We start from the raw sequence: 121,672 nt of genomic DNA on the forward strand, positions 1-121,672 counted from the left end.
TTCCAGCAGTACTCACAGGCAAGGTCGTTCAACAGTATCAGTCAGTCACCTAGAACGTAGGACCGGGCGCATATTTGCATCGGTCGAAGTTGCCATACCGCATTAGCACAGCAAGATGAACACTGGGTTCATAGGAGTGGTTAAGTTGTATAATTATGGTCCACTATGATATTAATACTGCTCTAATAATAGACGTAATCCTAAAATTGTAGATTCGTCATGAGATAACTACCTAACATATAAGATCTTACGTGGAAGTCACATCATCGTCTACGCCAACTCACTGTATCGTAACGACTACCGATATATGATGGAGAACAAGGTTAGGCTAGAGAAAGAACAATATATTTAATATGGATAGAAGATATAAGGTAACGTTCAGCAGGAACCACACCTGCATGGCCTAGTCATGCCATCCGACCAACTCCAAATCAATCAATCTATTCTTCCCGCCCTCTTTGACGTTGGGTTTTTCTTCGTGTTAAGTGTTGAATGTCTATTTTCCACATTGTCTCGTAGTAGGGCCCAATGCCACTACAGAGTCAGTGGTGGTAATATAAAAGTCGAAGATTACACATAAGAACATAGTACAGGAAGAAGGAATTAGTTCGTGGAAAGTAAGATAAGAAGCGATTTTAATCTCTTAGGTTAAAGGAAGACAGAAAGTGTATACACGTACATGGTTGTGATCGGTTCTGAGCCATATCACCAAGTCTCCAACTATTGGTTACGATAGTCACGCAGACCCCAACCAAGTAGTATGCATCTAACAACACAGCTAAGACCAGAGGTTAGTATCTTCAAGCAATGACTCCACGTTTTGGTTTGGCCGCCTCTAACGCTAGTCATCGTTGTGATCGGTGTTCAGGCATACGTAACACGTGGCCCAACTATCTCAGTCGATGAAGATTCACAACCTCATCAACTGATATACCATCATTCCCTAATACCCTGCGTCTAACCTCACTATTACTTACCCGGTGATCCCAGGAGATACGAGCAATATTTCTAAATCACCTGTGATCAAATACGAGTATCTTCTACTCTTAATGGCCACGTTTCGCCACTGTAAAGTAAAACGGAATGAACTGTCGCACAGTGTACTCGTCCCTTACTTGATAGACGGATATCTTGCTTTCGCCATAAGTGACGTAAATTGGCAAAAGCCAAACGAGCCTTCTGAATCCGCGCAGAGATTTCGTCAGACAACAATCCATTAATGCTGATCAGACTTCCTAGAAAGGTGAAGTTGTCGACACGTTCGACTACTTCACTCCCTATCCTTAGTTCAGGTGTTGACGCAGACCAGTCCTGAAGCAACAACTTGCATTTCGAGGGAGAGAAGCGCATTCCAAACATTCTGGCATTTTCTGCTTAGTGCTACCAGAAGACTGCATTTTATCAACGTCTTCACCAAACAGGTCTATGTCATCTGCGTATTCTAAGTCGATAAGTGGACCTCCTGGAAGTATATCAATATCCGAGAATTCAGTCAACGAGAATGTTATTTCTATCAATAGGTCTATGATGAAGTTAAACAAAAATGGATAAAGTGGACAGCCTAGACGGACATCACTTGAGGTTTCGTCCGACAATTATCGAGGCTAGTATTTTAGGCACTATATTGGTTAAACTAATCCCTCTATGGTTGTCTCATGATGATTTCGACCCTCTGTGATATACTGGGACGATCAGTGATTGTGACCAGTCAGATGGAAATACTTCCAACTCCCAGATTTTGGCTAAAATATTAGTCAACCTAATCGCCAAAATTGGACCACCATCCTTAAAGACCTCTGGCGCCAATCCATTTGGACCAGCCACCCTTCCTCTTTTCAGACTAACTATAGGCTTTTGAACTTCAGCTAGAGTTGGGGGACCTACTTCAATGTTTCATTCACGGTGTCTGGGAATTGTGAGTAGTTGTGGAGTAGCTGAAGGCCAGTTGAACTGTTCTCTGAAATGTTCCGCCCATCGTTCTAAACGTCTAGACTGGGAGTAGATAAGAGTGTCGCCTTTTGTCGAAATAGTCTGACTTACACTTGACTTATTAATTCCAGTTTCTTTTATTAGTCTGTAAAGCTGTCTTGTGTTCCCTGTAGTCGCTGTTTTTTCCATCTCTTTTACTTTCGTTGCCCACAAATGCTCACGGCCGTTCGTTAGATTTTTGCTTAACCTAGATTTCATTCGTTTTCGCTCTTCATCGTGTTCAGAGCCTGATGGGATGAATTTACGAGAATCCGTCAGTGCAATAGACTTAGAAGAAATCCACTGGTTCTTTGTAACCTCTTGGTTTAAATCACTAACAGATGTTACTGCTGTTTGTATATCTTTCCAAAAAGCATCTGGGTCAGCCTCGTCTTCAGAACTACCTAATTGTGAACTCAGTTGTTCTTGGAACCTACTTTTGGTTTTCTCGTTACTCAACTCAGTTCTAATGGGTCTTTTTGATGTGGCTTTCTTGCGTCCAGTGAGGCGCAAGCAGATGCGTGCCCGTATTAGGGCGTGGTCGGAGTCCAAGCAGGTACTACAGAATGAGCGGCAATCTTCTACCGACCCTCTTCAACGATGACTGATGGCAATATGATCTATATGAATCCATCGTCGGTTTGGTGTAGGGGGTCGCCATGTTGGACGATGTCTCTCCTTATGCTTAAAATTTGTGTTTGCTAAAAATAAACGATTGACTGAGAACAGTTGCAGCAGACGGTCACCATTATCTGTTCGTTGTGTCGGAATACTAAAATAACCACCTAAATGTCTCTCTGTTTGGTTTCAGCTACCTACTTGAACACTAAAGTCACCTGCTACGAGTACTATGTCTGAGCGTTTAGCTTTCTGAAGAAGTTCAGATAGCTTCCTGCAAAATTCAACTTTCACTTCATCTGAGCTGCAGTCGTTGGGAGCGTAGGGAGAAACGACGAAAAGGCAACGACGTGTGTCCCTATCCTTCCAAGTTCTTACGGAGCCGTTTAGCCTAATAGCACATAGACGACTGTTGACGGGGATCCGCTCGAACAGTGCTTGTTCCGCCTTCATGCTTAGTGCTATGCCTACTCCTGCCAGTCCACGAGAGCTGGCCATTGGGTCACCAGATACACGTAGGGTGTATCTCGTTGGCTCTCCGTTTTGCCGGGGTGAGGTCAAGTGAATGACCACACTGGGATCCTGTATGTGTGTTTCGGAGACACAGCATACATCAATGGAAAGAGACTCTAGGGGTTTAGCCAAGGAAGCCTGCTGACCGATTTGACATAGGTGCGTACGTTGAAGGCTCTAATGTGTAGTTTGGAGCGAGGTTTCAGTAAACCTGGGACAGAGTTTTGAGCACTAGAATCGTTGGCTATGGTGACACTTGAGGAGGAAGCCGAAAGAGGAAGTTTAGAGTTGAAAGTCGATGTAGGAGGAATAATAGAAATTGAAGAGGAAGCTTGATTATGAATACAGTGATCTTGGGTGCTGTTCGAGGTATGAGGGCGGTTATCACTTCCCGGTTGCCTATATTAAGGAAGGGTTCTTCTAGAGGTTCACAGGAAGGAAATTGGATTAAAGATGGTCTTAGTGACCTGAGAGCGTAACCGCAGTGCCAAAGGGACAACTGCTTGAGGTCGGTCACACACAACCTTTTTATGAGTAATTTTTGTGTTGGCTCCGTACTTATTGAGACCCTATCGCCGGAGACGGATATCCGCGGGATGAGGCTGTATCTTTTCTTTGCTTTAACTTTTGGATGACCTGATAAATGAGAAAAAAGACTTGGGTTATCAGGAGAAACCTTTGAAAATATGTCTTATTTTATACACTTTTCGTCAGCATGGCTTATTAGCAATACTAAGGGGAGTAATTATTCTTACGGAAGGTCGTTATCGACCTAGATTATTCATGGATAACCACTGTAACTATGACAGCAGATGACGCGTGCTCGAGTCCCACGGGAACATCTACTTATTGAAGATCATGGGCATACCTTGCTGGTGAGTTCCAACCAACATTAAACCCATGTCAAACGCCCCCTGGAGATTACTCTTAACCACCAAACATTCGTCGAATATTCTGTATAAAAGTGGTTATCATAGTTTTTAATTTCTTTTGATAAGCGATCTTGGAAATTAAAAGGTAACAAGTTGGGTTTTCTATGTATTTTAAGGTTTTTAGATAGAATGAGACTTATTGCTAATCAATAAGACAAAATACTTATTTAATGTACTAGATTTACCTTTCATATCATTAAGAGAAAAGAATTTTAGTAATCGTCCAAAGTTTAGTATTTGGGACTTATTGATTTCCAATGCGCATATATTTCAATGTCATTGTTTAATCATGAAATAATTATATTTTCTTCTTTATGTAGTATAGGTCTTTAAAATCACTTCAACTAACTACTTGAGAGTCATCTAGAGATTATTATCTGTTCATATTTCAGGAGTTGATAACAAAAACCGATATCAGATTAAATTCATCTCAGGTAAACAAGAAAGTAACAGTGGTTATTTTTGAGACAGATTCCTAAACTTCTGGTGAAAATTTATGACTTGTGGGGGTGGATGTTATCTACCAATCATTAGACTATATCGAAAATAAACTGAAGTTTGAAATGCCAGACATTGTGGAGGTCAGTGATCTAAAATTATTATAGTTTGATCTCTTATGTTGTATGCGTTTTTGATCTTGGAGCAAAACAACCATCCACAATGCCTTAATTATTATTGGGTCTCCAGTTAATGACCGTTCATGACAAAAACTCCAGTAGTGTGTTTTATAGTCTGGTAGTTTATAAGTAGAAAAAGATACATCATTTTCCGAAATCGATTTCAGTGTTTAACATCTACTAAGCAGTTTAACTGAGAACTGTGCATGAGCTATTATGCTTTTAATTTAAAAGATTATTTTAGTTTTCAGTGTAAATGCTTATGTTCAATACACATATTTTGAGTGGATTCATCCGTTTACTTAATAATTCATTTATTTTTATGAGTTGTGATTTAACTGGAATGATATTAGCTCAGTTCTAAGAGTACGTAGTTTATATAGGTGTTCTTTCACTGGATCTCTAACCAAAAGACACTTTTCCATCTAACGAACACAAAAAGGATGAAGATAAGGCAAACAAGTTGTAATCATAATTTGTAAATCAGAAAGAGCTTTAAAGTATGCTAAAATGTGGAACTAGACATATCATTCTGGAAAACAGGTTTGGTTTCATGAACCGCTAATGCCAAACTTTGTGCACAAATTTCTTATTCAAACCCCTTTTAAGTTAGTTCGTTTGATTTTACCTAACGAATAGAACTGTCATACTTTTACTGAATTCGGATATAAGTTCTTCATAACTTATCATTTTTAGTTATCCATTAATTTTTTTATTGTTATTATTATACATGTTAAAACAGTCACCACTATACACCATGATATCTAACATTATTTAATGTCAAATGAACTTTAAACTTACACTTAAATGCTTACAAAAGGAGATCGATGAGCTGATGTGACGAAACAGAAGTCAGTTATGCTATCATTCTTTCATACGAAATTCTTTCTACTTAATACATTTATGAATTATTTCGTATTATCCTAGTAGCAGGAAATCTTTTTTGAGTATGGTAATAACCCAGTTTTATAAAAAGCACCATCTTCTCTTCAATAAATTAAATACTTTTTAAAGTCACATGATGAAATATATTTCTGCTTTGTGTGGGTTTAAACTGACTAATCAGTAAACAGCATCTAACTTCATGTGATTTACTCTATAGTATTGCATTGCGACTTTATATGAAGATGCGGGTTTTTTATTGTGAATTTTAATTTTTGAGGAGGCTAGTAGAGACCCGAATAGTTTATTGATGATGCTTCTTTCCTCAGAACTGCAGACAAATCTTGTTGACTAGTGAAAAACAGAACAGGATATGAGTACAATGCATTTAATTGATTACCTTCAATCATTTGACATCAAGTAGATATTTTTATGATTGAGATCATGAATTGATCAATGTTAAACAACCATTAAAAACGTGAAGGCACTGGTATGGGACTTCTCAGCAGTGTACATACACTATGCTTCTAGCGAATTTCCAACTCTTGCGCACGAACGCAATCAAGTAGATAGTTTGACTCATGATTATAATTTTGCGTTTCAGTAAATTTTGTTGTATATATGTGAGTCAAAATGTTCTTAAATTCAGCAGTTTGATTAAAATAGTACATTCATAAAAACACCATCAAGTTCACCATAAAATGAATGCATTTGCGTGATGTAAATTTTATTTTTGTTTACTGATAATCACTTTCGATATCGAAATTAATCCACATTCTCATGAATGACATAATATTATTTGTGGTTGTCTGAAGAAAACCTCTTTTCCTATTATTATAATACACTTCATTAACAATTAGTTGACTTTACTTGTGGTGTATGCTACTTATATTGACATAAGTGGTATATGGTGTTAGTCGTGAACAGAAGGTCTAGCAGCAGAGAGACAAGAGGATCGAACAGTAAAGAATGGGGACAGGATGCAATTTGTATGAAAATGCAAGAACAATGAAGTCTGAGTCATTTTGAGACAACTGGTGAATATTTTGCAAATTAAGCATTTACTATATGATTGTTAGATTTTATTAACACGTCCTGTAATGTTACGTCAAGTACATTCGGTATCCTTACCTGTGTTCATTTCACTACATATTTAGTCAAATTAATTAGGAGAACCAAATATTGATAGTGTTTTTGACATACTATTTTTCAATGGGTCATTACAAATTAATAAGTGTTGGACAACTACTTTCTTCTTTCGTGGACGAAAGTTTTAAAAAAAATCAAAATACAGTATTGAACCATTTAGTGTTTACAGATGAGTAAAAATGTACCTAAATATCTTAGAGTTGATACTTTCGCCTTTGACCAATATGAGAAACTTATGAAAATGATTTCATTTGAAAACAGTTAACAGAAAGGCCTACGACTGGATCACCGAATACCTAGACTGAATATTTATAAACCTCTTACCCCCTTCCTTTATTTTCATTTATTTCGTTTTTTTCCTTATTATCATTATTTTTTATTATCTCTATCTTAATCTTCACATCAATCATTCCCGATTCGTTTATCGTAATTACCTTGATAACATCCCCTTTATTACATATTGTATTCACACAACAATATTATTATTGTTATCTCAATTGACAATATTAAATTCTCCTATTATGCATTTAATTCACACAATCTTTTGCATTTTCATGTTTGTTATAATACTATTATACTTATGGTGACTACACACTTTACTCCAAATCATCCTGACCTTTCTAATTTGTCAAATAACACAATTTTGAAGTATATATATTTCGTAACAGATGCAAACATTTACCATTTTTAACACATAACATTCTCAAATTCATTAATACATGCCTTATTTTTTGCCTTTGTAAAATATTATAATTATGGACTTATAACTGTAGAGCCTGATTATGAAGTTATTGAAAACAATTGTTCGCTCAAATATTCCTCATTTTTGGATATTCTATGAGGATTATTAAACTGATAAAGGATAAACATTAACGAAACATTGAAGATCACACATACATCATGAAATGATAGAATAATAAATTTACTTCACATGTTGAAATCATGAGTCAATTGAAGCTAGACCATTATAGAAAACCTGGAAGCAGTGGACGGCCGTTTCGTCCTAGTATGAGACTCCTCAGCAGTGCGCATCCATGGTGGTCTAGCTTCAATTGACTCATGATTTTAACATGTGAAATTTCTAAAAATCTTCACAAAACCCATTCTGATAATAAATTTATTGCCTCATAATTGCAAAATAAGCACTCTTATTTCTACTCATCATTATCTTATATATATATATATATATATATCTACTCATCATATATATATATATATATATATATATATCGAAATGAAGTCGTTTGTTTGAATCATTGAATCTTGAAAACCATAGCTAAATTTTGAAAAAAAAAACAAATATATATACATTCTGAACTAGCCAATCATGAGTCCTGTCATAATTATATGAACTCACAATTTGTTGCACGCACAATCGTGATTTTTGAAGGTCGTTGAAATAATCGATTATGTTAATGATTCTGAAAAAAAAGAAAGAAGTAAAAAAGCTAACAAAAAGTAAACAGGAAATAATTGAATTTGTGTATTATAGTGATAAATTTTAATAAAAAACGACTTTCTTAAAAAATGTTTTATATAGATGAACAAATCATTGTTAATGTAACTTTGTGTTACTTCAACCATCTTATTTTCACTGGCTGAAATCATGAGTCAATTGAAGCTAGACCATTATAGAAAACCTGGAAGCAGTGGACGGCCGTTTCGTCCTAGTGTGGGACTCCTCATCAGTGCGCATCCACGACTCCGCCCCCGCGAGATTCGAACCCAGGACCCATCAGTCTTGCACCAGGTGCCTAACCAACTAGACCACTGAGCCGGCATCCAACGGTGTTAATGTATGACTTCTAGTGAGAAGTCGTTACCAGCGGAGTTCAACCAGGTCTGTTATGAGATAGGAACTCACTGAAGACAATGGTGTACGGTGGCGCAACTTCGTGGATTGGTTGAAGTTAGACATTAACACCTCTAGATGCCGACTCAGTGGTTTAGTTGGTTAAGCACCTGGCGCGAGACTGATAGGTCCTTGGTCCGAATCTCACGGGGGGCGGAATCGTGGATGCGCACTGATGAGGAGTCCCACACTAGGACGAAACGGTCTTCTAGTGCTTCCAGGTTTTCCATGGTGATCTGGCTTCAATTGGCTCATGATTTCAACCATTGAAATTTCTAAAATCTCCACAAAACCCATTCTGATCTTATTTTTACTCATTATATTGTATTATATAGGAACAAACATCTTAATAAAGTTTCTTACATAAACACTGAACTTTTAATTAGCTCAACTTCAGCATTGAATTCTATTTATATGTTAATGTAGTTTATTTTCTAAATACAAGTTTATTTACTCGAGTTTAAACCAAACTTTTGGTGAGATTGTATCTGCCAAAACTGAAGTAAATGAAGTGGGACTCAGATTCTTAAGCTATATGTTGAATGTTAAGTGCTTTAATCATTGAACGACTGTTCCATACAAACTATTTACTTGCGTTTCGACTTATTTTATTCATCCAGCAATCGTAGATTCTCACCAGTAGTTATTCTTCGAATTGCAACAAATTTTATGTAACCGACAAGTGTAAATTTATACCGCGCAATCAAAACTGACTTTCAATGTATCCAACAACTATCGGGCATGATAAGGCTGAAAACAGTGTTTAACAACAAACATCCCTCAAAATCATAATTGAATGAATAAATTTAAGTCTAAAAATGTCATTCTATGAGTAACAAAGGTGTGAAGTGATGATAATCAGTTTTTAAGTTTGATTGTGAAAAGCATTATAGGTGTGCTAAATAATTAAATGTAACGCAGTAATCAAGTGACAGTAATTGGGAAATTTTCATCTTTATAGTTTGATAGTTGTAGTATTGGAAACAATCAAAAAGTGTAAAAATTTATAATTATCATAGATTAGTAGCAACGTTACAATCCAATAAATCGTTAACCAGATACAGTAATAAGAAATAATGGTTAGGTTCGAATTTAAAGTCAGTAGTAGTATTGTAACATGATGAAACGAATAACAATTTTAACAGAATGAAATTTTGCCTTCGTAAGTCGTAATGTTTCTTTTGAATATGATCATTGAAAGTCAAGTAATTTTTGATCTATGATGATTTCTATTGTGTAAATCTACCTCGACTAAATACGTTGTTTCGAACTTGCTAATGCCTAAACCTTGACACCAAAAAAAGACAATTGCACAATCCAGTTGTTTCTCCAAACATTTTATTTGGCTAACTCATCAGTCCATGGTATTTAATGAAGACATAATAACTGAGCTTATTTGTATATTTATTTCGGAATACGTTATTTAATTGAGAATGTGACTATCAAATGCATTAGTTCAATTCTACCGGTTAACCTTTGTTCAGTTGTCGGATTAATTCAAATGCCTTATATGCGAATTCTTCCAATATTCTTTTATTTGATTGCCTGTTCATGTATCCATCTGTTCATCATATACCATCACTACATTGACGTACAAATACGTGAGAAACTCTGACCAATGGAAACTCTGGACCGTTTGAATTCATTTCAGTAGAATTCAGACTAGACCAGTCTAATGGAGTCGTGGATTTAGTTCATTACAATACAACTGCTGGTCACTCTATTACCAGTATATTTCTATTCTAATACAATTGTTTGTAAATCTAAGTGACAGTGTTGATATAAATCCAGTTCAATTAAAACGAGGTCTGATTATAGTACTAATCCAAATACTTCTATCATTTCAGTCCATTTGTGTCCCATTCAGTCCTGAGGGATTTAATTACTGACATATATATTCAATAACATTTGTAATCTAGTTCCTACTTAATTCATTTGACCTCGTTCATGAATTATAAACACGATGAGTATAATGATTTTTTTGTCTACAGAAAAGTTTATTATTATTAATTACTTTGTTTTAGTGTATGAATGAATCTGGTGAAAGACGAGATTCATTCAGACACTAAAGCAAAGCAATTAATACGTATATCAAAGTCGGAATTTTGAATACTAATGTCAAGACAGTTCTATTGCACAGAGCTGAAACGTCGAGAACTACCACAATCATCATCATCATCATCATCATCATCATCATCATCATCATCATCAAAAAAGTACTGGTATTCATAAATAATTGTCTACACGAGATACTTCAGATCCCCTAGCCGGCTACCATCAGCAACAACCTACTGTGACAGAGGAAAAACCAACTTTCAGCTGAAGAGGAAATTAAGAAAAGATGTTGGAAGTGGATAGGACATACATTGCGGAAATCACCAAACTGTATCACGAGGCAAGCTCGAACTTGGAATCCTGAAGGGAAAAGGAAAAAGAGGGAGACTCAGGAACACATATTATCGGAAATTGAATGCAAACATTAAAAGAATGAATAACAACTGGAAACAACTGGGAAAGGATTATCCAAAACAGAGTTCTATGGAGAATCTTTATGAACTTCCTACTCACCTCCATGAGTCATAACAGAAGTGAATAAGTTGATAATAGAATTCTCACTAAAAGCTTTTCATTTTCTCTATTATTTCTCAATTTATAATCATATTATACTCAGTTTATTTATTTGGCTGTAGAATGATTACACATAGTAGTCCTTTTCACGATAGATCAGTTTATGACTTTTAATCCTTATAAACGATGTATTACTTTGAAATACATTGATTAGTGTAAACCTTTTTTTACAATATTTCAATAATCAATATTTTTTGACTTTATAATCAGTGACAATATTGTTAACCTATAGAAACAAAAATTTGGCTATCATACTAGATTGAAATATGTGCATTCAGAGTAAATTTTTTATTTTCCTTTTCCTGACCCGCATATAATGTATTCACAGAGTAATTTTGTAGAATTAATATTATACTTTAGATTTGATGTTAAATACATGAAAATGAAACGTGATGAGTCGTATACTTGTTTATTGAGCTCGTTGAATTGATATGTATATTTATTGATATCATTTCATCTATTAACACAACACTTTAAACAAAATTAACAGCTAATTATAAAGAGTTCGTGAAATATGTTTATATTTACGTGTTTAAACTGAATTAATGAAGGTTTTTCTTATTTTATTTATCTACTTAAGGTGTGAAAAATTTACATTATAATAAGTTATCAGTATGTAAACGTGTATGAATATGAATACTTACTAATACATTATTACATAATACAATGATATACTGACTAATATACAATTAAACTAAAAGAGTTTTATCAATGGTATATAAAAATTCGAATCCAACAGATTATCATTATTATTGTAAGGTGAGCATATTTTGTGCATTTCTTTGCATTGTATTCATTAAACTGAAAAAAAGAAAGAAATATTCTCATATCAAACAATTGCTTTGATCGACCAAACCATTTAATTCAGAGAACAAAACTCTATTAAAATCATTCACCTAAGCTACGAATCTTCTTCACCATCTCAAACAATTGTTGTTTACTACTAACCTATCTCCTAATCCTTTCATAATTTAATAACTCTTAGATAAAGTTGAAATTGACTAAAAGACAGACTAGTTACAAGCATTTATTAATGAAATGATTTTTATTTATTTATTCTTCTCTAGATGGAACTCTATTAAAATTGCATTGAATTATCATAAATGAATAATGTATTTTTAAAGCAATTAGTCCCTTTGATAAATGTTGATAATGTAATAATAAGATGAAAATTATTAGAACTATGTGATGATATATTAGGGCAATACATTTTGAATGATCTGACCATACATGTACTTGTTAATAACATGTATATATAAAAATAAAAAGTTTCCTATTACCCTCCATTTCTAGTCCAGTTGGCCTCTTATTTTTATGCATAAATATTCTTAACATGTACATATGTGATCAGATTGTTCGAAATGTATTACGCTAATATATCATCATATAATTCTAATAATCTTTGTCTTCTTATTACATTATCGAAATAAAGTATTACCTATAAAAAATTAATTAATGATCTATATGTTCTATGGATTTAAGTAGTAAACTTAAATTTTCATTTAGAAAAAGAGAACAATTTAGTCAAATTTGTCATTGTAATATTATCTGAACTTGAATTGTTAAAAACTAATATCAGCAAAAGAATTTCAATTAGTTTTATACAATTAAGATCATTAAATCAATAATTGCTATTGGTTTCACTAAATTTATTGATCAATTTCATTTATTAGGTTACATTGGTTACAATTATTTAAATTGAAACATATCACTTGGCAAAAGATCTGTGCAGTTTTTTTCAAACTTGAAAGTGACTGTTTTCTTTATTTTGATCATATCCTTGGAGAGATCAAAGTAAGCAATAATACATTTAAGATTTTTGAATAAATGGTGTAACAAACGGGATACCTGGGTTTGTGATAAGGGTGAATATATACATGAGTAATTTATTGGTCTATACCAGTAATTTACTGAGGTATCAGACCTGATATAAGTTGAAAATAATAACTTAAATGTAATCCAAAGTTAAGGCAGTTTATTTACATATTCCAAAGATTGAGCGATTATTGTCCTACCACCGCAATAAGTTGCCGAACTTAGTATCTTTACTGTTTTGACAGATGATTGTTCCAAAAGCTTGGAAATTAAATATTAATTTGGTAAATTCATGTAAACAGTTTTTAATAGATATCAGTTATCATATTTTGATGAACTCATAGATTAACTAAATTGCATCATTCAACGTTTTCTTTAGTTGGCTAATCTAGTCTCAAGATATAAACACTCTTTCTAGTATTTTCAAACAATGGGGTGTGTTGTGTATTGACTTAGTGTTAATCGAATCTCACTGGTATAGTTTCAACAAGACCACTTGTTCTACAGAAGATTATTTGCCCAGAGGTAACGCTTTTACATATAGTAAGTAAAAGTTTCCTAAAAATTACATATATACTTTAATTATGTCAACGAGCACAAGACATTGGTCAGTGATTCCAACTATTTTCAATCAAACATTAATGAACTATTTTCTAAATTCATTATCCTAGTACTCTGTAAAAAAAGATTCGGTAAGCAATCATAATATAATGACTGATATCAAAGCTACAAATCATTAAATCAAACTAGTAATTTTAAAACAGCTTTTTTTAACTAAAATCTATTTATGACGATTTTAGACTAACAAAATATATGGTTTACCGAAGATATGACTTACTTACTTACGCCTGTTACTCCTCGTGAAGGAGCATAGGCCGCTCACCAGCATTCTCCATCCAACCCTGTCCTGGGCAATCCTTTCTAGCTCCTTCCAGTTGTAATTCATCGTTTTCATATCTACTTCTATTTCCCGACGTAATGTGTTCTTTGGTCTTCCTCTTTTCCGCTTCCCTTCAGGATTCCAAGTTAGGGCTTGCCTCGTGATGCAGTTTGACGATTCGCGTAATGTATGTCTTATCCACTTCCATCGTCTTTTCCTAATTTCTTCAGCTGGAAGTTGGTTTGTTCTCTCTCACAGAAGGCCATTGCTGATGGTATCCGGTCAATGGATGTTGAGTATCTTGCGTAGACAGCTATTTATAAATACTTGTACTTTCTTGATTGTGGTTGTTGTAGTTCTCCAAGTTTCAGCTCCATACAGTAGAACTGCCTTGACGTTCGTATTGAAGATTCTCACTTTGATATTGGTTGAAAGTTGTTTTGAGTTCCATATGTTCTTCAATTGTAGGAATGCGACCCTTGCTTTGCCGATCCTCGCCTTTACGTCTGCATCGGATCCTCCTTGTTCATCGATGATGCTTCCCAGGTATGTGAAGGACTCTACATCTTCCAGAGTTTCGCCATCAAGTGTGATTGGATTGCTGTTCTCCGCTTTGAATTTGAGGACCTTAGTTTTCCCTTTGTGTATGCTGAGGCCTACTGATGCAGAGACTGCTGCTACACTGGCTGTCTTCATCTGCATCTGTTCGTGTGTACGTGATAGGAGGGCTAGGTCATCTGCGAAGTCCAAATCGTCTAATTGATTCTGAGCTGTCCATTGTATTCCGTGTTTTCCTTCAGATGTTGAGGTCTTCATAATCCAGTCGACCACCAGAAGAAAGAGCAAGGGAGAGAGTAAACAGGCTTGTCTGACTCCGGTCCTTACTTGGAATGCATCTATCAGCTGTCCTCCATGCACCACTTTGCACTGTAGTCCGTCGTATGAATTCCGGATAATATTGACAATCTTCTCAGGAACTCCGTAGTGTCGAAGAATTTTCCATAATGTCTTCCTATCTACACTGTCGAATGCCTTTTCATAATCAATGAAGTTGATGTATAGTGATGAGTTCCACTCAACTGATTGTTCGACGATGATCCGTAGTGTTGCAATTTGGTCTGTGCACGACCGATCCTTACGGAATCCAGCTTGTTGATCTCGAAGTTGGGCGTCTGCTGCATCCTTCATCCGGTTCAGCAACACCCTGTTGAAGACTTTCCCTGGTATTGACAGTAGTGTAATGCCTCTGTAGTTTTCACATTTGCTCAGATCTCCTTTCTTTGGAATCTTGACGAGGTGTCTTTCTTTCCAGTCCATCGGCACTTGTTCCTCCTCCCAAATCTTTTTGAATAGAAGATAAAGCATGCTTGTGGTTGCTTCGATGTCTGATTTCAGTGCTTCAGCTGGTATGTTGTCGGGTCCCGCTGATTTCCCGTTCTTGATTTGTCTGACGGCCATTCTAATTTCTTCCGTAGTTGGTGGATTGACATCTATAGGAAGATCTATGTGTGCTGCTTCGATGTCCGGTGGATTCATTGGAGCCGGCCTATTCAGGAGTTCCTCGAAGTATTCTACCCATCTGTTACGCTGTTGTTGAATTTCGGTGATTGGCTTGCCTTCTTTGTCTTTGATCGGCCTCTCTGGTTTACTGTATTTCCCTGATAGTTTCTTCGTTGTATCGTGAAGCTGTTTCATATTTCCTTCTCTAGCAGCTTTTTCTGCCGTCGTTGCTAGTTCTTCCACGTATTTCTTCTTGTCAGCTCTAATGCTCCTCTTCACTTGTTTGTTTGCTTCTATGTATTCAGCTTGTGCTTGGACTTTCTCTGCTCGTGTTCGGCTGTTGTTTATTGCTGCCTTCTTGTTCTTCCTTTCTTTGATCTTGTCCAGTGTTTCTGTAGAGATCCATTCCTTATGATGGTATTTCTTTAGACCGAGAACCTCTTGACACGTTGAAGTTGATGCTTCCTTGATGCCTTTCCAGTTGTCCTCCATAGTAGTTTCTTCTTCGTTCAGTAGTCTTGTAAGGCTTGGAACCTGTTGTTGAGAGCTATCTTGAATTCATTGAGTCTGTTAGTATCTCGAAGGAAGGCTGTATTGAACCTTTGTAGCGCTGTTTGTCCACTTGTCCAGTTCTTTTTTAGCTTCAGTTTTAAATTGGCTACAACTAGGTGGTGATCTGAAGCTACGTCAGCACCTTTCCTGGTTCTCACATCTTCCATTGTCCTTCGGAACTTTTTATTGACGAAAATATGATCTATCTGGTTCTCTGTAGTGTGGTCCGGTGAGATCCATGTAGCTTTGTGTATACGTTTGTGTGGAAATATCGTGCCTCCTATGACCAATTTGTTGAATGCACATAGATTTGCAAATCTTTCTCCATTTTCGTTTCTTTCTCTCAGTCCATGTCGTCCCATAATATCTTCATATCCAATGTTGTCTATTCCGACTTTGGCATTTAAATCTCCCATCAGAATAGTTAGATCCTTTCTTGGGCATTTCTCAATGATTGACTGCAGCCGCTCGTAGAACTGATCTTTAATTTCGTCGTTGCTATCATTGGTGGGTGCATAACATTGGATAATATTCATTAAGATCCCCTCCTTCTTTGTTTTGAATGATGCTTTGATGATTCTGGATCCGTGAGATTCCCATCCTACAAGTTCATTTCGTGCTACTTTGGACAGCATAAGAGCGACTCCCTGAGTGTGTGGAGCATTGTCCTCTTCGTGACCGGAGTATAGCAGCATCTCTCCCGTAGCTAGCCTTTTCTGTCCAGCTTGGGTCCAGTGGGTTTCGCTGATTTCCAGTACTGCTAAGTTGTATCTCCTCATTTCCATTGATATTTGACTGGTCTCCCCGGTTTCCCACATTGTTCGAACGTTCCATGTACCTATAAAAATTTTTCCTCTGGTTGTTAGAAGGGGCATCGGCCTCGTGGCTTCCAAAGGAACTCGGCTTTCACCATGAAGCGTCATAATTCTTCTAAATGAAGACCTTCTAACTCCCAGGGCAGAGTTAAAATAGTTTGGATTATTTTTTCTGGTAAGCGTTTTTTTAGCGAGTTAGTTTTCTACGGGATGGGGACGCTAACCCCATGCCCAACCCTCCTCCTTTACCCGGGCTTGGGACCGGCAGCAACCCTGTAAGAGCTACAGGCGGAGTTACTGAAGATATGAACTTTAGACTAATTTTAAGTCGATTGACATATAAAAATGTCAATCATTTATGAAATATACAAATGTGATTTAAATTAAAGTCAGTTTGTTTTCAGTTCATTACATGTGGATTGGTTGAAGTTAAACATTAACACCGTTGGAGGCCGGCTTGGTGATCTAGTGGTTAAGTGTTCGCGCGCAAGACTGATAGGTTCTAGGTTCGTATCCTGCTGGGCGGAATCGTGGATTCGCACTGATGGGGAGTTCCACACTAGAACGAAACGAACGTCCAGTGCTTCTAGGTTTCGCATGGTGGTCTAACTCCAAACGACTCATAAACTCAACTATTAAACTATTATAATATCCACAAAACCCTTTTCTGATAATAAATACGTGTTTTTGGTTAACCGTTTTTTCCGTTATTAGAATAATAGTATTTGCTAAATCTTGAGTAAATTGTTTTGAATGAGATGGAATGTTTAGACTCCATAATTAAACTTTAATTTGAGTTTAATGGATCTGATCTTAACAGTGTTGCTGTATTTTCTTTAAAAATCTATAATTAATTGTGGCTGTTCTTATTTTTTAATTGGGGAACAAGCATTAGACACAAAAGTTGACTTTAAGAAGATACATAATGAAACGTTTTATAATTTAAATTTTAAATTTATCTTACTTCTTACAATTTATTTTACACAACATTGAACGACAGTTTTTCATCTCTAAGATAAATTCAAATCTTGGATGAATGTATAATTGCTAAGTTGAAAAGAAAGTATTAAAGCCATAAACTTTTAATCTTTGTTAAGAAGATTCAACTTTCACACTAATCAACTTATTTATTTATATTAGATGAGTTTTGTGGATATTATAGTAATTTCAATGGTTAAGATCATGAGTCAGTTGAAGCTAGACCACCAAGGAAAACCTCGTAGCACTGGACGGCCGTTTTGTCCTTTTGTGGGACTCCTCAGTAATGCGCATCCGCGGCCTCGCCCCCTGCGGGGTTCGAACCCAGGACTTACTGGGCGCGAGCACTTAACCACTAGGCTATTGTTCAGTGGTTCTTGGTTTTCCATGGTGGTCTAGTTTCAACCGACTCATGATCTTAACCATTGAAATTATTTATTTATGTTAGATAGTATGTTTTATATTAAATTAAAGATTTATGGTAATTGTGATCCGTCAATTGTAAATCAATAAAAAGACTTCATTTGTGAGTTTTATGCCCTTAAAATGATGTCACAATTTGATATTTTTACCATCTAGACTCAATTTGAATCACATGTATCCTTCTTAGATAAATAGTAAAGTATGCTATTTTATCACATGATTTGAATGTTTTTATATCGAAGTAATTTTATAAGTAATAATACAAAATAAATATGATAAATCTTAATGACTTTTAAAGAGGAAGAATGTATTTGTCAAATCTTAGCAAAAGAATTTGAATTCACTGAGATTTTACAAATACATTCTTCCTGTTTAATGTCTTACATTAACTCAGCGCTTAAATACTGAAATTATTGGATCAAATTTAGACGAAAGTTCTTATGAATGACTTTTATTGTTATTCAGTTTAATAAGGTTTGATAAGGATTATGTCGAGTAATTAAGTTAGAATAGTTAAAGTTTATATTGTTTTTGGTAAGCCACTCCACTGAATAGATAATCTTTTTTAAAATAAAAAAACAAGATTGTTTCTAAAGTTCAACTTAAACTGTTGTATACATAGAATAATATGATAAGCGTTATTCATTTTTGATCCATTATTCAGAAAGATTTGAGTATTCGAAAAGAAATAAGACTCTTCACGAAACTTTAATATAGCTAAAGTTCATTATTAAATACTTGGGTTGTAAGATAAACATATAATAAACATTTAATGGTGTTAATATATTCTTGTATTCTGCCGAATTATGTAAACTAAACTGCTTTCTATTTTAGGCATTTAATTCATAAACTCATTTTCATATCAAAAATGAGATCCTTACTTTTGTTTGTATTCACCTGTGTTTCATTTTATATAAACACTTAATTTTAAATCAAGCCTTTATTCTCCAATCTAAGAAATGTTTTCACACTCAGACTTTCCGAATGTATTAATCGTTAATATCGATTTTGTTTTTCACTATTGATACTATACACCTCTAAGAATGATAATACGAATATATGTTTGAAAATCCTATCTAAAAATGACACGAACCTTATTAGTGCTAATTTAACTTCAATAACATAGAAATCTGATACATTTAGATGGTGGTTGGAGGTAGTCAACAGGAAACCCTGGACCCGGGTTTCGTGCTACTTGGCACTCGTCAGGAAGGTGTACCTGTAATCTTGAGGGAACTGGTGCTCCCTGGCAGATTCGATCTCGTGTCACCCAGCTTCACAGTCAGAGACCTCCAAACACCATCCAAATCTCAATACATAGTGCCCGCAGTGTCGAGTCACCTAGACTGGTGGCCACATTGCAACATGATCAATAGCATTCGATCTGTACTAATAAGGACTAGACAAGCATGACATTGATAACCACCCAGTGATCAATCAGTTGTGAAATCTGATACATTTTCACAATAGTTGAGTGCTCTTACGTCGTTAATACTTCGTTTTTCAGACAGTGAAGAGTAGGAATAATTGCATATTATGATTTGAGAACAAAGCTGAAAGCAAAAATCAAGTAGATAAGCGTGTGATTATCACGCATTTATTTTACAGTGTTACTGTCATAGACAAGTCAGATGAAATATGTGACGCATCCATTTTATTCCGTTTAATTGCCATTATTATACAACAGGAGAGTTATCAGTGTATATCTTTCTTTCCAGACTATCAAACGTTATCTGGTTAGCTCATTCCAAACTGTCTTAAGTCTGAAAAAACCTATGTTTATCTTTAAGTTAGAAGTAACTAAGCAGTTCTAATCGCCTTCATAGGAGTCTTGTTTCTTGACTCCTAATATGATACCACATTTACGGGTCTTTGTTTATCATCTGCAAAGTACACATGCACGATCTAAACAATTTTCCTCTATGATACCGTGCGACTTAAAACACTTTATTTTCACCTAGAACTAGTATCAAATTGTGGTTTAGTTCATCTCATGATTACATTGGACATTAATGCGTTTTCCGGATTTTTGTTTAATACATCATGTTTGATATTTTATAACAGTGAGGTTCACGGTGACTAGAGTACTCTCATGTACTGTTCTTATATCTTTCATTAAAATAATTCTGATAATATTTATTTACTTATACATATAATGTCATGATCCTGACAAATCTTAAGGTACTAAACATGGGTAACATCTTTCTGAACCAGTTTCGACTCATATAGAAGGCAACCTTGGGGTGGATTGTTTTGACATACATAATTGACGATTACTACACTTTGATTAATCTTTTTTACGTAGAGCTTAAGCAGAACAAATGTAAATTCTTCATACTTTTATGAAGTGCAACTAAGTCACTCGTGAAGACCTTCTGCTATTACAAAAGCCCTCTCTATATATGACACTAAAATAAGGTTTTATTGGATCTCAAAAGGACAAAACAAACAAGGTAAAACGTTTTTTGGACCTCAGAGCTCTTCGTTTAAAAGTTTTAAAAGGTTACTAGTTGAGTCACTAACTCATTACAAAGTGACCTTACGGATATGAGGTTTGTTTTTTAAATCCTTTCCAACTCTCCATAGAAACTACATCAAGATCTTTTATAATCTAGCTAAGTCAATAATAATTACTTAGATAGGTCGTACGTATTGAGATATGAAATATACATGTCGCTTCATTGACATGAGGTTTAACAACATCATTATGTACATGAGTGGTAAGAATGTTTCGTCCATAAATTAGATCTAAACTGTGTTGTTGTTATTATTATCAAACATAAGATTTTAACGGTATATTGGGTAAACAGATTAAGAATCCACATCGATCTCATTGAAACCGTGTGTTATCATGCTCCCTTGAGTTTATACATAATAAATGGTAGCTTAACTCAATACACTGAGTTTCAAACCTACTTGAATTTTGTGCGATAATCACAGTCATTTATTAGAGAAGTGCAGTGACATATATCAAAATTAACTACACTAAATCAATTAAATCTATTTCTTATTTTCCTCTAGATCTTTGGTTCAAGTGTTCATTCACACACATATTTCCAGTTTGTTTTATCGAACCATATTCTTGACATTTAGCATTTCTCGTCAACTTTGCTAATACAATTATTTAGACTTCCTTTCTGTTTCTTTTTATGTTTTCATTTAGTAGCTTTGCTGCAGCAAGGTATCCTAGGCTAACGGACATCACGCAAACATTTATATTAATTGTAACTAACTTCCAAACTACGGTTTGTATATTCGTAAAGGCCAAAAGCTCTTACAAGGCCAGCTATTACATTGTCAACTGATGCTGTGAAAAACAGTAGTGATGTTTATTCTGACTAACTTACTATATCACTCTAATTTATGACTTAGTGGTACATAAGGTTTTTGCTTTTAATAAGCTATTTAACTATGCTTAAAATTATTATTCGGATAAATGGTATTACGACTCAAAGAATATCGTACGATGTTTTCTACTCGCTAATTAAATTTGCTTCAACACACTACGAAATATAAACATAGCTCTCAGCTCTCTACAAATAAAGAAATAATCAGTTAAGACTTAACAACTATCTTCATCAAAAAAGTCAAATAAAAGTGAAGTTTGTGGTGACGATATGTACATATGTTAATATAATAAATGATTTACCAAAGAAATGCAATACGGTAAATCTTAAAAACTCTACTCTTATCAAAGTGTCTTGCCAAACCTATCCCAATGACAATGAGCTACAAAAGCCAAGCACAAATTTATACATTAATGTTTTAAAACATACAGGTGGAGATTTAGGTGTAAACCAATAATAATATGCACATGACTGCAAAAATATCAATGAAAAAATGTTTCTACACTGTCGAAAAGCACAAAACCTAGTTATACTGACTGAGAAAGTTTTTATAACATGTTTGAGTTACATCGTAACATATAAAACACATCATATATGTAAGTTCTTCAAGAAATAATAATTATTGGCCGGTGAATGTAAGACCAAGTGCAAAAGATAAAACGACGATGAATGTTTGTGTTGTTTATCATTAGGAATCAACTTCAGTATTATGTAATCGTACATAGGCGTCTTTTTGTCTTGAAATCTGTAGCTATTCTAGCAGCAGTTTCAAATACATCATTAACGCCTTCTTTTTGTTTAGCTGCAAAAGATGAATCAGAGCAAATAAAGTTACCTGAACATTCAATATATGCCTGTGCCCCTATAACTCTCGCTACACTTCTCCCTTCGGATTCTGTAACAGGTTTTTGTTTCATTCTCTGAAGTTCCCTTTTTGTTGAATAATCATTTCTTAAATCTTTTTTGTTTGCAACAAGTATTACAGGGATATTTGGCAAAAAATTCCTGATCTAGGTATAGTAGTTTAGAAAGTCTAAGCTTCAATACTTCAGGCATCCATTTTGTGCTGATATTATCCAAGCTGTCAGGATTGTCTACACTGAAACAAAGCACGACGACATTTGTGTCAGGATAAGAAAGTGGACGTAGTCGATCATAATCTTCTTGCCCAGCTGTATCCCACAAATTTAGTTCAACCTGACTCAATTAGTTTGTTAACAAATTATTTACACGCTTATTATTAATTTGCATCTCCGAAACAAAACTTTCAAAAATCGTCGGAACATATAAACTGGGGAACTCTCCTTTGCAGAAGACGGTTAGAAGACATGTTTTTCCGCACGCGCCATCTCCAACAACAACAAGCTTTTTTCGAGTAACTGATGCCATATACGATGTGATGAGTCGTTTAAATTCGGTATTCACTCTTCTAAATGTTCCGATCAACAAGTAAATTCAACGTCAAAACCCGTGAAAAGATTAAGGGTGTCAATCTTTGGCATTAAGAAAGGGTGGTGAAAGTGAGTGGTTAATAGAAGTTGATCGAAAACAGTTAGAATAATTAGTGAAAAATATAGCCCAGTTGAATACAGCAACGAGGCTTTCGGTTTCAAGGTGAAATATTAGTGAAGTAAAACAATGAAAGCTTTTGGCAAGCATTAATAAGACAAGAGTAAATGTTATTAGATTTATTAGCATTTGTGCTGCTCGATCAAATTATTTGCATTAATATTCATTGAATATGGCTAGCTGTAAGTTTCTTAAAAGTTGACTGGCTGGTATTTTAATTTACATATATTTTATTTTATTGTGTTCGAAAGACTGAATAAACTTATGTAGGGAAAAGACACCAAGGGTGATTCATCATCATTATTAACGACTGTTCACAAGCAAATCGCTCTTTATAAGTTTGTATAATCATCAACGGACAGAAATGTTTGGTACAGTTGTCTCGATCGTGGTAGAACCTACTACATAATAAAACAGATGCAGTGACCATGATCTGCTGTTATTATCATCAACAAGCCTTATGATTTATAAACAGAGAGAATTGAATTACACACTTCTTTGTGTGATATATAAGATGTCAGTTCTAATGATGTGTTTTAAGATTCTACCTCTTTTTTGGTTTATGATGTCTGAAAGCGGCTTCTTAGATCAAATCATTTCTTCAATTGAGACATAATTTGATGAAATGGAGTTGTATGTAACACGTTTCGGTGTTATTTTATAGCTCAACAAGTAATTTTAATGATGGCATTTACCGCTCGTTTTCTAACATGAAAGAGGTAGACCGTAGTGGTTTTTTATTCAGATTCTGGTAGAGAACGGCTGGAGCACGAGGTTATATCTTCAAACAAACGAAGATTTTAACGTTCAATGTGGGATAATAAAAAATATAATGTTTGCACGAAATAAGGAATTGGATGAGTACCTGATCTATATGGTTTTGACATTGCCAAGATGTTTGCAGCCGATCCTCAAGCACCCAACTTATGTTGTGACTGACTCTTGAGAGATGTTGCTAATCTTACCTAATGGAAATGAACTCAATTATCTTTTACATATTTCAACATTTCAAGCAGTTCTAGTATCGGTTGTAGTCATCCCATATTCGATTCAATGTAGTGATCACTTCTTCCTAGCATTCAATATTTTGATTATTCAATAATCAACAACATGAAAAAAATAGTAGGGTTGTTTACATCAGTGTTTGAACCAGTGTTACTCCAGGAGCAGATATTCGAAATGATATAGGTTAGAAAGAAAAAGTATATGTGACTATGAATTGAAGTAGAGGAGCATGATTGTTGTAAGCTATCTTTTCAGAGTTTTGTCAGTGTTGAGGGGCTTGTCATACAGTAATCTGGTTGTGATTGTTTACCAAGTACCATAAAAAACTAGAAATTTTAGCTCTGTTATCAAGTGTTTGTAAAAATATTGATGCATAGAGTTACTTTACACTACAGAGTGATTGATGAAACTCGTTTTAGCTCACTCTTCTCAAGCCTTCCGGAAGGCAAGAATATCCACTCAGTTCACAGCTAATTCATTAGAGTATTCCTTCAGTTTAGATTCTAATAAATATGTAGTAGTGAACCGATGGCATATATAATTAGTTATATGAGTCTTTGATGCTGACGCTGGTCTTATGGTTTTGGCTACCTACTATCAGATGAGGGTGTTTTCGTCACTCTCGGCTCTTGGTCTTAGTCGCTTTGAGACCATGGCGAACGAAGTGATTTTGGACAGAAGTGCTGTCGACTTCTATCTTTGCCTTATTCACACTGCAGGCTACTGTGAACTGTCATGACGCCAAAAACTGATGGTTTTCTCTCTAATCAATCCATGGACTGCTCATCATCTGAAGAATTCGTAGTGGTATTGGTTCTGACCACACGATACTCGAAACTTAACACAAGAAAACTGAGAAAATTCACATTCGACATCTGACACGGAATGAAGGTCTGTGGTGAAGGCAGTATGGTACTACTCGGCCTTGTAGGTACGGCCATTCTGTGCAATTCAATCAATCTTGGTAATAAATAATAGTATGGATGACCGCCGGCCGTACACATGGATGTTGATAGTAGTTTTAAATTGACTGCATTTTAATACATTCACTTATCGCTTCAGCTCTCTTACAATTTTTAATAATACTAGAACCATATTTATTTCTTTTCTGATACGGTTGTTAGGCATTCTACAGCCAGTGCGACGAAGAATTTTGACGCTGCACGAGATCAGGTTATGGAGTTTATCCAATAGTACCAATACTTTAGACCAGTCTTGTTTCTGGAGATTTCACAGATATTCAGGGACTGATGAAGCTTATGTCCGTGACAGTTTCATACTCGCAGATAGAAAGCACAGTCAACCTAAAAGTCGTGAATGAAATTCGAAGATATATTCGTAAGGAATGCTGAAAATTGTTAGATTTGAGTCCCTTACTTGTTGTAGAGGATGAGTAGCATGCTTCACTCAGTCGTGACCCGGTAGTGTTGCGTGACCGAGCGTCTTCAGCTGGCGTGTGCCTTGTTAAGCTGATGAGGTCAGGCCAAATATTGAAGAGTTATGTAGGCATCTAATATGGGGATTTCTTTATCGCCATATATCCATCCCTTATTGTTGAATTCGAATTCTATCCACTTGAGGAGATTCTGAGTATCCAGAATTCGATGATGTTGTCATTCACATTCCTTCTCGAGAAGTATTTTCAGACTTCAAACTCGAAGATGATCAAGCAGGAAGACATATTTATATTATTACAGGACATATCAAAGCTCATGATATGTAAGCCAAATTGTTATTGGATTTGGATTAATGACTAAAAAGCGTGTGTATGTTGCTCTTAAAATTGATACGTATCATAGTGATTAAAAACACAAATGTTTTGATAAACTATTGTGTTCACACGGTAAAACTTGTCGAATTTAGCAGTCAGCTCCTTTGTATTTTTCTCGAGAAGAAGGAAATTCACCAAGCCTACATTCTGCTCTGATTCGTTCTTCAGGCACTGTCGATTGGTGTACTAGTAAGTGACGACACGAGTGAAAGGAAAACAAAATTTTAATGCAGGTATAAGAAAATTATTGTCAAATTGCGAGTAATCAACAAAAGTATATCGTTCTTTTAATAATAGTTAATAAACCCTCACTTTTAAGGTTTTCGGAGCAAAATGTTCGATATTTCTTGCCAAAACAATGTGAGTCAGTGTTCAAGTTACAGGATTAAGTTAAACAAATATAACCGAACACAGTGGAAATGATGATATTCACATCAACACTTATTGGTCACCAAAGGACAATGAGTTTCTACTTTAACATCTCAAATTCAAAACTGCAAATGAGGACCCCCTAGATGTACTAACACTCCGTGAGAATGTCAGTTCTCTTGCCAGGTAATTCCTGTGTAGTTAGCCACATCTAGTTGTGTAGTTAGTAGCTTGCAAATTCTCAAAACCGTTTCTTAGTGAGTAATCAGTTTCGGAGTTTGACTCGAAAACTTATAGCCCGTGTGACTTGATCACGTGCTATCGGTAGGACGCAACGTCAGGCAGATAACTCTTTCTACAACGGGATGTTTATAAATTTTTCCTTTCCCCGACGAAACAGTCATTACGAACCACTCTTGAATAAGAGGTATAACGAAATGGATATATGAAACATCACTCTGGATATTTCTGGATCAGTGTACGTAGCATACTATTGTAGTGAACAAGAACATAAGTGGGGACGGCGGAATATATTTAAGCACAAAATTACAGGGTATCTCAGCAAAATCTGAGAACCATACAAAAAATTTTCATTTTAAAGGTATCAGTCAGTTGTCTCAGACTTCATTGTTCCTTCGTTTCCACAGAAATCATTCTCTGTTTTCGTTCTTTTCTCCTTGATCTTTTTAACCTTCTGCAGACAGGTATTTCACTTTCTATTGATGATACATAGTACATATATGTATCGACATCAGAAGCACACACCACAATATAATTGGACAAAAGTTATCGATAAGGTTAGTTATAATTGCTTTCCCAGTAATATCAAGCCGACGTATATAAAGCTACCACATACAAATTGATTTAGCTGTGTTGTTTGTATGAATTAATGAGTCATTAGTACTTGATGACGGCCTGATTTTGAATTCCAAATACAGCGTGCTTTTTTCTCTCACCTAGTTGTTTGGCCTTAATTGCGTTATTTCGGGAATCCTCAGTCCGTGTAATAATTTAAATACTTCCAATCATCACACTCGGTTCATCATTTTTGAATACCTAAGTTTAAAATTCTCATTTTCCTACGTGGTGAAATGTCATGATGGGGCGCCATAGGATACTACATTGGGAATTTTCTTCTTCATTTATTCAAATGATAGTTGTCAACAAACATCTGAATAATTAACGTTTGCTGATGGTTTTCAGCCACACATAGTAGTTTGGAGTCTAATATGTGGTCTGAAATTTCGCAAGAATGTGGTTCAACTTCAAAATTGTCTAGATTACAATGGTTTTGCCCTCAACGCCGATTAGTCCATTTGAGGCATATTGCTTACTGAACATACAACATTATTGGTTTTTTTCTGGAGTTGTCAATAACCTAAAAATTCTTAGGAGCCTTGATAATCTGTGATGTCGACTCAGATAGAAATGTATTTACCTTCAACCTTGAACTAAAACTTTGAAGAGCATTATTAGTCAGTTGGTAAAATATTTCAGATTACTGTCGACAGTTTTTATCCCCCAAAAATTACGGGAATGGAATGTTTTTTCACTACTAATGAATGAGAATATAAGTGAGTATGTCATACAAATAGCTTCGAAACCTTACGGGGAATGCTTTGAATCAACATATCTTTGCTGTTTAAAGTACTGGCGAATCTGAAGTAATCTTTGGATTATCTGTACTATCCCCCACATCTCCGTGTCTACTTTACAGCACATATCTGCATTTATTACTAGCTCGAGCTTTGTGGAAGTACATGAAAATGAGAGATACAACACAGGAAAACGGAATGTACACAAGTTTTATACTTCTTACTGGCAGTTAAAACTTGATATTTCTGAACGTCCTAAATGATTCAAGCAACCTCATTGTTGTTCTTCTAGAGGAAACGTGGTAAATTCTTAAGGACTGAAAACAGTATATCATACTAATTGACTAATAAAGCTTTACATGTTTTCCTTGTCTCATGCGCATAATCTCTCACTTAACGTCACTGATTATCAATTGCAACTAAAAACGGAAGCTCTTTAAGCAAAGGTTTATTCCATTTAGCCTACGGTTATTTGAGTGATTTGTTTAAACTAGTTAACTACTATATTGCTTACTTGGCAGAAATATAGATATCTGTTGTCAATGGAGCAAGCTAATGAAGATTTCCTCATTATACTTGGAAGGGAATATCCGTTTTTATCCGATAAGCATGTGAATGACTACTTTATCAAATGGTAACTTATCACATTGGTAAACGTTTATTTTAGGTCTATGAAAGGCAGGTTGAGCGTTGTTACATTCACTTTCGACCATATGTTTGTACCATATAAAGCAGATTCATTTTTCACAGTACGTAAATAATAAGTTAGTTTCATGGAAAAATTACTTAGGGGTTTTTCAATTCGCCTTCTGTGCAAAATGCTCTCACCATTCCTCACACTAAAACGTAAGTAGTTTCATATGACTCATCAATTCTTCATGATAAATACACTGATATTTTGACTAGTATTGTCAAAATTAACAGCGTAAGATGTACGCTCACCAACCTGGATGTCTTTCGTAAACTTTCAAGTGTGACACATGAGTGCGGAAGAATTAAAACACGTCTGGACGATGTTTTCGAAACAATCCTTATTTCCGATAGATTAAGAGAGGCAAGTACCATTCTTTTTTATCGACCTACAGTGTTTGTTACTTGAAGATTCAGACAGTTATTCTATTCTTACTGAAAAAGAGAGAGAAGAGTTCCTCGTTCGCCTGTTCAGACACATTTGTATTGGAGGTGAAATATGTCAACAAGAAGATGAGATTAAGCCATACATTGATACTGTACGCAAAATATATCGTGATCTAATATGGTATATTGCTATGCTATTGTAATGCTATGGTTTCAGTGTTCAGAAGAATCCTGATTCAAAAGCAATCGAAATTGTTTCCCATGTTTACGAAGTTCGTGTGTATGTAAGTGAATTACCAGGCTTAATTTTGAAAAATATACCTTTGAGCGCTTAATTCATTGTTATAGCACGTTGGTTAGGTTCCTTTTACATCATTAACAACATGACTTAAAAAAAAGACAGTGTAAAACGGTTTCAATACATTTATGTAAGTGTTGGTCCTCTTCGTGTGTGTATTTCCGTAAATTTATGAGTGAGTAATACTGTATTCTTGGGTACTTTTTATTTGAGCAAATCAGGATGGTGTTGTGTGAAATTAAGTTTACATTTGCCCAGACTCTTGTATCTATGAAATTCGTGAGTGACTGTGTAACCTGTCACTACTCACCATATCATATATTAAGAGGACGAACTGATGGTATTTACAAATGCGAGCTTTTGTCTTCACGATAATTTTGACCTGCAATAAATTCTTCAACCTAACTTTAAACCATTACGATCAAGTGTGCATATATAGTCTGTCAGCCAGTAGGACGTGAGACGAATATTATCTTCGTTCAGACTGTCAAATTGCATATCAACATATAAATTTTATGAAATGAGGAGAAGATGGTTTTACTTTTAACCACAACAAATATTGTAGCGTCGGGGATCTAGTTTAAGAGGATATAACAAGGTCCAAGAATGAACAGTTAAAGTGCTAATTAACCTAAGAGTTTAGAAAAAAATTAGGTCCTCAATACAACTGTACCACACTGGTTGATTTCTTTACACATCACCCAACCTCTATAATAATTGATCACAACGATTGCTTAGTTTTAAACTCGTAAGTCTCGATCGTATAGACTTTGCGCATAACAAATTGATGCAGTAGATATGCAACTTAAAATTACATGGTAAACGCGTCATATATACTTTGTAGATGACTCGCATGCCGTTTTCAACATATCATTTTATCTACCAAACGTTTTTGCGTTAGTTCTTTATAGTTACGTTGGGGCTTAAATGTTGTAGCGGCAAATAAATCCCCAAAAGCAATGGCTTTGTAAGTTTTTGACATTTGATGCTGACTACATTAGTTTTAATGAACTCACCTAGCTAAAGGCGCTCGATCACGCATCCGCACCAGATCACGAGTGTGAATGCCGTACTCAACTTCTCCTACGACCACTAGCCAGTTTAGATCGGTCATATTTTTGAACCTCCTCGCTTCTGACGTTTGACTTCACTGGATGGGCACGATCCAATTATAGAAGGTGTTACTGGACAAAGTGCTGTCGGACTAAAAATACCTGTGACATCTTTAATATCATACAAAATTTCATTACAGGCCTTGTTTTTAGTTTAAGCCCACTGTTTCAAATTTATACAATAAGTGGGGACTGAACATCAACGGTACACTGACGTGATTACAATTAAGTAACAATTAGGTGATTATTCGTAAAGTTTGTAACTAACTATTATTTTTCTGGCTATGCAGATGCCTGAAGTAGTATGACAAAAATTGTACAAATTTCTGAAACTGAAGAAAACTTTTTTATCATTATTTTTAAATTTACGGATTGAGCATGATTATATACTTTTCTATAATTTTATAAAATAATGAGAGAAGTTGTATATGAAAAACCTAGTCACTAGAAGCCTCTAAACGCAGTCAAGAGTGCCTGTAACTCAAAACATACAGGAAGGGGATTTGTACCATTCCTTTTATTTGAAGTTATTTTAAATTTATAACTTTACGTAAGGAGTAAACTGCAATCATTTTCGTTGAATCCATGTTTAAATATTCTGGGTGTTTGGGGCAATTATTTTATGCTGTGCAGTAACTCGAGCATTTGACCCTCCTTTGGTAATTAGGAACGCAAAAGATGGTAGTATAGATCCACAAATACCTGTTGGTGCTTTTTGGATTTATATCTATCAGTCTTGTCTGTTTAGTTTGTATGTTTTGATTTACTTTACAATTTTTTGTGAATATCTTTCTTTGTCACGTTTTGTTTGATATGTTTACTGTCTAGTTATTACCTGAAACAAATACGGTTGCTTAAGGTCTAACGTTTTTAAGAACAAAGTATTATCTTTGGTAAACACAATATATGTGACGAAAAATAATCCGATTAGTTTACTAAATATGTGTGGTGATTGTTAATTGAAATTCTTTGTTCAGTCCCAAATATTTTCGAAGCTTAGAAAAGATGATATACTGTAGACTATATGTCTAGACTTAGTCTGAAATCATGAATAATCGATCAGAAACTTATTAGCTTGATTAATTTTTGTACTTAAGTACATATATTATTCACTGATGTGCATGAAACTAGTAGCCTTTTTAATAGCTTTATTTCCGTTGTTTACTAACATTTTGCTTGTTCCCACATGTTATTTGCATCTCTTTAAAGGATGAACAAAATAACATGGTGTTTCCCTCAAGTAAAGAACATTTGAATACGTTCGCTTATGCAATCGTGGATCCTTTCAAGAGAAACGTAATAATTTTTTATCATCTTTTTGGATGCGGGGAATTTTCATGATGTAATATAGAATACTGTGTCGAAATAAACGTTTTTTTAGATGAGTTTGTTTTGTAAATTCCAAACGATGTTAAAATGTAATGAATTCCATTCAATCTATAAGACATGTCTTGATCGTCCGGATAAAGATTCACATAGTTGTATCGAACACTTTGTTATTGTCATTAGGGTTGGGGAGTTTATTTTTTGCCAGTATAAAATGCTGGCTTTATGGGGATACGTGAGGATAAATATTTTTAGGTTTCTTAGTTAGTAAAACATTCTTAAATCCAGCTAAAACCCACAATAAAAATATCAAATGGGCTCTTAATTATGCTAGCTTATTCACCCAACGTATTGGGTTCGATAAACTCCAAAAAGTTTTATTAGATTTTCATCGTTAATAACTTACGGTCAATTATTTGCATTTAGTTAGCAGTTAATCTATCAGTTTCCATAAGATCGATAATGTGTCTTGCGTGAACAGAAACTTTGTAGAGCTACTAGTTAATTAATTCAGTATCATAAGTCTCACTTTCATTTAACTCACAGGACGAAAAGCAATAAAATTAAAGTCGTTAAGCTTGACCACTTGGAGATTTTTGATATTATAACCTAGCTGATAATTTTTGGACAGCTTTTTTAGGAGTTAATTCTGTCCGAATTCAGGTTATAAATTCAAGCTACTACGTCGTTGGTCATATAAAAGCATTAAAAGATATATAATATTAGGTCTCATAATCAGACTTATCCGAGGTAAATACCGGTGTTCGGCAAGGCTGCTTACTCTAACCCTTTCTCTTTCTCCTGGTGATCGACCGGATCATGAAGACGTCAAAATCTAAGGGGAAGCATGGGATATAGTGGCCAGCTAGAATGCAGCTGGATGATCTAGACTTTGCAGATGATCTGGCTCTTCTATCACACACGCAACAAAAAATGCAAGAGACAACCAGTGTAGCAGTAGCCGCAGCAGCCGTAGGTATCAACATACACAAAGGAAAAAGCAAGCATGCACTAATCAGATTACACTTGACGGAGAAGATTTGGAAGATGTGAAAACCTTTACATATCTGGGCAGCATGATTGATGAATACGGCAGGTCTGATGCAGATATGAAGGCGCGGATGGGCAAAGCAAGAGCAGCATATTTACAAGTGAAGAACATCTGGGACCCAAAATAACTCAACCAAAACCAAGGTCAAAATTTTCAATACAAATGTCAACAAAGTTCTACTGTATGAGGCGGAAACCTGGAGAACTACGTAAGCCGTCATTCATAAGATACAAGTGTTTATTAACAATTGTCTACGCAAAATACTTCCGATCCTTTGGCCGGACACTATCAACAACAACCTACTGTGGGAGAGAACAAACCAGATCTCGGCAGACGAAGAAATCAGAAAGAAGCGCTGAAGTGGATAGGACACACATTGAGGAAAGCACCGAACTGCGTCACAAGACAAGCCCTCACATGGAACCCTCAAGGCCAAAGGAGAAGAGGAAGACCAAAGAACACATTACGTCGAGAAATGGAGACAGACATGAGAAAAATGAACAAAACTGGAAAGAAAGGCCCAGGACAGAGTGGGTTGGAGAATGCTGGTGGGCAGCCTATGCTCCATTAGGAGTAACAGGCATAAGTAGGTGAGTGAGGTCTCGTAATACTGGATCTGTAGGCAAAATATGTTTAGGGAAATCTGCAATATCTTAAACAACATTGTTATCAATATTAGCCATTTGAGATTGCTGAATTTCATAAACTAACTTATACTACTTCATGTCGTAAAATTAGTGATCTCAGTCAAATAATATAGTCAAACAGTTATAAAGATCCATTTGATGTAATGGTACTGATTAAACGTAACTTTTGATGGTTTGATCTTTGGAAGCTTCTTGACTAGATTGTGCTGCTTTCCAAGATGTGTACTTATTATTAACTAATTACGCATTTGACAACCGAATATCAAGTTTAATAAATTCATTACTTAGTGAGTTAACCTCTAGATGTTATTTGATGTTCAAAATATTGGTAAACTATAGAAAAAATTCTTCATCGTCTTTATTTACAAATGTGAGTACTAGATATAATGAATCAAATAATTTAAGATGTGACTTATTTTTATGTCTAAGAAAGACAATTAAGGCAACCTTATTAACTTAAGAAAACTGAGGAGTTTTAATGACTTGTATTGGCACAAGTGGTAATTTCTCCTTTCCAGTCAAGTAGGTTATTTGAATAATGAGAAGAACAAATGTTCTGTTGGTAAAAACTTTCAAAGGTTTTCGTGGTTTACTTTTTGTTTAAATCTCTGATAAATAAGAAGACACATTTTTCTTCTCTAAACATGCCACTAGTTTGTTTCTAAGTTCAAAAGCAGTATTCAGTATTCCTGCTATATATCATTATTAATAAACGTTGTCACTGTTTTAAATTATTGTTTAATATTGTTTTAATTGATATACTTATGTCAGCTTCAGTGTTTCTGGAGTTGGTCCTAACAATAATTGACCGTAAGCGACTATATAAGTGCTTGACAAATCTTAAAAAATAACTAAGAGAAGTATCCATAATATTTCATGAATTCATCCTTAGTTGTTGAATTTGTTTTTAGACTTATGTTGATGATTATGATAATAAAGATGATGACGATGATGAAGAGAATCAAAAATATGCTCCTTAAACATTAGAATATTTACGACTTAATAACACTTTACTTGACCGTAAATGGAACTGAAAAGAAATCTCCATGTCATTTCAATTGTTCCACTATTATTTATTTCCTGTCTTAGGAAGTCTACTAATGGCATTTTAGGTATTCTTTCATCAAATTTATATATAGTTTCAATGAAAATTATCTTGAAACTGATAACTTGAAAGGTATCATCAATAGAACAGTGAACTTTATATCATTACAATAAATATATCGAATGATTTAACACTTTTTATTATCACTTATTAATGTAATAATAAACTTTTTTTAATGCTCTTCTAATTTATACTAGGAAAATAGGATAAATTTCATAAACTGTTGTCTCAAGTTGAATAATTTACCTTTTCAGACAAATTGTTTAAATATCAATTCAATATGTTCAATATTTGAATATATACAGTGTGAATGCATTAAATGTAAAACCATAGCAGATTATCAGTACAGTCAACTGGTAAATTGTAAACCATATAATGAATGTACGAATGGATATAACTAAATAATGTTTATAAAAAATTGCTTAGTTTGTAATATATTTTCAGTAACTAGAAAAATATGAGTAGTGCGTTAACATTTCCTTAATAGAGACTAGGCTCAAAAAAATTCAGGTGTTAGGGGAAAGCACAAAATCTGTGAAGCATTCATTTAAATTACATTCATTTACATTTTTAAATTTAGACATTTTCTAATACTGACCATTAAAATTATCGGCGGAAACTATGATGATTGTATCTCACCAATTATGAATTTTTATCAAGAACTCAACAATTGACCTCAAAGCTTGGTCATTATTCAGATAAGATGATTTATCGAGGTTTTCTAATTTGACGTTTGTTCTTATCACTACTAGATTATCTGAAATTAGGGTGAAATATTTGTCCTGCGCCTTCTTGTTTTGATGTTTATCTAGCTGGTTTCAGTTTCTAGAATTAGTTTCAATGTAAGCCAGTAGGCGAATTAGGTGAAAGCAAGGAACTACGTCAAACTGATAGTATTTAATTAAAGTAAAGGACATAACATACCACCAAATAACTGGGAATGTTTTCTAAATAGGTTTCTACAAATCATCGTTAATTCCATATTCAGATTCAGACATTTCTATATTAAGTGTTTTTCAATATTTTGAATTAAATGAAGAAACAACGATCAATGACTGACTGAAAAGTGTTTTCATAATTAAGAGTTTGTTAACAGGTAGTAGGGATATAACAAGTAAACATTTCCTGGAAATGATGTGAACAGTTTTTCATCTTTTATATTTCATTTATAAAACTGATTAACTTAAAAGAGCCTTAATTAAGTAGTTTCTTTCAACAAGTCACAAGTTAAGCTTTCATTTTATATTGATTAGTACAGTTAGATGAAAATATTTATCCTATAGTTGGTAAGTCATACACGTAAACCTATAATCGATCACTGGAATGAGGAAAAACCCGTCAGGGAGCATTAGTTCCCTCAACATCACAGGTACATCTTGCTGACGAGCGCCAAATAACACGAAACCTGGATCCAGAGTTTCCTGTTGACTACCTCTAGCCACCATCTTAAAAACATCTTAGATTATTTATTTTAAAAAAGAATTTAATATAAACAGTTAATGTAATTAAAATGCATCATATTTTTGGTTTTATTTTTCATGAGTAAGTGGCTTTCTTAATGCACTTGAAAAAAATGCCGTGCTACTAACCTATTTGATTGGTTTATGTAGGGTTAGTAGGTATTTATAATAATAACAACATAATATACTCTGTTAACAAGTCTAATGTCTTGACTTTTCATACTGATCTTTATGAAATTTCAAGTTTTATCATGAGAAAGTATAAACCCTATATCACTTGGATTGATAACAGGAAGTTATGTAAGATCTAAACAACTCCAAATTAAATAAATATTCTTTTATTGTTTCAGCGTTTAAAATAGAAATCTACATGAAGATTTCTTTAACATGTAGTGTCAGTTACTATGTTAAGCCCACATAATGTATTCTAGGTTCTGGACGGGCTGTTTTATTCATTCTTCTCGAGTCACATTTTGAGCTCGGTAATTATTCACTTATCAACCTTAATTGTTTTAACATGAGCATATGTGTGTGTACATCTTATCCTACTCATCACATGTCTGTAGCTTATTTTTGTATGAATGTATATATTGATTAACTCTTGATTAAATCGGGTTGGCTCACACGTCTTCTCCACTGCGCATCATTTTGCTTCGTTCCTCTGATTGTCTGTCCAAATCAATAATTGTACAAAATATACGTCTTCAAACATATGTTCTCTTATTTAACTTATCTCATTCTGTTATACATTAAAGAGGACTAAGTCGATAATTACATACGAGGCTTGATGACATGTACATCTCAATAGCAATCAGAAACGATTAAATTGGAGTTAGATCTCAGATCACCAAAGACACTTTTTACTCTATTAAAAATATAATCGTCGATAAAATACATAAATTAGTAGTCTATGTAAACATGATAAATAGTTTTGTTTATGAAAATCTGATCTGGAACTAAACATTTTGTTAGAATATATGCAAAGAATTGTAGTGAACAACAACATTTGAAAGATATACTTTTTATCGGATAGAGTTATTCAATTGTATAAGAAGAGTTTTGCCGAAAAATTATCATCATGTCAAAAAGTAACACTACAATTCTCAAAGAAAAAAGTGATCCACTGTGAGATCTGGGTCTTTGTTTCTTCAATAAAGTACTTATTAGATATTATCCTTAAAATATTGTAATTTCATGAACATCTATCTGTTTTTCGAGAAGAATTTCTTTTTTCTTTGAACTCAGATGACAGTTGTTTTGTCGTTTTTTTCTACCTCGAAAATTCTAAGGAATATTTAAATCAATAAATTTCTGAAGTTGATACTTATTTTAAATTGAATTTTATTGTCTTCTAATCTTTAACTAGAATTTGAGATTTCTATCTGGATTATATAATGTAAATTCACTTGGTATTGTTTAATTGAATCTTCTCATTGATGATTAGGACTGCAATTGATCAGGGTCTTATTGGTATATGTGCATACTGTAGGTATTACCTCGATATTGCCTTAATTCAAAAGCATTATAAGTAAAGACGGATAGTGACTGGCAATGGAATCCAGGACGCAAACAGTACTGGGTTCGAGTCCCAGAGTGGACGTCAATTCTGAAATTCAGGTACATCCAGCTGACGAGTACCACATAGGACAAAACGTACGTCCTGGATTCCACTGCTAGCCAGTTTCCATCTATGCTTATTGTATAATCTGTCCAAGTAAAAATCAGTCACTATACATGTTTTATTTATTGAAAACACGTTTTTATATCACTATTTCGTCTATACTACAAAATAGAACAAGGCTTATTACAAATTGTGCATATTTCATAATTTAGACTTATGCATAGTGTTTAGGATATATGAGTGAGATAGATAGAATACATGGATGGAATAAGGCTAGCAATGTAATCCAGGACCCCGGTTTCTTTCTATTTGCGACCCATTCGTTGGATGTAGCTGGATCTCAGAGTTGGTGTCCAAGTCGGGACTCGAACGCAGTACTGTTCACTTTAAATGCGTTTGGATGGCCACTCACTTGTGTTACGGGTATGAACCTCAATTTAATTTGTAAACGTTTGAACTATCTAGTTGATAAGTCTAAAATAGGAGGAATACACATCCTGGATTCCACTACTAGTCACGTTCCATCTATTCTATATTAACTTGTGTCATAATGGCTATATTGAGACAATCTACAGAAAATGCACACATACCAACCAAGAGTGATCATATTTCAATCAAAATATCAACAATGAGATAAAAGAATCCATTACAAATCAAATAATTTCTTAATCATAACTCCTTTGTTTGACTCAAACGTTTAACACCAAATAAATAAAAAAGAAGTAGAGAAATATGAAGTTGCGTAACCCATTTTTTTCGATAAAGTAATCAGTTATGTTTTATTAACGTTAAGAAATCGCCTTTTTCTGCGATGAAATTCATCATAGCATTTACAACAGTGAATTAAAAATAACTTTTAAGGTGGATATGATTATCGTTTGGTTTCATACTAGGAAGTATCACTAGCTATAGGCACATTATCTTGAAAACATTTCTGCATTTGATTAAGGAATTCAGTCGCTTACAGCCACCTTGTGAAGTAATAAAATAGAGTTGAGTTAATTATGGAGCAACGTTTGAGAATAAACTATCACTAGAAGCATTCATTGAGCTGGTTATGGAAAAAGCAAGTCCTTGTAGAAGAAAACAGATGCTTAACATTGGAATATGATCGTTCCTTTCAATCGTATGAAATCATTCTATATTTTGGGGATGCACTGATAGTAGACAATATCATTAACTAAAAGATCAAATGATACTATCTAAAGGCTTTTCAGTATATTTTATGGTTTAAATAGTGAGTTTTCAATAAGGAATAGAATATGAAAGATTTCTATAAGTGTTTATTTTGAAATAATATTGTGGTGTGTGCTACTGATGTCGACAAATATAAGTAGTATGTATTATCATTCGAAATTGAAGTGCCTGGAGATAGAAGGTTAAGAAGATCAAAGAAAAGAGAACGAGAACGGTGAATGATTAGTGTGTAAACGAAAGAGCAATCAAGTCTGAAACAATTGGTTGACATTTCGCAAAATGAAGCATTTACTGTACCAAATACATTTTGTAGTTCACGCCTGTGTTCTCGTTCACTACACCGTGATTTTATAAGTATTATTTAAGCTAATACTATCTTATGAGGTTATATTTTCATAAATGAATGGTAATTTTATTTCAAAGCATAGAAATGACTCCAAAAGTACATAGTAGTTAGTTAAGAACTGCTTATCACAATTTTGCTAAAGTAAACGTACCTTCAGCTTAAAACGAAAATGAATCAAGACAGGTATTCGTTTCATACGAAAGAATGGTGCGTCGTGAAGTCAGGGACAGTTTTTAGGCCCAATCATTCAACGGTAACGTTTTATTGATAATACCTGTTAACGCTTACTTTTGTTTTTCTTTCTATGTAACGAAAAAAATGCATTGATAATACATTTATACTACTGAAAACTATTTCATCGACTATGATGATCAAAACTTTATTGTTTACTGCCACTTTATTAATTCAATCAAAATTAGATAAAAACTGAGAGAAATAGGCACACGAGTAAAATTTTTATTCATTTTAAAGAAGATTTAATTTCCTCAATAAAATGGTGTGTAGAGTAATAAGGTGATATTATTTAAGATTTATTTTGCTAAAATGTTTTTGCTTAGATACTAACAGCGTATATATACACAAACAATCTCAACGGATATACATCAATACTTTAGATAAACTAATATACAATAGATACTAGTTATATTGGATTCTAAGCTTATTACAACCAAAGATAAATAGAACCTAGTCAATTGATACCATACTTTTTGCTTTGTAAGCTTAACTTATCATATTGCAGTTTCAAGTTAAGAATGTCTATAGAAAGTGTTTTACATTTCCTGTCTATAGTAGCCAACGGTTTATTACAGTTCAGTAAAAAATTAAGATATGAAAATAATTGTAAATATAGGAGTTTATTAATTGAGATTTATATGAATATTGTTATAAGATCAGAACAATTAAGATATGTGAAATGTCCTAGACATAAATGACTCTATAACATTCCTTTCTATAGTTTTATTATCTTGAAGGTGTACAATCTTTTAAACTACGGTTCGTTAGATTGTCAAGTTATTTTATACACAAAATGTATGCTAAATATATAGTTGTTAATATACAGAAAAATGAGGAGGCTTTGATTAACTCTTTAAATTATAATTATTTATCCTAAATACAATTTGCTATTACATTCAAAGTGAAATAACATCAGAAGTATTTTCATGATCTTACTTAATGAACTAGTTTGAAAATATAAAATTACAAATTTACTAATCATATTACATTAACCAAAGTGTGCTGTGTTGTCCTAGTGACATTGCAAAGGACGAAGCCTTTTGACAAATCCTTAATGTGGTCATTAGTAAATGACATTGGTTCACAGTTGTAGATCGATTACTATCGATTATCATATATCAATTTGATTAGTAAATTTATTCTAGATCTACCAATTATGTTGCAGTCAGTCATTAACAGAGTGGAACTCATCAAATACATACATCCATTCATTTTTACAAACCATATCAATACATCAAGATAAATATCATAGTAGAAGAAGAATTGGTTACAGCATCAACGATAATAGAAAGATGTGAGGTCTACATTATTATTCAATATGGAAGAATGATTTTGCGGAATTAATAGAATGTATTTATTTAAAAATTCACACTCAAAGAGAGAACGAAGTGTGAATGAATCATTGGCTACGATAATCGTGGGGACCCAGAACTGGTAGTTTTCATTCATCAACATGACTTATTTTAACCGTTAATGAATACATGGACTTTTGATATTACTTTGTTTAGGTGGCCCTTGCTTTATTAGAATTTACTCTTACACTAGGAATCACAGTGACTGTTAGGGATACGAAATACAAGCTTCAATCATTTTAGTCAACCAATTGTGTTTCTTTTTTACTTGTACTCTGTGATTATCCTTAGTAACAAACAATCAGATTCAAAATGACAGTTAAGTTCGTTTTTTGAAACATGTATGGGTAGCCGAATGGAAAACTAAGTTAGATGTTATTACATTTATGTTCTATACTTTGTTGACTACAAACAAAGTTGGTTATCTTGAAATTCTTCAGTACAACAAAATAACTTTATTATATACTTTTCAGTTTTATTTAGTATGTACTGTTTTGCCCTATTTTTATCATAAACTTATGATCTTTTCACATAGCATTCAATCCGTTTAATTAAAAAGAATGTTTAGTGAGGAAAAATGGTAATTTACTTTCTCTCTGTGTATTATGTAAAATTGAACTGTATGATCAGTTTATGTTCCAGAACAACTCAAAAATGTAGTAATCATTATGTCATCTTATTGAAAATATTTAAACATTTTGAAAAAAATCAATAATCTAGTTGAAATTCAATATTACTTTCTTGAGCTAATCAAATGATTTAGGATCGATGTATAATTTACTAGATCAAAAGCATCCAGCTGACGAGTCCCGAATAGAATGAAGTGAATGTGCTGGATTCCACTGCTAGCCACCATCGATCTTTGATTATATATCAAAAACGGTTACAAGAATACATTTTAATCAATTAAATTATTATTTAATGTCTATTTTTGATTGGATTCTTACTTATACTTACTTACGCCTGTTACTTCTCGTGGAGGAGCATAAGCCATCCATCAGCACTCTTTATCCAACTCTGTCCTGGACAATCCTTTACAGTTGTTTCCATTTGTTATTCATCGTTTTCATATCTGCTTCTATTTCCCGACGTAATGTGTTCTTTGGCCTTCCTCTTTTCCGCTTCCCTTCAGGATTCCAAGTTAGGGCTTGCCTCGTGATGCAGTTTGACGATTTGCGTAACGTATGTCCTATCCATTTCCATCGTCTTTTCCTAATTTCTTCTTCAGCTGGAAGTTGGTTTGTTCTCTCCCACAGTAGGCTGTTCCTGATGATTTCCGGCAAACGGATATTGAGTATCTTGAGTAGATAACTGTTTATAAATACTTATACCTTCTTTATGATGGTTGTAATAATTCTCCACGTTTCAGTTGCGTACAGTAGAACCATCATGACATTCGTATTGAAGACTTTGACTTTGGTATTGTCTGGTAAACAGTTGTTTTCAGTTCCATATGTTCTTCAGTCTTAAGAATGCTTTTCTTGCTCTTCCAATTCTCACCTTTACATCTGCATCAGATCCTCCACATTTATCGATGATGTTTTCCACAGTTTCTTCATCAAGTGTGATTGGTTTGGTGTTCTCTGTATTATAATTGAGGATCTTGCTTTTTCCTTTGTGCATACTGAAGCTCAATGATTCTTACTTATAAGTTTAGTGATAATTATTTAATGAAATATTATTCATATGCTATAAATTGATGCAGTTTGTTTATTCTAGTAAATTAAAAAAAGATTATTCCACTGTTTATTTATAAAAATAGTAAATCATTTAAGATTTTTGTTAATTAATTGTAATTAGCTTATTTTATGTTTTAATTACTAAATTTTTGTTTAAATAAAGCAACTTACGTAAAGTTTCATTTAAACAAAACTCTTATGTTTAAACTGAAAACATTTTTACGAAATTTAAACAAAATACCAAGAGAAATAAAGTGTTTATTCAAGGTTTTATTTTTATACGGAATTATTTGTTTATATTGAATGACTATGAAGAAAAATTTAATTGATTCACTATATTGGTATGGGTTGTGAAGATTATTATATTTTTTGATTGAGATCATGAAATTAAGAGTAAAGTCTCAACTGATAGGCAACCTATTATTAGTTAGTTGAGAATACAACTTTTCATTACAGTAAACATTTCAATCATCAAGAGTTCGCATATATTTTGATATAAGTAATTTAATATTTTCAATAATGATTAAATTAAAACTATACATTTAGTGACCATTCATTCAATGAATTATACTATTAAACACATATTACCATGTGCTCACTAATGACTAGCTTCGTGAGGAAATTTTCGGTGTTCTAATAAGAAGTCGTGACCAGTGGAACTAATCCATGTCAGCCAGAGGCAAGTATCTACTTCAGTACAATGAAAAATAGTCGCGCAATTTTGTGGATTGGTTGAGGTTAGACATCACACCGTTGGATGCGTCTCAGTGGTCTAGTAGGTTAAGCGTTCGCGTGCGAAACCGAAAGTACTGGGTTCTAAACGCGCGGGACGAGATTGTGGACGCGCACTGTTGCGGAGTCCCACAATAGAAAGAAACGGCCTTCCAATGCTTTCAAGTTCTCAATAATGGTCAAACATCAATCGGTTCATGATCTCAATCAAAAAATCTTATAAATCTGATTATTAGATTTATCATGCTTTTGTTTCTTTTCATGTTGATAAATTATAAAGTGACTGATAATTCTGACACTTATCTATTTCCTATGTTTCAATTAATCAGTGTCAAGGCTAAATCCTATACACTAATAATCAAAACGTTTATATGAACGAATAAATATCTGATGAGTTTTTGCTAAGAAACCTTTTTATGGCTAAAATACTGCATGTATGAGATATACACTTATTATGATTAGTTTTATCCAATATTATATTTTTGATACAATATAGAATTCTCAGCACAAAGTTTCCTTTCCTTATTTCTTGATTTATTCTGATGATGAATATTGAGTGATTGCCAGTTAGTTTAGCAGTTTATGAATCGACATCTGAATAATGTACACTCTTTTTGATGCATAATACCAACAACCACCTTGTCTCTGATTAGTCTTTTTTGTAACTTGTACAGCGAAATGTCGTAAACCTTTCACAAATGTACCTGAATAGGTTATGAGATTAATTAGCATAATGATGTGTTAAAACAAACAAAAAACAGAAAACGTGTTCAAATATCTAGATGGCAGGAACAGGTAGCTCAGATATTCAAACAGGCGTCTAGCATCTGTGTGTGGTTTACAGTATACATCCCAAGCATTGTGGGATCTCTCGAATGTACTTAAAAGAGCTTAGGGGAAACAGTCACACTAATAAACGAGCTGCTAAATTCATAAAATAAAGATGACTGGCAAAATATATCACTGATTTGTAAAATTTGTCTGTAACTTGTGTGTTGAATGTCATAGCTAAACCAACAGTATACTGTCAAAGTATAGCCACTGAAAAACTTACTATTTACTTGTTGTAATGATACATTGTCATCCATTTGATTCATAGTAAAAGTATCTATTTAAACTTATGATGTGAACAGCGAAACACGAAGCCTTGACAAACTACGGGAGCTATTTATGGGGACGTTATTTCATTTAATTCAGAGCTTGTGAAACAGTAACATTTATTTTTGTCCCTACTCAATTCTACAGAACATAAACTTTCGTTTGATGTATGACTCACTGCCATAGCCTTTTTGTTCCAAAGCTACTGTAATTTAAACGTAATCCTTTGTACTCTATTTTTTGCTCTAATCCCCAGCTTTGGACATAATTGTATTTTCCTAATTCTTCATGCATTGTGGTCTATTTATTTATATATCTTTTTACACTAATCTGAAGTCGAGAACCAGATCGAAATTGGGAATAAATCGAGTAGTGTTCCAGCTGACTTGTCTTCTCTCTCTCGCCCGCACTTGTCACCCAACCCGGTGATAAGGAAATTTTCGTCTCTCTACCCCAAGCAGTTGATCTCACATCGAACTCACTCATACTAGCCTCAAGGTTAAGTCAGTCAGCCTATCACGTCAAGGTCTTGATAGAGATTAGACAAGTTAACCTCTGCATAAAAGTGGATGAACAGATCAAGGACATACCAACTTATAATTGTTATTTATTGTTTTCTGAAGTTTGAATAAAGTGCTTCAATTCTCATTTTGGCATTACATCTTTTAAGTTAATGTTTCATTAAAATGACAAATATGTTCATTCATAATTTCTAATCGAAATATGTGGGGGTGACAGTGAGTCACGATCTTAAGACGACGGTTCATTGTTGGGAGGTCGCAGCTAAGGGGTTTAGAAACCTCTGGGATTTATAACGGACATTCACTGAGTTAGATACTACCATGTTCACTACAGTATACACAACCTTGGTGAGAAATAAGCTTGAGAACTGTGTTCAGGCTGCAAGTGCTTGTTTAAAAAGTGACTCGGACATCCTGGAAAACGTATAGAGGGCAGCTACCCGTGCAATTTCAAAACTCCGGAATTCATCATACTAAGAGCGTCTTGAAATGTTAGACCTCTTTACCCTGTATTATTGCAAATCAAGAGGTGATCTGATTTTGATGTATATAAATTTAATAAATGATTTTGGACCCAACATATTCTCTCTTTTTCATCTCACTAGATCGAAACATCTCAGAGGACATAGAGGGCGTGTGGTAAAAGTCAAGAACGAACAAAATACACGTGTCATAAAGATTTTCATCCTGAGGTATCAATACTTGGAACCTGTTACCCGAAGCAGTGGTGTCTGCACCTTCAATTGACTCATTCAATAGAAGACTAAACACTCACAGAAGCATACTGGAAAAGGAATAACATAGACTGTATCCCTTCTTTCCTGACTACACAAATTTGAATCTGAAACAACATTTAGATGTTTCCATATAGCATATTGACCATAACATCATGTCAGAGTAAATATAATTTTCTAAATATAGAATTGAATTTTGAATTTGATAATATAATTACAAATTAACGATATCACATGTGTGATAGGATGGTCAACAGCTGTTATGTTTGCTGAATGTATTCAATACGAAATTGATAGGAGGAAAAGAGTTATCCATGGTTAAGGATAATTTATTGTTTTAATTTAGAAAAAAATATTACTTCATTAATCTTTCTTATTATTAAAATAAAATTTTCTAAATAGGGAAAATCTAAATTGCTATTTAGCGTGATAGCTTTGTTATAGTATATAACAGATATCCTTTCAATAAACCGTAACGGTAACAATTTGTCTTCACAACACAAACGATTAACATTTGTTTAATAGCGTTCATTAATCTCAGGTAAAAAAAACAGCTAATTCCTAAAGAAAACAAATGTGAATAATATAGAATATTAATTTAAATATAATTTTCCACTGTATTTGAAAAATGATAAGAAGTCATTTAAGATATTCTGTTCATTAAGAGACTTGTAAAGGTTCGGTTCAATTCTGTGTTAAAGTTATGGGTGTACAATACTGAAGTATTTAAGACCATAACTGCCCAATAATTAAAGATACCGACTGATGTCCCTTCACTTTTGAATTACAGAAATTTCTACACATAGTATATAAAAAAGAACTTTGAGTTACACACTAGTCCATACATTATAAATACTAATGTTAATGAAGATGATATTTTTGAAGAGCTGCTGCTTTTTTTAAATAGAAGATAAGTTAAATGAGATGTTTCAGACACAAACCATTGTCACTGATTGAAATCATGAGTCATTTGAAGCTAGACTAGCATGGAAAACCTGGAAATCCTGTACCTCACGAGATTCGAACCCAGGACCTGGGTGTGGGATCGTGGATGCGCACTGCTGAGGAGTCCTATACTGGGATGGAACGGCCGTCCAGTGCTTCTAGGTTTTCCATGGTGGTCTAGCTACAAATGACTCATGATTTCAATCAGTGAAATTTCTAAATTCTCGAAATAACCCCTTCTGATACAAATCATTGTATTCATTCAATGGATGCCGTTTAGCATGTGAAGTTATAACTTTGTTTTGATACAAACCAAATTTCTTATGAATAATCTTAAAGTGGAGTTTTTAAATAAAACTAAAGAAATGTAGGTACATTTATTTTTCAATTAGAAATGCAGAAAAAAAACTAAGTAAATGCAAGTTGCTAAGTATAATGTATGGTAAACTGGCTTACAACTGTTTTCAGGTGTTATTTGTAAATAAATAGGGTCGATATAAAAAGTTATAGTACAAATTATGAAAACCCACGAGCAAAGAGAAAACGTGTTAGATGGTATTTTACCAAAAGAAAATCAAAACATTTTTCATTTAATAAAGAATCTAGGTCGACAGTTTCAAAGTGTCAAACATTTGTATATTTTAAATAGATGTGCTATCAAAGTCACTGAAATAGTAATGTTCAAATCACGACTGAAATATCTTTTACTTCACGAAAATACGAGATATAATAATTACTCAAACATCATCCGAATCGGTCCAGTGACCTAGAAGTTAGGCGCTCTTGCGCGAGACCGAAGGTTTTGGGTTCAAATCTCAAGGGTGGGATCGTGTGGACGTATCGCTGAGGAGTCCTGTACAAGGACGAAACGGCCGTCCAGTGCTTTCAAGTCTTCCATGGTGGTTTAGCTTTAATTGACTCACGAATTCAACTATTATATTCAATAAATATTAATTTTCATTGTTTAAACTTTGATCAAGTTCATGAACCAATATTCATATTTCATTTAATCCTATTTTAGCTGTGAGTTTAAGATGTTCAGGTCATTATAAAGGAATCACTGAATGTTATCGCCCAACTTAACTTATATACGCGCATGTATTTTCATAGTTTGTTCCACAAATTGATCATGGCTAAACAACTGTCAATGGTCGTGAAGCACTGAACAGCTATTTTGTCTAGGTATATGAATCCTCAGCATTCATGACCCTAACACAGGGGTCAAACTGAGAACTTCCAGTCTCGTGAGAAAACGCCTAACTTTTAGACCAGTGATTCAGGATTCAACGGTGTACATGTCTAACTTTAGTCAATCCACAATTTCACACTACGATGTCCCATCGTCTGCGGCCGTGTTTGTCTGGTTATGAGTCCTGTACTAGAATAAAATAATTGTTTACTGCTTCTTGATTTTCAGTGGTAGTGTAAAACAAGACAATAGGCAGGAAGAATGTGTTTTTTGTGAGGTTACGAAGTATTTATGTGATACATATAGATAGCTTTGAGTCATTCATTGTTATCTTTCGATGTTTTCTGCCATCTGAACTGTCTTCGCATCTGGTACCAAAGTATTCTGTCAACGCCGTGCATTTGATATACTTTCTGTTTTCACATTTGTTGCAATTTCGATGCCACGTTTAGCTACACACTACAAACATCTTCGTAAGTAGCGTCCACTAGATTATTCTAATATCAGTTTATGATTGGAACTATCAAAATCTTACATTTTCCATAAATCTACCATAATAATTGCACATATCTGTGAAAGCTTCACTTACTTATGCTAACTTATTTCTTAAGACTTCCTGATGTTCACTTCAAACAACCTATCGCAAATAGCGTTTCGATAAAAGATGTTGTGGATGAGTTATGATATCTAAGATTGAGATAATCACAAGAATTAATCTCTGAATAATGACAGACGTTTATTTGATTAATCTTTGGTATTCACTGAATTTTAACATTGGTTTTCACTAGATAACCAAATAGTAGAAACATCTCAATTTTAAGTTGGCTATTCAAAGGAGTGGGAAGCCTGGATCTTTATAACAACTAACTACAACCAACTAAAATATAACATATCAAGTAGTATAAAGTAATAATGACTTTTTAAAAGATCATCCTTGTTTATTTCTGAAGGAAGTTACTACCGTTAGTAATAGTAATTTATAAATTTTACCCATTAAAAATTCTATGAATTAATATTTGTGTGTCCTTATAAGGTAAGGAGTTTTTTCGTAACTAAATGATTCAGTATTTGACTTTTGTAGGTTGATTGCCTCTGTCAACAAATGTAACCAAGATTACTTATTCTACATACTAATGGAATTTCATGACAAATATAGGAAAATTATTTAAATATTTAAAAACGTTTGAATGATATTACTTAAATAATAATTAGTAATTAATAAATAAAGTAACGTTTGGAATGTTATACAAATATTCTAAAGTTATTACTTGTATAACACAAATTAAAAAAATACAATTCAGTTAGTGATATGGATACACAACAGAAATAAACGATCAGAATAAGGCATACAATAATGAACTTAACAGTGTTATATGTTAAAAATTTGGCGAACGTTTCCATCTGTTACAAGATAACAGTAACTTATAACTGTAGAGCTTGATGATGAAATTATTGTAAACAATTGTTTGTTCAAATGTTCTTCATTTTTTGAATATTCTATGAGAATTTTTGAACTGCAAAACTGAAAGGTAATATGTAGGCAAGGGTGATAATGATTGGTTGTTTGCTTAATCAGACTTGTAGATAGTTTGATAGATACTAAATGAGTTATATATTCTCTTACCCTTATTATTACTGTGATTATTGTCGGTTTTTGATGTAGAAATATACTTATGTTCTAGTTAGGTTAATCACTTATTCTTGACCTGAGTTGCGTTGAAGTACTTTAGAACAGACGCTGGGAGGGAATCTAATGTAGATATTCGTCTAAGGTAAATTAACGTCCCATTCGTGTAGACTAACAAATCTGACCATTACAGCAAAAGGACTTACTGATGTAAAACGATATCAGTATAACAGTTATCCAAGTTTGAGAAAATCAATTGATAAACTGTCTTTCTAGTTTGAATAACGAGTTATGCAAATCGACATATATATATATATATATATATATATATATATATATATATGGAGAACCACGACAATGACAAAAATGTATAGGTATTTATAAACAGTTATCTACTCAAGATACCCAATGTCCGTTGGCCGGAAACCATCAGGAATAACCTACTGTGGGAGAGAACAAACTACCTTTCAGATGAAGAAGAAATAAGGGAAAGGTAATAGAGGTGGGTAAAACATACATTACGGAAATCATCAAACTGCATCACGAGGTAAGGTCTAACTTGAAATCCCGCAGGTAAAAGAAAAAGAGGAAGACCAATGCAAAATATTGGGTCGGGAACTGGAATCAGACATCAAAAGGATGAGTAGTAACTCGTGATATATGAAAAGGATTGACTAGGACGAAGTCGGATGGAGAATGCTAGTCGACAGCTTATGCTCTTGCATGATGTGTAACAGGCGTAAGTAAGTAAGATTTATGCCAAAAAGCATTTGGTATCAAACGCTGTAAAGGAACGCTCGTATAACATTCATAGTGTCAAGCGGACACTGTGAATGTTCACTTTCAAGGTAGATCAAGAACTACCAACTGTTTAATTAAACTAAGTGAATCAGCAGAATCATATGAATCACGACAACCAACATTGCATTACACAAACTGATAAGAAAACTGTAGATGAATAGTTTAAACTAATGGACAAATAAACAGTGAAAATAGTTTTATTTTCAAAGTATCATACAACGTAAGCTCGTAAATGCAAACATGTACCATAAAAAAATCATAAAACATTAACAGAAGTGGTTATATGGTAATTTCACTTTGAAACTCAAAGTACAGATGATGACATCATGAATGCATGCAATATCACATGTACAGTTCGTCCATCTTCGTCTGCTCACTCATCACACGACAAACAATCTAAATGAAATTACTTGCAAATGAAATTTGTAGGGTAATGAAAGTGAAACGACAAAAGAAATTACAATGGATAGATAACCTGATTGATAATTCCATACCATACATTCGATTGTCCTCATTCATGTTCTTGTTCACTACAATATTACCAACAATTATGGCTGAAAATGTTTCCAAGGATTTAAAAAACTTAAAACCTTTTCGTTTTCACTTTGTTTCATTCATTTAACTTGTAATTAATTAAATGTTATCAATAGTTATGTTTCCGTTGTATAAACTTTGTTCACATACTTTTTTTCAAGTATTTACCGTCTAAATATGTAATCCTTTTTTTTAGTGAACTTATCGCGTTATGGGAAATTCCAAATTATTCATTTTCAAAAAACTCTAGATAGGTGTATTCATTCAGTGTCTATTCAAAAGTACTTCAACGCAACTCAGATCAAGAATAAGTGATTAACCTTACTAGAACATTAGTATATTTCTACACCAAAAAACCGACATTCATTACATTTATAGACAGTTCATTTCTGTATCGTATTTCAAATGACTGGTTACTATTTATCATATTTCAAAAACAAATATAAATAGCTCTTCACATTATGATTTCCAATGTTTAACTAGACAAACATTGAATATTGACCTTGTTAAAAACATATGTTACATTAGATATCAAATTATTGAACATGATAAAAACAATTAAGTCAACTAATGGATAAATAACACATTTTAATGAATACATTATTAGGTCTAAGTTACCCATTAAAACAAACAAAATATTTTTTTAAAAAAAAACGAGAAATTTTGTTTTCCATTAAATCATAATAGCACGTTAGAAATTAATTTTCAAACAAACTATTATTCTCATCACAACAACAACAATAACAACAGAAATCGAATAACGTTTTAAATCATCTTCAGTTAAGTAAAGTTAGAAAGAAGGAGAAAAAGGAGAAAAAAAGAATAAACATTCAGTAAATCTTTATTTTATCTTTTAAAAACACATAGAAACAAGATTAGATATAAATAATATTCAATAATTGATGTTTTCTATCATTATTGATTTAGTAATAAAATCAGTGAGCAAAAGAAAACAAAAAGGAAGATTATTGGATATTAAACACTAAGCTAATTAATAAACAAAAAATAATTTATAATTATCTAATTTTAGATTAAATTAAAATAATCAGATATAAATATAAATGATTAAGACTTGTATATATTATGTTTTAAAAGTTGTTTAATCTGATTGACGTTTGTTTAGCAACGTTTTTTTTCCTACGGGATAGAGTTGTCGACACCATGCCCAATCTTCCTCCTTTATCCGGGCTTGACATCGGCAATAACTGTAGAAGAGCTACAGGAGAAGTTTTTAAAAGTTGCTAGATATATAACGAGATACTAGGGATTTATTAGAACTGTTGAAAGGAATATTGATGATTTATACAGTATACAATACTAAGTTTGAGAACTGTGTTCAGGCTGCAAGTGCTTGTTTAAAAAGTGACTCGGATATCCTGGAAAACGTATAGAGCACTGATACCCATGCTATTTCAATACTCCGGAATTCATCATACTAAGAGCGTCTTGAAATGCTAGACCTCTTTACCCTGTATTATTGCAAATCAAGAGGTGATCTGATTTTGATGTATATAAATTTAATAAATGATTTTGGACCCAACATATTCTCTCTTTTTCATCTCACTAGATCGAGACATCTCAGAGAATATAGCGGGCGTGTGGAAAAGTCAAGAACGAACAAAATACACGTGTCATAAAGATTTTCATCCTGAGGTATCAATTCTTGGAACCTGTTACCCGAAGCAGTGGTGTCTGCACCTTCAATTGACTCATTCAATAGAAGACTAAACAATAACAGAAGCATACTGGAAAAGGAATAACATAGACTGAATGTCTTCTTTCCTTACTACATAAATCCTAATCTGACTAATAGTTGAAGATTGCAAAAGCCTAAACATTCATTAGTCTGATCTACTATCATTACAAATACTAAATTATTTTATTACTTAATTTTTCAAGTGTGATGGATAGGTATGCATATTAAAGTAAACACCGAACTATTATATTTAAATCTGTTAAGTTTGTATCAATAGTTATAATTAAAACAAAGCCTTTTTAAACAAATAAGGTTAATAAAAGGAAATGTTGATTCGTAGTAAACCATTAAATCTTGATTTCAATAGATTTTATAAAGGTAGAAAAAGATCTGACGACATTATTAAATAAATCTGTCAGTGATGATTAATCTAGAATTAAAACTCGTTATACAATATTCGTTTTATATCATTTAGATATTCACATAAATTCATGTGAACATTATATGTGTAAATCGCTACAGAAGCCATAGAACTATTTTAAAGATAGAACTTGGAACTTTCTAGTATTCATATGTAAAAACGTATATCAGAATGATAACACAACTTTTACATACCATCAAATGAGTATGACAGATTCTGTTTTTCAGATATTCCTCAAATAATAGATTATGCAATTTGTCTATTTATACTGTAAACGATATTCAAATCTATTTAAAACAAAAAAAATACATGTTGAAAAACGTTATTTATTATATGGGTGGAGAAATATTTTACAAAACGACAAGGTTTTACGTTTTTAAGGCTTGGAAACATTTTCAGCTATAATGGTTGATAATATCAGATCACTGTGGCAATGAATATATGGTACTAGATTTTGTATTATACGTAATATGCAGTAAAAACAAATTTCATTCAATAGAGAATGGAATTATCAATTAGGTCATCTATTCATTGTAATTTCTTTTGTCGTTTCACTCTCATTACCCTACAAGTTATTTAGGGCAAATCATTGTTTCTTTACACACAACCGCTCAACAAACATTCAGGTTCACGATAAAAATAGTTGAAATATGTTTCAATTATATCTTTTTTAAAAATATATTCGACATTATCTGTTTTCTGTACAAAAACCAATTTTTAGACTTTTCACTGAATTATTTCTCTCACTCTCGTTACTATACACGTGAACGAAATAGTTACTAGTTCGAGAGTGAAATTCGGATCAGTAATTTTGAAACTGTGAGTTGGATTTGATTCACATTTTCACTTGATGCAATTTCATGTGTGATGTGTATTTGTTGGTGTGTCAATTAGTCACTGAATTGTTCTTTGGTTGTTTTTGGAATTTTTAAAACTGAATAGTTGTAATGAAGTGAATTTAGAAGATGTTAGTGTGTGTGTGTGTTTGTATGCAACTGATGTGCATAAATTTCGTTGAATTTAATTTTAATGAATTTTAGTTGCAAGGAATTTCATTTAGAATGTTTGTCGTGTGATGAGTGAGTAGACGATGATGGACGAACTGTACATATGATGTTGTATGCATTCATGATGTCATAAGTACTTTAAGTTTTATAGAACGTATGATTTAGTGATTTCAATAAAGAAGTGAGATTGTCTGAAGACACATTTATTGTGTATTTGTTTTATTCATAACATAGTTTTTTTATGTTTGTTATTATGAAAGTCCAAATCCGTCAGATAAGTGGTGCGATGTCACTAGTTTAAAAAATATCTAACACAGAACTGAATGTATTTTTCAACGTGTGTACGAAATACTGATTCCCGAATCGTCTTATGAATTTAATCTATTTAACTACATCATCATCTACTTATATAACGCTTAATGTGTATGATATATATTTCAATTCAATGAAAAAGTGTCGCTAATAGTAGTGATATTAACGTTAAGATTCTGTATTCAATTAGCTTGAATAAATCAAGACCGAAGTTTCCGGGTTCGAATTCCATGTGCAGGATCGTGGAAGTGCATTGTTGAGGAGCCACATGCTAGGACGAAATAACCATCTAGTCCTTCTAGGTTTTAGATGGTGGTCTAACATTCATCTATTCCTAATATCAATGAAAAATTCAACAATTTCCACAACCCCATACTGATAACTATTTTATAGTCTGTATTTATTGAGTACCATAATATCAAACTTTACAAAGTTTAGAATGATTTTACCAAAATTATTAAAATCAAGCATATACATTACTGTTTATTTTCATAGATTTTACTTCTCCAATTTAGTCAAACTGAATAGTTTTGTTAATTTGACGTTAATGAAAATAAAAACAAAAGCTGATAAATTCATAACATAAAATTTTTCTCAGAATAGGGTTTTGTGAACATTATAGTAACATTTAATAGTTGAATTCATGAGTCGATTAAAGCTAGACTACCATGATAGACCTGGAGACACTGAACCACCGTTTTGTTCTAGTATGGGACTCCTCAGTAAAATCGATTACTGAAATACCGACTGAAATATAAATGCATGAAAAGTAAAAATAGTTATATTGTGGTATGTGCTACTGATGTTAACAGATATAAATAGTATGTATCATCGTTCGAAAGTGATATGCCTGGCGGCAGATTGTTAAGAAGATCAAAGGATAAAGAATATTTTGGTGTGCAATCGAAGGAACGATCGATTCTGAAGCAATTGACTGGCATTTTGCAAATGAAGCATTTACTATACCAACTGCACTTTGTTGTTCCCGCCTGTGTTCTCGTTCACTACAATATCATTCACCATTCAGCCAAATCAATACGTGACAGTTTAAAAATGAAATTTTCATTATTTTCTTAAATACTGTCATTCCTCTTATTCTCGATGATGGTACAGATTAGAGTTATCACGTTGTGTTTTGTATATCTTTTTAAAGTCGGTTTTATTTCAGGCTACTATAGTTTCTTGTATCGTTTATTTGTGAAATTGTATGATCAAAAAGTATTAACGATATGAATCCTTTTAGTATGCACAAAAAAAACACTTTAGTAGTTTGGTTTACAATCGGTACACTAATATTCCATTAGAATGGGTCAAAGTGTATCCTTTTTAGTTTTCTTCCCATTGTACCAATAATGTGGTATTTAACAAGAAACTATGTTTATTTAGGCAAAGTAAGGTTAACTTATTGAAAACAATAAACAAAATTCCTTAGACCTACATTATCAGCCAAATAAAACTTATTATCATATAATGGTTACAAACTTAAGTGTATCGGTTATTTTGCTACATATTTCAATATTCATAAACGTAAACCTCGTTATTTTGGTTGCTAGAGAAGTAGTTAAACAAACTCATTTTATTGGGTTTTTGATATTAATTAAACTTTACCATCTCAGTGTCCCTTAAAGACAAATTTCTAACAAATTATTTAAAACAGAGTGAATAACAATGTCGTTTCACTTAGACTGAATATCAAACTGAAACTTTATAAAATTAACTGATTTATCACCAACGATTAAGCAACACTATTACTTAATTCTATTAGACGATAAATGATTGTAAACTGACACGTTGTGTTTGTGAAATTTCGTTATAATTTTTATACTGTAATAAACCTTTAAATAATTCATAAATAAATGGTGAGCAATATCGGGGATTGATTGAATTTAGTCAATAACCTCGTTGAACTACAAACCACGGCTCTAGAGGTTAGGCGTCTGTGCGAGAGATCGATTATCCTGGGTTCGATTCCCCCATGATAGATCGTGGATAAGCACTGACGAGGAGTTCCATACTAGGACTAATAGGCTGTCCAATGCTTCCAGGTTTTTAACAGTGACTCATAACCTCAATGTTTCATTAACGTTTTGCTAAATAACCATCGAAACTTCGACCTTCAGTGTGTAGAGAAGAAGAATAAAAAGTTGACGGTTAAAAGATTTAAGTAATTCAATTCATGACTTAACGACTATGTGAAAAATTGTTAATCTAATCCGAAAATTCTCCACGTTTTATTCTAAGTTTCCAACGAAACTGTAGTTATTTTTATATCACCTGTCCAAATGCACAGGGTCTGGAAAGTCGGAAAAATGAAAATTTCGCAAATGCGATAAAAATGATCTTGGTGGTTTAGTAATAGTATTCCAACTCCAGACAATCAGTTTTAAGCGTTATTAAGGCCCTAATGCTTCAGGCTGGGCTATTTTGTTTACTACCTTACATATTTGTTTTATGCAGTATAAGGTATATTACTGTGTAGGGTTGAAAGTCTCATATGAGACTGGAGGTTCACCGGTGATATTGTGGATGGTCCGACATTACTTTGGCAAGTCTTGACGACTGATAATGTACAAAATTGGTTTGCTGGTTAACCGATTCCATTCATACTCGTGGTTACTTTTCAGTGTTTCAAAGGGCCATTGTCATTGGGAAATTGTAAGGTATGTCACCATTGCCAACATTCATGAGTTTGACTGTCGTGTTAACGGAATAGATCAACTTTGGCCTGCTCGTGTTGTGCATAATTGATTCACGCAATCATTAATCGAATAACAATACATGTGACGTGAACGTGTATATGAATGGTGCGAATGGTCCGCCAGGGTGCTTGGTAAATGTGTGGTTGCGCCACAGGATTATGCTGTACTATTCAGATTGTAGCGTTAAAGCCTATACGATTTCTGGTTATTCTGTGAAGCGTGATTGAGCTGCACTGCTCGAATTATAAAATTTAAGCCTGGATGGTGTCTGGTTCTCCTGAAAACTAATGTAAAACTACTCTGGTCCATAAGAGTATATTATATAGCTATGAATAAACTGGATGTCCAAATGCTCAGTGAAACGATTTACACAAGATGTTCCAAACATTTTATTACTTTTTTAAGATTATCAAACGTTTATAGATTGATAAGCAATTTGATATTGATTCGTTTGGGTAGATACAATGAGCTATAAAATGAAATGTACTAATTTATTATAGTAAAGAAACTTTATTCATTTTAAAAATTGCCATAAAGTAATATACTAGTTGATGATCTCATGAAAATCAGATTATTTAAATTACTGAATAGAGAACTGATTTTGTTTCACTTAGGTAACTAATTAATCTATGAATTGGATCAAAATTTTAATGGCAAATCAAAAATTGTATCCGTATTTAATACAACCAAATGTTTTGATGGAAAAAGCACAGTAAATCTTCATAGATGTGTTTATTGCAATATGGTTTATTCCCAGTTAAAGCGGTTATTATTCTGCTTTAAAATTTGAAAGTACTACGTTTTTTCTTTACAAGAATAATAGATTAGCAGAAAGTGAATATGTTTGAGTTGGATGAAACTCCTGTTTATAATCTACAGTGGTTAAGATTGTTTATAAGTGATATTTAAATCAAGCATTATCATAAATATGTAATAATTTTGAAATTTATTGCTTTTAAAAACCTATCACAGATAGCTTGGTATTGTTTTACTTATAACTTTCCATTGTTATTTAGGACTGCAATTGATCAGTCTCATGTTGGCAAATGTGCATCCTATGCGGATTGCCTTGATATAGCCTTAAGTCACAAGCTTTTAAGCAAAGATGGATAGTGGCTAGCAGTGGAATCCGGGACACGAGTTTCATCCTATTTAGTACTTATCAGTTAAATGTGACCGCATTCCATAGTTAATGTTCATTCTAGGACTCAAACCCAGTACCGTTCGCTTCAAACGCCATCGCGTTATCCACTTGGCTACTGAGTCTTGATAGCCACCTGCTCATTAGCTAAGTGAATTTCACTGGATTCCACTGCTAGCCACTATCCATTTATCACAGATAGCGTTTAAAAGCTAAAACTAGTCTGCATAACTTTTTATTCTGCAAAAATCAAGAGTTCATAACCAATTTACACGATGAGATTGTACAATTGAAGAATGACTCGAACCAGAATAAACGTTTTGACTGCAAGTAAATGCATACTTCTTAAATTCACAAATATTGAAACTTATATTTGAACAAACTACATTCTTTTCGATAAATTCTCTTCAGGTTCTGCAACAATCATATCTACAAATTAATAATCTGAATAATGACCAGGTTAAGGGAAAAGCACATAGTTTAAAGTCAAAGAATGCGAATTTAGTATTGCCTAACAAAATAGAATAAAATTGTTTATGTTAATATAACTCATATAGAATGGTAACTTGAATCAGTATATATGTGTGAGTGAGAATTATAAGATCCCTGATCGTAATAAATATGGGTCAGATTAGGGTGAGAGAAATAATAGTACAATTACAATTCGATCAAATATTTAATCAAAGACTAAACTGTGTAAAAAATTAGTAAGATATATATGAACATTAACAATTTTATTCTATTTTATTTGACAATCCTAAATTCACATACTTTAAACGATGTACTTTGCCACTAACTTGGACATTTTTCGGATTGTTATTTTGGATGTATAATTGTTATAGAACCTGAAGAGAATTTATCGGAAAGAATATTCTTCATTCAAATATTAATTCTTCAATATGATATTAGGATCTTGAAACCATCATAAAGATTAATCAATACAAAAGATATATCTGTAACAAATGTTTATTAGTTCACTATTCTACCAAAGGACTATTATTCATGAATAACTAACATAAAAATGTAAGTAAAATCATTTCTATAGAAATAAACAAACTATAATGATAAAGTTTGCCCTTTATGAAAGTATTAAATCTATTAATAAAGGAAAGAACTATATTCCACTTCAAGAGACTGGAACTAATTATTATTATTATTATTTTTATTTTCAAGAATAATATGACAATGATTATAGTCTGTTTCTTAGGGAATGATTAATTTTCAATCTAAATCTATTCATTATTTAAGTAATATAATCTTATTTACAATGAAAATAAAAATAATTTAATTCTAGAAGATAACTTTATTGTAATAAGAAATCTTATTTTAACCATTTAGCCAGTAGTCACTAATCCTTGTCTTTTTCCAATCAAAAATTTAAAAAAAGGAGAGAAGAAAAAAAACACAACAGTAATTTATCTATTTATTCCTTAAGTTAATCTAATAGATCAAAATGTTACTTCATATCTGGTTTAATGAATAAAGGTTAACAATAAAACTTAATATTTACACCTTAATGAAAAAAAGATATCAGTTTAGGGGTTGTGGAGATTGTTAAGTTTTTGATTAAAATCATGAGTCAATTGAGGCTAGACCATCATGGAAAATCTGAAAGAACTGGACGACCGTTTAGTCCTAGTATGGGACTCCTCAGCAGTGCGCATCCACGATTCCGCACCCCGCGACATTCGAACCCAGGACCTCCTCAGATCCCATACTAGGACAAAACGGCTGTCTAGTGCTTCCAGGTTTTCCATGGCGGTCTAGCTTCAATTGATTCACGATTTCTATCAAAAACTAACCAATCTCCACAACCCCTATACTAATAATTACCATGTCCTCACTAGTGACTAGCTTCGTGAGAAAATTCTCGGAGTTCTGGTGAGAAGCCGTAACCAATGGATTAATCCATGTCGGGTAGAAACAGGTGTCTACCTCAGTACGATGGAAGATGGTCGCGCAATGTCGTGGAAGGTTGAGTTTAAACATCAACACCATTGGATGCCGGCTCAGTGGTCTAGTTGGTTAAGCGCCTGGCGCTAATATATATACAAAAAGGATATTTGAACAGTAGTTTCTGGGCAAGAAAATGTATTTCACATAAATTGCCGCTGTATTTTTTTTATATTTTTTTGTTTTTAATTTAAATACTTGAGAAAGTTACAAATTGTATTTGTTTGCATTTTTATTATGATCCGTTTATAAATTCGGTATCTTTTGATGTTGTTGATAGTTATTTTCGATTCATTATTAAACTAATGTATATAGAATAAATCTTTCTATTCAGTGTAATATTATTATTCAAATGAATAACATAATTTTCTTTATATAAAATATTCCTTATTCATATGAGTGTTTTCTTTGTTTGATGAGTAACTGGGTGTTTTTTGTTTTACTAACTTTCATATTTATGATGATGAGTAAAACTTTTGTCTGAATGGATCAATTGATGATTACTGTAATCTTGTGGTGTGCGCTACGAAAGTTAGTTAGGAACAGAATGTATTTCAGTAGAGGATCGAGAAGGAAAGAACAGGAACGGAAAGTAATCGGTATGAAATTGTACGAACAACGAAATCTGAGACGATGGACTGATATTTGCAAAAGAAACAATCATGTTTGAGATAATGAATTGATAATTTGCAAATTAAGTATTAACTGTATAGTTCCCAGATTTTAGTGAGATTTTCTGTAATTCCGTGTTCAAATACATTCGATTGTTCCCACCCGTGTTTTTGTTCACTACAATAATAGCATTCAGTTATGTCAAACATTCATTGGTGTTTTAACTAATATTATAAAGAACAGTTTCTAATAAATCAAGTCGGAATTAATTCATGTGATAAAAAATGAAGTCAATTAATTTAACATCAGTTTAACTTATGTGGGTATAATTTAATTTATTGATAATTTACTAGTTACTTATATAAACCGTTTTATCAGAAGGGGGATTTTGTGGAGATCTAATAATATGGTTGACTTCATGAGTCAGTTATAGCTAGATCACCATGGAAAACCTGAAAGCATTGGACGGCCGTTTCGTTCTAATATGGAACTCCTCAGAAGTGCTCATCAATGATTCCGCTGAACCCAGGACCTATCGATCTCGAACGCGAATGCCTAACCTATAGACTACCGAGCTCACATCCAACAATGTTAATGTCTAACTTCACCCAATCCTGGGTTGGAATCTCGCGAGCGGAACCGTGGATGCGCACTGCTGAGGAGTCCCAGAACAGTACAAAACGACAATACAGTTTTTCCAGGTTTTCCATGTTTGTCTAACGTCAATCGGTTCATGATGTCAATCCGAAACTAAAATCAAGTGAACAATCTCCACTCAATAATAATAAATGTTGATGAAGTATAAAAAGACTTTCAGGAACTTATCATTAGACGTTCAATATTCAATACTCACGGATGAATTACAGTTTTTATATTTATCTTTTATCATTCACTTTTATTTTAATTAATACTTAGAAATAGATTTACTCAAACGATAAGAAAATTCAGGGGTAAATTCCCTTTTACATAATCTTTGTTAAATACAATGTTTTTTTAATTTGTTATTTAAGATATATGCGTAAACAGTTAGAGAAATCATATCGGTCTTTAAAAATAAAGGCTCTTATTATCACTTATAGATGAGACAAATATAAATTCATTATACATACTCGTATTTTACGGTCATACGTGTTCATTTGTTTAACAATTGACATTTACAATGTCAGTACATATATATTTTGATAAAGTATAAAATATGCTTTTGATATTGTCCTCTTTTATTTTGTTCACTCTGTCACAATGATTAAATTATTGTCATTAGCTACGGAAGATAAACTGAAGAGCACTAATAATGTGAGTGTAATATCATTTCTTCTTATAAAATACTTGAATAAATTTTCTTTAAAACAAATCAACTAGTATTAATTGATAATTCATGCTATTATCAATTATTTATCAACTAATCTAGACGGTGAATACAGAAGTAAAATAATAAGACTTTCACAACTGCTTACATAATTTATATTTATTACACACATTGAGGAAAGTGGCCAATTGCGTCATAAGGCGAGCCCTCATATGAAATCCTTAAAGCCAAAGGAGAAGAGGAAGACCAAAGAACACATTACGCCAAGAAATGGAGATAGATATGAGAAAAATGAACAACAAATGGATAGAACTAGAAAAGAATGCTCAAGACGGAGTGGGTTGGAGAATGCTGGTCGGTGGACTATATTCCATTGGGAGTAACAGACGTAAGTAGGTAGGTAAATACATAATAACTAACTGAACTATGCACAATTCACAACAGAATTGTTCTGATTGGAATAGATCTCTTTTAAAATAGACTTTAATATGATCTAATTGTGTGAAATCATAAAGTAAAGGGATTAATTGGCGCCATAACTTTGTCAATTTATCGCTCATAAATTTATTTATAATTTTTATTAGTCACATTAGCTTGTTTGGAACGTTTTTAAAAAAATGTCAAAATTTTTCAACTTGTTGAATCAAGAAAGCAAAGCATGTAATCTCCTCTAGAAATATCCTGTTATATTAGTCTTCAAGTTATTCAGAGTGAAATACCAATTATTTTTAGTGAGAATTTTTACCATCGTGAGCTTAACATTAATGTTTAGGTTTTTATGATACTTCGAAGTATTCCTATTAATGTGGTAACTAAGAATTCCTGGAATAGTACAATTTAAGGCAGATAGAACTAGCTAGATAAGCATTAATGAACGTATTATATTTGGAATGCGTAATCAGCAGATAATCAATTACAAAGGAATTATTAGTTCGTAAAAACACCACAATTTTACGACTGCACATGGATGTTATGAGAAATACTCTCGTTCAATGCACAACATTATCAACGTTTCTAAATAGATAAGTTGAACTAAAATTAGATTTGTATATCAAGTATGAATACTAAATAAATAAGTCTAGATGCTATGGTTATACATACAATGTTTCCTGGAAATAGTCAAGTTTATCACATTGTTTATATTTTGAAACTGATAATACATTATTTAATTTCAATAATTAGATTCATAAAGGGAACAGTCTCAAAATCATTATTCATAATTTTCATCAGTGAATTTTTTCATACTTGGATACAAATGTTATTTGTTAATGACAAACAAAAACAAACTAGTGGCATCATAGAGTGTTTTATGTAAAACTTGAAAAAGAAACATAACAACTTATAGCGCATTTCTCATTCAGAACACTTTTTCTTAAAGAATAAACTAAATAGAAGTAATATTATCAGGATGGGTTTTGTGGAGATTTTAGAAATTTCACAGGTTGAAATCATGAGTCAGTTGAAGCTAGACCACCATTGAAAACCTGGAAGCACTGGACGGCCGTTTCGTCCTGGTATGGGACTCCTCAGCAGTGCGCATCCACGATCCCGCACCACGCGGGGCTCGAACCCAGGACCTACTGGCTTCGCGCGCGAGCACTTAACCACTAGACCACTGAGCCGGCATCCAACGGTGTTAATGTCTAACTTCAACCAATCCACGAAGTTGCGCCACCGTACACCATTGTCTTCAGTGAGTTCCTATCTCACAACAGACCTGATTGAACTCCACTGGTAACGGCTTCTCACTAGAACTTCGGGAGTTTTTCCTGAAGTCAGTCACTAGTGAGCAGTTGATTATTATCAGAATGGGTTTTGTGGTAGGTCCTGGGTTCGAGCCCCGCGTGGTGCGGGATCGTGGATGCGCACTGCTGAGGAGTCCCATACCAGGACGAAACGTCCGTCCAGTGCTTCCAGGTTTTCAATGGTGGTCTAGCTTCAACTGACTCATGATTTCAATCTGAGAAGTAATATTGTTGTTATTATTATAATAAATTTTAGTCTCTGCCAATCTGTATTGTAAATTTTGTTTTTATTCGTAATTGTTTAAATCTGTAATAATCATTACCCATTTCTGATTGGTTACTTTGTTATTTATTTATTGGAGCATTATTATGTAGTGTAAATTAATTTTACAAGTGAACTAGTTCAGTTTCAGAAACACAGTTACTACTGTACTATATTTAAGGTGATTGAAAAGAATTTGGAATTATTTTGTTTATTTAAATATATATATACATATATTCTTTATATCTTCTATATGAATGTATTAAACAGATTGATGAATAAACTAAAATAAGAACAAAACTTGTACTACGAATGATTTCATGTCCGAAACAGCGATTTCAATGAGTGAAAATAATCAAAATAATATACAAGATAGTGATAAATTCTATCCAATCACAACAAACACTATACAATCAAATATGTGCCCTGATAAACTACTGAATACATCACCAATATATTCAGTTAAAAATCTAATACATGAATTAAATTCCAGTTCATCAGTGACTTCAAATAAAACTGTAGTAAAAACATCGTTTTGTCCAAACGTTACCTTAAATGGAGAGATAAATTTATTTACTATTTCTAATTATAACACAAATTCTTCTACAAATGAAACTATATCATTTTGTACAAAACAAAGTGACAGCATCATTTCTACTAATGTTAGTAATAGTAATAGTCTTGACCGGTCAACTTATATAATTCTATCACAAAATAATTGTATACCGTTTTATACATTACAAAGAAATTCATTTTATAAATCAGCTTATCGGCCACAGTTATCATTATCTTGTCAACCATCACCAAACATCTCATATAATCGTACATTTTCTAATGATATTAATAACAATTTAATAAGGTAAGTAAAAATGTTTATGACTTAAATCTTATATTAACTTTGAAATATACAACTCCTCACATGATTTAGGCGTTCACTTAGTAATATATTCACAATGTTTGTACTTGTAAACAGTTTAACATTAAACCTGAAATTAAAATTCGTGTGTTTGTTATTACAATATGCAACGAAAAATTAACTTTATATATATCATATATAATGTATTATTGCCAGCGAAATTGGCCCTAGAATCATTCTTCATTCGTCTCAAGATTGTATTACGGTGCAACTGGATGGATTAGTTTTTATATTTTCTATAACAAGTAGTAATTAGTCAAATATTTACTAGCTAGCAGTCATTTCTCAACCACTGCAATAGTTATCAGGTCGATCAATATCCTCACCTTTATCAATGCGGATAATTTCTTGAAGTTTTAACTAAAGTATAATCCTTATTTAAGAATGTAGAAAATATTATTCATCGTTTTTATTTATTTGTGTAATAATAAACTGATTTTATCATAATGAACGAAGGGAATGTGTATAGAGGCATATGAGTATCGGCCTAAATTGTCACAAACTATATCAGCACACACAGAGAATACTTTATAAGGTTGAAGTCAAAGGTTCCTGAACTTATAGAAAGAAAGAAGATGAATAAAATCGAGTGAGAAACATTATGAAACAGTATTGCATCTCAACATTTACAGAAATACGAAAGGTAAAATCACCTAATCATTGTGACTGGTTTCAAAGGATTCCGTCCAATGATTTCAATAGAAATCATTGTTATTTTGAAAACATCGAACAGAAAGTATGTACTCTATCCTTATGACTCAACCAAATAATCAATTATTTCGTCGCATTATTTTATGCTTCATTTATAGTTGCTTTCCAAACAGTTTGTTCAATTAATAAAGTTAAACCAAGCTTTACTGCATGATAGTAGCTAGCAGTGGAATCCAGGAAGCAAGTTTCGTCCTATTTATTAAATGATTCTAAAATGAAATAGTTCTTAAGTTAAAAATGAGATATCCATTTCAATAGTTGAGATCATGAGTCGATTGAAGTTAGACCACCATGAAAAACCTAGAAGCGCTGGGCGGCCGTTTCGTCCAATTGTGGGACTCCTCAGAAGTGCGCATCCACGACTCCACCCCGCAGGATTCGAACCCATCTATCTATTTTTCAATAATAAATCGGTTCAACAAATTTTACGCCTTAAAGAATATTATGCACATAAAAACATTTATTAATACCTTCTTTTTTAACATTCAATACATCAATAAGAACTTATGCCGTCTGAATCTAAATGAAATAAATAAGAAAATATTATTCAGGTATTTTATCTTTCATTTGAATTAGGATTATTTCTATGATCGTTTACAATTGATTGATCACTGGCTAGTGATCAGTGTTATATATGTCAGGTCCTTCTTAGTGCAGATCGAATCCTATCGATCAAGATGCACTGTGATTCGACATTGCGGCGGATCGAATCCGTCAAGGAACATCAGTTTCCTCAACAATACAGATACACTTTTCTGACGAGTGACAAGTACCACAAAACTGAGATTCAGAGTTTCCTGTTGACTACCTACAACCATTAGCTATGACTATTGTTATCATAAAATAATAGTTTGATTTATCAAGTCAGTGAAATGAATAACTATGTTTCTGCTGTATAATACATAAGTAGTCAAATGTTCAGTGAGTTAGATAACTTTTAAACAATATTTGTTACTTGACTTATATCTAAAACATACATATACACAAATAGACTTAATAGTTCTCTAAATAACAGTAAATATTTGAGAAAAAATATTATTAACATAAAGTCAGTTTGTTTAACTTAGACTGAATCTACTAATTATAGTTGATACTAATAAAAAAAACGGTTAAATAATTAATAGAACAAAAAAAATCAATTAGCAAATACTGTTCCAGTCTGTAAATGAATATAACAACTAGCTAAATATAGAAACTAAACAACAACAACAAAAAAAAAACGATTTCCCGTTATGGTGTATATCACTTGAGTATAATTCAATAGTTAAACATCATTGTAAACCATACATAGGTGGGGGAACTATTTGGCAAATATCGTAAACTAATCATACTATTTTTTTATTATAAAATTTTCCGAGTTTATTTTAATGATAATAAACTGAAAAAAAGTGAAGTTAAGACTGATCAGAATAAATATGGGTCAGATAGATAGAAATAATGGTATAATTACAATTCGATCAAATGTTTAATCGAAGACCATATTGAAAAACTAGTAAGACGTAATAATGAGGGATGAAGGAGAAGTGAATGAACCATGTATAGGGGAGATTAATAATGTTTAATGAAGTTCGACATTGACGCCGTTAAATGACTGCTCACTGGTCTAGTGGTTAAGCGTCCGTGCGTGAGAGTGATAGGTCCTGGGTTCAAATCTCGCGAGGCGGAGTCGTGGATGCGCACCGCTGAGGAGTCCTATAATAGGCCTAAACGGCCGTTCAGTGCTTCCAGGTTTTCCATGTTGGTCTACCTTCAATTGACTCATGATATCAACTATTCAAATTACTCCAATCTCCACAAAACCCCTTCTGATATTAATGATGTTAAACCAATGTTAATAATGATAATAATACAAAGATTTGTAAATAAAGATAACAGAGACAAATACATTTGATTACAAAAGGTCGTAAGTACAATAGTCAAATTAGATAATTCAATAGTTAAGACTACTATTGATTAGTTCGCCTTGGGGTTGGCCGGGGTAAGAGACGTAATTGAAGATATTGCTTCTGTACGCACAGTTCTTATTTCTTCATCCGAATGGCTACTGCTTCAACCATTTGAAGAACCTTAAGTCTGAAACAAGCTAATTTGGTTACATAATTGTAGAATCTGAAGATAGTAATAAATCCCCATCACAAATTCAACATGGCAAAGGTTTTCAATTCAATTAAATGTACAAACAGTGTGTATTCATTCTAGAGAAAGAGGATGATACAAATTGCACGCAATTTATGTAATATGTCTAGTTTCATCCTGGCTAGATGACGTCAATAAAAACTCCATATTCACTATTATGTTTCGACTATATAATTACAATTTCTATCCAGCAACTAGACAGCTACACTTGAATTAGGTTTTTCTGTTAGAAAAATGCAAACATAAATTATTTACTTCGTAAAACAGACATTTTAAACAAACTGAAACCCTCCAACTCAAAATAAGTAATAACGTGTGACTAATAAGTGATTTGGCTTTCTTTATTACAATGAAAATATCCTAAAATAACACTGCTAGTCATTCAGTTTTAATTTGATATTATTTAGAATGTGGATTAATAAAAACATCTACAGAGACGAATTAATGCAGTTTTATCACAATTACGATGTTATTACAAAATACCACGATTTTGTTTGATAGAAATGATGTAAATATATATTCAATGTATATGCTAACACATATAGAATTCTGTTGAAGAGATACTAGTATCATCATTGAGACTAACTATAATTTCTCTAAAATCTCATCGATGTCTAAAGTGAAAACAAGAACGTATAGTATTCTGGTGTTAAGCTACCCGAAAATTTTTAATTCACAATTTCACCGTTAACTATAAAACGTTTGCTATTAGTAATTACTTATAGTTATATATAACTGATTTATCTCTGAGAAATGACTAGTATCAGGTTTGTCTAATCCTTAATTAACGATGTAATTCTAATGACAACACTGGTTAGCCACTGGTCTAAGTGAAAACGGTAACTTCTTAGCAATCGGTCACGTGTAAATATCTCATACACATTGGATGCTAATCAAGCGCTGAATAACTTGTTTGCAACATCTAATACTCAAAAAGTGTAAGATGAGAATTCGGTTTCACAGAATACCATCAGTTACCATAAGATAACAGAAACTTCTCACTAAAAATGTCCCAACTACGACAAAACATTAATCTAGAGTTACATTTTCATTTATTTTAATTTGTCTAATTTAGTTGGCGTTTTTTAGCCACGTTTTTTTCTATGGGATGAGGTTGCCAACCCATGTCTATATCTCCTCATCTACCCGGACTTGAAACCGACAGTATCTCTAGAAGACCTACCAATATCAACCAATATCAAAGTCAGAATTTTCAATACGGATGTCGAGATAGTTCTACCATACGGAGCTAAAACTTTGAGAACTAGTACAACCATCATCTAAATGGTATAAGTATTTATAAACAGTTGTCTTCGCAAGACACTCAACATCCATTGGCAGGATATCATCAGGAACAGCCTACTGTGAGGAAGAGCAAACCAGCTTCCAGCCGAAGAGGAAGTCAGGGAAAGATGATGGAAGTGGATATGACATACATTACGGAAATCACCAAACTGCGTAACGAGGCGAGCACTAATTTGGAATCCTGAAGGGAAGCGGAAAAGTGGAAGATCAAAGAACACATTACTGCGGGAATCTGAAGCAGACATGAAAAAGAGGAATAAAAACTGGGAAGGGCTGGAAGGGATTGCTCAGGACAGAGTTGGATGGAGAGTGCTGACGGTCAACCTATGCCCTTCCACGAAGAGTAACAGACATAAGTAAGTAACCTGTTAATTACCTCCTACCACCCAACACTTATAGTTGTAAATGCTGAAGAACATCCATCACTTTAAAATGAACACATACATTGAAGCAAAACAAAAACGTAGATATTGTATTAAATTTAAACTACATCCTTAATGGGAAAATGTGATATTTTTCTTATCAATTTATTATGGTAATATGCTCAGTTATAAAATAAAAGTCATGTTACTTGAAAACAAAGCTGTATTCTACATTCAATTTACTTTCATAAACTGATAATTAATATTATCAGTTTATTGGCATTCAATCTAAAGTCATGAAAACTGAGTGTTAAGTTAACGAAATTCACCTCATATATACAAACATTATCTATCTATCTATCTATCTATCTATCTGTCTATCTATCTATCTATCTATCTATCTATCTATCTATCTATCTATCTATCTATCTATCTATCTATCTATCTATCTATCTATCTATCTATCTATCTATCTATCTATCTATCTATCTATCTATCTATCTATCTATCTATCTATCTATCTATCTATCTATCTATCTGTCTATGTATGTATGTATGTATGTATGTATGTATGTATGTATGTATGTATGTATAAACAACATTATTAAATTATTATCTACATTTTATTATTTCATATATATGATATCCATAATATTTTAGTTATATTAATATAGAAAGCAATTTTAATGTTTCATTTTCTGATACCTGTAATTTATTTCATTTTAATAATCACTTTATAGATTAATATAAATCAATAATTATAAGCTTCTCAAGTATAATATACATGAAAAATTATCAGAAATAAAGTACTTATTGTCTCAAATATAGTTATTGGTCAAAGTGAAATCCAACTGAGTTATTTTTATTAATTTTCACAAAACTTCTCATATATGTACTTCAATTTATTACCATATTTATTTCTAAATCAATAATATTTTATTGACAATGTTTTTAATCTGCAAGATAAAATAAGTACATTTTGCCTTTAGTGATGATCTGTCTAGTATATTTTGAATAAATAAATTATCATCAGAGATGATGGTGGTTAGTAGTAAAATTCAGAACGCGCATGTTATTCTTATTGAGACTAGTCAGCTAGAAGTACCTGTATCTTAGAGTTGATATCCATTCCATGACGGGAAGTGGATGACCCGATGGCGTCTGAAATGAGCGGTATTGGGCTTGAGTTCCAGAATGAGCATCAACCCTGAGATATAGATACATCCAGCTGACGAGTATCAACTAGGACGAAACATGCGTCCTGAATTCCACTGCCAGCCACTATCCTTCTTTGCTTATAATGACTGTGAATGAAGGCAATATCGAGGCAATACGTACAGTATGTACAAATGCTAATAAGTAACTGATCAATTACAGTCCTAAACATCAATGGGAAGATTTCTATAACCAATACAAAAATGAATTAAATACTTTATCACTTTCAATAAATACTAGAAACATAAAAATTATCTAATTTAGTCAGTAGTAAAGTTATGAAACCAATTTTCTCAATAAAACTAATAATTTGAAGTTACTTATGAATCGTGATAATAACTATAACATGTAAACACTTTAGACTGTAACTCATATTTTACTTTCAAGTTGTTAACATTTAATAAAAATAACCATTTCAGTATTATTAAACAATTATCTCATATAAAAGAATTAAATGTATCATGATGAACGAATCTTTAAAACTTACCTAAATCATTATTCTCAGCTATATATTTAAATTACAGCAAAGTTGGTTTGTTGTCTTTTCCCTTACATACTGTAAAAATAAAAATATATATATATATATATATATATATATATATATATATACGGGGTCATCGTGTAAGTAATAGTGAGGTTAGACGCAGGGTATTAGGGAATGATGGTTAATCTGTTGATGAGGTTGTGAATCTTCATCTACTGAGTTGTTTCGGCCACATGTTACATACGCCTGAACTACGATTACCACGACGTGCAATTCTGACCAGTGTTGGGGATAGCCGGGAGAAAGTTAGGGGCGGCCAAACCAAAACACGGCATCAAAACTTGAAGTCACCAACTTGTAGTCTGAACCATGTTGGTAGATGCAGACCACTTGGTTGAGGTCCGTGTGACTATCGTAACCAATGGTTGAAGACTCTGGATGATATGGCTCAGAATCGATCACAATGGCGTAGGTTTATACACTTTCTGTCTTCCCTTAAACTATGAGGGTAAAATTATTTCACATCTTTCTTTCTACGAACTAATTCTTTCTTTCTGTACCATATCCTTGCATAAAATCTTTCCTTTACTTATTACATCCTTGAGTTAACTGCTTCTATGAATCGGGTGTTCGTCTTGCTGTGCTCATGAAGTGTGACAAATTGGACCGATGCATGTATGTGCCTGGTCCTACGTTTTAACTGACTGACTGACTGATATGGGGTATCTAGCCTATCGTACGCCCTGATAGTGTTCTTATAACTTTCGGGTTACCTGATCTGCCAAGGGTGATAGGATAGTGCATGATGCTATAGTGTTTGAAGGTGATTAGTTTTCGAAAAATATAATACCTAATAAGATACACTTGTATTTTACAAATATAAACGTTTTAAAATGTATCTATGAGATGTTTGTTTACAAAATATTAATAATCATTTCATTTGATTTTTATCCATAAAAACAAAATAATTGTTTGTTATTTTCAAATTTGTCGTATACAGAATTTGACATTAGGATAATTAAGATAGTTATCTAGCATTTTAGTTGTTATGGGTGTTAATGGACTTTAGAAAAAAGCATCATTTTAGTATTCTCAATAAAATCAAAAGAGGTTGTAGGTAATAATCAAGATACATTAATCCAAGATGTCAAGACTGTAAATTATCCCAAAGAAAGTAACTTTGGAAGTAATAGTTAAATCTTAATTATTCTATGTGATATATGAAAAGATGATGTTGTAACTTAGTGAATTATTTACATGAATACCTACTCTCTTGATTAAGATTGTCAGTTTATTTTTACAGTTGGTCCAACTATTTTAATGAATTGAAGTGAAAGTACATTTTATTAATTAATGTGTGAATGAGTAGTTTAATGGTACTTAACAAATACGAAATAATAACACATTGCTATGGTAAATTAATTCAGTTTTTCAAAAAAAATTTTTTTCATCACTCAATAAAAGCATTTAAGTACTGAAAAATTAGATTTAGTTTCTGGGGTTTAATTTGTGACAACATACATTAGATTCAGATTGGTTTATTTTAAGTTGTAAATACTTTTTTAGTATATAAGAGACTTGTCTTCTTAAACATCCTGTTCGTTTTAACATTAGGCTTGTCAATTATGTGGAATAATGATGAAGCTATCGCCAACGCGATTTTCTTTAAAACAGCTGATATAAGTACTTGGACTATGAAGTTTTCCTGAGATTAATTGAGAAAATTCACAAGATAGTTTATGTGATAATTTTTGACATCCTTTGTGATTAAACAGTATGTTGAATGAATAGAGATAAATACCAGCAGAATATCATTTAGTGAGTTTGAAATATGTTTAACCTTACAACAGAATCTAAAAATCACATTAAAGTGTAGTATCGGTTGTTAAGCCCATATATCTTATTCTAGCTTTCGGACAGGTCAAGCTATTCATTCTACTTGTGTCTTATTCTGACCTTTTTAATTATTCGCTTATCAACCTTGATTGTTTTTATATGAGTGTATGTGTGTGTCCTATTCATCACATGTCTGTAGCCCATTTTTGTGTGACTAGAAATATTGATTAACTCTTGACTAAATGGAGTTGGTTCATCAGAGTTCTCCGCTGCGCGTCGTATCGCTTCGCTCTATTTCATTCGCTTCATATACAAAATACATGTATTCAAAAGTTCATTCTCGTTATTTGACTTATTTAATTCCGTTACTGACTAACGCGACTTAAGTCGATGATTATATACGAGAATAGACGACATATACATTTCGACAGCAATCATTCAATAAAAATCATTCATACAATCTACTTGGAGTCAGATCTCGAGCCACGAAAGTGGCGAGCCCGTCGACAGCATCGTCTGATCTAAATGACGACAAAATAAAGAGCCCCATTAAAACAGTATGGTGTGTAAGGATTGATATATAAGTCAAAGTATTCATTGAATATCTTTTAAAACCAAACTACATTTTATGGAAACAAATGAGCTTTTATCCATTTTAATCCATTACGTTAAATAATATAAATAATCCCTTTTTTGTACAGTGTAATTTCAGTAGATCAATTAATGTAGTGCACTAGCTCAGGTGACGCTTAGTTCGCTTAAGGCATTTTCGTATATGTGTATTATTATGTTTAATAAATTGACGTAATCCTTTTCGATACATACTAATGAAGATATCTATATTTACATTCAACTGAAATAATTGTGGTATTTGTTTTTCACCTAGTCAGCAGGAAATCATGAAACTTTAATTTCATGCAGATAAGTTACGTGAAAACAATTTGTTTTATTATTGACATATAACGTAATAAATGTCTGACTTCGCTAGGAAAAAAGTATATTTTAAATTAGAAATGATACTCATAAATAAAGGTTTTCACGCCTTTCAAGTTCAAATTTTTCATGTTGTATAATCAATAGGAATATGTAAATTGACCAATCTAAACTTTCAATAAATAAAAGCCACTGAACATCAAAAATGAAACCTAATTTAAGCAAAAATAGATAGTGGCTAGAAGTGGAATCCAGGAAGCGCGTTTCTTCCTATTTGGGAATCATCAGATGAATGAACACCGACTCTGGGATGCTGGTACATCCATCTGACGAGTTCCAAATAGAACGAAACGCGCGCCCTGGATTCCTATGCTAGCCACTATCCATCTTTGCATAAAAAGCTTATGACTTAAGGCTATATCAAGGCAATCCTCATAGGATACACATATGCCAACAAGAAACTAATCAGTCGCAATCCTAAACAACGATGGAAACATACAAGTAAAACAACACCAAGTGAATTAAAACCAGTTTGTTCAAACTTTAAAATATTTAATATCAACTGAAATAGTTATTTTCATACTTTTGGTATGGATATGCACAGGAACTTTCAAAAATAAGAATGAATTTCAAAAATACATTGATAGATATCTTATTCACTAAATTATTTAACTGTATACACAATGTATTTTAATAAATTTCATATTTACATAATCAACATTATAGGTTACCGAGATAATTAAAACTTTCACCTGAAACATGTAAATGATTCCTATTGGTTAAAAAAATTGTTTTGTTAAATCTCTTTATTCCTTGAAATGTTTGAACAAATTTTGTTGAAATGAATTAGAAACAAGGTTTTTGTATTGTTGACTATATTTCAAATAAACGACAGATAAAATTACAGAAGCATTAAACACTTGCTATTTTGTTTCTTTGATCCAAGGTAATGATAATAGCATAAACCAATAAAGTATTGATTATATTTAGTTTTGTCACAATTCATGTCATTACTTACTTACATACTTATACCGGTTTACCCTCGTGAAGGAATATAGGCAGACCACCAGAATTTTCCATTCAACTCTGTTCTGAGCAAGTCTTTACAATTCTATTCAGTTGTTATTCATCTTTTTCATGTCTGCTTCTAAATATCGTCGCAATGTTTTGCATTGGTCTTCCGCTTTTCTTCAGGATTCCAAATTAGTGCTTGCCTCTTGATTCAGTTTATTGATTTCCGTAATGTATGCTTTACCCACCTCAAACGCATTTTCCTTATTTCTTCTTCATCTGAAAGCTAGTTTGTTCTCTCCCACAGTAGGCTATTCCTGGTAGTGTCCGGCAAACGGATATAGAGTATCTTGAGTAGAGAGATAACCAACCAGACCACCGAGCCGGCCAGTATCCAGCGGTGTTAATGTTTAACTTCAACCAATCCACGAAGTTGCGCCACCGTGGATGCGCACTGCTGGGGAGTCCCATACTAGGATGAAACGGCCGTCCAGTGCTTCCAGGTTTTCCATGGTGGTCTAGCTTCATTTGACTCATGATTTCAATCAGTGAAATTTCTAAAATCTCCACAAAACTACTTCTGATAATAATTTATTTTTAGAAAAGTTTTTGAACGGATAGATTTAAAATGACGATTTTTTTTCCACAATGTTCACAGAAAGCAAAAACGATATAAAAACTTCAGGGATTTATGAGTAAAATGAAATACTTGCAAAATTACTATTCTAAAAAACAACTCGTCGTATTACAAAAAACGAAAAAAAATGTAATTAGCAACACTATCACTTACATTACCATTGGAATGGTAACGGTTTACTGCGCGTTTATGATATTTTAACCAATTTGTTGTTTAATGCAAAGTTACAAAGTGCTTTCGAAAAATAGAAAAGCAATGCATCAAATACATTATTTGTATATCCACCTTCGGTTTTCTTTTACATGCTTCATGATTCTTTCAATTCCGTTATCATCAAAATTTCTCTTTGTTTACATTCCTGTCCTCTTTATTTCAAATTTCTCAATCTTCTACTGGCAGGCATTCCACTTTTGAATGATATTATATACTACTTACCAACATAAGTACCATACACCACAATATAAATATTCGGATCAATTATTATTCACATTTGAATATAAAGCTACAGTGATAACTATTTAAAATTTGTATAGTTATAATCTTTAACAGTCAAATGTAGAACAAGTATAACTTTTTGAAACACAGACAAAAAATACATATCACTGAAATCATAGTTCATTGACACTTTACAGCTATAAAGTTATTATTGAAACGAAAGACGGTATCAAAAAACATTTGATAAATCAGATTCATTGTTTAAGTGAATGAATGGTAAACGAGGGTAACTTTATAAAAATTGATCTTTAATTATTCATATTTTATAAACCATAGCTAAGCAAACTTCTTCAAAAAGAGATTTCTGTTAAAGCACTCACTTAGAAACTATAACTTATTCAATAGTGTAGTACAGTTACTTTTCCAATGTACTGATTTTCAAATTCATAAATTGAAAAACATAAAAACTGGAATGAAAGACAATTTTACAGTTGATTGGTCAATAAATAAATCCGTATGTACTTTTGAAAGTATTTTTATTTTTTTGCAACACATACACAGATTAAACTAAACTTTACACTAATATAACGATAGGTCTATATCCAATCTAAATTTATTATATAATAAAAACTTAGCGCTAAATTTAATTTGTTTTGTATACTTAAATAGTTTGTCAAAATTATTAGTATTGTTACTATTGCCAAACTAACTAACGTTGGAGTGAATAACGTACATATTAAAAATAATACCTTTTTCTTTAGAAATTTATTTCATGAAAAGTCAACAAACAGCAAAAATAATATTTTAATAATTGAATTAATGAATCAAATAAAGTTAGACCACCATGGAAAACCTAGAAGCATTGGACGGCCGTTTCGTCCTAGTGAGGGACTCCACAACAGCAGGCAGGATCAGGACCCTAGATCTATCGGTCTCGTGAGCGAACGCTTAACTTCCAGACCACTGAGCTGGTCAGCATCTAACGGTGTTAATGTTAACGAAACAGCTGTCCAATGTTTCCAAATTTTCCATTGTGGTCTAGCTTTCATCAATTCAACTATTAAATTACTACAATCTTTACAAAATCCCCTTTTTGATTAAAAATACGATTCCATTTATATCCATTGATAGCAGTTTTCAAATGTTGATTAGTCTTTGTAAGTGATAAAACATGACTACGTTTTTTGATAGGATTTTTCTTTAATTCAATTGATCAGATATTTTATACGATCAATACTTGGATATGATTTACATTTAACTAGTCCTAAATGATAATAGACTACTTATAAATCACATGGTGTTTATTTCATGTTTATTAATTTTTAATTTAGTTGTATACAGGTAATTGTATGAATTATGATTCTTAGACAGGTATTGTCTTTTCCTTAAAATCAATGGTTTAGGTTGTTTTCCATTTATAACGACAATAATATAATGATCGACTTATACATGCTAATTCACTGATTTAACTATAATCTACTTGCTTAAAGGTCATAAAGATGCTAGGTCTGTTACATTATAGATTCAAGAAAAGATTATGCAGTCTTTCATAACTGATTGGCTATTAATTGTTGTCCGACTGACATTAGTCTGTGCTGAAAATGTTTTTGTTTATTTAAATGTAAAATACATAATTAACCGTTGCCAATTTTTTTTTATAATAAGTCTGTATTTATTCGAATTATTTGGTTAACAACGGGAGTACGAAAAGTAACGATTAGAAACAAGCTGGTTCTTATCAGAATAGAATGGTATATTACTCAGCAAAACTCTGTAACAGCTGAGAGAGAGATTTCAGACAAAGTATTATTGTCGTATGATTTACCCAAGTCGTGAAGTTACATAATAATTAAAAACTTTTTAACAGTGTTTAAGTAATAATGGTAATGATTATAATTTAAAAATACAGATTTCTAATATCATTAAATATATCAAATTATAGCTGGAGTCATTTGTTATTCAGTTTCTGAAGAAAAATTGGATTCTTACGAACAATTTTTCGTCATGTCTTGTGTAAGTTAAATTACAACAGTATTCATAAAATCAGCAGTTATTTGACTATGTCTGTGTTGCTAAACAATGATTTTTTAACTGCTTGATCTAGAGTTAGAAGAATATGAAAGCTTGAGAAAATTAGCGATTAGCTTATTCAGATTCCAAGCTCTGGATTTCAATTCCAAGTGACACGTACTTTACTTCCGTCTCTAACAATGAATAACAACATCATGCCTCATCAAAACCGATGCTCAAAAAAAGATAGAGAACTCTTTTAATTGCTACAATGCATCTTTGAATTGTTTGCTCATGAGGTAGAACATTACTCACTCAAGAAAAGGAACAAGTGCCACCGACATACTGTATAGAAGGATACTAATTAATATACCAAAGAACAATGATTCGAGCTGGTGTTAAGACTACACTGGCATCACACTACTATCGGTGTCAAGAAACGTTTTCAACAGAGAGGTGCTGAACAGGATAAAAGACTCAGTAGACGTCCGGCTTTGAGATCGGGATGTCGATGTCCGTAAGGATCGGTCGTGTACAGAATATATCGAGACATTACGGATCATTGATGGGCAGTCAACTGAATGGAACTCGTCACTATACATCCTTAACTATGAGAAGACATTTGACAGTGTGGATAAGAGAACATTATGGAAACGTTTTCGACATCAACTCTGAGATGCAAGTATATCCAGCTGACGAGTTCCAAATAGAACGAAACACGCATCCTGAATTCCACTGTTAGCCACTATTCATCTTTGCTTACTATTTTAAATTTTGTTTAATGTTACAACTGCTCAAAGTATGGGTAAATCTCAATCAACTGACAGTAATATTTTCAAGCTATATATCTCCTTTATTTCCTACATAGAGCATAAAAAATATTGTTAAAACTCATATAGAATCTGAAAAAGACAACTGAAGTCTATATTAAAATAAATTTGTTTGTTAAATCGTCTGATTTTGTAATCGTATGAAACTTTGCATTATTTTCACAAGTTTTTAAGCAAAGATAGATAGTGGCTAGAAGTGGAATCCAGGACGCGCGATTCGTCCTATTCGGGACATATTCTAACATGAGACTGATCAATTGCAGTCCTAAATAACAATGGGAAGATACAAGTAAAACGACGCCAACTGAACTTGTATTATTTTGTTGAAATTTTATATTTGAAAATTTTAATTTCTTTGGACCTTTACTACTTTTACAGAATCCTAATCAGAAAATTAGATGTACATTAGACAATAAACTTTTAAATTTATGTTGACAGCTTTAAGAGAAAACAAAACACTTTATTTAGTGATATTGCGGTGTGTTACTGATGTCGATAGATATAAGAAGTACGTATCATCAATCGAATGTGAAGTACACAAGATTAGGAAGATCAAAGAAAAGAAAACAAGAACAGAGAATGATTGGTATGGAAACGAAAGAACATTGAACTCTGAGACGATTGACTGATATTTTGCGAATAAATTACTTACTGTATGGTTCTCAGATTTTACTAAGAAATTCTGTAATTTTGCATTCAAATACATTCGTTTATCCACATTTGTGTTCTCGTTCACTGCAATAATAAAGCAGTTGGACATTTTTACTCCATAAGCTTAATGTTGCAAATGATATTAGTATGATTCTTTTATCGGTTGAAAAGATGACGTTTATCACGTTTATATGAGATGTTGAGTTGTTAGAATTACTAAAGATGTACTACGTTCTGACAAAAAACCAAAGATATGATATTTTAATAGGAATTTTATGTACGCAGAAATTCTACTAAACCACGTTACGTTGTAGTGTAAGGCACATAACGACACCAACATCCTGGAAACTAACCGCAACTTTGGATTGATGCCAGTTTATATTACGATTTTTACATCGGTTTCAATTTTACATTTCCTTTCCTAAGTGGATTTTGTTTTAAAATTATCAGTGCAAACTAACAAAAACAAGATATTTATTGTACAGATTAAGTTTTTTTTCAGGACGACAAACGGAGTGTATATTTTAATTTTATTAGCCTATGTTCATAAGGCTTAGCTGACCCATTGTTTAGAGCCTAATCACAATAATCATTGTCAGAGACCAAACGGTTTTATTTTATGGTATACATAACTGTCGTACAGAATGCAATGTGTCAGTAGCCGGGATAATTATTGCATAAATTTTCAGTGAAGTAGTTTATGTTATACGATTTCAGTTCGTCCGTGAACAATAACCAGCAATTAAAGCTGTGTTCAGATCATCATTTGATATTAAGGAAGGGAAATTAAAAATTCATCGATGTCACTGTTTAGTCGAGCACACTATTCATATTTTAACTCACAAATAAGACATATAAGCTATATTGTATGAAACTAATTTGGGTATATTCAATAAGGTTATAATATGAGCCTACGTAAAATAAATGGTATGAATACAAAGTTATGAAGCGTCAAAGAATGGGAGTAAAATCCGAAAACAATGCTCAAAATTGGGATCACAAACCGATCGATACTAGGCCACCATTTAAAACATGGAAGTACTGGATGACCATCTCGTCCTAGTATGAGACTCATATGTAGCGCGCTTCCACGATACCAAGACTAATAATGAAAAAGAAAACAATCAAAAGGATATTTCATACAAATACTCATCAATATTTGGACAAATGATTCTGTGTATGGAGGAGACATTTTTTATGAAAATTATTTTTGAAATAACTTCAGCGACTAAAATTTTAAAAAATTCCAAAGTTTTCCCCAACAAATTCGTCTGAACTTCTCCAGGGTAGCAATCAAACTCAAAATTATTAAGGAATATATAATTTTTAACAAACAAATATAATCTATACTAAGCTTATCCAATCATAATCAGATGCTAACTTTAATAAGCTGTTAGATGTGAATTATGTGAAAGTTCACAATGTGATAATAAATAAATGAGTGATTGTGTGTATATATGTGTAAGTTCAAGTTATTAATCAATGACATAAGGTGTTGATTTGTTAATTAGAAATAAAAATAAAAGTGTAAATTGAAAGTGGTTTTGAAATGTCAATGTGTATGTAAAATGACAACCATCAAATCCATAATTGTAAAGATAAAATATTCAGAATAACGGTGTATGTGAAATAAACAAGTCGGGTCCAATTACTTGTTGATGAATCAAGAGGATACAAAAAATAATTAAAAGAAAGAATTATACAATATATGAGGTGAAATAAACAACATATAGCTAGTCTTATTTCATGAATTAGGTGGGACACCATTGAAAACAAAAGACACCTAAATATGACACATCATAATCGTGAACTTCTAGGACTAAATAGCCATTCCTTAATCTTTTGTTTTCATCAGTATTTTAGCCGTTTTCACAACCATAAAGAGCATTACCTACAAATTATAATTATAATAATAAGTATCATGTGTGACAGTCACAGAAGTAGTATTCTTGGGATATTCAGGAAAATATCCCGAAAGTTATCCTGTTAAGCCTAATGCTGTCCTTGGACATGAAATGCTATCATCTTATTGGTCAATATTTATTTAACGTGTCATTTTCCTGTTGGCCAATATTGTACAATGTTATTTTCTATTTTATGGTACGATGTGGTCTGCTTGATAAGTATATAAACAGAGTGTGTTTGAAATATAGCGATTCATATCTCCGAGGCTGAGACTTGTGTTCTGGACTCAACTGGCTGGGTTAGACAGGGAAGCAGGATCAATCAGAACCCTAGGCCGTTCTAACGTGTTTGCGCGTCTTTGGTCCGATCAGTAATTTGCTACTCTTTAATCAGCAGCATTTTCACAGTCATAACAAGTATCATAAAACTTTACCCTTCTAAACTTTTCCCCATACGGAAATAATGATGTTTGATGATTTACAGAACAATTTTATTAGACCTTTGTTTTCAATATACATTTTCAGTATTATAAAAATTAGTCATTAAACTGATATACAAAACTGTTTAATTTTCTTTTTTCTTTAAAAAGCCTAATTTCCAGTTTAATGATAAAGCCTATTGATACTCTTTAACGTTTGAGTAAAAATTATTCCTTGTTTACATTATTTGAATAAACAAACCTATTTCTGAATGAATTACATAGCAAAATAAATTCAAATAAGAACTTTCGTCTAAATTTGATCGAATAATTTCACAGTATTTGAGAGCCGAGTTGATGTAAGACATTAAAGAAGAAGAATGTATTTGTAAAATTCCAGTGAATGAATTTGACGTAAATCCATCGTTCCGCTTGGCCATATAGTTCAAGCTTTTTCAAGGAAAGCTTAGACCATATTGCCAGGCAAAACGTTGTATTTACTTCAAATTCATTCACTGAGATTTTACAAATACATTCTTCATCTTTAAAATAAACTAAATTAAAGTTGTGCAGTGTATTTATGAAATTAGTAATTTGAATGAAGATTCAAAGTTAAGTCATTTACAAATCCTTTTAGTTATGTAAGATTGTTTGATATAATATGATGTATAGTACTCGCATTCTCAAATATCTAAAATACCAGATTTCTTAGCCAGTAGTAACCAACATTATTATTATTATCACTGATATTTTTAAATAAAAAGAGGTGAGAAAGAATAACACTGAATAAAAAAAATGGATAATCTTCAATCTTAGGAACTTCATTCTAATTTGTCATCACCTAATACTTGAAATGTTAATCATTGTATGTTTGTATAACCAACAAATATCTGTTATCTTTTCATTATTGTCTGCCAATGAACATTAAATCTATGTAACATAATGAAGCATAAGTATGTAAAGAAAATCTTATTTACTCCTGTATCCCTGAAGTAATATTTAAACATTCCGAAAAAAAACATATAGCTATACAAATCTCACAAATAAAATACTCAATTCAACTAAGTCACTAAAAAGATTGTTTATATTGACAGTTAACTATAATCCATTTGTATTGTACTTTTTTCTTTGTAAATAAGACAAAAATAAACATCTCTCCATAACAACATTAGACTGAAAATGTTAAGTTATATAATCACAATCTCATGAATCCGATCATGAAAGAATAAGAGAAAAAAACGAAAAATCGCCAAAATATTCACACGAAACTAGACGAAAGAATATGAAGAGATAGATATGCACGTACGTATACAAGCATACATGATTACATATTCATACATATATGAATATCAAATCAGGGAAATAAAACATCTATTTCTGCCACCACCAACACCACCATCAATACTACTACTTATTTCATTTAAGAGCAGTTTATTTTTGATTGATTTGAAATATATTTTTAAATATTATTATTTCTAAACAAAGATGGATGGTGACTAGCAGTGAAATTCACAACGCGCTTTTCGTCTTAGTTGGAACTCGTCAGCTGGATGAATAGATATGAATCAGCTGTACCTAACTTAATACGAACTTATAAAACTTTAAGTGTTAAGGAGAGTTGAGATTTACGGCGTAAACAACCGACGACTTTAGTTATTCACACTGTGAAACATGGATTGTTTTATTTCAATTAACTGGTTTATTGATATCCTCTTCTAAACAGATATAAGAGGCCTGCGACTTGATTTTTTTGTACATGGTTAATGTACTTCAACAAACCAGAATGAAATATCTGTCCGATACTGTTTGTTTCTTGATTATAATTCACGGGATGTCAATCCAAAATGAAATTCACTTCATAATACTTATTTCTTAGATGTTCAGATTGTAAACATGAACCGATTGATGTCATACCATCATTGAAAACCTAGAAGTAGTGCGCATCCACGGTTCCGATCGCGGAGTTCCCATACTAAGACGAAATGGTCGTTCAGTGCTTCCACGTTTTCAATGGTGTTCAAACATCAATCAGTTCATGATCTCAATCAAAATCTTTATAATCTCCACAACCCAATACTGATAATTCACATGGGAAACAATTTCCAGGTAATGTTTCTTCATAGAACTCAAAAATTAGAGGTATATGTATAGTAAAACTACCAGTAAATTTAATATGAGTTGAAATTGGGTGACTTTATTCTTAATTTTAATGAACTGATCAGACGAGAAAAGCTCATATGAAATAAATTAAAGCCTGAGACTTTTATTCATACTCTACGGACTAAGAATAAAAAGATTTAAAGTATGTTAAAGTATTAAAACTAGTATTTTTATTTTAGTTATAACAGAACTAAAAGTGAAGAATAGAATACTAAACAATCAGTTTGAATTCAATGTATTTTAGTGAATTCGTTGACAGATATCTTTTCATCATTTCACAGTTACGCGACATAAGATATTGAATGTAGTGTCAAAAGAGTATACAGTCGATACGAAACATAAAACATACCTGGACAACACTTTATGAACATTGATGTAAGATATTTTATTTAAGAATCAAGGAAGATCAAGTGATGAACCACTGGAATAAACCGAAATAATACCATTAGGAAAGAAACTGGACTAGATAGGTTCGGTTTATATAAAAATTCTGCGATTAAGAATGGATTTACCAAATACGATGATAGAACAATCATTTATAAATAAATGCTCAGAACATGCTTTCATTTTCCAACAATGAGCTCTAGACAATCTGTCCAGAGATTATAAATCTGTTAAAGGGTCAATACTGTAAACCAATTCATTTTTAGATCGCGTTTGAAGGAGAATAGTTGTGTGTGTATTGTATCAATTTGTGACTGAGATTTCAACCCATTTTGAATCTGTTTAGAGGTGTTTCATGACTTGCAGAAAGTTCAATCCGAGCATGGTCTATTAGTATAATTCACTCCATGATCCATTATAAATACAACTTTCTTCATTTAATTTTATTCTTTAACTGTTTATTTCTCAGGTTACATTGTGAATTATTGAACAGTTGCTTTTTCCTAAACAAAAACAGCTGACAATAAACATTTTAATATCTGCTTTGTTTACAATATCAATTTGCCTTGAATAAGTAAATATAATTTCTAATAGTAATAGTAAAGTGTTTATGCCTTAATAGATCGTACAAATGCATCACAAGTTCTTAATCACTACGATGTTTAATGTGAAGTGAATTAACTTATAAATGAAAAATAAATTCTGAATGTAGCTAAAAAACATTTATAATGATTGGGTGATATTAAATATTATAATTACTGGAACGCTGTTCAAAACAAAGATGAAACAACGGTTATCCTTATTAATTCATTTTGTTTTGTTTGTTTGAATCTTCTCAATGATGTTTAGGTTTGCGATTGATCAATCTCTTATTGGTATATGTGTATCCTATGTGGATTGCATCGATATTGCCTTAAGTCACAAGAATTATGAGCAAAGATAGATGTTGGTTAGCAGTAGAATTTAGGACGCATGGTTCGTCCTATTTGGGAAACGTCAGCTTAATTTACGAGGATACCAGATTTAATGTTCACTCTAGGACTCGAACCCAGTACCGATTGCTTCAAACACCATCGAGTTATCCACTTCGAGTACTGGAATGGACATCAACTCTATGATGCAGGTACATCCAGGTGAAGAGTCTTAAACTGGACGAAATACGCATCCTGGATTTTACTGCCAGCCACCTTCCACATTTAGTTATCCTCTTTATTGCTTTGTTCTGTTTTTAGTTAAATGATTTAAATGACGTTATTTTCTTGGCAATTAAATGCAATAATATATAAACTAAATTTTCTAATTATATAATGTATCAACGATATTAATTATTCATTCAGATGTACAAATTTTAGCAACGAGTGCTGTTGAGAACAAAAATTAAATTTAAATCCTTTTGAAAATCTCTTCCGATACCGTTAAAACAAACATAGTGCACCATGATGTCATTTTCTAGTAACAATTAGCAAATAAGGTGTTGTCAACATTAAGTATTCCGCCTGGAGCCCCTCTGAGGCTACTGCCAATCTCAAGCCCTGACGAAGGAGGGGGTTGAGTATGGGGTTAGCGATCCCACCCCGTAGCAAACTAACTCGCTAAAAATCGCTAACTAAAACGTTAAGTACCAGATAAGACTAACTATGTTGACTGCCCTTTAAATGCAACTTATATTTGAAGTGAACAACTAAATACTCTATAACACATCTAATAAAAGAGCAGTAGGTTATAGTCACTTCAATATTATTAAAAAATGGAGTAATATAACCTAAAGGTATTCGTTTAGATCATATCCTAACTCCATGTTACATATTTTAAATGTTATAAATGAATACCATTTACATTTATTGCTATCGAAGAGACTGATCAGTGTTAATTTATTAAACCATTCTGAAACAGTCAATAAATTATAAAGAATTTTATAGTATTTATTTTGAATATCTCAGAATCAACTAACTTAATTTTTGTTTGTTTCTTTCGAATTAACTAACAATCTGTGTTGTTACATACTGTTATCCCTATCATTCAGTTATTTTTATCTTGAAAGTATTTGTACTCCAGTTTCTATATTTTTTTTCTCTCAGTAACAAACGTAATACTGACAAAAACAGGAGAAACAACTGAATTTTTGTTGTGTTTTTTTCAGTTAGGCAGATACTACATAAAAATATCATTCTATCGTGATGAGTTTTAATCAAATGATAACTGTTGCTTATTTGTTAAGAGAAAAAAGAAGGGTGGGGGAGAGAGGAGGAAATACTAAACACTTTTTTTTACTTTCTCAACAATTTATTATCTATAACTTGACAGTTAAACGCTACTTGTAAAAAGTAATTTATATTTACATTTTAACTAAAAAAAAATATGAAAAATGGCAATTAATATTATGTTTGATGGAATTGACTATATCGCTATGTGAATAGTTAACGTAAACACGAATACAATTAAATATACCTGTCATAAAACTAGAAGAAAAAAAAAGAATGGAAGAATATTTTCATTAATTAAATGTTCAATTATAAGCTTTCTAGATTTAGTTATTTCTTGGTGTATTTTTTGTACAGGTTAGAAATGATTATCTCATTTATCGGTTTCATTAATAACTAAAGAAGAAATCGGTAAAAAATAGTTTGTATACATTATTCATATTTAATGAAATGAATTGATTCAACAATTATATTCTGACAAAGTAATTAGATCCTGAGTTCGAACCTCATAAGGCGATGTCATGTTTGTGCACTACTGAGAAGTTCCATACTAGAACGAAATGGACGTCCAATGTTTCAAGGTATTTCCATGATTTTCTATAGCTTCAATTGACTCATGAATTCAACTATTTAATTAGTTGTGCTAGAATAACTTGGAAGTTACAAGGAGAAATTTATAAGTAACACTGTCTATTAATCATTTAATCAGAAATTTCCTAAATTTACTTTTATACTTTACTTAGAAGTTAAGTATTTACAAGGAAGAGTTAATTGTTCAATTGTAAAGCAGAAATGATGCCAAACGAATCGTGAGATACTGATTTCGATATGAACTGTTAGAAAAATCAATTGATAAAAACTTGTTACTTATTGTTTATTCAAAGTGGATATTTAAGCGAATTATATTTTTTCACAACACATATAGTTAGCAATGTCTCTTACTATAATACCGTAAACATTTTTTCAGGTTTACCAATATATACTAATACAGATGAGCTTCTGTATAGAAATATCATAGTACAGAAATCAAAATCTACAACGAACTTTGAAGCTCTTGTTAATCATATCCAAACATATTTTGAGATCAAATTCCTTGCATAAACTATGATCTTGCTTGTTGATAAAGAAAGAATATATAATTTTAAGGTCACTACTCGATTTTTTAATGATTACCTTGTCGATAAATCTGTTACATTTCTCAGTAGCTTAGAATTACCCTTCAGATAAAATTAAGTGTTTAGAACTATGTAAAGTTGTTAGGAACTAACTAATATAATTACCACAAACATCCTACGAACTAAATGAATTTGAAACATCGTAAACTATACCAAGAATACGGTCAGTAAGAAGAATACACGTTTTCTTGCAAACAAAACTTTTCAGTGACTGAATATCTAAAAAATGTTATTTAGCACTTAAAAGATCTTAACCGACCACATGGTTTATATTAAAAAATTGCATTCATTCTCACCCGTTGTTTTCAAACATTTCTCAGAATCGAAGTCAACTAATAAAATAACCGAAGTGATTTATAAGCAGAAATGGATTGTAGCTAGCTGTGAAATTCAGGACGCGCGTTTTATCCTATTTGGGACTCATCAGCCAGCTGTACCGGAATTCCAAGTTTGATATTCACTCCAGCACCAGAACTAAGTGCCGTTTGCTTCAAATGCCATCACATTATCCACTTCGAGCCTCAGTGTGAACGTTAAATCTGATATATCAGTATAGATGGCTGATGAGTCTTAAATAGAACAAAATGAGCGTCCTGTATTCCACTGCCACCCACTATCCATCTTTGCTTATTATGTTTGTGACTTAGGACTATATTAAGGTGATTCGCACAGGATGCATATGTACCCATAAGAGAATGATTAATTATAGATCTAAATATTATTAAGAAGATTCAACCATTCAATACACTGAAATGTTTGTTTTTTAAGTAATCTTAGTTCAGGAAACATTTTTTCAAATTAAAAAACAAATCACAAAATTTCATCAAACTCCAGATTAAAACAAAACAATTTTAAATGTTATGCTTCAAGTAATTTCAGCAGTTTTACGTTTCAATAAGTTTAGTTATTCACGACTAAATAAATAACAAACCAGTACCCTTTGATCATTTTGTCTAATTTATTATTAAAAAAAAGAGCTATGACAACAGTATATTTATTATTTAGTTGGGGAAAGATACTTTCAAAATACAGGAGGTTTTAATCAACAATTGTCTATGAGTTCTTGATAAATGAAAACGTAATAAGATGCAAAATAAAAAATGAAACATCTGACAGATGTTAGCTGCCCTAAAAAAATCATTACTGTCTCTTAATTTTATGAGATGAATAAAAATTTTTGTTTTTCATACTCTGAATTCTCCATGTTTTGAGAAACATATATCAACAGTGATATTTAATGATCGTTAATTGGTTAGAGTTTGTGATATGGATTTTGGCTTACTGATTCGAATATGTCGGGCTTGTCGAAATATGTGAAGTTTCTTGATTCGATTTTCGGTGGCATGATGAAGGCACAGAAAAAATGTGTTGACACACTTTGTTTCCCATTTTTTCCTTTTTGGAGAGTTCCCATATAAATAGAACATTGGTCATTATCTTTAGATAAATCTTAATTATCAAACTTTTTCACAAAATATAATAACTGAACGTAGACAACGGTACAGAAGCTTATTTTTTATATTTTAACTACTAAGAAGCAGTGGTACTACACATTAGGGACTACTGAATTTTTTCAAACAATGTAGAATGTATCAGTTGAATTCATGAGACGATCTAAGTTAGACCACTATTGAAAACCTGGAAGTACTAGACGGCCGTTACATTCCAGTATGGGACTCCGCTAACCCTGATTCTAATAATAATTATATGTACACTAGTGACTGGTTTCAAGATGCATTTCCTGAAATTCTAGTGGGAAGCCGTGGCCAGTGGAGTTCAGCCATGTCTGTTGTGAGCCAGTTACTCACTGAAGACAACAGTGGACGGTTGCAAAATATCGTGGATTGGTTGAAGTTAGACATTAACACCGTTGGGTGCTGGCTGGATCAGTGGTCTAGAGGCTAAGCGTTCTCACACGAGTATAAAGGTCCTGAATACGAGTCCACTGTGCGGAATCGTGGATGCTCACTATTGAGGAGTCTCATCCAGTATTTTCAGGTCCTTAGTGGTTGTTACAATACTACAATTTACGCACACCCCCATTCTGACACTATAGACTGTGGTAACCAGACTAGCCGGATGAATTGAGAAATTTTTTTACAGTTTGAAATAAATAATCTAATGAACCATTCCAACAATGTGAATCATTTTTTAGATAGATATGTAAGATAAACACGTTCAATAACCTTATTATTAGTAAGAAAACTTATTCAGTTTGTTTATGGTTTGAATGTCCTACTATAGTTTGGTTTTGTATGTATTTCAATCATACATTACATAACTCTATCAAACTGATAATTCTGAGTTTATCAGTCTTATCAACTATGGTTTTACATTGTAATCAAGATTAGAATGAATTTCTACAATTTTAATCTTGTTTGAATATCCAGAAAAAATGGTTGACTAATTCATCCAAATCTTTAATTAAGTACAGTTTATTATATTTTCACTATATCGAAAGAAATGTTAATCAAACGCACAAAAGCCATCTACATGTTCCTTACAAATGTGTAGATACTTTTGTGCATGAAAACAAAACGATGATATTGTTGTGATTTTATGTCCGGCTTTTATCATGTGATTTATCTACCAATCAAAATGCGACTTATACAAATCTTAGAACTATGCCAAACCAATGACGTTCGACCGGTATGAGCAACCTGGCGTCCTTATTGGTCCTATGTCCGCATAGCCCGACCGCTCGATTCCAGAACGCAATTCCAGCTTTCTGCAATATGAATCGAATCGTTTATTTTAGACATACTCGGTTTATATATCAACAAGACAGACCACAACGTACCATAAAATAGGAAATAACATTTGTACACAATAAATCCAAAAAGTGACTGTGAACGTGGGAGGCATTAGTCGATAAACTAAACACAGCTTAAGAACCGTAAATCGTACAATAATAAATTATAGGTCAAAATAAAGCTTATAATAAGAGGAATATAACTATAAATAATCTAATTGTTGAATAGTTATACCGTAAGAATATATAGATAATATTAGTCAGTTAATATGTCTCAGAAGTTACTCGTGATTTAATGTTCGCTCGAATATAACAGATATACTTGTGATATTCCAATTTGTAAACATTTCACTTTTCGACGTTTCACAACATATTCGAAGTTACCTTTTCAGAAAGCCCATGATATTTTTCTCATGTGAATGAACATTCACTGAAGCGTTTGTGTCAAAGCATACGCCATGCACATTGAGCAATTTGAACAGAACTGCATTATATTTTATCCAACCATTAAACAAACATATTTTCTACATCCGATTTATTTTTAAATGTATTGAAATATATATAATTTTTGTATTTTTTTTAGTCAATCACATGGAAACGGACACCAAAGTAAGTCAAAACGCAATATATTTGGACATGAATTACCATTTACCTTTTATAATTTATTTAAAAAATATTTCAGTGAAACAAAAATTATTAATTTTATACTTCTATTTCAAATGTGCCATTATTTAGTGAAGATATTGATTTCATCAGTCATATTAATATGAAACTCTTAACATTTATTAATCATCATAAATGTGAATTGAATTCCATGGACTTTTATTTCTCATACAATTACTTTTATTATCCCATACTTTTATCATTTATTTTCAGTTAAGCAATATTTTATGGTTTTTCAGTTACTTACTTACACCCGTTACTCCTAATGGAGTATAGGCTGCCCACCAGCATTCTCTAACCCACCCTGTCCTGAGCCTTCTTTTCTAGTCCCATCCAATTCTTGTTCATTTTTCTCATGTCTATCTCCATTTTCCGGCGTAATGTGCTCTTCGGTCTTCCTCTTTTCCTTTGGCCTTCAGGATTCCATGTGAGGGCTTGTTTTGTGACGCAGTTGGGTGCTTTCCTCAATGTGTGTCCACTTACAGCGATTTTTCCTGATTTCTTCCTCCGCTGGGATCTGGTTTGTTCTATCCCACAGTAGGTTATTGGTAATAGCACATAAACAATAATTTATAATAATCATTATTTACAATTAAGTAATATTTATTCATTTTGATCATTTTTACGGTTATACACAATAAGCGTCAGCATTATTTCCAGTCATCATAATTTCGGTTTTAAATAGTTTACTATTCATCCTGTACTTTATCTTTTATGCAATGTATAGTGAGCTAGTGAATGATTTTCGTCACAGATTTAAATCACTTAAGTAACTGTAAAAACTAGGGAATGGATAGTGTTTATTTTGTCATAGTATTAGATACTAAAGAGTCTATATGGCTTGAAGCTTCAAGTTTTTAGGCAATGACTAATGAGCAATAGCGGCTGGTAAATTTCAATTATGTCCATGCCAGGTTGAATACCGTGTAATTAAATAATTATCTCGTTATATTGAGAAATGAATGAAGTTAAAATTGTAAACTATTGAATTCTAATTCAGTTTTTATTGCACGTTGCATTCACCACAATGCAGAAAACAAAAAATCTTTCGTTCAGTATTCAGTTAATGTTTACGTGTATTATTGATTTACTATGATAAAATAGCTATGTAAAGTTTCCTTGATATTTTAATGGTTACCAATGACATCAGTCGACAACAAAAATAATCTCAATGACACCTTACACACTAATATTTAACAAAAAAAGGATTTTATTCTATCACATTCAAGTAATTCTTTCCTTAATTCAATTATCCTATTCATCATTGAATATTTATATTCCATTGTTTATTAGTCTTTTGTTAACCACTTAATTATTACAATTTTGTCTAGTGAAATTGTTCACATTTTTATTTTGTTAGAAATAAATACAAGAATCAATTGTGAACAAAATGGATTTATACAGACAATGAATAAAACAATTTTTGATTTGTTTATCTATTTAAAGGTATAATAATGATGAAACTTTCTAAACAATTTCTTTTCACTTTCAAAAAAAAAAGTGTTCATATTGTTACATAATTATGCAGTAACTATCAAAGTGAGGAGGGGGGTATGCATATTCTTTGTACATTCTCAGTCAGTAATATAATTTTAATAGTTGAGATTATGAGTCAATTGAAGCTAGACCGATATGGGAAACCTGGAAGCACTGGAAGACTGTTTCGTCCTAGTGTGGGATTCCTCAACAGTGCGTATCCACGATCCCGCCTCGCGAGATTTGAACCCAGAATCTATCAGTTTTGTGCGTGAGCGCCTAACCACTAGACCACTGAGCCGGCCAGCATCCAACGGTGTTAATGTCTAACTCCAACCAATCCACGAAATTGTGCGACATGTTAACCATTGTCTTCAGTGAGTTACTATCTCACAACAGACCTGGTTGAACCCCATTGGTCACTGCTTCTCATCAGAACTCCAGGAAATACCTCTTGAAGCCAGGAACTACTGAGCATATGTTGATTAGTGTCAGAAGGGGTTTTGTGGATATTGTGTTAATTTCAATGGTTGAGATCATGAGTCAGTTGAAGCTAAACCGCTATAGGAAACCTGGAAGAATTGGATGTCCGTTTCGTCCTAGTATGGGATGCCTCAGCAGTTCATATCCACTATCCCGCCACGCGAGATTCGAACCCAGAATCTATCAGTCTTGAGCGTGATCGCTTAACCACTAGACCAATTAACATAAAATGACAAAGTTAAGAGATGTCGATTTTGTCTGTTATATATGTATATTACTTTTTTATTCAGTTGATCATTTTAATGATGAAATTAAAAATTCAAATCATAAAATTGATATCAGTTAAAATACCATATAATATTAGAGGTTACAATCACTGTAAGACATACGTAGTTCAGAATGATAACAATGAGTAACAAGATGTGAATTCGTTGTTAAACATTTCTTGTGACCTTATAAATAAGAAACAATGATAACTATACAGAGCTCTTTTGATGTTCAATATTCCAAATAATATTAGTGTATAAGAAAAAACATCTGGAAGTTAAACTGAAGAATCTTAACAAATCTTCAATATTAGTAATAATTACATATTTATTGTATTTTATACTGACGTCAATTGGTGATAAATAATTATGTTCAATGTATACAAGAATATTCATTAGTTATACATCAGAAATAAATTTGTAGATGTCAATCTCAATGTTACCATAGTGATTACATTATTCTATATTATATGCATTCATTATATATGCAACATAAATATTTCATGATCATAGTGCATTCTTTTTTTGGACTTACTTCAAACTGAGCCCCAATCACCTTTTATTTCCAACCAGTGTAACTCTTTTGATTAGTTTTTCTTTGAAGATTACGTGATTTATGGATAGTGATTCTTTATTGTTTGAAGATCTGTGTAACCGGACATTGTTCAATTTTCTATGCTCTGTCCTATGCATTCAGTTTCATTGGATTATTATGCATTTAGAATATCATTACAACATTTTTTTTAACATTAAAAGTGTCTTATTCAAGACTTTATATTTCAACATTACACGCTGTTATCGCTTGGTATTTAAATGTTATATCTTCAACTTTTAGTCCAATACATATTTAGTTCTGTCAAGACAGTTTTGGATCACTAAGATCGACTATAAGACCATGTAAATTCACTTGAATTCATGTGCTCTGAATCTTTCACATATGGATTATTTTGCATCAATAAGATGTTGTTACTAAAAACTTTTACAAAAGTCAGTTTATATGAAGTATCGACCAAGAAGACAGGTTTATTTACTTTTAGAATAGAACTCATCAATACTTTTCATGATCAAACGAATTAAATTTACACACAAATCGATTGAGTGAGAGAGATTTCGACATTATCAGTCGTAAAGGACACATGCCAATAGATAGTAATGACGACACAATGGTTAATGTATCATAATGGTTGTCGCCCTAATGTTGATGGCCTTAGTTGATATGTCCAATTTGGTAGTAGTTAAAACGTTTATTTCCTAGTATCAAACACACTTACGTTAACAATAGTATCAATAATCATGGAAATACAGTCAGAAATGAACTAGAAAAATCCTTGCTGTAATTGAAAGATGGGTGGTGGAGCAAACGGAGAATCTTTATTAAAGCTACAAGTCAAAAGCCAGGACATTAAAAAAAATGTCTCAGAGATTAATATTACATCACCAAAATGGTCCACGTTGGACCAAATCGTTTGAGAGCATAAGTCCAGATCTTTGCTTCTGTATTAATATATTATTGTTCTACTCGATACCCATTAAAGACGCTATGAATGGGCTTACTAAATGACCAATTAAAGGGTTGAATATAGTTAGCAGGAAACCCTAAACATAGGTTTCGTCCTAGTTGGCACTCATCATCAAGGCTCCCGAGTAATTTATTTAAAAGGAGTGCTAATATATGTGAGATTAAAACTCAAATCAACCAATTTCACGCTCTTGAATTTCACTACTGACATGTTCAAGTGTCGACTGACCTTCTTTAGGACTGCGGTATTTACAGTTGTCCTATCAATTAGTAGTAACCGATCTCTGAATTCGTTCAGCAACAACGGATAAGCAAACATGATATTCTTCATTAGTCAGTGACCAATCAATCACAACTAATAAACCTGTATGTCTAACGTATATACATTTATAGACAGTCTTAAATAATTCATTGCCGAATTCTCTGTCACGTGTTAATAATTTCCATTTTTCTCTCCATCTTTCACTAAACTGTAATTTCTCGGCATCAACGAACTAAATCGAAACAAAGTTAGCAGTGATATATATATATATATCCTTACGGATTAACTTTAGCTTGAGAATCAATAGAAACCAAGGCGCACAGAACAACTGTCACATTCTATTTTAAAACTCTGTCAGGAATAATAGCCAAATATTTCATAGCGAGTATTTTACGATTGAACTTCATTTGGTTCTGAATATAGCCGGAAAATTGTACTATGATTTTATAATCTAACAGTAACTTTCCCACCACGATCTCTGAAAAAACAATTGTTAAGTTCTTATCAGTTTTCAATAGTTCATTGGCCAACATCGAATTGAATTATTGAACATAATTTACTCAACTCTGTGAAACGAATATCCAAAAGAACAACACGAATTATAAAGCGTATTATACATAAAGTTACCGAAATTTGCGTTTCGCCGATTACATAGTGATCTAAAGTTAAGAAGATTATTTATTGTAAAATTTTATGGATCCCTAGAATATTATCCCAATGTTCAATTTTTAGTCCTCATTCACGCTATATGATAACTATTTAATGATTTTCTAAGTTTTTTTTTGCATTATTGGTTAGTGTGGACAATACATTTGAAAAATATATTGAAATGTTTCTATTTTAGACTCTATCAATGTCACTGAAACTTTGAAATATCCTTCAGAAAACATAAACAATAGTTCACTCTCAGTCAAATATGGTTTAAAAAATAGTTGTCAATCACCAAATGAAAGTTCATCATTTAAATTGAAAAATCATTTTCATCGATTTTTGAAATATTCATCGAAATTTGGAGGTTTTACAAGATCAGAAAATAATTCACCTGCATTATTATCATCCTCAACATCACCGGTTCACCCAAATCAACAACCACTTAAAAATGCTTATACATCTAGATACAGTGCTTGGGATCCTGTAAGTGATTAGTTAATTTTCTTTGATAATTAATACAAGCTAAACGTTATGTGATTATAATGATAATTAATCTTAGTGGTATTCCAGTTTAATAATGATATGTTTGTGTTAAGTGAAAACTGTAATTTACTGGTTAAATAAACGTTAATTACTCAGCTGGTAATAATCAATGAAATCTTGATTAGTATAAATATTTCAACATTACAGCAGATCAATCATAGCCTAAATTGCCAGATGATAATGTTTCTAATAGTAATACTAGTTCGAATCCTAGTAGACATCTCTCTTCCTTAAAGATGACATATAAATCTATACAATGGATTCCATCTATCATCAAACTTAGATTCATTATTTTCCTTCAGCATGTTATTAACATACTAACGTCGAACGTAAAAATATTTTATAAATATTTTCAAAAATATGACAAACCCATCTTTTAAGTAATCAATAATCTTTCCTTTATTATAAAGCAAGAATTTGTTCATAGTCTCAGTTCATACTTCTGAAAGTATCAACAAGTTTACTAGGTAAATATTTAATGACAATAAACTAAACTTGACGATTTACATCTTAGATGATGAAAAGTAGTGTAGTGTACCAAAAGTGAAAACGAACCAATGACATTTAAGGTTCTTCAATGTCGGAAACACAAACTAACAGTTAACATGGGGTCTTTTGGTGTGGAAATGAGAAATTCAAATTTCTATGATAAAATTACAAAAATGAGTTTACTAAGTAGTTTCTGGGGATATGATATTCCAACAGATACATAGTAGAATATGTGATATTATAGACATTTGCCTCTCAAATAGTAGTGTAGCACTTCACAAAATGTCTGAAAATTAATCATAATCGTCGCTGAAAGTGAATTCAATGAATCTCTAAGTATGTAATATTGTGGTGTGTGCTACTGATATTGATAGATATAAATAGAATGTATCATCAATCGAGAGTGAAATACCTGGCAGTAGAAGGTTAAGAAGATCAAAGAAAAGAGAACAAGAACAGAGGGTGATTAGTGTGGAAAAGAAGAGTCAGTTAAGTCTACGACAATTGACTGACAGTTTGCAAATGAATAATTTACTGTATCCTTTGCAGATGTTCTGTAATTTTGTATTTAAATACATTCGATTGTCCCCATTTGTGTTCTCGTTCAGAACAATATGATGTCCATTTACATGATTAAAATTAAGTATTTTATTTAGTTAACTAGTCAAAATTCTGGTACAGTCTATTCATTAAATTAAGTTATCACTTTCAAAATAACCGACAACAAATAAATTAAATTAGTTGTATATGGAAGCTTCCATTGATACGACGGTTAACTATCAATCCACAATGCATATATAGTCCATTAGCTCTTATTAAATTAAATGCAATCCTTTAGCTAATAACATGCAAACGATGTCATTTTGACCTTAATTTTTCTTGTAATAACTACTTAATACAAATATCTTTCTTCTTAAATGTTTTAACTAACCCATAGTATATGCTTTTATTTCAAAGAAAAGATTGTTTCACTAGAATATATCATTAGCATCTAAATAGTAATATCATATTTGTTTAACTCTTTGTTCCATTATTTGTGTAAAATTCTGTGGAACACAAACTAGGGAAGGACAAATATTTAAAGTAACCAAACATTTAGTGATTATTAAGCACATATTACAGTGATGATAAACCATCTTGTTGTTTGCACCGCAGTTTGTAAATTGCCAGGTGATAATGTCTAAAACTGTAATGCTAGGTGAAACATGGTTTAATCCGCCAATGAACATCAGTTTCCTTAAGATTACAGACACGCCCAGCTGATAAATATAAATTAGAACAACATATATAAGCGAACAATATTGTTTACGATTAGATATTCATCAGGCTGTACTCTAATATACAGTTATATTTATATACATATACGAAATCATTAAACCAATCAAGGCAGTTTATGAGTCAATGGTAACAGTGAAATAGATTACATAAATAAGTGAAAAGTACAGATTGGTACTGTAATTTCGTATATGCATATAAATATGACTGTACATTAGAGTAAAGCCTGATGAATATCTAATCGGAAACAATATTGTTCGCTTATATATGTTGTTCTAAATTACGAAATGGGAATTTTTCAAATGTAAATTTGCACAAAACCTAAGTCTATAATTTCCCGGTGATTATCTCTGACCACCTAACAATATTATCAGATTACTTTATTGATTTAATACTGATTTTCACTACAAATAATAATATTATTTTCTCCATAATTTAGAGTAATTATTACTTTGCTTTTCAGAAATGTTTCCTGCTAGTTAAATCACTCTAGATAGCATAAAATGAAACAGACGATTCAACGCTCCTTTATGGAAAAAAGAAAGAAAACTTAAAATTAAGAGTTCAGTCGTATGACCACAGTCTGCAACTGACCGACCGAACAACTGAGATCATCGTTAAATAGTATAGATTTCATTTATGTAAACGATGAAACAATGTAAATGTCCACAAAACTAGTAATTTCAAATGATGTATTAAGTCACTGATTTTTCAAAGATTACAGTTAACTTATCAAAAATAAAGGAGTATCTTTGCATCTAAGGGAAAATCAAGCTAAATAACAAGCATATTGATTTTTGAAACAAGTTTTGTAATCTAATGAGATCCATACAGTAATGTTATCCCTACATAAAGATATCTACCTAATTCAGTAGAATTTTAAACCAGTAGTTTATTACTTGATACATTTTAACGTACAGATTTACCTTAAACTGTTCTTCATCAGTTAGTACAACGTTCATGACCTCGGTCGACAACAAACTCTAGTCTATTTATTCTCTTATGTTTAATTGTTTGTTGTTCAGGCCTACTCACAGGTTTTTTCAGTAATATAATTGTTATCATAAAAAAATCGAAACAAATGAACGAATCATGATAGAAATTACTGTTTGGAAATTCCAATAACTGTTTCATACTTTCTTCATACTTGTTATGATACCTATTCTCAATTGTTACATATGATAATTCTGAATGTTGAGAAAATAAAATCTCTCAGCTTGATTGTCTTGAAAATTTAAAAACAATCATCTGTAAAGTAGGTATTTTATTTCGATGAAGTGCTGTTGTATAACTTTTACAAACCTACATCAACTGTATGATAAATGGATGGAATAAGCAATATTTGGAATAGACATGAAGAATAAAAACATAATGGTGTTGATGGAGTTTTGTTGTCTGGGCTGGATGTTTCAGTCATGGACCTTTCATCGTTCTTCTGAAAGACATCATCAGCACAAACGTCAGGTAGAAGTTCAGTGTTTGAGTTTCTCCACATGTGGTTCATAGATTGTCCTGTAGACCTCGATGTTGATTGGTTTTTGTTGACCTCAAACCTTTCACTTTTTGCTTATTTATTTAGGTTGTATCTCCCATTGGTTTGATTTTCGGTCCTATGTTTGTCCATAATTTTTCCGATTGGTTGTTATAATGGGTCGATGTCAATGTGTTCGTTGATTGCTGATTAACCTGAGTGCCAAGCTTTTAAAAATTCTCTGGTGTTTTCAGAATTGCCTTTATCCAAGATCTCCACATTTTTTCAGTCAAATATGTGTCCACAGTTGATATAAGTGAGAATATGTCATGGCGTTTGACCGCTAATTGATGTTCATGCGGGCGAAGATGAAGAGGGCGTCCACTTCGTCCGATATAGTGTTTTTCGCAGTTGGCACAATTTGTTTTGTAGATGATGTTTGGTTTTTCTTCTTTTGTCATTTTGTCCTTCGGTTTGCATAGGAATGATCGCAGTGATTTTGTCAGTATATGTGCTATCATCCACTTCAGCTATAAAACTTCTCCACCATTTCTTATGTGAACTGCATTAATTTATCGTTGGATCAATAACATTAGAATTGTAACTTTTTTGATTGAATAACGGCTTACATTCAAATTTCCATTTCGAAAACCTGACACAGATGATATTCGTGAATGGGGACAGATTTTACTGAATTACATTTGATAATGAAAACGTTAGTCGAAAACTTAACTGAAATTCGAAGCCTGAATAACTAGATCTAGTCTATCTGAAAAAGGTATCTTTCTTTGTGAGGAAATTTTAACTCTTAGGTTCAGTTCTGTATAAATATTCTTACTATACAAAAGTATTTAACTAAAGCAATAGAACTAGCAAATACTATCATGAAAACACTCTTCTAAATTTTACATCTTATTAACATGTTTATTCTAGTATGTGACTTACGAGGTATTACTCTGTCAAGTAGTTCAGACCCATCTGTTTATCCTTTACAGAATGGGGATAAGAAGTTATATGAATAAAATAAATTATGAGAAATGAAAAGACTTTTAAGACTGTATCTTTGAACATTTCTCAAAGGACTATATAACAGTTACCATCTAATGATTATGGGCAATCAATATTAGAACGTTGATATTATTATTACAATTATGTGATGCACAAGTTGCTTCTAAAAAGAAAGTTCTATTTTATTCAGCAGCTCTATTCCAGATAATATCTTCCTAGTCATCAGGTCACGCTAACTGATCAATATATGCCTACCTGACTCAAGAATAGGAAATTATGGAATCTATTAAATGACGAGTATTTCAGTTTTTTAGGCTGGTTTCGCAATGATTCTCCTGTTTCAATTGTAATAATAAATAGTAACAATCGTAAAATCTGTCTTGTAACTTTTTTTAAGAGTTACCTTTATCTACCAGCTGTTTTGTCAATCATAAACTAAGTTAAATATTTATGTAATTAACTTAAGAGTTATATTTTGTTCGTAATGCTATATTTTCACAAAACTCTGTACATGACCTTAATCACAATAAAATACGTAAATCATTTTGCCCAATAAAATATTATTTATAATCAAAACTCTATTAGAGGAAGGAAACGATCACTTCCCAATAAGTTACTAATTATCCATGTCACTCTACAAGCATATGCTAACATATATCCAATGTCGAGTATATACGAAACACTACCCATTGAAAAGCTTTATTTATTATTAAAACTAATCTGGAACAAATGTTTTCGACTGTTGTAGAATTCTGGTATATATATATATATATATATACAACAAAATTCTTTCTTTGTTGCCGTTTGGAACACTGAATTTTATTACCTAAGTGGTGAAAATGGTTGAGTGCTACCTGAGTATATTTCAGCCTGAAAGATGTAAAATTCTCATTTTAGAATTATTGTGTAATTATTATTCTGTTTAATATTATTTTATACATTCATATGAATACTCGTCCTCTTATTCTGATTGATTACAGATGATATCATCGAGTAGTGTTAAACTAATTGATACGTGTTTAATTAAAAAATCTTCTGGCTTTGGGTTGACGTTGAGTGGAGTTATAACATTTATTCCAAATGGTATATTAGATGTCAACGTTATATCTAATTTATCGGACAAGCAAGAAGGGTTCTATCAACGTTTATTACAGATACGAAGTGTGAGTGATGATGTAATGACATATGAGAATGATTTAGTCCAATCACGTGGAAAGAATAATTCGATACGACCTGGTGATATATTACTTGCTGCCGGTGGATGTCGTTTAGCCGGCTGCACTCCTGAATATGCTGTACAGTTGTTAGCCAAGGTTCCAGTAGGCAGCGCTGTTCAAGTTACTTTACTTCGAGGACTAGGAATTCCTGGAATTTATTCTGTAAACGAAGATCGTAACTATGCCAAACATTTTTATGAACCGAGATCATTCAGTTTGTGTTCTTCAATGAGCAGTTCCTCAGAATTGTCGCCAAAAAAGATAACTTCAGATTTTGAATCTCAGAACGGATCGAAATTTGCGAGATCCTACATGGAACACGTGAGTGTATTACTTAAAGAATGTAATATACCTTATTAACCCTATTTTTAAGTAAATGACCTTACTTTTATGTTATATTATTATCTCTGCAATTTAATTAAGATGTAAATTATGTCTGTTATCAAATCAGGGAAATGTATTCTGTCATCCTGTTATAATGGATCAGTAGTTAAACTTAACGATAGAAGAAATCACCACTCGAATTAACACAAACCGTAATGAGATTCACTCAGTATTAGGTCTTGGTAAAATCCATATCATTAAAGAAAGTTCAAGCTGTGATGCATGTCTATTTGACACTAACAGTTTGCTTTTCCTAATATAACATCGTCACACTGCTTATAAATGGACCAGTCCATATCACAAAACGGTAATGTAATATAAATCAAGGATAAAAAGTGTTGAAATTAATCGTATAGAAGTAGGCATCAGTATAAACATTTTGAGACACTAGTGTAACAAAATCTGCAAGCCCTCGATAATTTAGATCACTGTCGTTTACATTCACGAATGACAGCCATAAACTAATAATCATTATATCTGATTCATAAACCATTTGTATTTTCCTCTATTTTTTAACTATATTTACCAAATAGTGAGGGGTACCCTATTACATTTTTATCTAGTGGATGATGTTACTAAATAGGAGTCGTTTACGATCAGAGATATTATTAAACGTCAAGCATCAAAAGGGGATAAATTCGAGAAAATCATAATTTCTAAATGTTCTTTACTCTGGTTTCTTTTTAAATGGTTAGCTACAAATAAATTCTTTCTTCTATTAAGTTGCTCATAATCAACAAGCATCATACAATAATCAGAAAATCAGTTGTACTACATTAAACGAAATAATTTCACAGTTAAAGTAAATCTTATCAGAAATATCTTGCACACAGGTAAACTTCTAGGTACATTTATCTTGAAACTTAATATTTTCAATTTTCACCAATATCTTCATGGTCTGTCATAACTTTTCAATGTATGACACTCTTATGTGATTTTGAGAAAATTAGTCAATGGAAATCCATATCATTTACAGTATCATAGTGGAACATACTTCAAAACTACTGAGGATATGTGGAAAACGGTGTATTTCTTTAGAATATTGATTATATTTAGTAATTTATATCCTTTTTAAAGTCTGATAGATCATGAACAATAAATCAATAATCTTTATCAGGATCAAAGTAGTAACTCAGAACTCAAATGGAACAAATCTGAAATTTTTACTTATCATCTCATTGTTTACTGTTATGACTTCTTGACTAAAGTATTTTTACTCACTCATTAATTATAAAATATATAAATTGCTTTAAAATGGTTTAAATTGGCAAGTGTTGTGTTGATTATAGAAAGTTTAAGGTTAAAAATAAACATACTGTAATATTGTACTTTCATATACCTCTAGATGTTTAGTATAAAATGATCATTAAAAAGACTACAGTGAACAAGAACACCAGTGGGACAATCGAATGTATTTAACACAAAATTACAGGACTTGTTAATAAAATCTAACAATCATATAGTAAATGCTTAATTTGCAAAATAACCACCAATTGTCTCAAAACGATTCAGACTTCATTGTTCTTGCATTTTCATACAGATTGCATTCTGTTTCCATTCTTTACTGTTCGATCCACTTGTCTCTCTGCTGCCAGACCTTCTGTTTACGACTAACATCATCTACTACTTATGTCAATATAAGTAGCACACACCACAAGACCATAACTTTAAAGGATTTTACTTCAGCATGATCATTATCAAATAACTATAAAATCATGAGGAATTTGTGCTTTTTTTAAAGTAAACACTTATTAAACATCACTGATTAGTGATTGAGACAATCGTTACATTTCTTAATCAACATTATTGTTAAGAGACTACATTATAATTTGATTTACCTAGCCTAGTTTATTCATAGCAATAAACGTCGTGATATATTTGTCGTTAATCAATATTTAACTGGTTAAAATTAGTCTTATCTCAACTTTCGATATTCTCCAAAGAACTTCTGTTTTCTAATACATGATACTGGACAGTAATGAACAAAATATAACTGCATATATATATATATATATATATATATATATTTCACAGGTTGAAATCATGAGTCAGTTGAAGCTAGACCACCATTGAAAACCTGGAAGCACTGGACGGCCGTTTCGTCCTGGTATGGGACTCCTCAGCAGTGCGCATCCACGATCCCGCACCACGCGGGGCTCGAAGCCAGGACCTACTGGCTTCGCACGCGAGCACTTAACCACTAGACCACTGAGCCGGCATCCAACGGTGTTAATGTCTAACTTCAACCAATCCACGAAGTTGCGCCACCGTACACCATTGTCTTCAGTGAGTCGTTATCTCACAACTCCTGGAGTTCTAGTGAGAAGCCGTTACCAGTGGAGTTCAACCGGTCTGTTGTGAGATAACAACTCACTGAAGACAATGGTGTACGGTGGCGCAACTTCGAGGAGTCCCATACCAGGACGAAACGGCCGTCCAGTGCTTCCAGGTTTTCAATGGTGGTCTAGCTTCAACTGACTCATGATTTCAACCTGTGAAATTTCTAAAACTCTCCACAAAACCCATTCTGATATATATATACATATATATATACGCTATAGTTATGAAATAACTCACTGCTTTCCACATTTTGTTTACACTGTTTTTTATTGTTTTTCATTGAAAAAGTTTTGTTCAAATTGTTGCAATTCTCTACGAACTGTAAATTTGATTAAAAAAGAAAATGATTATGGATTCACTTATTTTTATACGAATTATGGATGTTTGGTTAATCAGGTAGGTAAATGATTCGAATGTTTTGCTTTTTTTTTAAATGAAAAAAAGAACTACTTATATTACACATAATGAATACTTTTTGTATTAGAAAATGATCTATGTGTCACTTCTGAAACTTCAAACGATCAGTGAAGTAAGGTAATTAGGTTTATTTACTGAATTTTGTTAGTTATGTGAGTAGAAACTGATCAAACTTTTCTTTATTTAAGATTGTTTAAAAACATGTAAAGCGATCACAAATTTTGTCTAAATATTGTGCTTTTAAGATCAAAATTGCTGAATAGGGACACACACACAAGATACAGCATGAGAAATAATGAAGGAAAATATAAATCACTCAATGAAATCTTACCATGTTATCTAAAATAAAAATTTAGTTTATCTAACTATAAGAATTTTGAATAAGCACAAATAACTAATTTATAAAACTATCTATTATCATCAGAAAGGGGTTTTGTGGATATTATAGCTAGACCACCATGGAAAACCTGGAAGTACTGGACGGCCATTTCATCCTAAAATGGGACTTCTCATCTGTGCGCATCTACGATTATTATCAGTTCATTATACCATTATCCTTTCATTCAACCATTACACTTGAGATAATTAAATCTGATTACAATCAAAAGTCAAATCATAATTAACTTCTAGATAAACATAGTTCATATGAAACATAATGCTTCTGAAGCGTATTTTATTTTATTTGTTAATCAACAGGTAACCAGAAGTAGCATCAATCAGTTAAATAAAACAAAATTACAACCAGGTGATTTGATAGTGAAAATTGGCAATTTTGATGTGGTTAAACTGACCAAAACTCAATTTTCACAATTATTAAATGTATACTTAAAATCTAAATCGATACAGTTTACTGTGATTCACGGTAAGTTTTCAGTTTATTTATTTATTTGTTTGAACACATAAATGTTGATACAAAGGGGAACCGAATACATATGCCCCACACAAGTCACTTGATTTGTCTGTGCGCCATAATACTCCCTGAATGCCCAGACCGAAGCAGATGGTTTTCTTAGGGGGCCACACCCGAAACCTTCGACCTAAAGGTCTGATCCACAAGGCAGTGGAGAAACGTAGGGAGTTGCGGTCCAATGATAGCCGGTGACCAACGATTGGTTCACACGCCATTTTTTCTCTCAGGACACTGGAGCACATGTGCACCATTGGTTTGGAATCGGGGTTTTCCAACTCCCCTATGTGGATCCTCCGTATCTACCAACCTCATGAAAAAAAGTATTCGATAAAAGTGATGCATTAATTTCATTGGATGTTCTCATTTACATTTTGTGCATTCATTGTGAATAGAATTTTATTGAAGTTACTTTTAGGTAAACTTATTATATGTAGATCAAATCTTGTTTGGTCACCTGACCTTTTTAAACTCTAAGAGTAATAAACACTAAAAATGAATGTGAACTAAATAAGTTTGAACAATGTTTCATACAAACTATCGACGAATTATTTGTATGATACCATGTTGGGTTACATAAATCTGTGGGGATGGCTCCCGATGAACTCATGGAAGCTCTAAGAAGTTCTAATAGAACCGACAACATCCCATCCAATCATCTTTTCGAAGAACATTCCACAATCTCAACGTGTAACTTTCCGACTAGAAAAATTCTAAAAACCACTGCATTTATACTGGATGATTGTGAATGATTTCTTTTTTACTGAAAACTATAAATACCCGAGTGTTTTGTATCATATTTGACATTAGATGAAATAAGATTTCTTTCTGCTCATCTTCCATCTTCTAACTTGCGACATGGATAGTTCAAGCGTTCGAGTGATCAAGTTGTAAGCGGTATAGCAAAACTTCAAGCTCTAGATTAAACGAAATCGAATACTGAAAGAATTCTTAAGTGAGAAAGGAAATACTAGAAAACTGATTTTCTCTAACTGGTATTGACAGTTGATAAATATATTAGAAAATGTTTCGTCGATTCATCGTGTAACCGAACTATTATTTGTCAGATATTAACTTAACGGTAGTAAGTAACATTCGGAAGTAATGTCTGTCTCACCTTTGTGAATATAAAACGGTAGACTTACTTAATTAGTCGTTATCCATAGCCATTTTTCATAATGTAATGAACAGTAAGTCTAATCAAATAGTTTTATTTAATGCTCTTCAGTAAACAAATAACTGTTTGGTAATGATACCTTTATGTCAAAACTAGGCTCTTATTTATTAAACTTCGTGGTCTTTCATCACTAAAAAACCATTCTATAATAATTTAATAGTTGAATTCATTAGTCATTTGAAGCTAGACCACCATGGAAAACCTGGAAACACTGGAAAACCTTTTCGTCCTAGTACGGTACATCTCAGCATTGAGCATCCACGATCCTGCCTCGCGACATTCAAACCCAGGACCTATAGGTCACTCACGCAAACGCTTAACCTCTAGACCACTGAGCTAGCATCCAACGGCGTTATAAATAAGTCATTTCTCTACTTTCTACAATACCTAGTTTAACTATACCATTTGTTTGTTGAATAGTATTTCTATAATCTTAATCATGTCGGATAACTTTGAACTATAGGTTTCTTTGTTGATCTGAATTATTCCTCTTTTCAGATGAACACAATGAATTCATTGCATTGAATTTAATGATATCAATGATTTGTAGATACATAAACCAAAGTAATATACAGCGAAATTGAATTCCTAAAAATAATATTTTGTAAATTAATGTAAAATTTATTTTAATTTCTTTTTTGGTACTCAAACGTACAATCTACGGTTTAAACTTAAGATTAACCAGTTGCTATGGCTAAAGTCAAATGATAAATTCTTAATACAGACAAATAAATCAAAGGCTTTTGTTTCAAATAAAGCGTTACATATAGTATATTTATATTCTTAAGTGAATAGACTTAGCAACGTGCAACGTAGCCTCAAATGTTATTATTATTATTAATAGTATTTCGTATTACTCATATTCTAAGATGAGTCATTTCACAAGATCTTGTCTACTGGGTGTGTACACAAGAATAGTGTAAGAAATATATTTTTAGTTTTCATTGGTTAACTTTTAACAGTTACATACTACTTATATCTGTACATAACCACGTTTTCACTTGCTTAATTGGTTCTCGGTATATATATACATATTCATTGCCAAACCACACCCTGAAAATGAGGGATAGAAACAGTTTGTTTATTAGAATTGACTTTTAGCAAAATCTAGCCTTTAATAAAATTTGTATTTTATTCATACTTCAACTTTGCTTCATTCTATCTTTAACAAAGTTTGCTCAAGTTGTTTAAAACAAGTAAATCAAGCAAGTATTCATTTGAATTCTAATAAATCTACAAATAATTATTTGAATTTAAACAAAACTACTATCATACCAACTAAAGAAACAGTAACAGAAACAAATAAAGATGAAATGATCTCTTTCCTACGAACACTATTAAATAAAAATTGTCATGGAAAAAAATCCACAAATCATAATCTACAAACAAAGCATAAAAACACTTCTTTGAATACTTCTGAATTGAACAATGTAAATAATTTATTAATGAAGAGGACACCTGAATCATGGTTACCTGAAAAATGTAGTACTCCAGGTATAGGTAAGAGTGGTCCTTGTGATACGCCAGATTATATACCTATATCACAATTATTAAATACATCGAAAACAAACAATCATCAAATCAATAATTCTTCTTATTTATATAATATGCCACAATCTGATGTGTTCAAACAAAATCAAATAAACGAACAACAACAATCATTTACAAACTATAAACATTGTGATGATTCTTTATTAGATCGAATCACTTCACCTTGTTTATCTCCATCAATACAAATGAAAAATTCTCATAATCCAGTGTTGAATATTCCTGAAATCAATACTAGTAATACAAATTGTAATAATTTCACTGAAGAAAATGTGAAAATTCGTTATAGTACAAAAGATGGAAAGTTAAAATTTGTTAAAGAAAATGCTGAACAAAATTTAGTAAGTGAATGATATTATTTTATCGTTATGGGGTTATGGAGATTGTTGAGTTTTTGATTTAGATTATAAAATTGATCAATGTAAGACCACCATTGAAAACCTGGGAGCACTAGATAGCCGTTTTGTTCTAGTATGGGACTCCTTACTAGTGTGTATTCACAATCCTGTGCGTGAGGTTCGAACCCAGGACCTTCGGTATCTCACCCGAATGCTTAACCTATAGACTACTGAGCCGTCATCCAAAGTTATTATTGCCGTTTGTCATGTGTTAATGTTATGCATTTAATTCTTCGCTAGTCAATTCATCTTATTTATATGGACAACTGAAACAAACCATTTTTCTTCTTAAAGTTGCAATAATATGTAATGGTTTTTTTCCATTGTAATCTGTTTATTACGCAATGACATTTTGTTACTGATTTTATCCTTGAAATGTTTTCTTTTTTAAATCTAAAAAAAGTTAATTTATAGTAATGAATGAAGCTTATTTATTGTGACCCCTAAGAAATCGAAAAGTAAACTTGTTAGTCATCTACAGACTAATGAATTTCTAAAGCTTATAATAATAACAATTATTACTATTATATGTAACGACATGAAGTCTTATATAGTTACTTAATTGTTAACAGGTACAGATAACATATTTCTAAACTGAAACTTCATTATACAAAATTATTAATTGTACTCAGTCAGTAGGAAATATATATTAGACTTTATTAATTACCAACCAAATGGGGTGATTTTAGATAAAGTGAGATAAACATTTTTGCTGAGTTAAGGAGGCTTGATAACACCTTGTACAAATCTGCAACTAGCTCTGTCCTGGGCTCTCCTTTCCAGTTGTTCCCAAGTGCTACTCGTCGGCTCTAATACTCCTCTTGATTTGTTTGTTTGCTCTTGTGTACCTAGACTGTGCCTTAACTTTCTCTGCCCTTTTTCGGCTAATATTAATTGCTGTCTTCTTCTTCTTCCCCTCTTGAATCTTTCTCAGAGTATCAATAGAGACGCACTTTTATACTGGTGTTTACTGAGGCCCATCAACTCCTAGAGTGTTGAATTGATTGTTTAATAAGTTCCTCTCTAATCCTTTTCTACAATGGTATTTTTCTTTTCTTAATAGACATTGTAAGGTTTAATACTTATCGCTGAGATGTATGTGGATTTGTGTGGGTTTGTTAATAGCTCGAAGGAAGTTTTTATTGGACTTTTATATTGCTATCTGTCCAGTTGTCTAATGCTATTCTAGCTTAAACTTTAGCTTTTCCACCACCAGATGGTGATGGAGCTATATCGACTTCTTTCATTGTTCTTATTTCTCCCATGGACCTACAAACAATTTAATTGACGTGGATATTACCGATTCGGTTCTCTGTAGTGCAGTCCGAGGAAGCCGATGTAGCTTTGTTCATGCGTTTGTAGGGTTAGATTCCACCTATAACCACCTTTTAATCATTTAATGATATATCACAACTGGTTTACGTAACTTATCTTTCAGATTAATTTCAAAGAATCGGAAACATTAAGATATCAACAGTTTATTAAATTTACATTCCTAGAGTAGTCCAAAAGGCACATAATCATTTTAAACCTTGTAAATATTATCATTCTTAGTAATGAAAATAATAAACCTATGGTCGTTTAGCTATAGTTCACTTTCTATATGGTAAGAATGTAAAATGATTTCATGACAATTCTATAAGTTGCTTTTTTGGAATGTAAAAAACAAGTGAGTGAATTCTTAAATGAAGTGTTCGATCTATAACATTTCATATCAGAATAAATAAAATAAACTCAATGTTCATTATATGAATAGATAAAAGTATTTAGAGTGGAATTATTTGTCAAGGGTTTTACTTACTTACTTACGCCTGTTACTCCTAATGGAGCATAGGCCGTCGACCAGCATTGTCCAACTCACTCTGTCCTGGGCCTTCTTTTCTAGCTCCATCCAATTCTTGTTTTACAAAGCTATTATTCATAACCTCTTCCTTTCAAATACCTATTGTTTCAATAAACTATAATCTTTGTTATCAGAAGGGGTTTTTGTGAATATTATAGTAATTTCAATAGCTGAAATCATGAGTCAACTGAAGCTAGATCACCATGGAAAACCTGGAAGCACTGGACGACTGATTTGTCCTACTGTGAAACTCCTCAGCGGTGCGCATCCATGATCTCGCCTTGTGAAACTCAAACCCAGGACTTTTGGTCTTGCGCGCAAGCGCTTAACCGCTGAACCACTGAGCCGGCCAGCATCCAACAGTGTTAATGTTTAACTTCAACTAATCCACGAAATTGAGCGACACATCCACAACTGTCTTCAGTGAGCTACTATCCCACAATCTTTGTATTTGAGTGATTTAAAATACTGAAGTACCGTTTACAATTTCAGTAAAAGTCTTAACTGTTTATACACGAAATAACCAGTAGGTAAATTCGTGAACTTTTACAACAGTATTTCATCTAGAAACTTCGGTTAAGTTTCAGTCCATTAGAATTAATGTTACATGTAGTATATAATAATGATGTAGAATTCAGATATCCCAAATGTAAATATCCAATGATCTCTATCAACGTTCAAAATAATGGAAAATATCATAAAAAATTTGTTAACTCTTAATGAAAAACAAGTATCCTATACATCTTTGATTAAAATAAATGATCATAAGTCAAATCATTCTTGCAATTTGAACACTGAAACGTTATACATATTCTCCTTAATCAGAAAGAAAATCATTTATCACTTTATTTAAATATGTACAATATAAATTTTAAGAAGACACTGTTTTCTTATAAAACTCTACTTTTGTAAACATAACTTACTTTTTTTTAGCCATGTATTATACCCATGGAAGACAATGGAAGTTCAGGAGAATCAAGTCAAAATTTAGTGGTAGGTGATCTGTTAGTGGCTATTGAAAATCATTCTGTACTGAGTTGTAAACCTAGTGAAATTGAAGAATTACTTAGATTAGCAGCGAAGAATAATAATGGTTTTGTTACGTTGACTGTTCGTAGAATACATTCATCAGATAAGGCTGAATGCATGAAAATATCAGGTAAGTATCAAATTCGGTGTACTTTTTCGAAATTTTGATTGTATTGATTATTTACGATTACTGTAACAAACTACTTGGTATTTTATTCTAGATCATGACAATATCAATGTGTTTGTCCTGTAGAAAAAATATTATTAGAATGAATTCAGTCAGTCATGACGCAGTGATTTTAATGTGACTAACTGATCTGCTTCGATGCATGTTGTTTGTGCGAGGGCTAATAATGCTCCCCGTCTTTCTGAACGAATGTGAGTGAAGTAAAGTTGATGCTTGCAAATTATTGGCTGAAAGATGACTGCCATAACCCTTAAGCTATCGTTTTAAAGTCTGAGGGAAACGTTTTCAATAGCCAAGCAGAAACTTGACTACAATTATACGAAGCTTTTAATATAATATGAGGTTCTAAAGACAATATGTTTTGTTTTGTCTACGAATGAAAGCTATTTGTGTTCTACTTCTATCCATTTTCTTTATGATTTTTGTAATGAATAACACCAGAGACAAGAAGAAAAATTTAGTAGATAAACTGGAAATTATCTCTTTTAATGGTTAGAATGAATTTAAACTTATTCTCTCAGCTGAAGCAATTAAGCGATACCGATTCACCAGATATGTAGCGTTTCTGATTAAAGTTTGAAAGACAAAATGCGTAATATGGTTTTCATGCAAGATTTTATAAGATTTTAAAAGGTTAATATATTTCAAATTATTACTGTTGACTGGAAATTAATCTAATGTATATTAATAATCATTTAGTATTTTATAATAAACGATCAATCAAACTGTTAGTAGTATTTCTTACTATACTTGATACTAAAACCAAATTTCGAAATTACACATTTGGTGGTAATGACTCTCTTTTGAATGCTAAACTACCTTATCTTAAATGATTAAGAACAATTTATGGATGAAATAATTTAGTATATCTCTTTATTTAAATTTCCAAAAATATAACTGAATACAACCAGATTTATGATCGCATACGTATAAGTATATCAATCATGTAAGCAAAATAACATAAACAATGATTTTAAACGCATGAAACCGAGTTCACATTGATGTTCTCAGTTACTATTACGACTTTTATTTATTGCTACTGAAATGTTTTTTAGTAGTATAAAATATTTAACGAAGTTATCTACAATGTTTACGTTAAGTAAATAGAATATTAAATATGTTTCACGGACTAGCGACGAAAACGTTGTAATTTAAGGATATATATTGTTCAGAATTCCTTATTTCTGTGTAATTACACAGATTATTTGTTGTATCCTCGAATTCCTTGACCAGTTTTGTGAAATCTGCAAATAAATAATTTTTTTAATCCAATATATTGCACAATGCTTCTAAAGACTGTCGGAATTCGAAATAATATTGAAGCTTATAGGGTAGATATTTCGTTAATTCTTATTACTTTGTGGAGTTGAACAAACTGTGTATAGAAATAAATAGGGTTAGTAAAATATATTCACTTCACTTCCATGATATGTTTCAAACTAACGAAGGTCAGTTCTCAGAAATAAGATAACTGAAAGTACTTCAAAGAGATTAATCCATACAGCATATTATAAATTGTAGGAAACTTTGATAGACAATATACAGGGATGATCGAATAATTTTTAACTGAGTTTCAAAATATTAACAGCAAAATAAAATTTTAAACAAAAGTTGGAAACTAAGTTTCAATTTAAGCTGACTAACTATGGTCGTAAACAACACTCAAAAGGGTTGTAAACAAGATAGTTGAAAAATGCTTTTTTTTGTTTTCTAACTATCTATCACCAATTAACTTTTTAACTAAGTGAATGTCAGTTTAATTGAGTTGAAATTGTATATTTTTTGACTTTATTCAAGACAGGCAAGTGACAACGGTAAACTTTTCAACTCACAACTAACAGGACAATCCGCAGAAAGAGAACAAATATTTATCCTAACGTACTCTTTCGATTAATAAACATACTGTTATAACTCGTGCACTGTGTCCTTATTAATGTATAAAGTAATGATACCGCCAACTACAGAACAGCAGCCTCAGCGATATGAATCATTTATTTCAAACATACTGGATTTATATACCACTCAGACAGACCACATCGTACCATAAAATAGTAAACAACATTTTTACAAGATTCAGCCAAAAGTGGCTGTGAATGTGGGAGGTAGTAACTGATAGACTGGGTATAACTCAAGAATGGTAAATCGTATAATAATAGTTCATAGGTCAAAATATAGCTTATCATAAGAGGAACACGAATATGAATGATCTAGTCATTTAACAATTATACGATAAAACTATACGTATAATATTGGTCCATAAATGGATCCCAAAAGTTACCATTTATTATTCTCATCGGGATATAACACATACATTATCAAATGTCGTTTGAGGTGACAGGAAGCTAGTCTATATTCTCTTTTGTCTACACCATGAAGCATTTTCAAAGAAAAAAGTTGATGTTCAATGCAGATTTTAACACTAGATTTTATCTAGTCTTATTTTAGGTTCTAGACAATGCATAGTACCTGAATGTGAAGTCCATTCGATACATTTTTAGTAAAGGATTTATCTTCATAACTTATAGGTAATGATCTTACTTAAAATATTTTCCTTAAACGAAATATCCCAATATTGAGAAATAAATTCAAGGATTACCTTCTAAGAAGAACCACGATCAGAAGGTAAACTGTACATCTGATTTTGTTCATGACTATACACATTTTAAAGCTTTTAATTTAAAAGTCATTTCTATAAATGACCTTTAACAGTATATTTGATTTCAATTGTCTTATTTATGTTGGATATATTACAGAGATACCGACAAAAGATTCAATTAGTTCAAACATAATCAATGTGAAGTTATTAAAAGAGAAAGATGAAGGTTTTGGTTTTGTGATTGTCAGCTCTTTGAATAAAGAAAAAGCAAGTGAAATAGGTAAGTATAAATATGAAAAAATATAACAACATTCTGACTACTAAAAAAATAGACAATTAGATAAGAATTAACAGAGATGGTGGAGAAGATTTGTAGCTCAGGTGGATGATTTCTGTCTGAAGTTCGTTCTGATTATGTCGTTCAGAAGAACGGTGAAAGCTCCATGTCCAAACCATCAAGCTCAGAGAACAAAACTCCATCAAAAGAATAAACAGAAAGTAAACAAATGGATATTTTGAACTAGCGAATGTTTCCACTTAAATAACTATGATATATCTTATGCATTTATTACATAATACTGACTAAATAAGAAATATTTTGGGAAAAAGAAACATGAGTTGGAAACAGTTTTCAAACCTCTTGACGATTAGTGTATATCTAGTATTAAGCTTTAAGTTTACTGATTGAATTTCACTTGATGATTGAATGAATATGGAAATTCTGAATTACATGACTCAAGCTAACTTCGTATATTCTTTAAGTTCTCCTAAATTTCATTTTTTTTTCATATATTGTTTACCTGCTCTATTTGTGCTCTTTTTGTTAATGATATTAATCTTAAATATCCCTCATTCATCCATAGCTCGTTATTAAAGTGTAATTACTTGATTTAGTAACTTTGTTTGTGTTTTTTTGTTTATTTCTGATTTCATCAATGTACTGTATATGAAGTAAAAAGAGAAATAAAACCACAATCTAATTTCTATATTATCTAAAGTTATTTCAAAGTAGATAGGGCTTAATCAGTTTGTTCACAACCTCATTGTCAAGTATTGTTAACTTGATTATTATCATCGAAATTAATTCATCATCTGGGGACGACCACCGGGGAACTCATGGAAGCTCTGAAAGGGCCGGAGACATTCAATCCAATAATCTTTTTGAAGAACATTCCACAATCTCAGCGTTTAGCTTACCGATTGGACAAATTCTAAAAACCACTGCATGTATATTGGATGATTATAATGGTGATTTCGTTTTTACTTAAAACGATAAATCCCCGAGTGTTTTGTATTATATTTGACACTGGTTAGGATAGAATTTCTTTCACTTGTCTTCTCATTTGTGACTTGGAGGGTTCTAGTGTTTGAGTGCTCAGGATGTACGCGGTTCTAGTCCTAGATATAACATATCACTTATAAAAAATATTTGAAAACCTTTTACATTATTCTACAGAAGTAAATTATTATGCTAATTTAAATACAAATTAACTCGTTTAAGAAACATCCCATAAAGACGTCAATCATTCATTAAATGATTCATGCAGATTTCCAGTATAAACTTTCGTTAGAACTAGAACAAATTATCTTCACACTGTTGTATGCCAAGACATATATTCTTATCTATATTTAATGGTCATATATAGAATCTCAGACAATGGTCTGGAATATATCACAAATTCAAACGTTGGTAGCAATTGTACTTGTCACATATCTGTGCTTTAGATAAATAACTGTCTACCAATATTTTAATATTGTAATAATCCAGTTAGTTAAAGGCATATCGAAACATCAAAATTACTCAAATAATTAAATGCATGCTACTATTAGTCGTCACAATACTGGAAATGTAGAAAATGATAGTTGTTTATATTCTAGTATTGTCTGACTTCGTTTACTGAAAATTTTACGTCTGAAATTTCACTTTGAATAACCTTTTAAAACATTTTATTTTTTTTTATAAACCTAAATGATTACCGAAATTCAAAGTGTCTTTATCAGTAGTTATAATATTTATCTCATATTTTATTTCAATTAAAAGGTCGTATAATTCCAGGTAGTCCAGCTGATAAATGTGGACAATTAGAAGTTGGACAACGTATACTGGCTATAAATGGTTATTGTTTATTAGGAATTAATCATATGGATATTGTAAATCTTATACGTCAAAGTCAACAACAATTAATTTTGACAATTGAAAAACCTGGTAAATCATATGTTATGCTTCAAAAAACTTGAATATAATATTTGACAGAGAAAACAAAATGAAATTGGTTAAGATCCTTTGTATCTCTTACTATCAAAAACGAGCTAAAATTATAAGATAATTATTCTATACATGTTACATAACACTACTATCTAATGTTTATTTTCTTACATACCATACAACTTTCTCCTTACTCTTCTATGCATCATACAAGGTTTTCACAAGTTCAATTTTAACTGATGTAAACAATTGATTATGTATGTTGGAGTTCTTAGAATTTGAAATAAATGTTCATAACTACTTTTAACAAAGGAAACTTGGAATAAATTGTTTACCTTATTTTAAAAAATCATAAAGAAAAACCTCGGCTTAATAGAAGTCATTTATCGATGAATGGATCATCACAGTAATCAACAGTTTTCACTATAAGTTGACATTATAGAGAAACTATTTAGTTATGTTCACTTGATGTCGTTTTACTTGTATCTTTCCATTGTTATTTAAGACTGCAGTTAATCAGTCCCTTGTTGGTATATGTGTATCCTAGGCGGATTACCTCGATATAGCCTTAAATCACAAGCTTTTTAAGCAATGATGGATCGTAACTAGCAGTGGACTTCCTGACGCGCGTTTCGTCTTATTTGCGACTCGTCAGCTGGATGTACTTGCATCCCAGTGTTGATGTTCACTCTGCGACTCGGACCCAGTACCTTTCACTTCAAATGACATTGTGTTATCCACTTAGCTACTGAGTCCTGATAATGCAATGTTTGAAGTGAACGGTGCTGGGTTCGAGTCCCGGAGTGAACATCAGCTCTGGGATACAGGCACATCCGGCTGATGAGTCCCAAATAAGACGAAATGCGCGTCGTGGATTCCTTTGCTAGCCACCATACATCTAGTAAAGTAATAAAATCCAACAATTTGATATCATATAATTATGCATCTATATTACAATGATGCATAACACTTTGTATCATAGATTCTACCTTTTAAATTACAGGTTCTTTGTCTAATGACCAACATAAAAGCCGTACTAACAGTTTCGATACAGATGAAAACCTTATCCCACCAGCTACTTCTACAATGATTTGTTCCAATCCAACTGTATGTTTTCGTCCTACAAATGGTTTAAAAACTACAGAAGTAAGTTACAGAGAATATTTATTCAAAAACTATTCATCAATGAACGTATTACTTAACAATCCACGTACTAATAAGTCTATTCTTGTCAAATTATGAATTCTTGTGATTCAATCGACAAATTAGCGATACGGTCATCTAAATATTAATACCTTAAATCCTACTGCAACCTAGATTCTAATCAAGTTCAATAATATTTATGTCAAAAGTCCTATTCACTATTCAGCTATTTTCATTTCACAATTTATTATCAAGATTCAAATCATGTAGTAAGGCTTAATGTTGTTTTTTCGATCCTGGGAGTCTCAATTTATCATAAGTTAATCAGAAATTCATTATAATGTTTACATTTAATATGATTTTTTAAAAACTAGTGCAGTATTCCCTTACAATCATATTTCTTTCAGAATACAGAGTCGAATTTATCGATAAATCAGTTCCATTCTGATTGAACATACAAATGCATAAATCAAATAATTAACTATAAATTAATTTAGGTAATCATTGGTAATTAAAAATAGCAACATGATGAAAATTCTCGACCTTTCTGAATGACCAACTCAATAAACTGTACACATCAATGAACTAGTAAAGAAAAACTACCGAATCAAGCAATTATATCCTAGCTTCGGGTAAAATGAAGCAGAACAAAATAAAGTGTAGTAAGATTTGTGAGTTTGATTAAATGATAATGGACACAATTTTTCAGTGGTTATTTAAAAGGTTACTTGGCATAGATATAAGAATAAATCATCAAACTCTATAAATCTAAATTTATGCATGTGGTTGAAGTATCACAGTAAGATATAGACGTTACCTGATCTTCGATAAATCCGTTTGGAGCATTACTGAAAGAATAGCATTTGTCGTTATAATTCTAAATTCAAACTTACGTGAGCTGATTGGTTTATTCATAAGTAATTAGAAATAAAATGTTCTGTTTTATTTAATATGTTTTCAATCGAGCCCCCTAAAACTCACTTGCGAATTCAGAAAAGATGAAAGTTTAAGAGTATCTCAATTTAATATTTTGTTTAATTTCAAACTAGCTGCTGGATGAAAACTGTGTTGTAAAGCCAAGCTTGAATAATATTTCGACTAGAAGCTTATATTCAATTACATTACAACGTGGTCCGAATGGTTTTGGCTTCTCCGTCCGCAGTGGATTCGACTCGAACACATCTCCGTTAATTGTATATCGAATAGCGGATAATGGACCAGCTTTTCAAGAAGGACAAATGAAAGTGAGTTGTATACCAATATGACAACTGTTAATGTCTTAAAAATTATTTACGCCACTACTCAAATAGTCACGCACCGTTGAGATGGCCGTTATGTCCGTTTACATAAGTCTCTAAGGAACAAGAACGAAACATTTACAACTTCGAGTTGAACACACTAAGAAACTAACTAATCACTCCAGTTTTACCGAATGACCATAATTGAATTATGCTTTGGCTTTCGGTATCATACAGATTGTTGTTATCGCATATTACTTACTTACTTACTTACGCCTGTTACTCCCAATGGAGCATAGGCCGCCGACCAGCATTCTCCAACCCACTCTGTCCTGGGCCTTCTTTTCTAGTTCCATCCAATTCTTGTTCATTTTTCTCATGTCTATCTCCATTTCTCGGCGTAATGTGTTCTTTGGTCTTCCTCTTTTCCTTTGACCTTGAGGATTCCATGTGAGGGCTTGTCTTGTGACGCAGTTGGGTGCTTTCCTCAATGTGTGTCCTATCCACTTCAAGCGCTTCTTCCTGATTTCTTCCTCCGCCGGGATCTGGTTTGTTCTCTCCCACAGTACGTTGTTGCTAATAGTGTCCGACCAATGGATCTGAAGTATTTTGCGTAGACAATTGTTAATAAACACCTGTATTTTCTGGATGATGGCTTTCGTAGTTCTCCAGGTTTCTGCTCCATACAGTAGAACTGTCTTGACATTTGTATTGAAAATCCTGACCTTGGTGTTGGTTGACAGTTGCTTTGAGTTCCAGATGTTCTTCAGTTGTAAATATGCTGCTCGTGCTTTGCCGATCCGCGCCTTCACATCTGCATCAGATCCACCCTGTTCATCAATGATGCTGCCCAAATACGTAAAGGTTTTTACATCTTCCAAATCTTCTCCGTCAATTGTGATTGGATTGGTGCATTCTGTGTTGTATCGGAGAATCCTGCTTTTCCCTTTGTGTATATTGAGACCTATTGCTGCTGCCACACTGTTCGTCTTCTCCTGCATCTGTTGTTGCGTTTGGGATAGAAGGGCCAGATCGTCTGCGAAGTCCAGATCATCCAACTGCATCTTAGATGACCATTGTATCCCGCGCTTCCCTTCAGATGTTGACGTCTTCATGATCCAGTCGATCACCAGGAGAAAGAGATATATTTATCGCTGTTATATGTACTCATGTTGACAAGTATGAAAAATAATCAGTGAAATAGCTTATATCCAATAAATTACATGGGTGACTCAATAATTATTTATCTGTTGAAGGCCAAATATATATATATATATATATATATATATATATATATATATATATATATATATATATATATATATATATATATATATATATATATATATATATATATAGATATATATAGATATATATATACAACAGGAAGACGTTTCTTTATGACCACTGTATGTTTCTAGTTAATAATTATGTTGATGGAAATGACAACATATAGTCCAACACTCGATATATAATAACATCTTTATTGTTATCATCATTTAGGTCGGAGATGAAATTCTAGAAATTAATGGGATTAGTACATTTACAATGACACATCAACAAGCTGTCACATTGATTAGATCAAGTGGATCAACTCTAAGAATTCTATTGCAACGTTTCAGAGAAAATCAATATGAATATTCATTTTAAAGAAAAAACGACGATCACGACAACAGAGGAATGCTTATAGAAAATACATGAAGATATAGACATAGGTAAAAAAAATAAATGTTGATGAATTTCATCATTTAATTTTTGTATAGAGAGAATATATTTCCGAAATTGTACAGTTAATCAGATTTTAAAATTTTCATTAAAACACAAATGTACAATTCTTCTTATGCTGTTTGACTTTAAATATATGTAAAGATTAATTTAAGTGGTGAATGGGTCTTTTTTATAATCATAAATTAACATCAACTGAGGAATTATTAGAAACTAAGCAATATTAGATAATTGTTTCATCTCAGCATACATTCACAACTCCACTAAGAAGGGGATCTTTTATAACCCAATGAAATAATATTAAGAAATTGACACAAGTATTACAAGTTATTTTACCGAAATAGTTAATAACTAAAGAGGAATTTAATAAAGCAAAGAATAATTGTAAATAATACGTAATATGAAATCTAGAAGAACTAGTCATACATTGATGGATAAAAATATTATAAAGTCTAAGACTTTTATGAATAGATTTCTAGATCCTTTTAGGAGAATTAAAACTCAAACAGGTTTAAACATTTTTCGTTTGATCGACATAAACAGATGGTCATCTCCATATCATGCTAAGAGATTCGCAAGAAAGCACTAATAACTACTGCAAATGTTCCTGTAAGTACAGAACAGTTGGAATCTGACTAACAGTGCAATCTAGGACACGTACTTCATCCTATTTGCGACTAGTCGGCTGGATGTAGCTGCAAATCAAAAGTGACTGATGTTCACTTCGTGACTCGTAACTGGTACTTTTCACTTTAAATGCCCATGTTATCCACTTAGCTACTGATTTCAAATAACATCTCACAAACAGACTATATAATATTCTCAGATTTTAGCCACCATAAAGATGGTTCACAGTTAGAGGTATAGCTTATCCTTTAACCTACTTCAATTTAGACAGGCAATTTATACTATTAGCGCTAAAATTAAAGCAAATATAACTCAAGACTGAGTAAACAAACATGTAGGTGGCTGGTTACATCAATTGAAAACATAATTTCAAGAAACTAAATCAATAAGAACATTGCTTAGAACCACTAAATCCTTGGGTGATATAATATACATGATTTTAGAAAGTGTATTATTTTATTCCTTATTCTTGTACACAAATAGTACAGTGTAGGCCTTT

General features: G+C 32.3%; 3 protein-coding genes across 5 annotated transcripts; 2 read left to right on the plus strand and 1 right to left on the minus strand.

Moving 5' to 3' along the window:
• Positions 1-21,688: 21,688 nt before the first annotated feature.
• Positions 21,689-23,089, minus strand: RHO1_6 (GTP-binding protein Rho1; the record flags this gene model as incomplete). Of its 3 annotated transcripts, XM_051216853.1 has the most annotated exons (4): positions 22,700-23,089; positions 22,517-22,666; positions 22,305-22,479; positions 21,689-22,271 (listed from the first exon to the last, which is right to left on the minus strand). In XM_051216853.1, the coding sequence occupies exons 1-4, from the start codon at positions 22,856-22,858 to the stop codon at positions 22,177-22,179; spliced, it is 579 nt and encodes a 192-aa protein (XP_051073849.1). In that variant the 5' UTR covers positions 22,859-23,089. The 3 variants fall into 3 exon arrangements, with proteins under 3 accessions (XP_051073849.1, XP_051073850.1, XP_035587974.1); XM_051216854.1 differs by having other exon boundaries at positions 21,869-22,271; positions 22,305-22,666; XM_035730581.2 differs by having other exon boundaries at positions 22,177-22,479.
• A 5,741-nt stretch (positions 23,090-28,830) lies between these two features.
• MS3_00008534 (uncharacterized protein) lies at positions 28,831-30,117 on the plus strand (the record flags this gene model as incomplete). The annotated part of the gene is made up of 2 exons (XM_035733122.2): positions 28,831-29,036; positions 29,073-30,117. Coding segments are annotated over 2 exons (324 nt in total), but the record flags the coding sequence as incomplete, so codon positions are not given.
• Positions 30,118-63,938: 33,821 nt separating this feature from the next.
• Positions 63,939-120,708, plus strand: MS3_00010109 (uncharacterized protein; the record flags this gene model as incomplete). Its single annotated transcript, XM_051218451.1, has 13 exons — positions 63,939-64,477; positions 78,878-78,921; positions 95,599-95,888; positions 101,172-101,729; positions 104,421-104,528; positions 105,246-105,411; positions 107,807-108,522; positions 111,356-111,581; positions 114,392-114,514; positions 116,276-116,440; positions 117,444-117,586; positions 118,633-118,827; positions 120,325-120,708. The coding sequence occupies 13 exons, from the start codon at positions 63,939-63,941 to the stop codon at positions 120,469-120,471; spliced, it is 3,420 nt and encodes a 1,139-aa protein (XP_051073851.1). The 3' UTR covers positions 120,472-120,708.
• Positions 120,709-121,672: the final 964 nt, after the last annotated feature.

Source organism: Schistosoma haematobium, chromosome 1 (genome assembly GCF_000699445.3).
Source record: "Schistosoma haematobium chromosome 1, whole genome shotgun sequence".
In the NCBI taxonomy this organism is placed as follows: Eukaryota; Metazoa; Platyhelminthes; class Trematoda; order Strigeidida; family Schistosomatidae; genus Schistosoma; species Schistosoma haematobium.